Raw genomic sequence first — 135744 nt, forward strand, 5'->3', positions numbered from 1 at the left:
ACAGAGGTGCCAAGACGGGGCTGTAGGATGTGTGGGCAGGGGGCCACTGGCCTGGGTCCCCCGCAACGTAGGGGGTTAAAATACGCCCCCGAGAGGAGGCAGGACACAGCAGGCCCCAGGCGCCTCCCGGGCCTGGCCGGTCGTCCCCAGCGCTGTTCTGCAGGAAACGCGTCCACACACCGTGTCCGGGCAGCAGAGGCTGCAGGACGACGGAGCCCCCTGGTCTTTGCAAAGCCCAAGCCTGGCCGCGGCCTGCTCTGGCCTCCTGCTTCCAGAGTGACCGGCGGTGCCTCGGCACAGCAGGCCGGCTGCTCCACACCGCGGGATGTACGGAGACCTGGGTTTGCGGTGGGGGGGGCGCCTCCGAGTGGTGCCAGGGGCCACTCCCCGTGTGGCTCTCGGGGGTTCCTCCTGGCCCAGGCTGGCCGCAGCCCCCGCCCCTCCGGAGAGGACACTGTTTCCGCATGGGTTTCGCGAGGTTCTTCTCCAAGTTTAAGCCTCTTAATAAGCCTGTAATTACTTAAAATTTCTAATTAAGATGTTTCAGCTCTCCAGCGAGCGGGGCTGATCTTAATGATACAATGCGTTAAAAACCACATGCAAAATTATATTTTAAACATTAAGCAGCTGGTGGTTTTGACTGGCAAAATCAGAGCCACAAGCTTTGAGAGCTGTGCATGCGTTTTAGAAACGAGAACCAGAGCTCCTGGGAGCTTAGTCCGGCCTCGCGCTCTGAGGAGCCGCTGCGTGCCAGGCTCAGTGTGGCCCAGGCCAGACTACGGACAAGAGCACTGACCGGCACTGGGCACGAGAAGCCCCGAATCAGCCGGCACCTGGGGCTGTGGGTCGTGGACTCCTGCACCAGGGAGCCGGCGGTGCCGGTGTGTTGCGGTGGTCCGGTGGTGCTGGTGCCGTGGTGGGCGTGCGGGCAGTTGGACGCGTATGGGTGTTGTTGGCAGAGGTGCGGGTGGCGCTGGTGGCGGTCTCACACTGGTGCAATTGGCACTGCTGGTGGTATTAGAGGCGGGACTGGAGTCAGCAGTGCTGGCGGGAGTGTGTGGCTGTGGTGCAGCGGAAGTGCGGGGTGTCAGCTATGTTAGTGTTGGCGGGAGTGTGTGGCTGTGGTGCAGTGGCAGTGCGGGGTGTCGGCTATGTTAGTGCTGGCGGGAGTGTGTGGCTGTGGTGCAGTGGCAGTGCGGGGTGTCGGCTATGTTAGTGCTGGCGGGAGTGTGTGGCTGTGGTGCAGCGGAAGTGCGGGGTGTCAGCTATGTTAGTGTTGGCGGGAGTGTGTGGTTGTGGTGCAGTGGCAGTGCGGGTGTCGGCTATGTTAGTGCTGGCGGGAGTGTGTGGCTATGGTACAGCAGCAGTGCGGGGTGTCGGCTATGTTAGTGGTAGTGGCGGCAGAGAGGTGCTTGTGTTGGTGGTGTTGGCAGTTGGGCTGGTGATGGTGTTACTGTGGTGGTGGTGCTGGTACTGTGTTCTTGGCAATGGTGTTGGTGGTCGTGGCTGTGTCATGGGGAATGGGGGATGTGCAGGGGGTACACAGTGGGCAGCAGTGAACAGCTGCTGGCAGTGGTGGCCGTACCCGCGCTGCTGCTGTGACTCTACAAGAGGGTTGTGCGGTTGGTGTTGGCCCTGTTAGTGACAGCCGAGTGGTTGCTGCAGCTATTGTGGTGGTCGTGTGGCTGGTGCTGGCTATCTTCGTGGTGCTGGTGTTGGCTGAGGGGCTGGAGTGACCCTGCCGTGGTTGTGTGGCTGATGTTGCTCATGGTGTCACTCCTGTGGTGGTGGTGTAGTTGGCGTTGGTCATGTTAGTGGTGATGGTGGCTGGGCAGTGTCCTGCCAGGCCAGGGCTACTCTTCTAGACCAACACCAGGCCAGTGTCTGCTCTGCGGACCCGTAGCCTCTGGAAACTGCCCACTCAGGTGAGCACCAACACGGGCAGGCTGCTGGGTGGCAGAGCCAAAGACACACCCCCGCGGTGTCCCTCCCTGCTGCCTGAGCCAGCCCCTCTCGGGCACTCTCAGCGGGGGCCCTGCCACTCAGCACCAGCCGAGACCAGCAGCTCTGGCAGTTCTGCTCGGGCTCCCGGCCACCCCCGTGCAGGTTCCGAGACAGGCCCCGTGTCCAGGCTGCCCCCCGCCCGGCAGGAAAGGAGAGCAGCTGCCCTCTCCTCACGGTGAGAGTCAGGGCTGCCCAGTGGGAGCAGGCGGGCAGGGGCGGGCTGCGTGGCCCTCCCAGAGGCTGCCACGGGGACTCACTGCTCAGCTGCCGGCGAGGGACCGGGGGGTGGGGGGAGAAGGGTGAGGCCACACCAGGGCCCAGAAGCCAGTGGGCGCTTGGCCGGCCCCGGGCAGGGTGGCAGGAGAACCAGCTCCCGCGTCCAGCTTTCCGGCAGGAGAGGAACGGCGCCCCAGCTGGTGTCCCCGGGGCCGGTGCTCGACAGGCAGGCGCGGCCGGGGCACCGCCTGCAGCAGAGGCTGTGCACTCAGTGGCACTGCCGTCCGCGGCAGCGATGGTGGCGGGGGCTGCCCCACCGCTGCCCCTCCTGGCCGCTCCACAAACCCATTCCAAGCCCTGTCGCAGGTGCGCCCCGAGCAGGGCAGGGGGTGCCGGCACCCTACCTGTGAGCGCCGATGCCAGGGGGCAGTGCCCGGATCCGGTTGAAGCGCAGGTCCAGCCAGACCAGCACGGGCAGCAGCTGGAAGAAGTCCTTAGGGAGGGCGCACAGGACGTTCCTCTGAAGATGCAGCTGCTTCCGGGGGAGAAACAGCCCGTCACACGGCCTCGCCCAGCTCCGAAATGCCCCGCGTGATCGGGAGGAGAAACCGGGCACAGTCCAGCCCACGGGAAGGAGCCCGTGCCGCCCCCGGAGGGCACCGTGGCTGGCCACAGGCCTGGGGAGACGCCCAGGAGCACAGCGCAGGCAGACGTGTGTTCCGAGTGTCCCGGCAGCCCGGACACGGGCTGTGATGACCCGGGGGAAACGCAGCTGCAGGAACGCTGACGAGACTCGGGCACCCAGGGGACGCCCAGGGCGGCCGGGGCCACGCTCGGCAGAGCTCGGCCCACCCGGCACGTGCAGCTCACCAGGGCCTCACTGGGCGGTGCTGGGCGTCATGTGGGCGGGGGTCGATGCTGGCCCGCGCAGACCCTCCAGCACACAGGCCTGGCCACGCAGACGTGACCGCGGGCCCCAGGACGGAGCTGGCTGGTGCGGGGCTGTGTGGCCAGAGGCAGCGGGGCGGGGGCCCTTGGGGTGAGCCTCTCTGGGTGGAAGGACGATGCCCCCACCTCCGTGACCGCCTAGAGCCACCCCGACTCTCAGTCCACGTGCCTCTGGCCTGTGGGTGAGCAGCTCAGGAGGCACCGTGGGTGACCTGGCCCCGGCACCCGCGACCGCGCACGCGGGTGCAGGACACACCACGTACTTTGAGGTTGAAGCCTTGGAAGATGTTTTTCAAGTGGTGCAGCCCTCTCTGGCTCAGGTCTAAGGTCGGGGAGGAAGGCGTCACGGCCCCCCTCTCGTCCCGGGGGGCACGAGGCCTGCTCCCCTCGCCACCAGCCAGGTTCTCCAGGTCGGCGGCCCTGGGGCCAGCCGCCATCTGTCGCCCAGGGAGTGCAGGGTCACGCCCAGCTCATCTGGGGCCCGGCCCACCTGCGGGCAGTGAGGAAGCAAAGCATCAGCACCCGCAACCTCAGCAGCACCACACCTGCACCTGTACGCGCACCCACCCCGCACTGCATCACACCCCACCACACCCGCACCCACCCCGCACTGCATCACACCCCACCACACCCACACCCGCACACCACCCACACCCACACCCACAGCCACACACCACCCACACCCACACCCGCACCCACACACCACCCACACCCACACCCTCATCTACACCCACACCCGCACCCATACCCACACCCACACCCACCCCGCACTGCATCACACCCCACCACACCCGCACCCACACACCACCCACACCCGCACCCGCACCCACACACCACACACACCCACACCCACACCTGCACTGCATCACACCCCACCCACTCCTGCACCCACCCACACCCACACCGGCACCCGCACCCACACCCTCATCCACACCCACACCCACACCCACACCCTCATCCACACCAACACCCGCACCCTCACCCACACCCGCACCCACACCCGCACCCATACCCACACAACACTCACACCCACACCCACACCCACACCCTCACCCACACCCGCACCCACACCCGCACCCATACCCACACCACACCCACACTCACAGCCACACCCACCCCTGCACCCACACCCACACCCTCATCCACACCCACACCCACACCTGCACCCACACTCACACCCACACCCTCATCCACACCCACACGCACACCCACACCCACACCCCACCTACACCCACACCCACACCCGCACCCACACCCACACCACAACCACACCCACAACCTCATCCACACCCACACCCACCCCTGCACCCACACCCGCACCCACACCCCACCCACATCCACACCCGCACCCACACACCACACACACCCACACCCACACCAACACCCGCACCCTCACCCACACCCGCACCCACACCCCACCCACACCCACACCCACAGCTACACACACTGACACTTCCCTGGGGCCCGGAGCGACAGGGCTGCTCCAGAGCTGCCATTTCAGTGACCGGTTGACAAGTTGTAAAACCGGACAGAAACAGCAGAGGGGCGCTCTGTCCCCACACCCCCCTCCCGCCCTGCTGTCCTGTAGCAACAAGGACCAGGATGGCTGGGGGGGGGGGCACAGGTGGGGTCTCCAGCACTCCCAGGCGTGACCAGCCCCTGGAGTGGGCTCTTAGCATTCCCAGCTCCCGGTCACACACCCCGGGGATGAGGGGGCGCTTGGTTCCAGTAGCTGCGCAGTTAGTGCTGTGGGTCCCCAGGTCTAGCTGGAAATGTGTGATAAACTAGAACCTTGAATTCTAGTCATTTGGCATGAAGTTAAACACAAAACTAGAAGTGCTGCTCCCTAACACCGGTGACATGAACCTACACCCCGAGTCTGCTGTGACGGATCCGCACAGCCAGAACCTGGGCAGACGATCAGACCCTGGGCCCTGGGAGACGGGCTGAGCCCTGGGCCCTGGGAGACGGGCTGAGCCCTGGGCCCTGGGAGACGGGCTGAGCCCTGGGCCCTGGGAGACGGGCCTGAGCCCTGGGCCCTGGGAGACGGCCTGCGGGTGCTCCCACCTCCATGGCTGATGATCTCCGGCTGCAGGACTCTCTGCATCTGAGCTCACCCCCAACTCCACCCATGAACCCCGTTCCTGTCAGCTGGCAGAAGGGCACTGGGGAGCTGGTGGGTGAGGCTTTGTATTGGAAATATCACTGGGCAAACTTAATGGAAATTCAAATGGAAAACGTTTTAACATTCTCAGACTCAGAAAAATCTCAGCCAATGAAATCGCTCTTTGGGGCTCCGGGAACAAGTCTGGCGAAGGCAGCTGCTGCGGGCAGGCCGTGAGCTCGGCGGGGGGCCGGAGCCCCTGCCTCCTCCAGAGCCTGCAGACTGCCCACTCCCCACTGGACTGAGTCCCCCAGGCCCCGCCCCGGCGCAGAGCCCCTCCCAGAGGAGGGAACAACCAGCCGACTCACGGAGGACACCACCTCCCTGGGGATGGCCCAGGCTCTGCCCGCAGGGGCCGACTCCTCCCAGCACTGTGGGGACAACTTCCAAGTCAGGAGCAGTCCCCGAGCTCCAGCTGTGTCCCCTGAACCCCGTCACTCTGCGTTCGTTAGGAGACCTGGCTTTCCTCATGTCTCGGACCAGCAAGGCGGGTCTGAGATCAGCTGGGGCCTGTCCAGGGTCAGCAGCCAGCCCCGTCTGGGTGCTCTCTCCCCCGGACGCGGGGGACCCGACGGGGACTTCCACCTGACCTACTGCTGCACCCGCCCAGGAAAACACTGACTGAGGGGGACCTCAGGGTTGTTGGGGCTCCCAGCGTGCCTCAGTTTCCCCGGAGGTCACATTCTAGGGGTGAGGCCATGGGATGGGGGCGCTGTCTTTCTTCTGCTGCTGCCCACCCTTGGCCCCTAAAGCTGAGACCCCTCATCTTTTGGAGACCCCCTCCTGGCCCCCGCCAAAAGGAGCAACTCCCTTTTAGAGCAGCTCCCCAGACCCCCAGTACCCTCCACGGAAGCTCTCATTCCTGGGCGCTCACCTGTGATCACCGCCCCCAGCTGCCTTCCCCCTCTGGCGCCTGCTCCCCTACTGCGCCCCTCACCTGAGCCCCCACCCGTGCCCCTCACCTGCATGCCTCACCCGTACCCTCACCTGTGCCCTTCATCTGCGTCCCCCACCAGCGCGCCACCTGGTGCCCCTCTCCTGCGCCCCTCACCAGTGACGCCCTCCCTGCGCTCCTACCGCCGCCCCTCCTAAGCGCCCTTGCTGGACCAGGGGCACGCAGCCCAACAAAGGAGGCGGGGGCCACGCGGTCGCCCTGGAGACGCGGACGGAGGCCGGGAAGGGAGGCGGGGCGCGCATGGGGCGGCCTGGGGGGCCTGAGCGGCGCGGGCGTCCGGGTCGCGGCCTGTCCAGTCCGGGGACCGGCCGCGCAGCGCGCAGGAGGGAAAGCGAGACCCCCTCGCGGGAGACGGCCTGGAAGCCCACGCGGGCACGACAGTGACAAATGAGGCGCCCGCAGCAGTGAGCGCGCCGGGCAAAGGCGGAGCAAGGCCGCGGAAAGCGGGTCAGGACTGTCCGCAGAGCACAGTGGAGAGACAGGGGCGCGGTGCCGGCACCCCAGCCGCCGGTGCTCAGACCCGGGGCACAGTGACCATCCCGCGCGTCCCGCACAGCACCGGACAGCAGGCTGGAGCGGGCAGCACGGGCTGTCCCTGCCCTGAGGGTGCTCCGGCCCGCACGGCCCCTGCGGCAGCTCTAAGGACACTTCCGACGTCCTGGGGAAGTTGACTCCTCTGGAGAGTGCTCCTGGCTCCGCACTGTCCCACGGGTCACTCCAGGGAGTGCTGTCTGCTCTGGCTGGGGACTTCCTTTTTTCATGGTTTGTTTCTATGCTTACAGTCTCTTTCCCTATTTTATTGTCTCCAGGCTTTGTTCTCCTTCAGACTTCTCAGAGGTATGCCCTTGATCCACCAGGACACGTGACCACTTGTTTCAAAGTCCTGCCCCTTTGCTGCCACCACCTGGCCCCTTGCCCACCTGCTGCAGACTGGCTGCCTGTCCCCCGGGTGGCGGCCTCTGAAGTGTGCGGGCCTCTGAGCATGCCCTGCATCGGGCCTCCTGGCCCCTCGGAGCCGCAGCACTGGCCACCTCTGCAGCCCCCACCCCAGCCTCTGCTCACTGCTGCAAGAACTGATTTTCCCAGCCTCCTGCCCTCAGGGAGCCAGGATGGGGCAGCTGGACTTCAGGGGACAGGCGCCTGGTCCCCAGAGCCTGCAGGCCCGAGTCTGGTCTGTTTCTTCCCTGGTCTCTGCAGGTGCTTTTCTTCCCAACGTTGTGAGAAGCTGCGGCTGTGGCCGGGTTGCAGGGAGGCTGGGCGGGGCCTGGGGCACCAACTGCGCCGAGGAACCTGCTTCTCCAACAGGCCAGTGAAGGCAGGGCCGAGGCTGGTCCGCATCACTCGGACAGCCCAGGGCTCCCAGAGGCCCAGTGAGCGTGAGCCGGACTCCCACACACCAACCCGCTGTCACTCACTGTCAGGTGTTGGAGATGTTTGCATCTGCTGGGGGCCAAAGAGGTAGAGCACTTGCCTTGCATGTGGTCTCTGAGCACTGCCAGCCCGAGCACTGCCAGAGCCTGGAGTAAGCCCCGAGCACTGCCTGGTGTGGCCCCGAAGGCGATAAAGCAGCAGCCGAGATGCAGGGTTCCTTCCCAAGATGGCCCATGACGGGAAGAGAGGCTGCACCCCACGCAGGCCAGGGCCTCGGGGCCATGCCGCACGCCCAACCCCCAATCAGAGCATGGACCACCCATGAGCGGGACCGGGTGTCCGAGTAGCCCCCAGGCCTTGGGGGTCAGAGGAATGGGGAGGCGGACCAGGACAGCGCACGTGGAGCAAAGCGTCAGAGAAGGAAGCGCCTTCGCCGCAGGAGCGGAGTCCTGCGTGGTCCCAGAGCAGCTGGATTTTCCGGGTTTTCCCGCGTAACTCCGCCCCTTGCACCTGGTTGGCTACCGATGATGCTAGAGACCTATGCAAATAAGGGCTTGTAAAACAACCAATCGGGAAGCGTACGGAAACCAGGAACAACCAATGGCAGGTCTTGTCTGGCGGCCACGCCCCGTTTCCGCTGAAGGACTGGCCGGTACTGGGAATTGGGGGACTTTGCTCTCCCCCAGTTGTCCCCTGTGTCCCTCACACCGCCCCCCTCCGCGTGTGGTCCTTGCAGGGGTGGGTGCAGCCTCTGCGGGTGTGACAAAAGCAGAGACACAGACTCTGGCTCTGCAGGAGAAGCCCCGGGAGGTGACCGAGAGCAGGGGACACCCCCTTGAAGTAGGGGGGGCCTGGAACCAGGGACCCTGAGGGCACCCCAGCCACCCCTGGGCAGCTCTGGGAGTCACAGCGAGATGCAGGTGGCCGGGCAGCGGCAGAGCCAACACTGTCCCAGCCCTGCCTCCTGGATCCGGCTCCACGCGCTTCGGCACATCCCCCCGGGGGGACCCCGACTGCTGGTCTGGGGGGAGGGATCGGCCAGCCGGGCAGTCAGGGAGGTGCCAGCTTCTGCTGGCAGAGAGTTGCCTCCAGGTGGACTCTGCAGTGACATGTCGAGCACATGGGAACGTGGGGTCAGGCAGCACTGACAGAGACCCACACGCCCGTGCTCAGCTCGTGGGGACTGAGCCATGGACGTGTCCAGCTGGGGAGGCGCCCGTCCCCACAGGCGCCGGGCTGTGTCCCCTCCCGGAGGCCCATGGCCGGGCTGCCACCAGCTGTGTGTGACCAGGTGTGAGCACAGAGGGCGCGGGAGGGTGAGCACCTGGGCTCTGGCAGCTCAGGGCCCTTTCCAGCCTTAGCCCCCAGCCTCTGAGGAGCCACCTCGACCCGGCCTGCTCCTGGCCTCTGCCAGCTGCCACCTCCCGGCCTGCAGCATGGGTGGTGCTGCTCCAGGCCTGACCCGCCAGTGCCCGGCAGGGAAGGGCATCTGCATAGAGCTGAGGTCCAGGGCCAGAGACTGGCCCAGCTTTCTGCTGAGAGCCCCCAGGCACTAGAGGGGTCTGCCGGGCTGGTGTGGCTCTGGGGGCTGGTGGGTTTGCAGGTGGTCCCAAGTGCTGGGTGCCAGCCCAGGACATGTGTGACCTTTTGGACACTGGCCCTCAAGAGCGGCCCAGAAAGGACAAAGGTCACCTTGCTCACATCTCGTGGCCTTCCTGGGCCTGCAAGGGGCTGGGGTGTGTCCAGCTCCCAGGGGCCCAGGGGACGGGAAGGGGACTGGCCAGCTGCAAGTTGGTGTGGGGCAGGAGGTGGCTCTATGACCTGGCAACTCTGGGGACCAGGAGCAGTGGTCCCCGTGGGCCCTGGGTGCCAAGTACCTTGGTGCCAGGTCTGGAGTGTGGCATGCAGGCCCATTGGGGAACCATGGCTGGGAGGTTCTGCCCGGTCCGGTCCTGGGGTCCTACAGTCCAGGGACGGTGATGCGGGCCCTGGGGCATGCCGCAGGACTCCTGGTCTGGCCCAAGCCGGCCCTGGGGCAGACCAGCTGCCCAGAGGTCATCCCTCTCTCGGGGAGTCGGTGTCACTCCCCAGGGCAGACCCCAGGCCCAGACCTGGGAGGCTGTGCACTCTGGCCTGCGCTCAGCCTGCCGTCTGCCCAGCAGGAGGGCAAGCGGGTTTGTTGGAGCGCCAATGCCCGGGCCCTTGGATGGACCCCGCGAGCGCTGGGGGTCCCCGTCCCATGGTTCTTGCTCCCTGCTGGGGTCCACAGGCTCTCGGCTCCCTCCTATGTGGAGAGTGGCCAAGGGGCGGCCCCACTCGTAGCCTCTGCATCGCTCCATCCCGTCCCGCGCCTCCACCTGGTCCCCACATCTCTCCGCCAGTCCCCACGACTCTCCGCCCGGTCCCCACGTCTGTCCACCTCGTCCCGCATCTCTCCGCTGGTCCCCGCATCTCTCCACCCCGTCCCGAGTCGCTCCGCCGCGTCCAGCGTCTCTCCGCCCGTCCCCACGTCTCTCCGCCTGGTCCCCGTGTCTGTCCACCCCGTCCCGCATCTCTCCACCCCATCCCACGTCTCTCCACCCCGTCCCGCGTCTCTCCGCCGGTCCCCGCGTCTCTCCGCTTGGTCCCCGCGTCCCTCCGCCCCGTCCCGCGTCTCTCCACCCCGTCCCGCTTCTCTCCACCCCGTCCCGCGACTCTCCACCCCGTCCCGCGTCTCTCCACCCCGTCCCGCGTCTCTCCGCTTGGTCCCCGCGTCTCTCCGCTTGGTCCCCGTGTCCCTCCGCCCCGTCCCGCGTCTCTGCACCCCGTCCCGCTTCTCTCCGCCTCGTCCCCGCGTCCCTCCGCCCGGTCCCGCGTCTCTCCACCCCGTTCCGCATCTCTCCACCCCGTCCCGCGTCTCTCCACCCCGTCCCGCGTCTCTCCACCCCGTCCCGCGTCTCTCCGCCTCGTCCCCGCGTCCCTCCGCCGGGTCCCGCGTCTCTCCGCCGGGTCCCCGCGTCCCTCCGCCCCGTCCCGCGTCGCTCCGCCCGGGCCCCGTCGCTCCGCCCCGCGCCGGCCCGGCCCCGCCCCGCGCGGTGCGCTCAGCCCGCGGCAGCCCCGCGCGCAGGAGGCGCTGCCGGCCGCCGGCTCCGCTCGCCGCGCGCCGCTGTGGGCCATGCCCCGAGCCCCGGCCTGGCCATGAGGAGCGGCGCGGAGCGCAGGGGCAGCGGCGCGGCGGCGCCCCCCGGCTCGCCGCCCCCCGCGCCGCCGCCCGCCGCCAGCCAGCCCCGCCGGGACTCGGGCGATGCCCGCGCGCAGCCGCGCCCGCTCTTCGCGTGGAGCAAGTGGAAGAAGCGGATGAGCTCGTCCATGTCGGCGGCCACGGCGCGGAGGCCGGTGTTTGACGACAAAGAGGACGGTGAGCGCGGCGGGCGGGACCCAGCTCGGCCACGGCGTGGGCACCCGCGCTCCCACGCGGCGGGACCGTGGCCACCGGGTGGGGCCGTCCCCGCGCCACGGTCTCCAAGGAAACGCGCGCGCCCGCCCTGCCAGCGGTGCCCACGCGCCAGGGCGCCGGCCTGCGTCCTCCGAGGCCCCGCCAGCCACCAGGGCCGGGCGGAGCAGCCTGGGTGTGCTGGGAACCGGGCGCCCCACAGGTGGGGCCCAGCTGGTCCACCAAGTCCGCACTGGCTGCACCCAGCGGTGGCCTGGCCTTTGGCCCACTGATTTGCGCAGGTCCTCCTGCGGTCTTGCTGCAGGTTGGGACACTGGGGGCTTCTCAGGGGGGCCCTGCGGGGGTGGCTCAGGCACAGGTGACTGGCGCCCTGCGTCCCCTGGAGCCCGGTGGTGCCCTGGTGACGCTCAATGTTTCCCAGTTTCTTAAAATAGTGGGACCCGCCTCTGCCTTCCCCTCGGCTGCAGCTTTGATCATCGTGGAGCCGCGGTGCCCGGGGCCGCGCTATTCGTTCCCGTAAATAATTTAAGCCTTATAGGAAACTGCAGTGATCGGCTGGGCCGTGTGGGTGACGGCAGACGCTGTGTCCTGGCCACTGGCCCAGAGAGCCACAGGAGCCCCTGGGGGCTCCCCTGGGTCTGGTCAGCAGGGGGCTCCCTGGGCTGGGCCTCCAGGGAGAGCACCGGGTCCCAGGCTCAGCCTGTGCACTGGTGTGCCGTGGGCCCTGTGCGAGGGTCGCCTGCGAGGGCGTGTGCGGGGAGGCGCGTGCCGTGGGCGTGTGCTGGCCAGCCTGGGCCCTGGAGCTCTGGCTAGGGGTGGGTCAGGCGTGTGGTCTCTGCCTTCCCTCTGGTGGCAGGGAAGTCTGGTCCGTGCAGGTCACAGCCCCAAGGAGATTGGAGCGAGGGAACTCTGCTCCCGGGAGACGGGCATTGTGGCCGCCACCTGTCTCGGGACTTGGGCCGCTTCCATGAGAGGGGCCGAGATGGACACAGGCCGCCCTGGCCAGTGGCAGTGGCGGGCCCCGCTCTGGGGCTGGGGCTCACAGGGAGGAGCCACCTAATCAGCACCTCCTGCGCGTGCAGGGCCACTGCCCGGCCCTGGCCTGTCCCTCTGGGGCTGCTGCTCACGCCCCTGCAGGGCAGGCAGGACCCGTGTCAGCCTCTGCCCCAGCACCGGCCCCACACTGACCTGCTGCTAGCACAGCCCTGGGGGGCCCCTGACCGCGGGGCTGCTGGTGGTGAGGGCAGGGGTCCCAGGGGTGAGCAGGGTGGGTCGCTGGTGGCCTGTCCTCTAGGAAACGAGATGTTTCGTGTCGGCAGCGTGGAAGGTGGGCCGAGCGCTCACGTGGGCAGGAGCGGGCAGCAGCTGTGCGGCTTCTAGCGATGCTCGAAGGCTTCGAGGAATCCCGTCCCCCGCCGGGGACCGGGCCACGGGGCGGGCCTCCAGCCTGATCTGACCTGCGGGCACTGGGGGCAGGGGGCATGTGTGTGTGTTAGTGTGTGCATGTGTGTGCATGTGTGTCTCTGTGCTGGTATGTGTGTTAGCATGTATATGTGTGTCTGTTAGCAAGTGTGTCTGTGAGTCTGTGCATCTGCATGTGTTTGTGTGTCTGCCTGTGTGTCTGGGGTCACTGAGGACACCTGCTCGGCCCGTGTCCCTGTAGGCCTGTCCGCGACTCTCCGTCTCCCACTAACACCGCCCACCTGCGAAAGGGGCTGGCTTGGGTGCGACAGGGCTGTGGTGGGTACTGGACGAGGCAGGATGTGGGGCCCTGGCCAGCACGGGAGGGGAGCACCCTGGCGGGGGGAGGGACTCCCCGTTCCTGGCCAGCCTGGAGCTGGATGTGTTGCCTTTCTTCAGCCTCTGCTCGTACCGTCCTAACTCTGGGGGGCCCCAGGCCGTGTCTGCTCCCCACCCAGCCAGGCCCAGCAGTGCGGGGACACCAGCACCCCGCCGGCGAGCTCCACCGCCCCAGCCCCTCTGGGGGAGGGCCTTGCCCAGGCCTGCGGCAGCCCCCCAGGGGGTCGTCAGGGCCTCTGGGTGGCGCCTTCCCCGCCGCTCTCAGGGTGGACGTGTTTGGTCGCGGCCGTCCCGCTGCCCTGCCAGGCCCTCTCCCGGCCCAGCTCTGAGGTCAGCCTCGCCCTGGGCCCTGCCTCTCCCTGCTTCCCGTCACACATTGCAGCGCGTGTGGCCCTGCGCTCAGCCTCGCCCGGGGTGATCCCGCAGCGTCCCGACGGCCCTGCGCGAGGGGACGCTCCTGGAGGGCCGCCTGCCCCTCCCGACACTTCCGGGCTTCCAGGACCAATGAGCACTGTGACCTGGGCCACCGGCCAGTGTGCAGTGCAGGGGGGAGCCCGAGTCTGCCACGGGCCGGGGAGGTGCAGGCTGCCACACCCCCGTGCCCCCTCCTCTCCCAGCCCGTGTGCCCGGGACCGCCTGGGCACTGTGGGGGGGGAAGGAGCCCCTCCCCGGAGGGCCAGGCCCACCTGTGGCATCTTGGGCCGTGGATCCAGAAGGGCCCAGCCTGGTTCTCTGTGGGGTTACCTGGGGCAGGTGGGCCTGCGCCCGTGCCCCCCTCAGTGGCCCTGAGGCCGGGCTGCTGCCGCCTCCCTGCGCAGCCGCTCTCCATCTGCCCGCCCGCCCTCTGCCCGCCCAGCGCCCGGCTCATCCCTTCCTCCACGTGGCCGCCCCCTGCGCCCTCCCCGAGTGGGGGTGTGGGCACTGCCCAAGGCGGCGCTGGCATTTCAGACGCAGAGCGATGCCCCGGCTGCTCTGCGGGCCGGGCCGCCTCCCCCGACACTGCCCCCCGGCCCACGGGCAAAGGCAGTGCCGTGTTATTTAAGTCCTGGAGCAGGAGAGGGAGGGGGTGGGAGGGAGCCTCGCCCCCACCGGATTAAAAATAGGAGTGAGCCGCCAGCCCGCGGTGCCTCCGGAGGCGCCTTCCTCGGGCGCCCCCTCCCTCTGTGGGCGCCGGCAGGGGGCTCTGCTCAGCAGGGGGCTCTGCCCGCCGCAGCTGGCATCTGTCCTCACTGACCTTTGTCCACTCTGGTCCACGAGGCCGCTGCACCAGCACCCACGTCCTGTCAGCCCTGTCCTCAGCGTCCAGACCGGGCCGGGGGATCTCCCGGTGTGCAGCCACGCCGAGGGGGCTCTGGGGGTCCCAGTGCACGTGGCACGTGTGTGTATCTCAGCCTGACACCCAAGTACAAGCGGAGTGACTCAGGCGTGACGTGGCCTCAAGCCTTGCTGTCTCCCGGGGTCTCCGTGCACACTTCAAGGGGGCTGCACCTCGCAGGCCCCTCCCTGCCAGCTTCTCGGACCCAGTGTCAGCCTGGCCCAGACCCCGCGGGCGCTCCTGTCCCCGCCTGCTCCCAGGGCCCTGCGGGGCGAGGCAGAGACACTGCCCCCCTCCTCATGCTGCCATGTGGACCCTCACCATGTCCCCAGGCTTGTCCCCCTTTCTCTTCCCGCTTAGCAGCTGACCATCAGGTTTCTGAGTCACGCTGGCTCCAGCACATTTGCTGATGTGGTTTGAGTTGGAGAATGGGGAAGCCAAGAGAGAAGGGAGAGAGAGAGAAGTGGATGAAGCTGCAGAGGAGAGGCCGGCCTCTGTGTGCTACAGGTGTGACTGCGAACGTGGTTCTGTGCTTGTGGCTCTGTGGCTGTAGTTCTGTGGTTGTGGCTGTGGCTCTGTGGCTGTGGTCTTTGGTTGTGGTTCTGCGGCTGTGACTCTGTGGTTGTGGTCTTGTGGTTGTGGTTCTGTGGTTGTGGCTCTGTGGTTCTGGCTCTGTGGTTGTGGTTCTTTGGTCTGTGGTTCTGTGGTTGTGGTTCTGTGGTTGTGGTCTGTGGCTCTGACTCTGTGGCTGTGGTCTGTGGCTGTGGTCTGTGGCTGTGGTCTGTGGCTGTGGCTCGCGACTGTGGCTCTCTGGCACGCCTCTGCTCCCGTGGAGCGGAGGTTCTCTGGCTGTGGCTCTGTGGGTGTGGCTCTGAGACTGGCTCGGTGGCCACGCCTCTGTGAAGTTCGTTCTGCTCCTGTGGTTCTGTGGTCGTGATTCTTTGCTTGTTCTCACGGTCAGAAGCTGGGATGGTGCTAACACCACACCTGCCCCGGGCACGGGAAGCGGGGGGTGCTCCCCCGGGGCTCCGTCTCCTCAAGTCTGCTGTCCTGGCTGCTTCTGTCCTACCTCGGCCTCCTGGCGTCCCTGGGTTTTCCTGGACGCCAGCCCCCACGGGGCCCCCGGAGGACTCCGGCTGTAGCTCCAGCCCTGGCAGGCAGTGGCTCCCGGCAGGCTGAGTGCAGCTCCTAGACGTGTCCTGGTTTGCGTGATCGATGCTAGGGCTCCCATCTTGTCTGGACACTGGGGCCAGGATGATATTTATTTCTTTATGGCTTTTCATTTATGTAACAAAAAGTGAGACAGTCGGTGTCTTACATAACCCAGCACTAATGTAACAGCTTTGTAGCTTTCACATCACCTTCCAGACCCACTGAAATAGGTACAAAATACAGATTTCTTAAAAAGCCTCTCCATCCCCAGCACGCCTGGGCACTGCAGACTGACAGGACGGGGAGGAGACATGGAGATTGTCCTCCACGACCCCACCTGCCCATTGCCCTCCAGTGGATGCATATCTGTGTGCAGAAGCTGTGGAGAGGGTGTGCGGGAGCTGTGGAAGGGCATGTGGGAGCTATGGAGAGGGTTGTGAGAACTATGGAGAGGGTGTGCGGGAACTGTGGAGAAGGCATGCGGGAACTGTGGAAGGGCATGTGGGAGCTGTGGAGAGAGTATGCGGGAGCTGTGGAGAGGGTATTAGGAGCTGTGGAGAGGGTGTGCGGGAACTGTGGAGAGGGTGTCAGGAGCTGTGGAGAGGGTGTGCGGGAACTGTGGAGAGAGTGTCAGGGGCTGTGGAGAGGGTGTTAGGAGCAGTGGAGAGAGTTTGCGGGAGCTGTGGAAAGGGTGTATGGGAGCTGTGGAGAGAGTGTGCGGGAGCTATGGAGAGGGTGTCGGAGTTGTGGAGAGGGTATCAGGGGCTGTGGAGGGGGTGTGCGGGAGCTATGGAGAGGGTGTCGGAGTTGTGGAGAGGGTATCAGGGGCTGTGGAGGGGGTGTGCGGGAGCTGTGGAGAGGGTGTCAGGAGCTGTGGAGAGGGTGTATGGGGGCTGTGGAGAGGGTGTGCGGGAGCTGTGGAGAGTGTGTGGGAACTGTGGAGAGAGTATCAGGAGCTGTGGAGAGGGTGTGCGGGAGCTGTGGAGGGGGTGTCAGGAGCTGCGGAGAGGGTGTGCGGGAACTGTGGAGAGGGTATCAGGAGCTGTGGAGAGAGTTTGCGGGAGCTGTGGAGAGGGTGTATGGGAGCTGTGGAGAGAGTGTGCAGGAACTGTAGAGGGGGTGTGCGGGAGCTGTGGAGAGGGTGTATGGGGGCTGTGGAGAAGAGGGTGTGCGGGAGCTCTGGAGAGGGTGTCAGGGAGCTGTGGAGAGGGTATCAGGGGCTGTGGAGGGGGTGTATGGGGGCTGTAGAAAGAGTGTGCAGGAACTGTGGAGGGGGTGTCAGGAGCTGTGGAGAGGGTGTCAAGGGCTGTGGAGAGGGTGTCAGGAGCTGTGGAGGGGGTGTATGGGGGCTGTGGAGAAGAGGGTGTGCGGGAGCTGTGAAGAGGGTGTATGGGAGCTGTGGAGGGGGTATATGAGTGATGTGGAGAGGGTGTATGGGGGCTGTGGAGAGGGTGTATGGGGGCTGTGGAGGGGGTGTATGGTATCTGTGGAGGGGGTGTATGGGTGATGTGGAGAGTGTGCGGGAACTGTGGAGAGGGTGTGAGGGAGCTGTGGAGAGGGTGTATGGGGGCTGTGGAGAAGAGGGTGTGCGGGAGCTCTGGAGAGGGTGTCAGGGAGCTGTGGAGAGGGTATCAGGGGCTGTGGAGGGGGTGTATGGGGGCTGTAGAAAGAGTGTGCAGGAACTGTGGAGGGGGTGTCAGGAGCTGTGGAGAGGGTGTCAAGGGCTGTGGAGAGGGTGTCAGGAGCTGTGGAGAGGGTGTATGGGGGCTGTGGAGAAGAGGGTGTGCGGGAGCTGTGGAGAGGGTGTATGGGAGCTGTGGAGGGGGTATATGAGTGATGTGGAGAGGGTGTATGGGGGCTGTGGAGAGGGTGTATGGGGGCTGTGGAGGGGGTGTATGGTATCTGTGGAGGGGGTGTATGGGTGATGTGGAGAGTGTGCGGGAACTGTGGAGAGGGTGTGAGGGAGCTGTGGAGAGGGTGTATGGGGGCTGTGGAGAAGAGGGTGTGTGGGAGCTGTGGAGAGGGTGTGTGGGAGCTGTGGAGAGAGTGTCAGGAGCTGTGGAGAGGGTGTATGGGGGCTGTGGAGAGGGTGTAAGGGGCTGTGGAGAGGGTGTTAGTAGCTGTGGAGAGGGTGTAAGGGGCTGTGGAGAGGGTGTATGGGGGCTGTGGAGAAGAGGGTGTGTGGGAGCTGTGGAGGGGGTGTATGGGGGCTGTGGAGGGGGTTATGGGATCTGTGGAGGGGGTATATGGGGGCTGTAGAGAGGGTGTGCGGGAGCTGTGGAGAGGATGTAAGGGGCTGTGGAGAGGGTGTTAGTAGCTGTGGAGAGGGTGTAAGGGGCTGTGGAGAGGGTGTATGGGGGCTGTGGAGAAGAGGGTGTGTGGGAGCTGTGGAGGGGGTGTATGGGGGCTGTGGAGGGGGTTATGGGATCTGTGGAGGGGGTATATGGGGGCTATGGAGAGGGTGTATGGGATCTGTGGAGAAGAGGGTGTGCAGGAATTGTGGAGAGGGTGTGCGGGAGCTGTGGAGAGGGTGTAAGGGGCTGTGGAGAGGGTGTAAGGGGCTGTGGAGAGGGTGTTAGTAGCTGTGGAGAGGGTGTAAGGGGCTGTGGAGAGGGTGTATGGGGGCTGTGGAGAAGAGGGTGTGCGGGAATTGTGGAGAGGGTGTGTGGGAGCTGTGGAGGGAGTGTATGGGGGCTGTGGAGGGGGTGTGTGGGGGCTGTGGAGGGGGTGTATGGGGGCTGTGGAGGGGGTGTATGGGGGCTGTGGAGGGTGTGTGAGAGCTGTGGAGAGGGTGTCAGGAGCTGTGGAGGGGGTGTATGGGTGATATGGAGAGGGTGTATGGGGGCTGTGGAGAGGGTGTGTGGGATCTGTGGAGGGGGTGTGTGGGGGCTGTGGAGGGGGTGTATGGGGGCTGTGGAGGGGGTGTATGGGGGCTGTGGAGGGGGTGTGTGGGGGCTGTGGAGGGGGTTATGGGGGCTGTGGAGGGCGTGTGAGAGCTGTGGAGAGGGTGTCAGGAGCTGTGGAGGGGGTGTATGGGTGATATGGAGAGGGTGTATGGGGGCTGTGGAGGGGGTGTATGGGATCTGTGGAGGGGGTGTATGGGGGCTGTGAAGGGGGTGTATGGGATCTGTGGAGGGGGTGTATGGGGGCTGTGGAGGGCGTGTGAAAGCTGTGGAGAGGGTGTCAGGAGCTGTGGGGGGGTGTATGGGTGATGTGGAGAGGGTGTATGGGATCTGTGGAGGGGGTGTATGGGGGCTGTGGAGAGGGTGTATGGGGGCTGTGGAGAGGGTGTGTGGGATCTGTGGAGGGGGTGTATGGGGGCTGTGGAGGGGGTGTATGGGGGCTGTGGAGGGGGTGTGTGGGGGCTGTGGAGGGCGTGTGAGAGCTGTGGAGAGGGTGTCAGGAGCTGTGGAGGGGGTGTATGGGGGCTGTGGAGAGGGTGTATGGGGGCTGTGGAGGGGTTATGGGGGCTGTGGAGGGGGTTATGGGGGCTGTGGAGGGGTTATGGGGGCTGTGGAGGGGGTTATGGGGGCTGTGGAGGGCGTGTGAGAGCTGTGGAGAGGTGTGCAGGAAAGAGGAACTGGCCCTTTGGGCGGAGCATGTGTTGTGAAGGGATGGAGACCCTCTGCCCTTCACCCTCTATCCTGCACCCTCAGACTCACCCTGCGCCCTCGGACCCGGGTGGTCTGGGCTATCTGACGCGGGTGGTCTGCGTGGTCTGCCGTGGGCTGTAGCTCCAGGCAGGCTCTGTGGTGCTCCGGGCACTTTGCGTGTGCAGTTGAGTGGTGACTGTCCTGCCCCCAAGGGTGAGTTTACTGATGTGGCTTCACCCATCCCAGGGTGCACCCGCCCGTTGGTTCCCGTAACGCTGACTGTGGTGTCTTCCTGCCCAGCTCTGAGGCACTGAGGCCACTGGAAAGGCCACGATGAGGCCTCGACCAGGGGTGGGGTCAGAACTTCAGCTGGGGCTCAGAACTGGGCTGTTGGGTCCAGACCAGGGGCTGCAGGGCCAGGACTTTGGCTGCCTTGGACGGGTGATTCTCAAGGCCCCTGACAAAGAACCGGCCACTCAGGGGCAGGAGCAACTCAGAGCTGGGAGCAGCTCAGGGGAGGGAGCAGCCCTGGGGAGGGAGCAGCCCTAGGGAGGGAGCAGGCCTGGGGAGGGAGCAGGCCTGGGGAGGGAGCAGGCCTGGGGAGGGAGCAGCCCTAGAGAGGGAGCAGGCCTGGGGAGGGAGCAGCCCTAGGGAGGGAGCAGGCCTGGGGAGGGAGCAGGCCTGGGGAGGGAGCAGCCCTAGGGAGGGAGCAGGCCTGGGGAGGGAGCAGGCCTGGGGAGGGAGCAGGCCTGGGGAGCAGCTCAGAGAAGGGAGCAGGCCTGGGGAGGGAGCAGGCCTGGGGAGCAGCTCAGAGAAGGGAGCAGCCCTGGGGAATGAGCAGCTCAGGGGAAGGAGCAGCTCAGGGAAAGGAGCAGACCTGGGGAGGGAGCAGCCCCAGAGAGGGAGCAGCCCTAGGGAGGGAGCAGGCCTGGGTAGGGAGTAGTTCAGAGGAGGGAGCAGCCCCGGAGAGGGAGCAGCTCAGAGGAGGGAGCAGCCCTGGGGAGGGAGCAGCTCAGAGGAAGGAGCAGCCCCGGAGAGGGAGCAGCTCAGAGGAAGGAGCAGCCCTGGGGAGGGAGCAGCCCTGGGGAGGGAGCAGCTCAGGGAAAGGAGCAGCTCAGGGGAGGGAGCAGCCCCAGAGAGGGAGCAGCTCAGAGGAGGGAGGAGCCCCAGGAGGGAGCAGCTCAGAGGAGGGAGCAGCCCCAGGAGGGAGCAGCACAGAGCCGGTTAGCTCACTGTGGTGGGAAGCTCAGACCCGGGTATGGTCCAACACTGCGTCCACAGCCCCTGGTGGAGCCTTGGTGTGACCAGGCTGCTGGAACCAGCTACCCGCTGGTCAGGGAGCTGCCCTGGCCCCCAGCCCTGTGCCCCAGGACGAAGCCCAGCACCTCCTCGCCGTGGACGCGGCCAGCGCTCTCCCTTCAGTGTGTCGGGGGCGGTGCCTCCCAGCCTAGCCCCCCGGCCCCCGAGCCTGGGGGCACGTAGAAGGTGGCCGCCTTGACCACACCCGATATAGCACTCGGCACCAGCACGCGTGGAAGGGGTCTTCACCCCACAGCTCTGCGGTCTGGAGGCTGCGGCCCTCCCTGGCCTCACCTCAGAAACTCACGGCTGAGCTGCCTCTGGACGGAAGAAGGAAGGCCGGCCACCTTGACCAGACCCCTTGAGTGTCCTGTGGTCAGCACCCTCAGCACCCGGGATGGCACCCAGGGACATTTCCGTCACCAGCACCCCCTGGACAGTGCCACAGGATAGCCAGCACAGATGGTCAGCTTCACAGTACTGAGGGCAGCGGTGTGGTCAGTACCATGGTCAGCAACTGTTTAGTAGCGTGTTTAGTACCGTGGCCAGCTCTGAGGTCAGTACCATGGTCAGCACTGTTTAGTGCCGTGTTGGGCACCCTGGTCAGCACTGTGGTCAGCTGGGTGCTCAGTACCATGGTGGCACCGTGGACAGCTCTCCGCAGTGCTGCCTGCTGGCGGAGTTGCCCCACCTCCTGCTCAGAGTGGGTGGGTGGGGTGTGAGGACCCTCGCCCTGCTCCTGGAGGCCGTTGCCTGAGGGGGGCGACAGAGCGCCCCTCGAGCCCCCCTCTGACCAGGCTCCTTGGCTCACTTTCGTTGTTAGCCCGGAGATCTGGTCAGCAGGCACCCCCCGCCTTCTCAGGCCTCGGTCTGGAGTCAGGCCGTGCCCAGGTGTGGGGCAGCGTGGACAGGGCAGCTCTCCCTGCCGCTGAGGCCCCACGGCAGTTCCTCGGCCCGTTCCCGCTGCACAGGGCGGCCTGGCCGGTGCCAGAGCCCAGCCGAGCCCACCCAGCCTCACCGCCTCACGTCCTCCCTCCCCCGCCGGCCTGACCCAGCGCGCCCCCTCCTGCATCTGCAGATGCCGGGCCTCTGTCCCAGACCAGCTCTCCGTGCAGGCTCCAGCTGCTGTGGCCCACGGTCAGCACCCTCGTGGGGACAGGCCTTCACTCGCTGCCTCTCCTGCCCCTCCCTCCTTCCTCCCTCTTCCTCCTCCCATAGCAGCGCCCTGAGCCGACCCCTGGGACACACACAGTTCCCCAGCCTGCATCTGCCCCGACTTGCGGGGGGGACCAGCCCGTTTGGGGGGCAGCAGCTCCCTCTGTTGGTGCCGGTTGGTACTGCAGAGTGGAGGAGGCCCGGAGGGCGGCTGCCGGGTGAGGATTTCCTGCCGGGTGTTAATTGCTCCTGGCGCTAAGTGGCCCTGGGCATCCCACCTCTGAGCAACAGGCTGCAGCTCTGGGCCCGCGAGGACATCTGGGAGGCCCAGAGGGATCAGTGCCTGGAGCCTCCTAATGCCTGGGTCAGCTCCCGCCAGAGGCAGCAGCCTGGCAGCCGCCCCCCCTGCACCCGCAGCCGCTTCCTCAGCCCCTCAGGCGCTTCCCCTGCACCCGCAGCAGCTTCCTCAGCCCCTCAGCCACCCCCCTGCACCCGCAGCAGCTTCCTCAGCCCCTCAGCCGCCCCCCTGCACCCGCTCCCCCGTGCACCCGCAGCCGCTCCCCGCTCCCCCTGCACCCGCAGTCGCCCCCCCTGCACCCGCAGTAGCTTCCTCAGCCCCTCAGCCGCCCCCCTGCACCCGCAGCCGCTCCCCAGCCCCCGGGCTCTGGAGAGAGGGCCAGCCCAGCAGAATCTTACCCAGGAACGGCTGTTCCCACAGAGCAGGCAGAGCCAGACAAGATGTGCCTGTGAAAGCTGGGCCAGAGCTGCTGACGCCATGCACCCGGTTACAGACACACATGTCACACTGACATATATGAGAAGACAGACACATGCACATGCCACATGTGTGTGCATACACATGTTTAAACATGCACGCAGGGATGCATGTGTATCACATGTACATGAACATGTAGACAGGGAGGCAAGCCTAGAGCACATGCACAGGCATATGTTCATATACATGTGTTCACCCGAACACACATATACAGGCACAGGCACACCCCAGGACATGTGTTTATATGCACTATGCACACAAATGTGCACATGAACATGTGTGAAGAGGCAGTCATCTGACACCCAGGGACCCACTCGGCTACATCATGAGCAGACACTTGCATGTACAGGTATCCATGTGGCTGAAACAGAGACCCGGGTGGTCTGAGTTGGGTGTGACCCAGGTGCATTGGTCTGACATGCCGGTGCATGTAGAGACATGGCCACACAGCTGTGCACACAGATCCACAGAGGTGCAGGAACACATGCAGACATTCATGCACACCAACACATCAGCACGTGCATGTGGAAATGCACATGTGCAGAACAGACACCCACACCTGTGCACACGTGCACACATGTGCAGGGGCAAAGCTATGCACACATGTACACACGTCTCGTGCACAGATACACACATGCCCACACATGTGCAGGCACACAGGCTCACCCAGGGCAAGCCGTACACACATGCATGCAGGTCACTCATGCACATCACACACGTGCCCGTGCATGTGCACCATGTCTGCTGCGCTACGGCCCATTGAAGGTGCTGCAGCCAAGGCAGTCGGGGCTTCATGGGGGCAAGGCCCGTGTTGGGGTCTGGGGCCTGGAGCTTCCTGGGGGTGCCCCAGCCCCCCAGGGCTGGAGGGCAGCTGTGCCCAACAGGTCTCCTGGCAACTGGCCGTCGCTGGCTCTCGCCGGCTTTCCAGAGTCATGACCCCAGGTGCCCGCAGCCGCCCCCTCAGAGTGGCCCGGGGTCGAGGGACCCTCAGGCGGCTGCTGTTGGACCCCAGTGTGGGGGAAGCCCCAGGCCTGCTGGGCTGCAGCTGGGGGGGGGGGGCTTGAGTGAAGGGGGGGGCTGGGACCCCACTGCTGCCTCCTCAGCAGGGAGGCCCTGGGCCGTCTGTGCTAGGGGCTTCTGTCAGGTGGGCGGGGTCCCGCTGGGGGCACGCAGAGCCTGCAGCGCCCCTGGGCCGGGGTGGCCGGAGGGGTGGGGCCTGACCTCTGCCTTTCTGCTCCCCCTCAGCCCTCGGGACTGTGCTCCACCTAAGCTTTTCGGGAGGAAGGGCCCAGGCCCCGAGCAGCCCCCACAGTCCTGGCAGACAGGAAACGGGGGTGTCCGGCCAGGCCTGGCAGGTGGAAGCCACGTGTGGTGCCCCGTCCCTGGGGCTCCCTGCGTCCGAACCTCGGGCAGCCATGAACACGCGTCCCCGTGTGCCCCAGTAACAAGCGGTGGCCTCGCAGGGTGTCCCTGGGGTGCAGGCGGGAGTGTGCGCCCGAGGGTGCTTGCCTGGGGCTCACTGGGGGTTCTGGGCAGACTCGGCACCCCCTGAAGTTGTGTTCATGGGTGCGCTGGGGTCCTCCCCTCACCCCTGCAGGCGCCATCCTGTTCCTCTCAGGTCTGAATCTGCCTCAAGGGCAAGCGGGTCATGGGGGGGCTCCTGTCCGTGGGGCTGGGGTGGGGGTCCTATTTGTGGGGTTCAGGGCTGGGGCTTGGCTGCCACCTCACCCCTCCCCCTCTTGTGCCCACAGTGAACTTTGACCACTTCCAGATCCTGCGGGCCATCGGGAAAGGCAGCTTTGGCAAGGTAGGGGTGACGCCCAGGAGAGGGTGCAGGGGTCTCAGGCTGCAGGCCCGAAGGGAGCGCCCGGAGGCCCCCCGGGTGGATAGGTGGTTGATCCCACCAGGCCTCTGCGGGTTCCCCTGCGGAGGGCGGCCAGCAGGAGCCGACCCTCGGGGGCCCGGCCCGGGCTCTGAGGGTGGGCCCTGACACCGGGAGGCTGGGCTAAGGGGAGTGCGGGGACATGCTCCGACCCCCCGCCAGGTGTGCATCGTGCAGAAGCGGGACACGGAGAAGATGTTTGCCATGAAGTACATGAACAAGCAGCAGTGCGTGGAGCGGGACGAGGTGCGCAACGTCTTCCGGGAGCTGGAGATCCTGCAGGAGATCGAGCACACGTTCCTGGTGAACCTGTGGTGAGCGAGCACCCAGACACGCCTGCAACACGCCTAGACACACCTGTGACATGCCCCAGACATGCCCAGACGCACCCCAAACACACCCCAGACATGCCTGTGACACGCTCAGACAAGACCCCCCAGACACACTCCACACACACCTCAGACATGCCTGACATGCCCAAAACACGCCACCTACACACCCCAGACATGCTCCAGACATGCCCTGGAACACCCGCCGGACCACTGCAGACATGCCCTCGTGACATGCCCCAGACATACCCACAACACACCCCAGACACGCCCTAGACATGCCCCAGATGCAACATGCCTGTGACATGCCTGCCCCCACAGGACAGGTCCTTGTGCTGTGACGCTCCCCCCACGACAGGACACGCCTTGCACTCATGCCAGGACAGGTCCTCATGTCCTGACACACTCACGACCCGCCCGACCACATCCCTCATCCCACCGTCTTCCCCACGTCCCATGTCACGTCACACGCTATGCCAAGCCGAGCCCCGCCGCCCCCTCGAGCCCACCCCACGCACAGAGCGGGAGGACCACGCCGGTGCTCCCTCTTCCAGCTGCCCCGCCCGCAGCCTCCCCAAGCCCCGGTGCCCGCAGGTACTCCTTCCAGGACGAGGAGGACATGTTCATGGTGGTGGACCTGATGCTGGGCGGGGACCTGCGCTACCACCTGCAGCGCAACGTGCGCTTCTCCGAGGACACGGTGCGGCTGTACGTGTGCGAGCTGGCGCTGGCGCTCGACTACCTGCGCGGCCAGCACATCATCCACAGGTGCGTCCCCGCGGCCCGCCCGCCTGGCCCCGCGCCTGGGCGGCACGCGGAGGGTCCTGGACGCGTCTGGCTCTCCCCGCAGGGACGTGAAGCCCGACAACATCCTCCTGGACGAGCAAGGTGCGTGCGCCCGCGCGGGGGCGGGGCGGCGGGCGCGGCGGCACACTCACTGGGCCCCTCGCAGGACACGCCCACCTGACGGACTTCAACATCGCCACCATCGTCAAGGACGGCGAGAGGGCCACCGCCCTGGCGGGCACCAAACCGTACATGGGTGAGCGCCCGGGGCAGGCAGGACGCTCGGCTCCCCACGGCAGGGTAGTGGGCAGTGCCAGGGACAGCGGGCAGAGACAGTGGGCAGTGACAGTGAGGGGACAGTGGGCAGAGACAGTGGGCAGTGACAGCGAGGGGACAGTGGGCAGAGACAGTGGGCAGTGACAGTGAGGGGACAGTGGGCAGAGACAGTGGGCAGTGACAGTGAGGGGACAGTGGGCAGAGACAGTGGGCAGTGACAGTGAGGGGACAGTGGGCAGTGAGGGGACAGTGGGCAGTGACAGTGGGTAGTGACAGTGGACAGACAGTGGACAGTGACAGTGGACAGTGCAGGTGACAGTGGACCATGGGCAGTGACAGTGGGAAGAGACAGTGATGGGGACAGTGGGCAGTAAGGGGATAGTGGGTAGTGAGGGGACAATGGGCAGTGGGCAGTGATAGTGGGTAGTGACAGTGGACAGAGACAGTGATGGGGACAGTGGGCAGTGAGGGGACAGTGGGCAGTGACAGTGGACAGTGACAGTGGACAGACAGTGGATAGTGCGGGTGACAGTGGACCGTGGGCAGTGGCAGTGGGCAGAGATAGTGGTGGGAACAGTGGGCAGTGCACGGCCAGTGGGCAGCGGCAGCAGCTGCAGAGGCCAGAGACGGGCAAGGGAGTCGTGGTGTGATGCGGGAAGGGCCACGGGCACTAGCTGCCGGTGTTTTCTGGAAAGCTCCGGAGATCTTCCAGTCCTTCGTCAGCGGTGGCACTGGCTACTCCTTCGAGGTGGACTGGTGGTCAGTGGGCGTGATGGCGTACGAGCTGCTGCGGGGATGGGTACGTCCCCGGCTGTCCCTGTCACTGCCCCGGCCAGTGTGGGGGACCCGTCCCCCCTGTCCCCTCCCGCTCCGGTGGGCCTCCCCGGCCCGGGCTGCTCACGCCGCTTCTCCCCAGAGGCCGTACGACATCCAGCCCAGCAGCTCCGTGGACTCGCTCGTGCAGCTCTTCGGCACGGCCACCGTGCAGTACGCGCCCGCCTGGTCCAAGGACACGGTGGTCCTGCTGCGCAAGGTGGGCCTGGCGTCCACGGCGCTCCCGCCGGCCTGTCCCCGCAGCCTGCCCCTCAGGGCGCCCTGTCCCCGTCGTGCCTGTTCCTCGGCCACCACTGTGGGCACAGCAGGCGCCCACGTGCCCAGGGACAAGCCACTCACCTGCCCGGCCCCGGCCCCGGCTCTGTGGGGGGCACCATAGAGCTCTGGGTTTGCGCGTGTGTGTCACGAGCCAGCACCAACCCACCCCTTGCCTGCCCAGGCTCCCGGGTGGGGGTCCCGAACTCGGCACTCCTCTCCTGTCCTGGGGCCTTGGGGCCACTCCTGGTTTGGGTCCCGCACACTGGGGGTGCCCTGGGGCACTGCGGTCTGGCGGTCACTCAGGGCCTCCGGCACGCACACCTGTAGGCCCAGCTGCCGCTGTCCCTTGGCCCCTGGGTCAGTTTCTGCTGACCAGCGTCGCCTGGAGCCCACCTTCCCTCGCCTCGCATGGGCCCCCCGAGGCCTGGCGTGGGTGGTCGGGCCCCGGACGCAGGGCGCTGCCCTCTCAGCCAGTCTGGTTCCAGCTCCTCACCGTGGACCCCAGGCACCGCTGCTCCAGCCTGCAGGACATGCAGGCCACGCCTGCACTGGCCACCGTGCTGTGGGACCACCTCAGCGAGAAGAAGGTGGAGCCTGGCTTCGTGCCCAACGTGAGTCAGGGCCGGGGGTCAGCGCCCAGCAGGGTCGGGCCGGGGGTCGGCGCCCAGCAGGGTCAGGCCAGGGGTCAGGTCGGGGGTCGGCGCCCAGCAGGGTGAGGCTGGGGGTCGGTGCCCAGCAGGGTCGGGCCAGGGGTCAGGCCGGGGGTCAGGCCGGGGGTTGGTGCCCAGCAGGGTCGGGCCGGGGTCAGGCCGGGGGTCAGGCTGGGGGTCGGCGCCCAGCAGGGTCGGGCCGGGGGTCGGGCCGGCCGGCGGTGCCCGGCGTGAGCCCAGGGAGCCGGGCGCGTCCCCACAGAAAGGCCGCCTGCACTGCGACCCCACCTTCGAGCTGGAGGAGATGATCCTGGAGTCGAAGCCCCTGCACAAGAAGAAGAAGCGCCTGGCCAAGAACCGCTCGCGGGACAGCAGCAGGGACAGCTCCCAGTCGGTGAGCACTGCACCCGCATCCGCGCTCACGCTCACCTGCACTCGCCTCTGCTCACTCGCCTCTGCTCACACTCGCCTCTGCTCACACTCACTTGCACCCACACTCACCTCTGCTCACTCACTTCTGCTCACTCACCTCTGCTCACTCGCCTCTGCTCACGCTCGCCTCTGCTCACACTCGCCTCTGCTCACACTCACTTGCACCCACACTCACCTCTGCTCACACTCACCTATGCTCACTCACTTCTGCTCATTCACCTCTGCTCACACTCACCTCTGCTCACACCTCTGCTCACACCTCTGCTCACGCTCACCTCTGCTCACACCTCTGCTCACACTCACCTCTGCTCACACCTCTGCTCACACTCACCTCTGCTCACGCTCACCTCTGCTCACACCTCTGCTCACGCTCGCCTCTGCTCACGCTCACCTCTGCTCACACTCGCCTCTGCTCACACCTCTGCTCACACTCGCCTCTGCTCACACTCACCTCTGCTCACGCTCACTTGCACTCACTCACCTCTGCTCACACTCATCTCTGCTCACTCACCTCTGCTCACACCTCTGCTCACTCACCTCTGCTCACTCTCACCTCTGCTCACTCACCTCTGCTCACGCTCACCTCTGCTCACTTGCACCCACACTCACCTTTGCTCACACTCACCTCTGCTCACGCTCACCTCTGCTCACGTTCACTTGCACCCACTCACCTCTGCTCACGCTCACCTCTGCTCACGCTCACTTGCACCCACACTCACCTCTGCTCACTCACTTCTGCTCACTCACCTCTGCTCACACTCACCTCTGCTCACACTCACCTCTGCTCACACCTCTGCTCACACTCACCTCTGCTCACACCTCTGCTCACGCTCACCTCTGTTCACTCACATGCACTCACTCACCTCTGCTCACACCTCTGCTCACGCTCACCTGCACACACGCTAACCTCTGCTCACACTCACCTCTGCTCACGCTTACCTGTGCTAACCTTTGCTCACGCTCACCTGCACTCACTCACCTCTGCTCACTCACCTGCGCTCACTCAGCTCTGCTCACGCTCACCTGTACTCACACTCACCTCTGCTCACACTTCTCACACTCACCCGCACACACGCTCACCTCTGCTCACGCTCACCTGCACTCACACTCACCTCTGCTCATGCTCACCTGCACTCACACTCACCTTTGCTTACGCTCACCTCTGCTCACGCTCACCTGCACTCACCTGTTTACACTCACCTGCATTTATGCTCACCTGTGCTCATACTCACCTGCTCATGCTCACCTGCACTCACCTCTGCTCACGCTCACCTCTGCTCACACCTGCGCTCACACTCAGCTGTGCTCACGCCTCACCTGTATCAGATGGCCCTGCCCCTGCTCAGTGCTCACACCCACCCTCTGGCCTACGCAGGGCCCAGCTCCGGCTTCCCCTCTGGGCAGGCCCGGGACACAGACCCTAAGGAGGGAATGTGACAGTCGGCAGAGGGCAGGGAGACGGGGTCCCAGAGCCAGGGGGCCCCTGTGGGTGGCGGCACAGCCGGGGCAGCCGTGACGTGCCCGCGCGTCCCCAGGAGAACGACTATCTGCAGGACTGCCTGGACGCCATCCAGCAGGACTTCGTGATCTTCAACAGGGAGAGGTGAGGCGGGGCCGCTGGCGTGTCCCCGAGGGGTCCCGGGCTGTGCAGGGCGCCCTGAGGCCTCTGCTCTGCTTCCCTGCAGGCTGCGGCGGGACCAGGAGAGCACGAGCGAGCCCCTGCCCGACCCGGAGCTGCCCGGCGACGGCGAGGGGGCACAGCCGGCCCTGCCCCGGCGCGGCTCCTGCTGCCCCTCGGGCGGGAGCAGCTAGGCCGGCGCCCACGGCCCGGCCCGGACCAGGCAGCCGCGTTGGGCGGCACCGACTTTTCACGGACTCTGACCTCAGCAGTGGGGCTGGCCACACGTGTGGCCTTAGGTGTGGACCCGAGTGGGCAGGGGCCACAGGTGCTCAGGCTGCTGCCGTGGTGGACAGTGTGGCCAGCAGCCCGGCCCAGGACAGCTTCCATCTGTGTCCACGGCTCCCTGCCCGGAGGCTGGCTGGGACGCTTCCGGGCGGCTCGCTTTGAATTACAGCGTGAGGACAAGCTGGCGCCCGTGTCTGTGCTGCGGGCACCCGGCCTCCCCCTCCCCTGGAGCACTCGAGCCTGAGCGTCCCCCAGGCAGCTGCGGGCCACAGCCCGGACCTTGGCCGCTGCTGTTGGGGAGTGTCCCTATCAGCCTGTCGCCTGGGTCCCGGGAAGGCCACGCGTGTGGTCACACCTGACCGCTGGGGCACAGGAGCCCAGGCTTGCTTCCTAGCCGCGGGTGAGTCCCCCCGAGGACCAGAGTCTGAGCAAAGTGGCCAAAGCTGCTCCCGGTGTGTGAGCTCATGTGCCAGGTTGCAGGGGAAGGGGTGGAGCGTGATCCCATGCAGGAGTGAGGAGTGAAGTGTGACCTCCACCTGTAGGGGTGAGGGGCGGAACATGTGACCTCCATGCAGGGGGGAGTGGTAGAGAGTGTGATCTCTCCTGTGTAGGGGTGAGGGGTGGAACATGTGACCTCCATGCAGGGGTGAGTGATGGAGTGTGTGATCCCCTCCTTGCAAGGGTGAGGGGCGGAACATGTGACCTCCATGCAGGGGTGAGTGGTAGAGAGTGTGATCTCTCCCGTGCAGGGCTGAGGGGTGGAACATGTGATCCCCATGCAGGGGTGAGAAGTGGAGTGGTGCCTGTGGCTGGGCCCTGCTGGGTACCTGGTGGAGACCCTACTGGCGTTGGGAGAAACCTGGTTGCAGGGTGCCCGGTGCTGGCCAGTGGCGGGGGAGGGGCCTCAATGCAGCACCAGCACCTGCTGTGCGGACACGTGACCAGCAGGCCGGCCCGCGTGTGCCCTGGGCAAAGCCTCCCGCCCTTCCCCCGCTGGGGAAGCTGTGCTGCCCTCGGCCCTCCCGAGGGTGCCTGCTCAGGGACAGCCCAGAGATGACTGGGGGGGGCGCTGCACAGCCGGGTCTGGCCTCCCCTGGCGGGGGCCCCGGACCCGACCAGTGGCCTCCACTCCCCTCTCGGCGGCCGGCTGGGGTGCAGGGACGACCCGGCCTCCCCCGCACCCGTGGCTCAACACGCAGTTCCGACCCAGAGGACTTTAATGGGCCTGCTCGCGGCAGGGGCGCCTTCGGGGTCGGGGGTCCTAGGACAGGGACGTGATGTGGGAGCGGCCCCCGGGGGGTGCCATGATCTTCTGCGCGGTGCGGCGGGCCACGTGGTCGTCGGCCTGGGAGCCTGCGGAGGAGAGGGGCCGGGTGGGGCGGACGGCGCAGGGGCCCGGAGACCCCCAGGCCGTGGTGCTCACCACCACCAGACGCCCGCCCCACAGTGCTCGCCCGCAGTGCTCACCCGACAGGCTGAAGCCCGACTGGTGCAGGTTGCGCACGGGCGGCACAAAGATCTTGCTGGAGCAGGACGCGCGGGCCTGGGCGCCGCCCCCCGGCTTGGCGGGCACCATCACCTCGTGGACAGGCCCGTCGTAGAGGCCTCGGGGCACGCCGTGGATCTCGGCCAGCTGCGGGCGGGGCAGGCGCGAGGGGCGCGGCTCAGCCAGACCAGCGGCTTCCGCTGCCCCGCCTGCGCGCACCTGCGCCCAGCGCGAGGCCCCGCCCCCGCGCAGAGGCCCGCCTCCACACGCACAAGCCCTGCCCCACGAACAGAGGCCCCGCCCCACGAGCGCAGGCCCCGCCCCCGCGCAGAGGCCCCGCCCCGTTGCAAGGCCCCGTCCCCACGCGCAGAGGCCCCGTGCAAGGCCCCGCCCCAGTGCACAGGCCCCCCCCACGTGCATAGGCCCTGCCCACATACATAGGCCCCTCCCCTTATGCAGACTCCCCTGTGCAGAGGCCCCGCCCCCACCTCGCGCACACGCACTGCCCAACCCAAGGCCCACGGCCAGTCCTGAACATGACGGGCGCCTCGGCCCGTGGCCCTGAGCGACACCGGCTCTGGGATGGGATCAGCTCCCCAGTCTGCCTCTGACACCGCTGCTGGTGCGCAGCACAGAGACGTGTCCCCAAAGATGGGCGCCAGGTGGGGACCCCCTCAGCACCTCAGGTGCACTAGGAACCTGCCTGGACCCGAGCCTCTCCCCCTGGGGCTGGTACCACGTGGGGATGTGAGCCCAGCGCCTGCAGGCACCGGGCCCCGCCCTCCCGCCCTCCCTCCCTCTGCACCCACAGCAGCAAGATGCACAGGTGCCCACGTGGCCGGGATCCGCCTTGCTCCTCAAGGGCCCCGGGAGACCTGGGACAGCTGAGAGGCCGGGCTGTGCAGGGCAGCGCCCCCACCCGCCCAGTGCAGAGCACGTGTGCACTGAGTGTTCACGTGTGTGCAGAGATGCATGCACACCTGTGTGCGTGCTTGTGCGGGCGGCTCGGTGAGCACCACGGCTCAGGGCTGGGACAGCAGAAGGCCTAGCGGTGAATTCGGGGCTCGATTCCGGGGAGCCCACGCATGTCTGTGATGCTGTGGCTACCAACCAGATCTTTCCAGCTGCCACGTCTCCCAGGATGGCGGCAGCTGCCAGAGCCCCCCCAGGCCCTCCTCGCCTGGCACGGCCTTACCCGGTTCCGGGCCTTGATCCTCTTGTAGACAAAGTCGGGGAAGGGCTTCCGGGGGATGAACCGCCCGGCCCCGGGGGTCACTGACAGGCTGCCGTGCTCCAGCACCACGCGGCCCTGGCTGATCACCACGGCGGGCGCCCCACGGCACTCCAAGCCCTCGAAGATGTTGTACTCCACGTTCTGGGGGAGAAGCAGCGTCAGGCCACCCCGCCTGCCCTGCCACCCCCACCCCCTCCCCACCCAGAGGCCCGGAGGGACCAAGACCCAGGGGCAGCCTGCAGAGCAGCTCCTGCACGCACACACACACACACCCACACACACGCAAGCACGTGTGCAGAGGCACACACAGGCATGCGTGCACACGAGGCCAGTGATCCTGGGAGCACGTCCACTGTGTGCACTTTCCTAGAGCCCTGCTGGGGGCCACCAGGGCCCAGGCCCCTGCCTGCCACGAACCCGCTGGCCCTGCGCTGACCCTGGCGGGTCCCGGCTGCTCCTACCAGGTTGTGGCTCTTGGCCGAGATGATCTTGGTGGCCTTGGGGTTCCAGAGCACCAGGTCAGCGTCGGAGCCCACGGCCACCCGCCCCTTCCGGGGGTACAGATGGAAGATTTTGGCTGCGTTTGTGCTGGTCACCGCAACGAACTCATTCTCGTCCATCTTTCCCGAGGCCTGGGAAGCAGCAGCAGGGCCGAGTGGGCGGGTGGCCTCCCGCCCCCGGGCATCAGCGGGGCTGGCCCAGTCGTGTGCTTGTGGGGGTGGCCGTGCCAGAGGTCCTCCAGGTCCTCACAGGCCGGGTGACAAGGGGGCCGGGGGAGCGTGCTGGGCCAGGCTCCCGGGGAGGCGGCTCTCCCCCCGCGCCTGTGACCTCAGAGCCCAGGGCCACCCTGGGCTCCGCAGAAGCAGAGGAGAGGCGTGAGGGGAAGCCTGGGGCACTGGACTCACCACACACGTCTCCCAGACCACGGAGAGACGCTCCTCCACGCCGTTGGTGCCCTCGGGGATGAGGGTGAAGTTGTCTTTGCCGACGGCCTTCTGGGCCGTGGTGAAGGTGCAGTGGGCACTGCCCGTCACCTGGAGGTCCCCACTGGGGGACAAAAGGGACACAGGCCTCAGGGGCTGGCCTTGGAGCTGGGCGGGGCGGGCGCAGGAGCAGCACTGGCGCCTCAGAGGAGGGCAGGGGTGCAAGGGCAGCCCAGGTGGCCCTGCCCGGGGGGGCCCCACGCGGCACCCGTGTGGGACAGACACGGAGCATGCAGGGTGGTGGACCCGGGGGTGGGCAGGGGGCACGGGCTTCCTGACCTGCAGAGCAGGAAGCTGAGGTGGTCGGCAGTGGTGGGGTCTGGGCTGATGGGGGGCGAGGTGACGAAGGCCGCGGCCTTGGCCCAGGTCTTGCTCCAGTAGTGAGAGCCGTCAGTGCCCAGGCCGGCCGTGATGGGTTCGCCGAACACAACCAGCCCTGCGGGAGCCGTGGGCACTCAGACCTGGGCACGGGCTGCTGGCCCGCTCCCCTCTCGTGGACAGTCTCCCCTGAGTGGACCAGCTGCAGGCTGGGGGCTGCCAGCACGGGGGCTGACATGGTCGGCAGCAGCCCCGAGCCCCCTCCTGCCCCTCCCCAGCTAGCTGGGGTCTCCGCAAGGCCGCACCCGTCCAGGACCCTGCAATGGGCCGCATGGCCCAGCCCTGCCGGTTAGAGCTGCCCAGACCCCAGTGGAGAGTCCAACCTTAGGCAGGACATGTGTGTGCTCATGCACTTCTCATACCTGCCAACGCACCCATCACGTGTACCTGATGTCACTTACCTCCCACATAGTACAAGCACCTGTCGCCTGCCACTCATCTCATATGCCCGTCATATGGGCACCTGTTATGCACGTCACACTACTGTGTATCGCATGCACCTGTAACACGCATCACGCACCTGCCATATCTATGTGCTTGTTACATGCTGGAGCACGCCACACTACCTCCCACTTGCATGCTGCATACACACAACATATGCCACCATGCCTGCTGTGAGTGGCACACGGGTCACACCCCACACATTTGTGACATTCACCTAACATGCCTGTCACATATGGATGCCACACAGCAGTCACCGAGCACATGCCTCAAGCGTCTGCCACACGTTACCCCACGCACGTGTCGTACACTAGACACATGTCCTACATGTATACCGGTCACATCACCTAACATGCATGTCACACGCCTCTTGCATGCAAGCCACACACCTGTCACAGGCACCTAACACACAAAGCACATGTCCCAGGCTCCTGGCACACAGAAGCCAATACAGGCCTGACGGGGGCATCCCCGGAGGCGTCCGGCCAGCTGCCGGGAGGCCCGAGGTCGGGGGCAGGCGCTCACCTCTGCGCTGGGCTCGCGCTATGGTGTCCGCCGCAGACTTGCTCATCACCTTGGTCACGTACAGGGGGCAGTTGGCCTGCTTGGCGATGGTGACCGCACGGAACACAGCCTCGGCCTCCACCTGCAGACGGGGCGCTCAGGCCACACCGCGGCCCCGCCGCCCGCAGCCCCAGCCCAGCGCGGAGACCAGGAAGGGGCCAGTGAGCCGGGCGAGGCGGGGCCCGGGCCCACCGCTCACCTCCTCCGGGTGGCTCAGCACGTGGCCCTCCGGACCGGTGACGCCCAGCTCCAGCAGCCGCTTCTGCTCCTGAGCCGAGAGGGGGATGGTGCTCCAGACACGAGAGACAGACCCCTGGGGATCTGTCCCCCCTCCCCGTGGCGAGACCGAGTCTACCAGGGTGGCGTGGTCACCTGTGCCGTGCTTCCCGGGACGCAGCAGAGGACAGACAGACGCCCTCATGGAACGAGACCCCCCGGACCCCAACAGGGGCCTCCCAGGGCGCTCGGTTCCCCAGACAACAAGCTTCATGGGGGCCCTCCTGAGGCCCGGCTGGGCCTGGAGCCGGGAGGTTCACAGTGGCCCATGGCCCCAGGCCGGGGACCACGAGCAGGACCCCAGAGCCCCTCTCCTGGCGAGCTTGGAGGCAGGTGCGCTGAGCTGCCTGACCCTTCCTCAGGCCAGGGAGGGGACCCCAGAACTTCTGTGCCCCGCACAGCTTCCGCCCAGGGCCATCTGGGTGGGGAGAGGGGCTGCCTGTAGTGGCCCTGGCCCCTGGTGAGGAGGAAGGCACAGGGCCAAGAGCCCCGACTCGGCCGCGGGGCCCAGAGCGGCGGGTGAGAAGCTGGAGAGTTAGAGGCACCTGTGCTCTGGCCCGCGGGCCGGGCCCGGCATCTGTCCGCTGGGGGCTTCCACGTTTCCTCCTGCGGGCTTTGTGGCACCTGCTCGCACCTGACACAGGGCCACCAGCCCCGCGACATGCTCACCTCCTCTATGAGGTCCCCGTTCTCCGCGTGCACCTGGGCCAAGGCTCCCAGCTCCCGGATGATACTGAAGATCTCGTACATCTGGGAGGACCGGGTGGGGTCTGAGTGTGGCTGAGGGCTGCGCCTGGCCCCGCCCACAGGTCCTGCCCCGTGCCCGCAACCGACCTGGCCATCAGAGCACTGGCATCTGTCCTTGTAGGCCATGAACACCAGGAAGGAGTTCACACCTGGGGGAGAGGCGGAGAGATCAGCCCTGCCCCCTGACCGCGTCCCCTGGCCTCCACCTCCAACTCCCTGGCACTGCCAGCCCCACCTGCTAATGTGGAGTCGGGGACCCCCGCGTCCCCTCCCCAGGCTCGGCTCTCCCGGCTCAGCTGGGAGCAGACACCACTCAGCTCTGCCAGCCGGGTGAGCGTAGCTGGGGGCGCCATGCCCCCCCTGCGGAGAGCCCAAACTAGGTCGAGCGGCTAGGGCAGGGTGGGGCCAGGCGAGGGGCTCAGAGGCCAGGAGTCCACTCACCGGCCCGTGGGAGGGAGTGAGGGGCAAGTCCGGGCACGTGACCACCCCAGGGCAGCGCCTGGCCCTTCCTCCAGCCTCCCAGGTCTACCGGGCACTGGAGGCACCAGTTGACCTCCTTGCTGCAGCCGCCACCCCCTTTTCCCGGTCAGCCCAAGACCCAGACCCTGGGCCCCCACATGTGCCTGGCGTCAGATCCACTATGGACCTTCCGCGTTTCTGCCTGTATGATGGCATTCTCCGAGAAGGGGCATAACCCGAGCTCGCTCCTGGACCTGTGCTCAGGAATCACTCTGGAGGGGCAGGGGGGCCATTAGGGTGTCCAGGCCAGGAGTGAACCCACGTGGTTCAGCTACTGGATCCAGGAGGAACGAGGGAGCAGGGCGCCTCCGCGTGTGGGCAGCAGGTGCCCACCTGCCCCTCTAACAGGAGTTGGGAGGCACAGGAAGAGCCACCCCTTCGCGGCAGTGTCCGCACCCGGGCTCCTACCCCTCAGGCCCAGGCTCCGCACTGCCCGTCCCCACCTTCCACCCCGCAGCCTCAGCCCAAGCTCCGACCCCTCCAGGCCCCACCCCTAGGCCTAGCTTGCTCCGCCCCCGCCAGGCTCTACGGCCCGTAGCTCCTCCCCTCGGAAGCTCCGCCCTCCGGGCTCCACCCACGTCCTAGCTCCTCCCCTCAGAAGCTCCGCCCCTCCAGGCCCACCCCATGGCCTAGCGCCTCCCTTCGGAAGCTCCGCCCCCGCCAGGCTCCACCACCCTTGGCTCTTCCCCTCTGGAGCTCCAACCCTCCAGGCCCACCCCATCCATGGCCTGGCTCCACCCCTGAAGCTCCGCCCCTCCAGGCCCCAGCCCAGACTGGCTCCTCCCTGAAGCTCCGCCCCCGCCAGGCTCCACCCTCCTAGCCCCGCCCTCTCCTTCAGGCCCCGCCCCTCTGCGGCGGCCCTCACCCTTGTCCTTGACCAGGACCTCCAGCTCCTCCTTGGTGCTCTCGTGCCAGCGGGGGATGTCCACGTGCAGGGAGTAGTCGCAGCAGGCAGCGCTGTCCGCACGCTCTCGCCACTGCTCGTAGGCCGCCAGCAGGCTCACGCCCGCCTCGGGAAACACGTGGTCCACTGTGGGGCGGGCGGCGGCCCCTCAGACTCCCCGAATCCCGTCCAGGTTCCTGTGCCTGGGGCCGGGGGCTGCACGGACCCACCCACGGCTCTGCTCCGGCCCCCCTCTGAGCAGCGCGCTGCGGGAACACCCCCACCTCTGAAGGACAGAACCCCAGGTCCAAGGGTCACGCTGCATAGGAGGCCCCAGAGGTGGGCCTGGGTCCGGGGTGAGGGGGCTCGTTACTGCGCGTGCCTGTAGGCCCTGGGGAAGGGGTGTGCCCCGCCCACTGTCCTCTCCGTGCCTCGTGGGCAGGTCAAAGGGCGGAAAAGCACCCAGGTTCCTACTAGCTGCCCCCCCCCCCCCCCGTCCCCCTCACAGTGCCAGGCGTGCCCACACACAGCACCCAGCTGAGCAGAGGCCACGGACCCCCAGAGCGGCGACTGAGGCCTCCCACCCTGAGTAAAGGCAGGCAGGTGGGCGGGTGGGCGGGCAGGCAAGGCCTCCAGCTGCACAGCTGCCCACACGCAGGTCGGGGTGGGGGGGGCCTGTGTTGAGGGCGGGACCCCCGTGGGGGGGTGAGATGGCACCACGGCTGAGACCCAGAGCGCGGCTGAAGAGGCCGTTGGGTGGCACAGTCCTCGGCAGGACGCGATGCTGGGCCGGGCGTCAGCCTGGCCAGCCGCCGGCTCCCCGGGAGACACCTGTCCCGGGCACACCGCGCAAGGGCCGCGGGGGCAGAACATAGGGAGGGACCCCCCCACTCAGCTCCTACAGCAGCGCCAGGGACCAGGGACAGGAGGACGCCACCCCCCAGACTCACGTATCATGGTGGTGCCCCCTGCCAGGGCAGCCTTGGTGCCCTGGCAGAAGTCGTCGGCCGGGGCCATGCCCAGGGCGGGCACCTGCAGCCTGGTGTGGACGTCGATGCCGCCAGGCAGCACCAGCAGCCCATGAGCGTCGATGGTCCGGACGCCCCCGGGGACGATGAGGCTTTCTCCGAGCTGCCTGCAAGCAGCAGAGAGGCTGGCAACACGGGGCCTGGCGGCCAAGGATCTGGGCAGGGGTCTGCGCGGCCCCCCGCAGGCCCCCCGGGGCGGGCAGGACCTACTTGATGAGGCCGTCCTCCACGTACAGGTCGGCGTAGAAGGACTGGTCGTCGTTCACCACCTTGCCCCCTCGGATCAGAAGGCGGTCACTCTGCAGAGCGAGACGCCCCCTCAGGAGGGGCCGGCGCCCCTCCAGAACCTGCCCCCTCTGGCTACCGAGGGGCTCGTCAGGGAGCCTGGGGTTCCAGGGCTGTCCCGGAGGCTGGGTCCGAGAGAATCACACGCAGGAAGCGGCGGGACCCTGTGACTGTCCAGGCGGAATGGCCTCAGCTACGCCTGTGGGGCTGGACTCATCGGGCTGGAGGTGGCACTGGGGGCCCGTGGGAAGGGGGAAACGGCAGCACGGGTGGGTCTGACCCCACGGAGGCTCAGAGCTCTGGGGCTGCGGTGCTGGCGGGGTCAGAGACTGGACATCACAGAGGGCGACAGGAGGCTACAGGGGGGAGCCGGCGAGGCGGCCAGTGACGAGCAGACAGCAGCACTCTGTCCACGTCGGGCGAGGGCAGGCAGGGTGGGGACGCTGCAGCCACACCAGCCCGTGCCCTGCCAGAGCCGCCGACCCCTCCAGCATCAGCCCCGCAGGTGGTGCTCCCGGCCTTCTCGGTCCTCTGCGGCCAGCTTGGCTCCAGTGAGTAAAGCGACCCTCGGCCCACTCTCGGTCAGCTGGACACGGAGCCGCTGTCCAGCTCCCCGCCGGGCCGGCTTCAGGTGAGGCTGCCCCGGCTCGGGGATCTCAGCTACCTGCCCCCAGCGCTCCCCCTGCTGCCCCTCCCGACCCGGCTCAGCAGCGGGAGGGGGGCCCTGCCCCCGGAGGGCACTGCCCATTTCCTGGCCCGGCCTGGCCCTGGGCGCTCCCTGTGCGCAGCCCAGCAGAGGAGCGGGTGGGCAGGTGCAGGTCTGCGCCCGGGGCCTTCCCCTCTGCCCCTGGGGCGGGACCCCCTCCCCCCTCCGGCGCTGTGGGGACCCCCAGGGAACGTGGGGCACTGCAGGCCCCTCTGCGGGGGAGGGGCTCTCCCCGGCCCCCTCCCGGCCCTCCGGAACCAGCGGGCCGGGGGTGGGCGGGCGGTCTCGGCACCGCGTCCCGGGCGGACTGTCCCGCCGGCCGGGCTCCCGGGCCCGGGGCTTTGTCTGTCGAGGACAAAGGCTCGGGGCCCTCCGCGCGGCGCGGGCGGGGGTCGGGAGGGGAGCCCGGGGGCGGGGCGGGGGCGGGCGCCCGCGCGGCCACAAAGGCCGCGGGCGCGGGGCTCGCGGGGGCTCACCGCGCTCCGGGACGCGCTCTTCTTGCCGGGGAAAGACATGGTGGGCTCCCGCCGCAGCGCCGCGGGGCTCGCTCCCGAGCAGCGGCCGGGGGTCCCGGGCGGGCACGCGCACGCCTCGCGCAGCACTCGAGGGCGCCGCGTCCGAGTGGGGGTGGGAGGCCCGTGTCCGCCCCGCCCCCAGCCGAGCCGTGCGCGGGCCCGGCCCCCTCCCGGCCCCGCCCCCAGCGGAGCCGAGCTCTTGGGCCCCGCCCCCGCCAGGCCCCCTGCCCAATGAGCCCCGCGCAGGCCCCTCCCCACCAGGCCCCGCCCCCGCCCCTCCCCGCCCCCAGGCCTCCCCTCCGGCCCCGCCCTCAGCTGTGCCGCGCGCAGGCCCCGCCCCGCCAGGCCCCCCGCCCCACCAGGCCCCGCCCCCAGCACCTCCGCCCCCCCAGAGGAGCCGCGCACAGGCTCCGCCCCCGGCCCACTTCTGCTCCTTGAACGCAGGCTCGGTCAGGCAGACCCCAACCCTGGCCCGCAGGCCCCTCCCCAGGCCGGCGGGACCCTTGGGGCCTCCTCAGACGTTCGTGCCCCCTCCGGGCCAATCCCGAGCACCCGCAGGCACGGAGGGGTCTCCCCTGCTGACGACCTTGTCAGGCTGGAGCTCCAACCCCATGATGGAAACACTTCAGTAACACCCTCCACCAAGCCAGCCAAGGAAGGAGTCTGGGGGCCTGGGGCAGCTGGAGATAAACCCAGGCTGGGACCAGACCGGGCTGGGTTCGGGATAAATAAATACACCCCAAGCCCCAGACCCACGCCACCAGGCCAGTTAGGGAGAGGGTCCCCAAAAGCTGTGTCTGGGGGAGTCAGGGCTGGGTCTCTGCCTATGCCCACTGCCTGCTGGTGGTCAGGAAACTGAACGACCATCTGGCTGGGCCTGGCTCGTTATCGGCAGGTGTTTTAGGCCGCTGCCCCCCCCACCCTCACCCCCACCTTGAGGGCATGGGGGGAGTAGGTGAGGCATTAGGGTGTGTGGGACTGAGTGCTGTCCTTGCTCTGTCCCACCCACTCCCCCTGCACCTCCCTGGGCTGCTGGCTGCGGGTGCTGTCCACAAAGCTAGTGCTGACCGCGGGTGCCTGCAAGACCACATCCTAGGAGCTAGTTCTGGGCGGGCCGGGCAGGGTGAAGGCCCCCAGGCAGACGAAGCCGCACGCCCCACCGACACCCAGGTCCCCACACACAAACCCAACTGATTGCCCCGGAGTTTAATGACCCGTAGGGCCACTCCCAGTCTATTCAGCCCTGGAGCTGAGCAGGTGGCCGTGGCCCCTCCCGGACACACTCCCTCTGCTGGACAGTTGGGCTCTCCCTCGGCTTGCCGGACAGCCAACCACAGCAGCTCTGCCACGGAAACAACGGGCCGGCTGGCTGCCCTGCCCCGGCAGAAGGCCCGAGAGCAGACATGACACATGGACATGGCCAGCAGAGCCACAAGGTCCAAACTTTAATGCTTTGTGAGGAGGGGGACTTTGATTTCCTAAGCTTTGAAACAATTTTCTATTAAAACTGTACAATGATTTACAAATGGGTAAAAATTCTCTGGTATACATCAGAGTGTCACGATACAAAAATATGTGTAAAATTTTGTCATTTATCACTATCCCACCCGTTGAGGCCTTGGACACTGTTTTGCTCAACAGAAGAACAATGTGAGCCCGTGGGCAGGGCCCCGAGCAGCCTGGACTCCTGCTGGCACACTGCCAGGAGCCCAGGGCCCCTCCTGGCTCTTGCATACATGTACAATAAAGCTCTCAAAAACACACAGTAATCAAATAGGAGATCTGATCCACCTATTCCCACCGTGGTTTTCCTGAGCCTGCGCGTGAATTCTCCTGTACTCACAGGCTGTCTCTCAGAAGGTCTTGCTCACGAAGCCGTGGCGAATACAGGGTCAGTGCCAGTGACCGGGGCCCTGTTGTCCAGCCAGTGGGCACGACCTGAGTAAGGCACACCGGTGTCTGGAAGGCTTCGGGTCCACAGAGGACAGAGCACTTGAAAAAGGGCGGTTCCCTCCACAACTGGAATCCAGTGGGAGACAAGGCACACACATCCTGTCCGCAAGGAAGCCGTTGATCGGAAAACGAAAATGTGGCACTGTCCTGGGGCGCAGGGCGGCTGCTCCCAGTGGCTGCGCCTGTGAGCACGGCTCAGGGAGGCTCTGCTGCCAGTCAGGCCCCAGCGCTCAGGAGCAGCACCCACGCCTCAGGCGGTCCTCAGGAATATTCGTGCTGTGTCTGGAAACCCCTGGGGCCCGGAGTGTGGGGGGAGGGGAGGGGCACGTCCCACCTCCTGATCTGCCTTGTCTGTCACGGAGCTGGGTGCTGGACGCCACAGCACACACAGACGGGCTGTGCTCAGGGGCTAGACCTGCCCTGGACACGAGTGCCAGTAGGGTGCTCCAGCACTTTAGCTGGGGGTTCGTGCTCAGTCCCGGGAGGGTCGTGGGCGTGCAGGTAGCAGAACAAAGCACAAGAACCGGACCCCAGACTGGGCCTGCAGGCTGGCCGCAGTGTCCTCTGGAGGGCACGTGGCCGTCTTCACAACTGCACGGCTCACGGTTAAGAGGCCCTAGGGTGGCAGGAACGACAGTCCTCAGACGCGGCTTCCGCCCCTGGGAGCCTGTGAATTCCTGGGTCCCACCTGGAGTCACGCACACACACGCGTGTCTGCTGCAGCTGCTGACCCCTGTTGCACGTCGTTTGCACCAAGTGCCCCACAAGAGCTGGATTCCACGTGCTATCCTCTGGCTGGGCACGCCTCACATGTGTGCACACTCGCACCCCTCACCATTCAGCACTGAGAACAATCACCAGGGTAGGTCCAGCCCTGGGCACCGGCCCACCCTCACACTGGCTCGGCCAGGCCGCACGCTGGTTCTCGCTGAAAGAGAGTGAAGACAAAAGCCTGATGTCAGCAGGAGACCAGGAGGCGCCTAAGGGCCCAGGGTAGCTCTGCACACGGACAGCTGCCACAGAGGGTCCCGTGCCAGCTGCAGGCCACACCAGAGCCCCCAGCCCCGAGACACAAATGTCCCTTTCCAGAGCTCCTGGTGCCTCCGCGGCCACAGCAGTTGGCGGGCAGCTCCCTTTCCCTGGGGGCACCGCAAGCATCCAGGTTCTCCTTCCCTCCCTTAGGACGTGACCTCGATTTGGTGCTACTCCTTCCTGTGACCCTCCAACTGTGATGACTGGGGACACGCTGGAAGTTCTGTGGGTTCCTTTAACCTGGAAGTAGTTCTGGGTCAGCCTGGCCAGTGAGAGGTACAGGAAGGGCACACGGGGTGGAGCTCTGGGGTCAGACACGGCAAGTCCAGGACGGACAGGGGAGGGGCTGCAGAGGACTGAGCTGTATCTTCTTCAGCCTGGCTTTTAGGAGGAAGCCGGGAAGCGTGAGGAGGAGCCCGGTGCTCCTAGTGTCCACCACAGCCTCAGCCGCCTCACGCGCTCCTCGGCACCTTCCATCCCTCCCCACCGCTCCTGTCCGGTTCCTCCTCCGTTTGCAGGTGGAGCAAGGGGATCGGGGATGCTCTGAAGCCCCCTCCAGCTGCAGGCGGCACCCTTCCTCAGGCACACACAGGAGGCGGGGGATGAAGGGGGATTCGGAACCCAGAATGCCCCAAGGGACAGACCCTCTCCTGAGCCTGCTCACCCAGGGCACTCCCTTCCCGCCGCCTTCTCCAGGAAAGACTGATGTGTATGCATGCTCACATAGTGCACACATAGCGTGATCACACACATGCTCACACGCATGCACACAGCATGCTCTCACATGGCCACACTCACACACACAGCTTCCAGTCTTCCGCAGAGTGCCTGTCCTCCCCAGCCCCATCTCTTCCTGGGGACGCGTCCCCATGTCCCTGCTCCCTCCCGCCTCAGCTTTCTGCTGGCAGCCTGACACCTCATCAGCTCTGGAGCTACTCTGACAGAGGACGGGGAGGCTGACAGCACCTCAGAGCTCCATCACGCCACGGTCCCACAGACCAGGCACACAAGGCTCCTGCCCTCCCTCCCAGCTGCCCACCGATCTCCTCCAGGGAGGGGCTCAGGTGGTGCTGGCCCTGAGACTCCCCGGCCAGTGCTCACCCCACAGGGCCAGGCTGTGGAGGGTGCACTGCTGCTCACTACTGAGTGGGCCCTCGGCTCAGGGCAGGGCGAGAGTCCGGCATAGGCGTGCGTCAGCTCAAAGCCCAGGGGACAGTCTGGGGACAGTCGCTGTGAGGATGGTGCTGGGAGGGACCGTGCCAGGAGGGCCTCAGAGTGTTGGCGGGGAGAATGCAAGGCACAATGCATGGACACGGGCATGGCTGGGTGAGGGGCCCGGTCTACAGACAGGGATGGGAGAGTTTGGGGACACAGGGGCAGACCTTCAGGGTGCCTAGCACAGCAGAGATGTGCACCTGATGGGACAGGTTCACCGGGTGTGGCTGAATCATCTGTGTCCAGGGCCAGACTTGCCTGTCCAGGGTCAGACTGTGCCCGCCAGGGTCAGACTGTGCCCACCAGGGTCAGATTGTGCCCACCAGGGCCAGACTGTGCCCGCCCAAGGCCAGACTGTGCCCACCCAAGGCCAGACTGTGCCCACCCAAGGCCAGACTGTCAGACTGTGCCCGCCCAAGACCAGACTGTGCCCACTCAAGGCCAGACTGTACTCGCCCAGGATCAGACTATGCCCACCAGGGTCAGACTGTGCCCGCCCACGGCTAGACTATGCATGCTATGGTCAGATTGTGCGTGCCAGGGTCAGACTGTACCCGCCCAGGGTCAGACTGTGCCCGCCCACGGCTAGACTGTGCGCACTAAGGTCAGACTGTGCCCACCCAAGACCAGACTGTGCCCACCCAGGGTCAGACTGTGCCCACCCAGGGTCAGACTGTATGCCCAGGGTCAGACCGTGCCCACCCAGGGTCAGACTGTGCCCTCCCAAGGCTAGACTGTGCCCGCCAGGGTCAGATTGTGCCCGCCCAGGGCTAGACTGTGCCCACTCAGCAGCCTTCAGGCCCTGGGCTCGTCTCCCACCATCTCAGAGCTAAGCCCCCCTGGCCTGCGCCTCCAGCTGTGCTCCTGTGCCCAACATTCGTCCTGGTTCCTCGGGCACCTGGAGAAAGGCACACTCTCAGGGACAGGTACAGGGAGGGCCAAGGCCAGCTACCGCACCGGGGCTCTCACAAGCTCTGCCGCTGGCCCAGGGCTCAGCTGGAGCAGGGGCAGATGCTCTGCGTGGGTGTGCCTGACCCCTCTGCAGAAGACCCCAAGGCAGCTCCCAGGCCCCACCAGGCCTGAGCAACGAAGGCAGCTCCCAGATCTGCACTGTGCATTCAGGAAGGTGGCACTGGGCAGTTCTTCCCTGGGACAGCCCAGGGGCAAGTCCCCACTTCCTCCTGGGGTGCAGGGATGGGAGAGCCACAGCAAATGGCAGCCCCACTGCTTGGCTCCTGGGGCGGGACGGTGGTATAAAGGGAGAGGCATCTTCTTGCTGCCTCCCCCTGAGGCACTGAGGCCATAGGAGTGAGGGGAGGGGTGAGGCTGCATGGGACAGGGCAGGGGTGAGGTTGCACAGGAGAGGGCAGAGGTGGGGCTGCACGGGAGAGGGCAGGGGTGAGGCTGCATGGGACAGGGCAGGGGTGAGGTTGCACGGGAGAGGGCAGGGGTGAGGTTGCACGGGAGAGGGCAGGGGTGAGGTTGCACGGGAGAGGGCAGGGGTGAGGTTGCATGGGAGAGGGCAGGGGTGAGGTTGCATGGGACAGGGCAGGGGTGAGGTTGCACAGGAGAGGGCAGGGGTGAGGTTGCATGGGAGAGGTTAGGGGTGAGGCTACATGGAAGAGGGGAGGGGTGAAGCCGCACAGGAGAGGGCAGGGGTGCAGCAATGCTCAGCTGAGCCCCAGCTGAGCCGAGCTGCCACCAGTTCCAGGGACAGTGCCAGGGCGCAGCAAGGTGTGCCCTCCCTGGGTCTCTGGGAGCAGCTGCTAAGGGCGGGGTGCGGGCCAGCAGGCCCCTGGGGAACGCTGGGCTCTGAAGCCTGTGCTGTCCAGGGGCTCACACACTGCTGCTGGGTGCCCAGGGTCTGGTGGGGGTTGTCGGAGCAGGGTCTGGCCCGAGGGGCTGAGCCACCCGCAGCCCCGGGACCCCCGAACTGACACAGGACAGGGATGAGGCAAGGTGCCCCAGGCTGAGCCATGCTCAGGCAGACCAGGAGGGGCCCGGCTGTACAGGACAGTACCGTGTCCCCCCATCTGACAGGGTCCTGGGAGAAGCCTCACCTGCTGGCACCTGGCACAGCTCCCTCCTCACAGCTGCAGAGCATCAAGACCGCGGGCACTGCCTGGTGCCAGCCAAGCTCTGGACTGGGCCCGTGCCTGGGACCGAGTGTGGGAGTGGCCCCGGGTCCCAGCTGTCCATCCGCACTGAGGTCACCGAGGGCCCTTGTGTGTGCAGGCCGGCAGAGAGGGGAGTGTGCAGGAGCGGGGCACCCCGAGGATGGCCAGCACTCCCCTCTGTCACTGTGGGTCGCCTGCGCTGTTTCCGGAAGCTTCCTGGGCCTCGGGGAGCTGGGAGATGCGGGCAAGGCGCTGCTCCTGTCCACAGGGACCCTGAGCCGGACTGGGGGCTGCGCCCCAGGTCCCGGGTCCAGCGGCTGCACGGCCTCTCCTAGGGGAGCCCAGAGAGCAGGGCCCAAATAGGCTCCCCCAACGACGGGGCCGCACCAGAGACCCCTCCTCTCTTCGAGACGGCGTGTGGGGTGTCTGCAGACGCCACGTCTTCTTGGCTCTTCCAGGGGAGAGGGGGAATCTCATCCGGCCGCCGGAGGAAGGGGGTCAGGCTCCGGGGGGCTGGAAGCAGACACACAGGTCGGGTGAGGGGCTGCTGGGTAGGGCATTGGGCTGAGGGGCCCTGCTCAGCCTCTGGGGAGGGGTGAGGAGGGCATGAGGACCCCACAGGAGCCTCCCTGCAGGGTGAGACAGCCTGGGGGTGGACAGGAGCTGCCTGAGATGAGTGTGGTCCCTAAGCCCTGCTCACTTGGGCGCCTGCCAAGACCGAGAGTTACTCACCACACAGAGTGTCCAGGATCCTTAAGACCAGAGAATGAAAGCTAAGGAGAAAAACAAGAACAGAAACAGAAACTAAAGGGGCGGGGTGGAGTCGGGAGAAGGAGAGAGAGGGAGGGGGGTGGAGGGAGGGAGAGAGAGAGAGAAAGAGAGAGAGAGAGGGAAAGGGAGAAGGAAAGGTAGAGAGAGGAGAGGAAGAGAAGGAGGGAGGGAGGGATGGAGGAGAGAGAAGGATGGAGGGAGAGAGTGATGGAGAGAGAGAGGGAGAGAAGGATGGAGGAAGAGAGGGAGAGAGAGTTAGAGACGGGGGGAGGGAGGGTGGGAGGGAAGGAGAGGGAAGGAGGGAGAGAGAGAGAGAGGGAAAGACAGATAAAGAAGGAGGGAGAGTGGGAGAGGGGGAGGAGGAAGGACAAAGGGAGAGAGAAAGAGGACGAGAGAGAGGAAGAGTGAGGATAGGAGAGGAGGAAGGACAGAGGGAGAGGGAGGGGAGAGAGAGGAGCATGTTGGGGTGATCTCAGAAGGCTGCCCGGAGAAGGCGCAGGCCTACAGATGGGCCCCAGGTCCTAAGCAGGGGCAGTGTGCCACCAGCCCGGGCATCCCTGCTCTGGGGACCTTGCGGCCACCTCTAGGGGCACCACAGGGTCCGTAGGGTGGAGCAGTCTCCCGGGCTGGCTCCTCTGTGGACCTGCCACATGGCTGTGGCATCGTCATGGACCCACGTAGGGACAGCGCCTCAGCCGGTCCCTTGAGGGGCTGGGGACCAGGCACCTGGACACAGCTGAGCTGGCACGGCCTGGGTCAGTGCTGCTGGGTGCCCAGAACCAGCCTCTCCTCTACAGGTGCCCCCTCTCCGCCCCCAGGTTGGTGCTGGGCACTGTTAGGTCTGGGGGTGATCACATGTGGCCCCTGCATGAGTCAGTGCTGTGGAGGGACAGTGACAGTTCAGTGTCCAGAGAGACAGGCAAGAGCAGGTGGGCAGGGGGCTGAGGAAGGTGGCTTGGGATCCTCTGGCTAGACCACAGAGGCAGCAGGGTGGGAGCGCGGGCGGGACCACTGTCCACGGGCACGAACACCAACTGACGCCAAGCAAAGCCAAGATAGAACGAGGCTCTGAGCCCCTGGACTGGGGAGGGGAGAGTGCACCTGCCACCAGCACCTGCACAGGCCCAGGAAGAGCCGCCAGTTGACACACATACCAGCCGTATCTGCTGAAACCAGGAAGCAATGCATTGAGGACTGGAGCAGGAGAGGGACAAAATCAGGGGCAAACCAGGACCGAACCAGGGCTGAACCAAGGCTGGATCAGGGCAGGCATGAGTCAGGAGCAGAGAGAAGTCAGGAGGAACCAGGAGGAACCAGGAGGGAACCAGGTGGGAACTAGGAGGGAACCAGGTGGGAACCAGGAGGAACCAGGCGGGAACCAGGCGGGAACCAGGAGGAACCAGGTGGGAACCAGGAGGAACCAGGAGGGAACCAGGAGGGAACCAGGAGGAACCAGGGGGAACCAGGAGGAACCAGGAGGAACCAGGCGGGAACCAGGAGGGAACCAGGTGGGAACTAGGAGGGAACCAGGAGGGAACCAGGTAGGTACCAGGAGGAACCAGGAGGAACCAGGTGGGGTGGGAACCAGGTGGGAACTAGGAGGGAACCAGGAGGGAACCAGGTAGGTACCAGGAGGAACCAGGAGGAACCAGGAGGAACCAGGCGGGAACCAGGCGGGAACCAGGAGGAACCAGGAGGAACCAGGCGGGAACCAGGAGGGGACCAGGAGGGGACCAGGAGGGGACCAGGAGGAACCAGGAGGGAACCAGGCGGGAACCAGGCGGGAACCAGGAGGGAACCAGGAGGAACCAGGAGGGAACCAGGAGGGAACCAGGAGGAACCAGGAGGGAACCAGGTAGGAACCAGGAGGAACCAGGAGGGAACCAGGAGGAACCAGGAGGGAACCAGGTGGGAACCAGGTGGGAACCAGGAGGGAGCCAGGCGGGAACCAGGTGGGAACCAGGAGGGAGCCAGGCGGGAACCAAGCGGGAACCAGGAAGGAACTAGGAGGAACCAGGCAGAACCAGGAGGAACCAGGCAGAACCAGGAGGAGCCAGGCGGGAAGCAGGAGGAGCCAGGGCCAGAGTAAGGGAGCTGGGCATTCTCCTATCCTAGCTCCTCACATGGACCTGCCTGGAGCCTATGCAGGCATGACTGTCCCTACTATGCGCAGGCATGACCACTCCTGCCGTGTGCAGATAGGACTGTCCCTGTGTGGTGGCACATGTGTAACAGGAACACTGCCCCACCGCCGCTGTGCCCACATCGGGGCCTGTCCTTTCTGCTGGACGCACCCCCAACCTCAGCGCTCTCACGGAGGGACCCCCAGAGCCCGCTCTCACTCTACCTTCTCCTCCAGCTCCTTCAGCTGCCTCTTCTGGGCCTCCAGCCTCTCCTCGAGCTCCTTGACTCTCTGTGGGTGAAGCGCAGCCCGTCACCGGGCGTGGGGGTGCAGGGGCCGAGACGCTGAGGCTGCCCGAGCCTGCACTGGCCTTCCGGGAGCCTGACGCTCTGGCCTCTCCTGGGCTCCAGCGTGGCCAGTGGCGGGAGCGTGGAGTCCCGCAGAAGCACCGCCGCTCCCTCAGCCCCCCCATCTTAACCACACACCATGTGCCCCTGCGGCCTCTCTGCCCCCGTGTCCCCTGCGGCCTCTCTGCTCCTCCGTGCCCCACCTGCTGGGCCCCCTGCAGCGTCTCCATGCGCTCCCGCAGGATCTGTGCGTCCCGCTCTCGCAGCTCACTCATGACCTGGCGCTTCCACTGCTCCACGGCCACGCGGAGCTCCTCCCGCTCGCTGTCCGTCAGCAGCCCGGCCACCTTGGCCCCCGCCTCCTGCTGCAGGGCGTCGTACAGCATGGCCTCCAGCTCCAGGATGTGCTGCCGGGGAAGGGGCACGTCAGGCCTCCCGCAGCTGCTGCCCACACAGACCCCCGGGGAAACGGGCACGGCTGCCTCCCGAGGTCCTGGGCCGAGTCCTTGGCCTCCCCGTCTCCCAGCAGAGCCGCGTCCTGCCCCCCAGGCGCCGTGGTAGGGGTCAGTGCCCCTGCAGGGAGCTTGTTGGGAAGGAGGCCCCGGTGTAGGGGGCAGGGCAGGGCAGGAGGGGCTTAGAGACTGCTAAGACGAGAGGCCGTGAAGGGCGGGCAGGGGTCGGCCAGGCCGCTGGCCGCAGCCTCGAGTCTCAGGGGCAGGGCAGGCCTTGGACCCTCTGCACTCTCACAGCTGTGCCCCGGGCACGGCACCCTTCCGAGCAGGGCCGCTCTGCGAGGTCACTCACCGCCCCCACATGCAGGCCTCTCACCAGCAGTGGGCACGGGCGGCACCGGGGAGAGGCGTCCAGCCCGCCCAGGGCTCCCGTGCCCTCAGCCCCCACTCAGAGGGTCCCTCGGGAAGACCTCACACAGCTGCCCCGCCCGCCGTGACAACCCCCCCAAGCCACTGCCCAGCCCTCGCTCTGCCCAGGAGCCACGTCCTCCTGCCAACCCACAGAGCCCAGCTCGGGCAGGCGCACCACGTCCACCTGTGAGCCCGCACCGACTGCGCCCCTACGAGCAGCGGGGTCCTGGGAGAGCCAGCGGCAGCCACGCGCTTGCCCACCATGCCCCGCATCTCCCACCAGCCTCACACCCCTCAGGTCCGCCTCTCAAACCCCTCCTGTGGCCAGCAGTGACCGCAGGAGGCCGTGCCTCGCTGGAGAGGGCGTTTGGGCCGGGGGCCTGTCTCCAAGACCGCTCCCCCTCCACACCCAGCAGGGCTACAGCACTGTGCCGGGCAGGGCCACGGGCCACGTAGCGAGAGGGCAGAGCAGGGCACAAGGTCCTGCCACGGGCTGTCCTGAGTGACCGCACATGGAAGTGGTCTCGCAAGGGACAGGCCCCACTGTGACCCCTCAGCCTCTCCTGGGCTATCACGGCCACCAATGTCGCCATTTCTGTAGCGCGACCCCTTCGCCAGCACGGTCAGGGCCACTGTGGCCACCCTCCCACCAACGTCCTCACCTCGTTCCCATCACCCCCTCACCGCCTCTCATCGCATCGTCCCTGTCACCACCAGCAGGTCCGACACCACACTCGGTTCTCACCGTCTCATCCCATTCCCCCCCGGGATGCGCACTGACCCTGCCTGCCCACGGCTCCGATGGCCGAGGACTAAGGGCTGAGAGCAGGGCCTCGCCTGCACTGGGTGGGACCTGCCCAGCCCCGCTGCTCCGTGGCTCCTCCCGGGCATGGCAGGGAGCCCTGGACACAGACACTGTCCATGTGGTCACTGATGTACAGGGCTCCTGGCTGGACACCCTGTATCTGAGGACATACCACACCCTGGACCCCGTGAGCCCCGGACAGAGTGGACAGAGCAGCAGTCATGCTCGGCTTGCAGCAGGAAGCGGCTGAAGCTACACCGCACTCAGCCTGGCTGGGAGAGGGCACCCTCAGGGGAGCACTGGAGTGAGCACTCTCAGGAGAGCACTGGGAGCAGGCTCCCTCAAGGGAGCACTGGAGTGAGCACCCTCAGGGGAGCATGGGGAGCAAGCACTCTCAGGAGAGCACTGGGAGCCGGCTCCCTCAGGGGAGCACTGAGAGCTGGCATCCACCACCCTGATGCCCAGGGTGGCCCCTCAGCCCCGCCCTGTGTTCTCTCACTGGCTGTGTTTGCCTCATCCTCTCGCACCTCAGGAGAGTCCCAGGAGGAACCCCGAAGTGAGGGGCCACAGTCAGAGGGCACAGTGGGTGCTGTGGGCACGGCAGTGGGCAGGTCTGGCTCCCGAGGGCCGGGCGCCCATCGCTGCACTGACCGGTGGCTGGAGCAGGCCATTCTGCGCCCACGGGCACGACAGGGCTTCTGGAGGGATTGTGCCCGAGCGCAGCTGTGGGGGCCTGTGTGCTGCCCCATGTGGGTGCCCCTGCCCGCCCTGCCTGCCCCACCCCAGGCGGCGCATGGGCCCGGGATCACGGTTACTGTCCGGTCACCAGGTCACGTGACTCATGGGTCTGAGAGGCCGGAGGACCCCTCCCGCTCCGGCCGCGTCTCCCAGTGGGAGGGCACCGCCATCCGACGGGCCTCAGCCCCGCGGACGCGCTCTGGGGCCACTGCCCGCCCTGCTGGCCCCCGGGCCCTCGAGCACCCTGCTGAGCCGGGTGGCCCCCTGGACAGAGGCAGAGTCCCGGGCCACACGGCCGCGCCCACCTTGTGAGCCTGGTCCAGGGACTGCTTCCGGAAGTCCAGCTCCTCGTCCAGGTAGCCCTTCTGTTTACTGAACAGCTCCTGGGACACAGGGACTGTGTGGGCCTCGGGCAGACGGCCCCTGCCCCTGGCCGCCGCCACCCGCTGCCCGCCGCCCACCTTCTCCGTCTCCAGGTCGCCCATCCTCCGCTGCAGGGCAGCCTCTGCCTCCTCGATCTGCTGCAGCCACTGGGCAGGACACAAGAGCAGGTGGCACAGCCTCAGGCCCGGCCCCAGGCCCCCCATGCCCGCTGGAGCAGTACAGCACCCCTCCCCCATGACCCCCACAGCCCTCTACCTTCTCGGCCAAGGTCAGCACTGTCCTGGCTTGGATGATGACCACCTGCTCGTCATTGCTCAGGCTCTGTAAGCGGAACAGAGGCAGCGTCGGCTGGAGACCGGGCAGGGCATGGTGGGGTGCAGTGAGAAGGGCAGGAGGGCACTCGTGGGGGAAGGGGGTGTCTGGCAGGGCATACGCTGAGGAGGTGGTCAGTGCTGGGGGGGTACGTGGTGGGTGCACAGTGGGTGTATGATGAAGTGTGAGGTCAGTGTTTGCTGGACCACGTTGCGGATATACCGTGGGTGGACTGTGGGTATGTGGTAAGATGTCTGGATGGTGTTTGCTGGGTGTCTGTCAGTGTTTGGTGAGGAGTATAATTGGTGCTTGGTGGATGTGGGTTATGTGCACGGCAGGCGTGGGCAGGTATATGTGCGTGTGGGCAGGTATGTATGGGTGTGGGCAAATGGGTGTGGGTGTGGGTAAGTGTGTCTGGGTGTGGGCAGGTGTATGGTTCAGTGTGGGCAGGTGCATGGTCTGTGGGCAGGTGTATGGGAGTGTGGCGGGTATATGATCTGTGGGCAGGTGCTTGTTGGGTTTGGGCAGGTGTGTGTGAGTGTAGGCAGGTCTATGGCAGGTGCGGGCAGGTGTGGGCAGGTGTATGTGGGTGTGGGCAGGTGTATGTGGGTGTGGGCAGGTGTGTGTGGGTGTGGGCAGGTGTGTGTGGGTGTGGGCAGGTGTATGTGGGTGTGAGCAGGTGTGTGTGGGTGTGGGCAGGTGTATGTGGGTGTGAGTGGGTGTGAGGTGTGTGTGGGTGTGGGCAGGTGTGTGTGGGTGTGGGCAGGTGTATGTGGGTGTGAGTGGGTGTGAGGTGTGTGTGGGTGTGGGCAGGTGTGTGTGGGTGTGAGCGGGTGTGAGCAGGTGTGTGGGTGTGGGCAGGTGTGGGTGTGGGCAGGTGTATGTGGGTGTGGGCAGGTGTGTGGGTGTAGGCAGGTGTGTGTGGGTGTGAGCAGGTGTGAGCAGGTGTGTGTGGGTGTGGGCAGGTGTATGTGGGTGTGAGCAGGTGTGTGTGTGGTGTGTGTGGGTGTGGGCAGGTGTATGTGGGTGTGTGTGGGTGTGAGCAGTTGTATGTTGGTGTGGGCAGGTGTGTGTGGGTGTGGGTAGGTGTGTGTGGGTGTGGGCAGGTGGGTGTGGGTGTGGGCAGGTGGGTGTGGGTGTGGGTGTGGGCAGGTGGGTGTGGGTGTGGGCAGGTGTGTGTGGGTGTGGGTAGGTGTGTGTGGGTGTGGGCAGGTGGGTGTGGGTGTGGGTGTGGGCAGGTGGGTGTGGGCAGGTGTGTGGGTGTGGGCAGGTGTGTTGGTGTGGGCAGGTGTGTGTGGGTGTGGGTAGGTGTGGGTGTGGGCAGGTGTGTGTGGGTGTGGGCAGGTGTGTGTGGGTGTGGGCAGGTGTGTGTGGGTGTGGGCGGGTGTGTGTGGGTGTGGGCGGGTGTATGGTGTGTGTGGTGGGAGATTTGGCGTCTTTGCTGGGCTGATGGCACAGGGAGGAGGAGCAACAGTTGCAAACTCGTGCTTCTCGGAGCACTCACCTTGCTCCCTCTGACCTCACTGTCCTCACTCGGGAAGGACACATTAGCCAGTGATTATGGCTCCCTCGCTGCCCCTGACCACACTGGGGCTGGAAGCCAGCTAGCTCCTGGTCCAGTGCCACTCTGTGCATGGCATGGTGGGCACAACTCTGTTTTGTGGGCGTCCCACGGATGGCTTTGCCTCGGGATGTGCCTCACTCAGGCCTGTCCCGCCCGGGTCCATCTGGGCGGGGAGGCTGGTCTGGGGCTCGGTCAGCATCCTCAGAGGGGCCGGACTCCTCGGACCCGGGCGGAGAGAGGACGCGAGTGAGCAAGGATGATGGACGAGAAGGGGGACGGACAAGGAGGGGGTGGAGGAGAAAGGGGATGGACGGGGATGGACGGGATTGGATGGAGGGAGAGGGGAGGGTGGGTGAGGAGCAGAGAGTGGGCAGAGGGTGACGTGTGAGGGCTTTCAGCTGCCCCTTGGTGATCAGTCTTCAAGGGGCGGAGACAGAGTTAAAATTAGCCCTAAATAAAATCCAGGGGCTGTTCGATGGGGTCGGCCTCCCTGTAAGAAGAGGTAGGACCTCCCGGAGGGTCTCGGGTGAATCAAAGAGCTTACAGGGTGAGAAGATCCCGGCAATAACTCTTGCAGCCTGTAGCCCGTGATCCAAATAGGGCAGCTCAGCCCACCCACAGCTCTGGGACCAGAGCCCCGTGCTCCCCACAGAGCTGCCCGAGCCCTGTATCCCTAAGGTCCCCCCACAGAGCTGCCCGATCCCCGTGCTCCCCACAGAGCTGCCTGATCCCCGTGCTCCCAACAGAGCTGCCCGATCCCTGTATCCCTGAGGTCCCCCCACAGAGCTATCTGATCTCCGTGCTCCCCACAGAGCTGCCTGATCTCATGCTCCCCTACAGAGCTGGGCCCTGAGTCCATCACTCTAGGGCTGAGGCCCTGGGTAGGCACCAAAACAGAAGAGCAGAATTTTTCCTATGTGCCAGGGCCCTTCTTGGCAGCTGAGTCAAGGTGGATGGGTATGTGACTGCAGCCATAGGGTACCAGGGGCCCAGGGGCCAGGGCAGGGGGTGGCGGGCGGGGGCGTATACAAATCAGGAGAGCGACCTACACTTACGGCGTTGTCCCCCAGAATGTCCAGCTTCTTCATCAGCTCACTGACCACGATGTCCTGGGGGAAGGAGGTGAGGGGCGCATGAGCGTCCAACAGGGAGGCTTTGCAGGTAGCAGGGGCGGGGCGGGGCGGGTCCGGGCTCACCGTCACGCCTTCAGCCTCACAGTAGGACTGCAGAGGGCTCTTCCCTTCCGCGAAGGGGGTGTGGTGGAAGGTGATGGCGGGGGACTTCCTCTCCCGTTCCTGAGACAGAGTGAAGGCTGGTGGCGCCCACCTGCAGCCCACCTGCCTCTGCAGGCAGCCCCGGCCCTCCCGCCCCACCCTCTGCGCCGGGCGCCCGCCCCACACCTCGAGCTCCAGCACGCGGAACTCCAGCAGCTCGTTCTGGTCCCTCGCGTCCTGGACCTCGTGCTGCAGCCGCGCCTCCTCCACCTGCATCTGCCTGACCTGCACAGAGGGACGCCGGGCTGACCACGCGGCCCAGAGCCCCACGGGCAGAGACACGGGGGCGGGGGTGGGCCCCAGGGAGCTGTGCCCCGAGGGCTTTCTGCCTGCGGGTTCCCAGCGGTCCCCTGGGCCCGAATGGCTCCGGGCCCAGCTCTCCGCAGTCACTCGCAGCCCCTGTGTGAAGTGGGAGCTGAGCTCAGGGACGGGCAGCAGACGGGCAGCGGGACGGCCTGGCAGGTGGCCCTTCTGACCACCTCCTTGGGGCCGGGCCTGTGAAAGCAGAGACCCACGTCCTCGGGCCCACTGAGCCGCTGTCCTGCGGGGCGCTGGAGTGTGCCCTGGCCAGAGAGGGGCTTCTGCTGGGCAGTAAGAGTGACCACGGCCCTGGGGGCAGAGCAGGCGGCTCCAGCCGAGCCAGGGGCCGGGCAGGACCCACCTTCTCCACCAGCTCCTGGTTCCTGCGGTACAGAGCCTGCTTCTCCTCGATCCACTTCATGTCCTGAGGAAGGAGGTGGCAGGCGGTGGGCGCCATCAGGGCTGGCCCCTGCTCAGCTCAGAAGGGCCGTGAGGGCCAGGCCCAGTCCCTGCCCTGCTCCCGGGGTCCCGCCTTTCCTCCGAGACTCCTGGGGGCCACACTCTCGGGCCCAGAGAGTCCCCTGACCCTGTGGAGGCCGCTTTCCACTCCGAAACCTCCCGGGACGTGGGTGCCCCCTTGGGCGCACCTGCCCGCGCTCAGCCAGCGTCCGCTCCAGGTCCTCGATTCGTGTCTGCGCCCTCTGCACCTCTTCCTGCAGCTGCTCTCTGGTCTGTGGACGGCAGCACGGCCCGTTCCTCCACCGCCAGCAGCAGGGGGACAGGGCTGCGGGGCAGGGGGCCCAGTGCTGCTCCTCCCGGCCCCACCCCCAGCTGCACGCTGGCTGTGTCGGGCGAGAAGCCCTGGCCCCAGGCCCCTTCTCAGCACCGCTGCCGACCTGCACCTAGAATAACCCTTCCAGAACGGGTGCAGCGGGGGTGCTCTCCAGAGCTCTGGGGTGCTGAGTGGTTTTGTCCTTAAGAAGGGGGTGCTAGGCGTGAGCCCGTGGAGCCTCCGCGGAGGGCTGGGGGTCTGTGCTGCTCACTGATCTTTCCCACTGCCAGCTTGCCCAGGACCCCTCTGGGCTGGACATGTGACCTCAGCTCCCGGGAGACGTGGCCCAGGCGTGGGCAGGTCCCTCTGGAGAGGGGACGGGCGTGGGCCGAGCCGCCCAGGGCTGCAGCCCGGCTCCACCAGCAGCCACAGCGGCCCCACCCCCCAGCAAGGCCTCCCCAAGGCCCGGGGGCGGGAGGACAGAAGGTGGCAGAGTAGAAGCTCCGTGGACCTTGACTTCTCGCTCTGCGTCCAGCGACCCTCCAACCTGCTCCTGCAGTAGCGCGTAGGCACGCTGGAGCGCCTGGTACTCCATGGTCAGCTGCCGGAACCGCAGCTCCGTCTCCTCCCTGGCCATGCCCTGCAGAGCCCATGTGTCAGACTCCTGCACACGCCACACAGCACATGCTCCATGCCACAAACGGGCACATGCCACATGGTAACACTACGTGGCACACGGCACACGGCACACAGCATATGCTCCATGCCACATGACATATGCCTCAAATAGGCACATGCCACATGGTAACACCACATGGCACACGCCACACGGCACAGCACATAGCACACGTCACAGGGCACATGCCATAGAAGCATATGCCACAGGCATACAGCACACAGCACACGCCACAAGGGGGTGGCGCCTGGCCCCACTGTGTGGTGGAGGAGGCAGCAGCAGGCCAGGCCCGCCTGGGCCTCCAGTCCTCCCCAGGCCCGGACCCCAGCGCCACAGGCAAGGGCAGGCAGGTGCCCCTCCTCCCCATCTGCCTCCAGGAAGCCCTCTAGGCCCTAGATCCAGCCCAGTCAGGGCCCAGAACGCCCTCCCCACGAGCCCCGGCCAGAGCTGAGCGAGGCCGCCTGGGACCCTCCCAGCTGTGGAGAAAGACCCGCCCCGTCCCAGCAGGAAGTCACCTCCTCTAGGTCATCGTCAGGGGTGCACGGGGTCTGGTCCGTCCTGTCCGTCTGGTAGGACACGGAAGAGCCGTCCGAGTCCAGGGACCCCTCTTCGTCGTATCCGAAGAAGGTCTCCACCACCACGGGCTGCGACCAGAGTCCTGTCACGTGATCTGCCCGGGCCGGGGTCCTCGGCACAGAGCCCCGGGCCTCGGCTCCACTCCCCCTCAGCCTGTGCAAGGGCACCGTGGGAGGGGGCGGCCAGGGCCCCGCCACCGAGGAGAGGCCCCGAGAGGCGGCAGGCACCAGCTGCGGCAGAGGCCTGAGGAACATGGCAGAGCGCCCCGGGGCCATGGCACCGAGGCCCTTAGTCCTGGACACACCACGTCCTCTGTGGGCAGCCCCTGCCAGGGCCCCTCTGTCCCGCCCTCCCCAGCCCAGCACCTTCACCCCAAGCCCCTCTCTGGGCTCCCATAGGCGCCTTCGGTCTTGTGGATCTGGCACCACGGCCCATCACAAACGACCACTGCCCACCACGGCCACCACTGTCCCTCACTGCCCACCATTGTCCCTCACTATCCACCATTGTCCCTCACTGCCCACCACTGTCCCTCACTGCCCACCACTGTCCCTCACTGCCATCACTGTCCCCCACTGCCCACCACTGCCATCACTGTCCCCCACTGCCCACCACTGCCATCACTGTCCCCCACTGCCCACCATTGTCCCCCACTGCCCACCACTGTCCCTCACTGCCCACCACTGTCCCCCACTGTCCATCACTGTCCCCCACTGCCATCACTGTCCCCCACTGCCCACCACTGTCCCCCACTGCCCACCACTGTCCCTCACTGCCCACCACTGGTCCTCACTGCCCACCACTGCCTATTACTGTCCATCGACTGCCCGTAATCGCCCATCACTGCCCACCACACACTCTGTCCAGCCACTCCAGGGCCCTGCCACCTCCTACTGCAGAGCTTCTGGAGAATGTCCCTGGACTGGACATTGGGCTCTAGAGTCACCAGGGGTCACCCCCAGGCCCTTCCCCGCTCTGAGGGAGCAGGGGGTATCCTGACCTGCTCCCCTGGCCCTTCTCCTGCCCTCCTGACCCCCACTCTGCACCCACAGCCCCTGCTGAGGGCGCCGGGCGGAGTGGACTGTCCTGTGTCCTCAGGTGGAGCCGGGAGGCCCTGTCCCTGACATCTCTGACCGGCTGCACCCTCTCCCTCACAGTTGTGCCTGGACAGCGCTGGGCCAGGGACATCAGACCTGCGGGGCCTGGGGAGGGGAGACACACACTGGTCCCCCTGGCTGGGCCACACCCACCAGAGAGGTGAGGCACAGAAACCACATCCCCAATAACCTCACACCAAGGGGACATGGGGTCGGGGCACACGGGTCTGGGGGATGCAGTGCATCCTGGGTCGGCCCCAAGGCTTCTCCTGGAGCCTCAGTGAGCAGCCCTGACTGGGACCCCCTGCTGTCCTGCTGGCCCGCCCACCCGCACCCACCTTGGGGAGCCTCAGTGACCCTGACTGGGACCCCCTGCTGCCCCCACGGGCCCGCCCTCCCGCACCCACCTTGGGGAGCCTCAATGACCCTGATTGGGACCCCCTGCTGCCCCACGGGCCCGCCCACCCGCACCCACCTTGGGGAGCCTCAGTGACCCTGACTGGGACCCCCTGCTGTCCCATGGGCCCGCCCACCCGCACCCACCTTGGGGAGCCTCAGTGACCCTGACTGGGACCCCCTGCTGCCCCACGGGCCCGCCCACCTGCACCCACCTTGGGGAGCCTCAGTGACCCTGACTGGGACCCCCTGCTGTCCCATGGGCCCGCCCACCCGCACCCACCTTGGGGAGCTTCGCCATCTTCTTCCTCTGTTTCCGGAACCTTAGCAGCTTCTCACGCTCCTGCAACAAGCAGACAGGAGTTTGGGGGCTGGTGTGGGGGCCGGGTGGGGCTGAGGTGAGGGCTGAGAATGAGTCTCTGACGTTCCTTACGGGGTGAGCCCAAGGCTGTGGACTGACACTGCCCCTGCTGAGGACCCCGCTTTCCTCTGGAGGCCAGGCTTGGGGCACCCTGGGCTAGGAGCACTTTGAGGACTGAGCTTCACCCGAGCCCCACTTCTCTCCAGTGTGGTCATACAGAGACCCATGGGAGTGAGCCACGGGCCTGAGGAGGGTGCCAGGGGGGGCCGGGGGTCAGGGGTCAGGCCCTGTGGGTCTGGATGCTGGTGCCCATGGGCAGCACCGATGAGAAATCTGCCAGCACACTGGAACCTTCCCTAACAGACAGCGGCATCACCACTACCCAGCCCCGGCCAGCCCAGGGTGGGGAGAGAGGGTGGGGGGGGACGGAAGAGTGGGGGATGGGAGAGAGTGGGGGGATGGGGGAGAGTGGGGGATTAGAAAGGGTGGGGGGATGGGAGAGTGGAGGGATGGGAGAGAGTGGGGGTATGAGAGAGTGGGGGATGGGGGAGAGTGGGGGATGGGAGTGGGGGATGAGGGAGAGTGGGGATGGGGGGAACGGGGGGGTGGGGAGAAGGGGGGATGGGGAGTGGGAGGATGGGGAAAGAGTGGAGGGTGGGGAGAGAGTGGGGGGTCAGGAATGTTTGGGGGATAAAAGAGTTTGGGTGATGGGCGAATTGGGGGCTCGTGAGAGTTGGGGAGGGTGGGAGATAATGGGGTGGGGAGAGTTTGGTAGGCAGAAGAGAGTTTGGGAGACAGAGTTTGGGGTGGGAGAGAGCTTGGGGCACAAGGAGAGTTTGGGGGGTGGGGAAGGGTCGGGGTGGGGGGCCCTGAGTCCGGGGGCAGCAGATACTCACCAGGACACTCTTCACGAAGCCGGTGGTCTCGAGGGTCTGGAAAAGAGCCGGCTGGAGGAAGGTGCTGACTGCACCTAGGGGCCCCGAACCTGATCCCCGCAGTGGCTCCAGGAGGGCAGGCCCAGGGAGGGGTCTGGGGGGCGGTGGGGGCGGGGCGGTGGGGGCGGGGCGGTGGGCGCGGGGCGGGCCGTACCTTGGAGAGCTCGTCGATGAGGTGCTGCTGCTCCAGCAGCTGCAGCCGCAGGAAGTCGGCCTCCTGCTCCTCCCGGCTCCTCTCCAGGTCATTCAGGGAGCTGGGTCTGCGCACGGAGCCCGCCCGCTGCCTCTGCGACACGCGGCGTCACGGGCGTGAGGGGCCCGGGCCCCGCACTCACCCGCCCGGCGCCCTGCCACAGGAGCCGACCTGTGCAGGGGCGGGCACGCCCGGGGCGGCCCCTCCCCAGGGACTCAGTCCCCAGGGACTCACAGTCCCAGACCCAGGCCCTGCCCCCCAACTCGCCTGTAGCTGTGGGGGTGGCGTCCCTTTCCCTCCTGGGCAGACCCCGCCCACCTGCCCACACCCCACTCAGCCTCCCGAGGCCCCTGGGCCGGGCCACTCCCGCCCGCGGTGCCCCCGGGCGCTCACCATCTCCAGGTTCTCCTGCGTGATGAGCTTGAGCTTGCTCTGCAGACGCCGCAGCGTGTGAGCCAGCTCCTCGCTCTTGCGGCTCAGGCGCTTGTTCTTGTCCAGCAGCGGCTTGTACTGGCTCTCGGCCTCTCGCAGGCGCTTCAGCTGGGGAGAGAGCAGGCTCAGGGGACGGGGATGGGGACGGGACGGGACGGGGCGGGCTGCAGAGGGACTCTGGCTCTCCGGCTGGGGGCTGATGGCCGTGCCGGCTGGACAGCCACACAGGCCAGCACCAGGGAGCCAAACAGGGTCACTCCCCCGCCGGGTTCTGTTAGTGGGCGCTGGGCTGGGGGCGGGCTCTGGTCGCAGCCCCTCCCCGCCGTGCCCCTGCCCCCCAGCCCCGCTCACCAGCTCGTTCCTCTCCTCGGACAGCAGAGCGTTGCGGTCCTCGAGCTTGCGGATGATGGCGCTCAGCTCGGCAATTTTGAGTTGGAAGCGACGAGCATCCTTCTCGTCCAGCTGCTGTTCCTACAACAAACATCAACTGCAAAACCGCAGAGCGACAGCACAGCCGCGCCGGCAGGCCCGGGCCCGAGGGCAGAGCAGGCCCTCCCGGTCCGACTTGGCCTGGAGCCCATGGCTGCTGCCCAGCGCAGGGGCGGGCGGAGGGACAGAGCGAGGGAGCGAGGTGGGCAGGGGCAGGCACCAGAACCGTGTGCTACTGCGGCTTCTGTGTCCTGAGGGTGCCAGGCCCTGGGTCCCCAACAAGTGTGCTGCCTCGAACTGGGCTTCTAAGGGGCACTGGCGGCCCTGCGGGCGCCTAGCTGGGCTGAGCTCTGCCGGGCCAGCGAGGGGGCTTTCTGATCTCGGAACCTCTGCCTAGGGCTGGCTCTGCTTTGCCCTGAGATCTGGGGGCCTGGGGCGCTTCCTCATTCAACAGGTGCAGGAGAGGCTGCAGACCCAGGAAGATCTGCAGGGGCTCCCCCGAATTTAGACACCCCAGTTTCCCCGAGCACCAGGATGGCTCTAAAGGAGGGACAAATGGCCGAGCCCGAGCCTTCCCGGCAGCCTGTGGAGGGCAGAGGGTGGAGGTGCCTGGTGGCAGGAACTGGGGGAAGTCAGAGGTGGCCGCACGGGCCCCCAGGCCTTGATGAGGGGAGGAGCAGCTGGACTCCCCCAGCCCAGGATGGACAGGGACCCGCAAGCACCTCAGCCTCAGGGTTCCAGGCTGACGGCCAGGAGGCAGCTGCTGCAGGCCAGCCCGGGCGACCCCCGAGGGGCACAGTCCACCCGGCAGGCTGCAGGCACGGGGACCTGGGCAGGAGGGCGCTGGCCTCCGGAAGATGCCACAGGGCTGCAGCAGACTGTGGTGCTTGTGTGCGTGTGCGGGGGGGGGGGGGGGCAGCTGAAGTGCTGTGGGTGAGGGGGCGCAGCCGGGGTGCTTACGGGGCTTCCCGGGTGCTCGGCAGCGGCTCCTGCACTGATTGCATGAGGAAGTTCCCGTCTGGGGCTGCCCAGGTGCCGATCAGCCTCCTTGACCTGGGACAGCTGCTCATCTAAAGCCTCCTTTTGGAGCTGCAGTCTCTGAGCGTGCCCGGCTTGTACCCCTAACTCTCTCTCCAGCACGAAGACTGCTCTGTCCTTAAATCTGATCTCCTCCATCTACAAGGAGAACAGAACACAGTCACCGCGAGCACGGGCGCCCGGGTCAGCAGCCCTGGGCAGGGGCCCCTCGCCAGGCACTGCCCGCTCTGCCAGCACCCTGTCTCCGGGGCTCCGGACGGCTGCAGCCCTCGCGGGAGCCCGACTCCCCGTGTCCTCCGGGTGTGTGGCTCCGGCATCTCCCTGTCCCGAGGACGGCTGGGTCCCCACCCCTGCCTCTCCCCTGTGAGGTCTGGCTGGAGGGAGGAGGCTGGGCAAACAGACTCCCGGTGCTGCGTGGCCCCCGGGGGCTGTGGGGGGGGGGCTCCTGGGCAGGGCTGAGCTGCCGCGTCTCGTTACAGCTGAGCTGCAGAAGAGCAGAACCGCCTCAGATGGAGATGCGGCTCTGTGACTTCTGCAAACACGTGATACGATGCGGGGGCTGGGGCAGGGCAGGCCCGGCCTTGCGGCCGCTGCACACCACCCCCTGGTGGAGAGGACAAGAGCCAACAGGGGCCCTGCTGAGCACCTCACCCCGCCAGCACCAGGACAGCTTTTGCGGGGACCCCGAAGCAGGCTGAGGCAGGGGTCCTGGCTCCGTGGGCAGGAACCCACACTGGTGAGGGTCCCAGACTCACACACATTTGTCCCGTGCAGTCTGAGGCCAACTCCCCGGTCAGCCTGGGCTGCCCAGTGCTCCGGGAGTCGAGGACGGCCGCACTGTGGGGGCGGCTCCCGGGCACCTGAGAGCCAGTGAGTCCTCTTTGTGGGCAAGCCCTAATGCCAGGCTCTGCCCCTCTCCCCCGACCCAACCAAGCCCGGCTACTGTGACTCGAGTGAGGCGCCTGGGGCCGAGGGAGCTTCTCTAGCACGGTGGGGCCTTATTCCCTCAGAAACCAGAGACTGGCCGCCGGGGGGGGGGGCAGGGGACAGACCCACACGCCCCTGGGAAAGAGCGTGACGGGCAACCGGGACAGCTGTGTGCTGGGCAGACACACCACCGAGCCTACGTGTGCCACACACAGACACACAGCACACAGGCACACACACACACAGCACACAGACACACACACACTCACACACACAGCACACAGGCACACACACACACTCACACACACAGCACACAGGCACACACACAGACACACACACAGGCACATACACACAGCACATAGGCACACACACAGACACACACACAGGCACATACACACAGCACATAGGCATACACACAGACACTCACACACACAGGCACACACACAGGCACACACACACACTCACACACACAGGCACATACACACAGCACACAGGCACACACACACACAGCACACAGACACACAGGCACATACACAGACACACAGATACTCACACAGCACACAGGCACACACAGACACTCACACACAGCACACAGGCACACACACACAGCACACAGGCACACACACACACTCACACACACAGCACACAGGCACACACTCACACAGACACACAGGCACACACACAGACACACACACAGGCACATACACACAGCACATAGGCATACACACAGACACTCACACACACAGGCACACACACACTCACACACACAGGCACATACACACTCACAGCACACAGGCACACACACACACTCACACACACAGGCACATACACACAGCACACAGGCGTACACACAGACACTCACACAGACACACAGGCACATACACAGACACACAGATACTCACACACATAGCACACAGGCACACACAGACACTCACACACACAGCACACAGGCACACACAGACACACACACAGCACACAGGCACACACAGACACACAGCACACAGGCACACACAGACACTCACACAGCACACAGGCACAGACACTCACACACACAGCACACAGGCGTGCACACACACAGACACACAGCACACACAGGCACACACACTCACACAGACACACAGGCACACACAGACACACAGCACACAGGCATACACACAGACACGCACACAGATGCACAGCATACAGGTGTGCACAGATGCACAGCACACAGGCATACACACAGGCACACACAGAGATGCACAGCAGAGACACAGCACACAGGCGTGCACACAGCACACAGGCGTGCACACAGCACACAGGCATGCACACAGCACACAGGCATGCATACATTATGCACACACAAGCACACAGTGCACAGGTGTGCACAGAGCTACACACAACAGGTACACACAGCACATAGGTGTGCACACGTGGGCACACACACTAATGCATAGGTGTGTACACGTACACTGGTACTCATACACATGGGACACGCCCACGTGTTTAGACACACATCAACATGCACATGTCCGTACACAGGCACACCTGGACACACTTGTGCACATGTACCCAGACACACATGACCACAGAGACTGAGGGCCGTTGGTTGTCAGTCGCACCCCGCCTCGATTTCGGCTTTCGGCAGGACGACCTCTGACCTCTGACCTCGGCTCTGGCCCCACTGTCCCCGGGGAGCTTCCCGGAGGGCGGGGAGGGCATTTACCTGCCCCCTTGGACACAGCCGAGACCTGTCCGGCCTTTCTGGACAGGCGCGGAGCGGTCACCGGAAGGACCTGACGGCGGGTGTTCCCGCCTGCTCGGCCCACAGTGCTCCGGCGCCTCTAGAAGGGGCGTTGGGAGCCTCCCGGGCCCTCCTGCTGCCCGCGCGATCTGGTCGGGGGTGCCGCACCCCCGCCTGCTGGGGTCCCCCTCCGCCTCCCCCTCGTGAGCTCCCCTCCCCCTCCCCCTAGTGAGGGGCTCCCACTCCCCCTCCCCCTCATAAGGGGCTCTCCTCCCTCTCCCTCTTCTGAGGGGCTCCCCTCCCCCGACTGCCGGGCACCCCTCCCCCTCATGAGGGGCTCCCCTCCCCCTCCCTCTTGTGAGGGGCTTCCCCTCCCCCTCCCCCTCGCGAGGGGCTCCCACTCCCCGACTGCCGGGTACCCCTCCTCCTCCCCGACTGGCTCCCCCTCCCCTCCCCGAATGTCAAGGCCCCCCTCCCCTGACTGACGCGGCTCCGCCTCCCCGACTCACCTGACTGACCTGTTCCGCCTCCCTTGACTTCTCCGCCCTGATTGAGTGAGGCCCCGCCCCCACTGGCCCGCCCCTGCCCCCTGCCTCCCCTGTCTGAACCGGCACCCCCTCCCCCGTCTTACGCGGCCCCCCACCCCTGACTGACGTGGCTCCACCTCTCTGGCTGACCTGCTCCGCCTCCCTGGCTGAGTGGCTCCGCCCCCCACTGGCCCTGCTCCGCCTCCCTAAGAGGCTCCGCCCCCCACCGGCCCGGCCCCGCCCCCTGCCTGACCCAGCTCCGCCTCCCTGACTGAGAGGCTGCGGCCCCCCCCACCACTGGCCCAGCTCCGCCCCCTGCCTGACCCGGCTCCGCCTCCCTGAGAGGCTCCGCCCCCTGCCTGACCAGGCTCCGCCTCCCCTGGCAGAAGCGGCTCCGCCCCCCAAGAGTGAGGCTCCGCCTCCCCTGACTGACCCACCCCCTCCCCCCCAATTCTGAGTGCGGCCTGGAAAAGCTTTCCAGGGCTTTCGGAAGCCAGTGTGACTTAGTCTGGATGTCTGACGCTCCGGGGGGCCTACTTCAGCTTCAGACACCCCCACGCCCAAACTGTCAGGCTTGCACACTCGTACACACACGCACATACGTGCACGCACACGGTCACATCCACAAACCACACTCTCACCTGCATAGGTACTCATGGGCCTACACACACATGTCCACATGTGCATGCAAGCACCCAAGATACATGTCACACCGCCATGCTCTCATGCAGGCTCCCAGGGGTCCACACACGCAAACACGCACACACTCGTGGGGACAAGGAACGGCTGTGCAGGGAAGAGAAGCGTGTGGTCCCACAAGCCCAGAGCTGTGCCCCAGGAAGCTGCTCCGGGGCCCGAGGCTCCTCCCGGTGCTGTGCTCACAGTGCCCAGTGGCCTCTGCAGAGCCGCCTTAGCACGGGTTCTGGACCGCCGGGGTGCCCAGACAGAGCTGCCAACGCCGAGCCCTTCGGGGCCTCCTCCCCGAGTGGCGCCCAGGCCTCGGGAGGCCACGGGTCTCCCTCGCCCTGGCCGCGGCGCCCGGACGTACCAGCCTGCGGATCTCGCGCTCGCACTCCTTCTTGATGCGCGACATCTCCTCCTGGTGCAGGTGGTACACGCTCCTCATCTCGGCGGCCTTGATCCTGTCGGCCTGGATGGCCACGGTCAGCGCCTCCTCCACCTGCCGCTTGGCGCCCTTCAGCTCGCAGATCTCCTGCTGCATCTTCACCTTCTCCACCTCGAAGCCGCGCTTGGCCTCCTCCTTGGCCTCGGACAGCAGCACGGTCTTGGCCCTGTCGGGGGCGCCGTCCCGCAGGCTCTGCAGCAGCGCCTGCAGCCGCTGGTTCTCGTTGTCCTTGATCTTGATGACGCGCAGGAGCTCGGCCTCGTGCTGCCGCAGCAGCGTCTCCCGCACGGCCTGCAGCTCCTTCATCTTCTCCTCGTGCAGCTTGCTCTTGAGCTCCGTCAGCAGCACCGCGTTCTTGTGCTGCTCGTGCTCCCGCACCTGCCGCAGCTCCTGGCTCTTCTCGCGCTCCACGCGGCTCACCTGCAACGCGGGCGCGAGGCTCGTGGGCGGGAGCAGGCTGCGGCCCGCGGACCCCGGCTGTCTTTCTGGACTTGGGGCTGACGGGGCGGGGGCTGGGGGCCACCCCCAGCCGTGCTCGGGGGACCCGACGGGGCGGGCACGCCTGCAGAGCAGGTGCCTTAGAGCCCGTCCCACCCTCCAGACGCCGGCCTGGCCCCGGCTGCATGAGCTCTCACACGCCTGGCGTGGAGGCGAGGCTGGGGTGAGGCGGCCCGGACCCAGACCCACCCGTCCAGTCCCCCAATAGCGCGAAAGCCAGTGCTCATGCTGCTGGGCCTGGTGCGCCCCCCTGCACCCATCTCCTCTCGCCCTTCCACGCACTGAGGTGTCAGGGCCCCGCGGCTCCCTGCGCCAGGGCTGCCGGCCCCACCCTGGCCCCTCCGCGCCCCCCACCGGCCCCATGTGCCCTCCGACCCTTCCCACATCAGAGCTCCAAGTCGGGCGTCCCCTCCGCCAGCCTCTCTGGCTCCAGGCGGGCTCTGCCTGGGGTGGCAATCCAGTGCCTGCGCCCGTGGGGCCTGGGGCTGTGGGCCCAGACAGGCGGGGTGCCACGGCTCCCCAAGCCTCACCCTGCGGGGCAAGGGCCTCTCCTGGCAGCTCCAGAGTGCAGTGGGGGGCGTGTCCTGAGCCCATGTGACCTGCACGGCCCCGACACACGGAGAGCAGCCGCCGCTCCACAGGCCAACCCCCACCCACCCTGAGGGCCCGGCCTCTCCCTGTCCTGCCCCCACTCACCGGGGTGGCCACAGCACCTGCCGGACCCCCTGCCCGTGTCTCCGTGGCTGCCCAGTCTCTGTGGACCTGCCCCAGGGCCTTCACCCGCACCGTCAGCCCTTGCCTTTCTGTTCTTTCCCAAAGGGTTGTGGAGACTCTGCTCCACGGCCTGACCCCACACTGGCATTCCTGCCCCTCGGTCCTGGGGCCTCCCTTGAGGTTCTTTGCTCGGCCTAGACCCCTGCCCGCTGCCCCTCCCTCCTGGCTCAGGGCCTGGCACTCCGTGGCTACTCTCCCGTCCAGTCTCTCCTGGACGGCTGCATCTCCTGTCAGGGTAGATGGGCAGGCTGACGACCAGTGTCCAGCAGGTCCACTGGACACTCGCCTTCAGGACAACTCAGGCCAAGCAGAGGAAACTGAGGCCCCAAGAGCTTCTCCGCCTCTGGTGACATCCTGTTGAGCCCACACCAGGTCCGAGGGACTTGCCTGACCACAGGAGCCGCCCGGCCCCTCTCTGGCTGGGGGCACCGAGCCAGCTGCAGCCCACCCGCCTCTCGGATGGAGCCACAGTGACACCCGCGTCCCAGACAGGCTTGGACAGCCCGTGTCTCAGACGGGGCCATGGACACCCACCCCTGCAGGTGGGCAGCAGCTGCCCTGCTCAGGACTCCCTGGACCCCCTGGAGGGCATCGCCAAGATGGGGACGGGGGCGAGCGGCTCTGCAGCGGGAGGGGTGGGGAAGGGCCGGGCCGGGCAGCTCCACGCCACTCCGTGCCTTTGGCTGGGGGCTCCCGGACCCCCGGCCAGCGGCAGGAGACACCACCCGCCCGCCGCTGCCCACCTTGCTCTTCTCCTGCTGCAGCTCGATCTGGATGTCCGTGAGCTTGGCCCGCAGCTCCTCGTTGGCAGCCTGAAGTGCGGCCAGGGCCTCCACCCTTTCCCCTCGGCTCCGGCTGCCCGCGCCCCTCCTGGACATGGTGAAGGTGGCCGAGGGCGCTGGCTCGTCGCGAGGGCACGTGGCTGGGCCCAGCTACATATTCTCACCTGGGGGAGCACACGAGGGTGAGATCTGCAGCCCTGCCGACGCCCCTTGCTGGCCCTGGGGACAGACCTCCCAGGGAGCCACCCTCCTCCCCAGCCAGCTGCCACTCGGCGCCTGCCCACGCCTCGGGGCCTGGGCCCGACGCCCCACAGGCTCGGCCCTGCCCCCTCACGCTGGAACACGTGGTCACGGGCTCCACCAGCACAGAGACACGAGACATCAGGGTGAGGGGCTGCCAGAGACCCCAACACAGGCGGGACCAGTGGGAGGCACTGGGGGCCTTTCCAGCAGGTTCTCAGGATGTGACACATGACACAGAACAGGGTCAGTGCACCCAAGAGCAGTCACCAGCACCAGGGCCTGGGGAAGATGGGGAGGAGTGGTGCAGGCATCACGGGGGTGCAAGGCTCCCCCGACAGAATCCACAGTCCGCTCTGCTGGAACCTCGGAGATAGAGGGGTCCCCTGGGAGAGGAGAGGTGATGTAGGACGGGGGTCCGAGGGAGGAGGGTGTGTGGGAGGAGAGTGTGAGGGACTAAAGTCTGAGGGAGGAGGGTGCGAGGGAGGAGGGTGTGAGGGAGGAGAGTGTGAGGGAGTAAAGTCTGAGGGAGGAGGGTGTGAGGGAGGAGAGTGTGAGGGAGTAAAGTCTGAGGGAGGAGGGTGTGAGGGAGGAGAGTATGAGGGAGGAGGGTGTGAGGGAGGAGGGTGTAAGGGAGGAGAGTGTGAGGGAGGAGGGTCTGAGGGAGGAGAGTGTGTGGGAGGAGAGTGTTAGGGAGTAAAGTCTGAGGGAGGAGGGTGTGAGGGAGGAGGGTGTGAGGGAGGAAAGTGTGAGGGAGGAGGGTGTGAGGGAGAAGGGTGTGAGGGAGGAGGGTGTTTGGGAGTAAAGTCTGAGGGAGGAAGGCATGAGGGAGAAGGGTGTGAGGGAGAAGGGTGTGAGGGAGGAGGGTATGTGGGAGGAGAGTGTGAGGGAGGAGGGTGTGAGGGAGGAGGGTGTGTGGGAGGAGAGTGTGAAGGAGTAAAGTCTGAGGGAGGAGGGTCTGAGGGAGAAGGATGTGAGGGAGGAGAGTATGTGGGAGGAGGGTGTGAGGGAGGAGGGTGTGAGGGAGTAAAGTCTGAGGGAGGAAGGTCTGAGGGAGAAGGATGTGAGGGAGGAGGGTATGTGGGAGGAGAGTGTGAGGGAGGAGGGTGTGAGGGAGTAAAGTCTGAGGGAGGAGGGTCTGAGAGAGAAGGATGTGAGGGAGGAGGGTGTGAGGGAGGAGGGTGTGAGGGAGTAAAGTCTGAGGGAGGAGGGTCTGAGGGAGGAGAGTCTGGGGAGGAGGGTGTGAGGGAGGAGGGTGTGAGGGAGTAAAGTCTGAGGGAGGAGGGTCTGAGGGAGAGGGGTGTGAGGGAGGAGTGCAGGAAGGAGGAGGGCCTGGGGAGGAGGGTGTGAGGGAGGAGAGTGTGAGGGAGTAAAGTCTGGGGGAGGAGGGCGCGAGGGGGGAGGGCGTGAGGGAGGAAGGGCTGAGGCTGTGGGGGAAGGAGGGTCTGTGCGGCTCTGTAGGGACAGAGGCATGAAGCAGGTGACCCCGCAGCACAGGCACCGCCACCCTTCCCAGAACTGCGCAGTCAGCGCCTCCAGCCTCCAGGACACGCCCACCCTGCAGCCACTCCAGGTGCAGGGAACTTGGCGACCTCCTGCCAATCCTGCCTGCTTCCCTTGACCCCACATCTCCCCGCAATGCCATCCCTCCTGGTGGGGACACGGGTGCGCCCCTCTCGTGTCCCCGAAATAGCTTGTGTCTACGGGAACATCGGTCAAGGCTCCTTTCCCCCAGAATGATCAAAGGACATGCTGTTAGGCCACTGCACGTGGACCACGGGAGCACACAGGCGCCACAGGGGGCCACAGCACATGGACCACGGGAACACACACGTGCCACGGGGCTAATGCACAAGGACCACGGGAGCACACACGTGCCACGGGGGCCAATGCACATGGACCACGGGAGCACACACGTGCCATGGGGGCTAATGCACATGGACCCGGGAGTACACATGTGCCATGGGGGCTAATGCACGTGGACCAAGGGAACACACACGTGCCACGGGGGCTAATGCACATGGACCACGGGAGCACACAGGCACCACAGGGGCCATGGCACATGGACCACGGGAGCACACACGTGCCACGGGGGCCAATGCACATGGACCACGGGAACACACACGTGCCACGGGGGCCAATGCACATGGACCACACACGTGCCATGGGGTCTTGTGTGCAGACGGGGGAGCACACACATGCCGCAGAGCCTGATCAGCAGCAGGTGCAGCTCACAGCACCCGGGAAACACGCCACAGATCAGCACCCAGGGATGAGCCACGGTTGCCAGCCCTCACGGGGGTCATGCCACGGCCTCAAGGCTCCAGAGGGAGAAGACGTCTCGAAGCACACTCGGGCTTACCCCAGGGTTGGCGCAGCCTCCGGCAGCAGTTTAGGGGCACCCCAACACACACTGGGCCACGACTCTGTTAGCTGCCCTGGAACAGCTGCCCATGGGGACATGGCCCTGAGTGGCAGCAAGGCGGCTGGGCCCGTGCCTCACGGTGCACGTCCCGCGAGGGGCCCGACAACACGGCAACCCAAGCAAGCGCACAGATCCACGGAGCCCACAGCACGGGGCAGGGGGGGGGTCGACTCTGACGTGGACGCAGGCTGGGGTGGGGGAGGGGCTCTGGGGGCTGCCCAGCCCCATGACTGCAGGGGTGCTCTGAAGTCGCACTCGGGGCGGGGGGGGGGTTGGAGATCACTAATGCTGCTCCCCAAAGGAGGGCTGGAGCGATCGCATAGCAGGGAGGGTGCTTGTCTTGCATGCAGCTGACCCGGGTTCGATTCTTCCGTCCCTCTCGGAGAGCCCGGGAAGCTACCGAGAGTATCCCGCCTGCACGGCAGAGCCTGGCAAGCTCCCCGTGGCATACTCGATTTGCCAAAAACAGTAACAAGTCTCACAGTGGAGACGTTACCGGTGCCCGCTCGAGCAAATCGGTGAGCAACGGGAGGACAGTGCTACAGTGCTCCCCAAAGGGAGGGAAACAGGCCTCCTCAGATGGGGAAGCTGCAAGGTCTCGGCTGCTCAGGAAGACACTAAGGCCGGGCAGCTGGGAGGAGGAGTCAGGTCTGCACACGGTCCCAGAGGGCAGTGCCGAGGGCGCGCCGGCAGCCACAGGCCCCACCGGGCGCAGGAATGCTGACCGGCTCACCCGAGCGCTTCAGGAGGTGGTGAGCGCCCACACGGCAGCCGTGCCCTTGGCGCGTGCCCGGCACAGCGCGACGCTGGCTTCCTTCACGCCCACCTGAGCGGGACGGTGGCACCAACCCAAAGCGACCTGACCCGGAGTGGACGGCTGGAGAGTCAGCACAGGGACTTGGGCACTCGGTTTGCACCTGCCCACCCTGGGTTCCGTCCCCGAGCACCACCGGGAGGGGCCCCTCGGGCCGGGAGTACGCGTCCAGCACCACCAGGCGCGGGCCCCAAACAGACACGGGGCCCAAAAGCACACGAAGGAGGAAGACGAAGGAAGCAGCCAGGGCCAGTCGGTCCTCTGGGCCCCGGCCACAGCGTCCGCGCGAAGAGTAGGGCAGAGAGCACTGGGAGCGGAGCCGCAGAGGCCAGAACCAGGGGAGTCCGGGAGAAGCCGCCCCACCCCCCATACCTGTGGGACTCCCATGAGAACCCCAAGTGCCGGTGGAGAGGCAGGCGGCAGGGACCCACCGGAAGACCAGGCCTGGGCCCGCCGGCCACCGAGCACTGCTCCATGGGAGCGAGCAGGTCTGGGCGCAGCCAAGCCACGCCCCCTGGGAGGCCTCAGCCCTGGTGAGCCCGAGCCTCTGGTCCTCAGGGAAGCCAGCCGCACCCCGCTCGGACCTGGGGGTGCCACGGGACAGCAGCCCTGCCCTGGTCACGCCCACACACCGGGGCCTCGGCTTGGCCAGGGAGCAGGGCGGCCATCCCTGGAAGAGGAGGCCCCGAGAGGAGGCCTCCGGCCTGCCTGAACCGGGCTGCCCTTCACGTGTCGCTCTCTGTCCGTCAGCCCGAGAGGGGCTCAGGTACTCGCCTGCCAGTGCTCACCCTTCACCCCACTCTCTGCGCTGACCTCCGCAGACTTCGCGGTGAGCTTCGGGGAGCTGTGTCAGGAGCACCCAGGAGAGAGCCCTCCTCCCCCGACGCCCTCGGTAGATGCCCTTGAGCATCTCTGATGCTTGAAGATTCGGACGCTGCCCTAACTTGTGGGGGCTGCAGGAATCTGGCAAATGTTGGCTCTTCTGAGCTAAAGTTCACCCCCACAGGACACCCCGCACTTCCTGGAAAGTTCACTGAGAGAGGGGCTCGGTGCAGGTGTGGGCGCCCGTCCCGGGGGCTGCGGTGCAGGTGTGGGTGCCCATCCCGGGGGTTGCGGTGCAGGGGTCCCGCCCCGGGGGCTGCAGTGCAGGGGTGGGCTCAGTCCCGCCCCGGGGGCTGTGATGCAGGGGTGGGCGCCCGTCCTGGGACCCTCACACAGCGGGACAGGTGTCCTCTCGTCTGGAAGGAAACTGCTCCGCCAGGCTGGGGTGAGCCCAGGCTTCATGGCACCGGCCCCGCCTGAGCAAGTGCCCGGCCCCGGTGCCCTCCCCACCGCCCACCCCAGCTCTCCCCGGGCCGGAGGGCGGGAGAGGCCTCAGCAGCAAAGCCGTGGTGCTGAGAGCTCGAGGCCGGGCCCTGGGTCAGAGGCCATGAACACTGTGGGGCTCCTCCCCACCAGCAAAGGGCGGCAGCGTCCACCCACCAGCACGCGGCCCCGACCCTGACCCCAGGGCCCTGGCCCAGCAGCCCCAGCATGTGTGCCACGTGGTCGCAGAGCCGTGCCGGCAGCGGGAACCAGCCGCATCCCCCTGCCCGCCACAGCCGGCAGCTCCCGGGGTCCACGCAGGGAGGTCTGAGCAGCAGCGGGACCCACGCCCTGGGCTCAAGCAGGGCCTGGGGCGGAGAACTGGCAGGTCCAGCCCCGGTGAGGCAGCACAGACGGGCACCCACCCACGTTTCCGAGACGCCAGGGAGGAGAACGTGCCGGCATGGACTCCGCCCGGCAGTGGGCACGGTCAGGAGCAAGGGAACACGGGCCGGCTGTGCCAGAGCACCCTCCCGCAGGAGCCCGCTGTGCCGTGCTGGGCACACTGTGCCCCGCGGTCCAGCTGGGTCTCCCTGCTGCGGGGCCACCGCTGACCACCGCAGACGCACCAGAGTGTAGCCAGCCTCTGCGGGGAGACTCGGCCCAGCCCCTGCTGCGCCTGTGCCATGCCCCCGCGAGTAGGGGCACCCCTCGCCCTCGGGGCGCCCGCTTACCCCGTCTCTCCTGCCCTGCAGCTCTGGGCGGGCGCAGTGCGTGCAGCCACTCCGGGCTCTGTGACTCAGCAAAGCGCCGCTGCCGGCCGAGCTTCCAGACGGGCTCTGCCAGGGCGCTGCGTGCGGGGGGAGGGCGCCCGGGGCAGGCAGGCACGCACAGAAGCCCGGGGCAGGCAGCAGGGACCCCACTGTCTCCTGCATGGCATGGTGGGGGCAGGGGGCCGGTCAGCGAGGAGGGAGCAGGAGGCGCACTGAGGACAGCTCTCTGCCCTACGGGGGGTCTCCCTCCAGCCGTCCTGGTCAGGGGGTCAGTGGTACGAGCAGCTCCAGGCCAGGGGCTGCTGAGGCCTTGTGTGGGGGGGGAGTGGCCATCAGCAGGGCCAGGCAAGGTGCAGGGGGAGGCGGGAGGGGGCCTGCTCGGGGAGGTGCTTGGGTGGGGTGGGAGCCCCGCCGCCCCCAGCAGCTCTGCCTGCCGCTGCAGACCACAGCCCCCAGATGGACCCAAACGTACCAGCACCCTGGCCGCAGACCCGGCACCAGGACCCCAGAGACAGCCCAGGGTGATGGGGTGCCTGGGTCATGCCGGCCAGAGACGCCCACGGTCTGTTCTGGTCACACACGTAGTGAGGACAGGGACCCCCAGAGCACCCTCACTCAGTCTGACGCTTGCACCCACTCACCGTGGCCGCCACACCAGGGCCCGGCCACCCCGTCCACTCTGGGGCCTGGGGCTCCCGGTTCTGGCTGGCTTCCCAGGCCCAGAGCTCAGAACTCGAGCCTCTGGGTCTCAGCTGCGGCACCACCTTGGCTGGTCCTTTCCGGAAGATGGGGAGGATGCTGACGGACCCTCCAGCCCCGCGGGACAGTGGGGGCCACGCTGCTCCGTGGGGCGTGTGCAGGCCGGATGGCGACAAGGCCTCAGCGTGTCCCCCTGTGCCTGGCGCGGCCGGCGGGGCAGAGAAAGGGGCATTATGGGCAGGGCAACAATGTGCCTCTGGCATGCAGGGAACGGCGGGCGCTCCCCAGGGGCCCACAGAGAGGGCACTGAGGGCCCGGTGTGTGCCCAGAGACCCAAGCACAATGGACAACCGGCCACGCTGCAGAGGGCCCGGCAGTGCCGGGTTCCACAGCTGGGAGGAGCCACGTTCTGGCTGCAGATGTGTGTGTTCTTCCGACTGACTCCAGAGACCCAGGGACACGCCCTCACACTTGCAAATGGATTGTGGCAAAAGGGCACAAGGACCCAGTAGGGAAAGCACGACTGCTCCAACAATGCGGCTGGAGAACTGGACAGCCATGGGCACACGGGGAGGTCATGCCCTACCTCCCGCTCCCTGCAGGAACTAACCCAAAAGGTACCAAGGAGTCATAGGCACACCTAAGCCAGACACCTGGTACACCTAAACTAGACACCAGGTACACCTAAACCAGACACCAGGAACACCTAAACTAGACACCAGGTACACCTAAACCAGACACCGGGTACACCTAAACCAGACACCCAGGTACACCTAAACCAGACACCAGGTACACCTAAACCAAACACCCAGATACACCTAAACTAGACACCAGGTACATCTAAACCAGACACCCAGGTACACCTAAACCAGACACCAGGTACATCTAAACCAGACACCCAGGTACGCCTAAACCAGACACCAGGTACACATAAACCAGACACCGGGTACACCTAAACCAGACACCAGGTACACCTAAACCAAACACCCAGGTACACCTAAACCAGACACCAGGTACACCTAAACCAGACACCCAGGTACGCCTAAACCAGACACCCAGGTACACCTAAACCAGACACCAGGTACACCTAAACCAGACACCAGGTACACCTAAACCAGACACCCAGGTACGCCTAAACCAGACACCAGGTACACATAAAACAGACACCGGGTACACCTAAACCAGACACCGGGTACATCTAAACCAGACACCCAGGTACGCCTAAACCAGACACCAGGTACACATAAACCAGACACCGGGTACACCTAAACCAGACACCAGGTACATCTAAACCAGACACCCAGGTACGCCTAAACCAGACACCAGGTACACATAAACCAGACACCGGGTACACCTAAACCAGACACCAGGTACACCTAAACTAGACACCGGGTACACCTAAACCAGACACCAGGTACACCTAAACCAGACACTGGGCACACCTAAACCAGACACCGGGTACACCTAAACCAGACACCCAGGTACACCTAAACCAGACACTGGGCACACCTAAACCAGACACTGGGCACACCTAAACCAGACACCGGGTACACCTAAATCAGACACTGGTACACCTTACCAACCAGATACACCTAAACCGGACACCTGGGTACACCTAAACCAGGCACCATGTACACCAAAACCAGACACCTGGGTACACCTGGACCAAAGACACCCGGTTACACCTGAACCCAAGGCACCTGGGCACATCTAAACCAAAGAATCCTGGGTATACCTACACCAAAGACCACAGGTACACCAAAACCAGACACACAAGTACACTTAAATCAAAGGCCATAGGTACATCCTAAAACTAAGACCATAGATATATCCTAAAACTTCCTGAAGTGAAACTTGGAAGTTGTTGCTTGAATGTAATGCCAGAAGGTACATGTAACAAATAGCAACAAAAAGATGAACTGGACCTCAGGAAAACACAACATTGTTTTAGGGATCGGAGAGATAGTACAGCAGGTAAGATGCTTGCCTTGCATGTGCCAGCCTGGGCTTGATCATGGGCACCCTGTATGGTCCCCTGTTGGATATTAACCCTAAGTGCTTTGGGCTCTATCAGTGAATTGTCTCCTTTCCTCCTCCTAGAGGAATTTAAATTACCCTTGCTAGCATCCCTAACTTAGCTAAACTTTATTTGTAATCTTCCCCTTGTATTTTACCTCGCATTGTCACAGTCTCCCATGCTAATCTCGATTGCTTGTAAAACAAAACTTTCTGGTAATTCTGAACTTGTATTGCTACTGCTTTGTATTTGAAGTGCTGTATATTTGTACTTGCTTTTCTGTTTCCCCTAGAGCCTTTTTATACGTTACCATAGAGCAATGTTCTTTGGTTAAACACAGAAAGACCATTACTGCTGTGCTCCTAATATTTGGGAGTTGGTTGACTCTGAAATATATCTGCTCCTGGGCATGATTACTTGGTCATAACTATTTGACTCAGGCTTCAGTTGCTGTAGTTCCTGACACCCCAAAAGGGGAGGTCCTGCTGTGGGACTGGGATGGACCTGGGGCGAGTGGCAAGACTACCCAGCAGTGAAATGGGACATCCTAGAAAGCATAAATGCATGGTTTTCATGCCAACTGTTACAGCTTTAGAGACAGGACTCCCCTGGGGAAGGACTAGCTGAACTGGCCTGAGGACTTAGTCTGGGGTTTACGGTAAAAGCCTTGCTTGCCCTTAGAACCCAGATAACCAAGTGTTTAAAACCCTGTTTGCTCTCAGCCCAGAGAACTAAGTGCTGGGATCTTCGTCTCTTACTGTGTTTATCCAAACAACTACAAGTATCAATAACTTATACAATCAGAGGGAAACATAAAAGCAACACAGTTGCCCTGGGAGACAGTGTGTCTCCTTGAGTTGATCTCCCTAAGAGAATTTCCTCTTTTTTAATGTTTATCTATGTAAGTGACCATCACACCTGTGCTTAATTCAACCCCCTTCAGATGTTCTATAAGTATGCTAGCAACTCTGCATTAAATGGGCCATTTTCACCATCTGACTGTGGTCCCCAGCCTTCCCATCTGTCTCCCCGTCCCTCTGTGTCTCTGTCTCTGTTGGGGGAGGTGTGGAGGCGGGGAGGCGGCTCAGGGCTACCGAACACACACAGGTGTCCAGCAGCAGCAGCAGCCCCCGAAGATCATCTTCTTTTTTGTGATTACACAGTTCCCCAGTTCCATCAGGAGTGATCCCTGAGTACAGGGCCAGCAGGTGTTCCTGTGGGGTATGCACTGACCAGAGCAAGAGACACCCCCAAACTGGAGAACATACCCTCTGTCCCCGGGGACCCAGGCCCTAAAGAGAAAGTAGGTTCTCGAAAGAACACGCAAAACTCAAGGGAAAACAGCAACTGGATTCAAAACTGGGCCAAGCACTTGAAGAGGCATTTCTCCTGAGATACCTAAACGGTCGGAAAGCCCAGTGGGGTGTCCAGATGTCGGTCATCAGGGAACTTCAAACGGCAGAGACGCCCTTTGCGTCATCACACAACTGCTGTCTGTGTTCCAGGACCTTCCTGCTGGCGCGCGCAGTGACGCCCACTGTGTGGGGGAATGCATGTGCAGGTCAGCCCAGGGCATGAGGCAGTCCCACTTCTGGGCACGGACAAGCCCACGGACACAAGGGGACTCAGAGTCTGAGGCTGGGCGGGGACAGCTGACCAGGGCCTGATGGCCCAGGTCTCCTCTTCTCCGTGAAGACGACCGTGGCCACGCAGGTGAGTCACCAGCTCGCACCCCCCGCAGGACCCTCGCCGAAAGGTCTACCCCTCCTGGCGCCCTTCTCTCGGGGATAGCACCACCGTGTCAGGGTGTCCAGCCCGCCCCGCCAGATTCAGACCCCAGGCTCCACCCCGGAGTGACCCCATCACCTCCACTCTGCTCGCACACACGCCTGCCCCGAGGGAGCAACACGGATCATTCCCGGGAAGTCCCCACGTTCACAGAAGCCTGCCTTCGGGGAGGGCCCCGGGCCTGAGCCCCCCCAGGGCCCTTCTCCGTGTCGTGCCCACAGCGAGTGCTCACGCTGGCGCCCGAGCGGCTGCTTTTACGCTCCTACAGCTAGCCCGCGGCGGCTCCCAGAACACCCGACCTTAGACCCTGGCCTGTGCTGACAACCCACTGGGGCCCGTGTGCCGCCCTCCTGGGAGACGCCTGCTGCGCGTCCTGGCCTGTGCTCGGCCCGGCCCGTGTTCCGAGTGGGCGGCAGGCTTCCCACACGCTGTGGGAGGGGTGGGGTAATTCTCATTGTTATCCGGCTTTCCTCCCGAGAAGCCCCTGGAGTCCACCAGGGTCCCGTGCTGCCTGGCTCGAGACCCTCTTGGCCCAGTGCGTCCTGGCCGGCCTGCACCGGCTCCTCCTGTCCAGGCATCGCTGCTGCAGCCAGAGGCGGTGCCCACGGCCGTGCACAGGAAACGGGAGTGCGGTCAGTGTCACAGCAGACAGTGACGGCACCTGGCTCTTCTGGACGCTGTGCCAGGCTAGCGCTGTCCCTGAGGCCACTGGCCTCCAGTTAACAGCTCTCCTCGCCTCTGCAGACACAGGGCCTTCCTCTCCCTGGGGGCCGTCAGCACCCATGACCCCCCACCCGCTGCACCCCTACACAGAGCCCCGGCTTGCCCGGGGTACCCCACCCCAGCTGTGGTTGCTCTTGATTGGTTACAACCTGTGACGTCATCCTGTTAGCGCAACCAATTGGATCGTGCATGCAAATGAGGCGTGAGGCACCACGGGGCAGCCAGCCCCGGCACATGCCCCGGTGACGGTGACGTGTGCGAGACTCTCGCCTGCTCTCACGAAAGGGGGTTTACGATCGGATCATCTGTGCAAGCGAGGGAGTGAAGAACAGGTCACCCAGGTCCGGCCCCACCCCCGTCTCCAGCCGCGGGCCGGAGGGGGCAGTGATGAGGGGAAGTGACATGCTTGCGACGACCGCGGAGACAGAGGTGACAGGCGACAGGTGACAGGCGGGCTCCCCGACGCACATGTCCCGTCCCACCCACGTGACCGCAGGGCAGCCGCAGGCCCCGAGGAGAGAGCCCTGGGCCGGGGCGGTGACCAGAGCAGGGCCACTGTCCTGCAGGGGGCAGAGAGACACAGAGGCTGTCTGGAGGCTGTGGCAGCCCTGCCCACCCACGGGCAGCTGGCCGAGGGGCACTGGCCTCTGGGCGCCGGTGTGTGAGGAGGGAGGGCGAGGCCGGCACCGGGCACACTGGGCGGGGGCCCCTGGGGAGAAGTCGGGCCCAGGGTCATCTGCCAGTCACTGAAGGACAGTCCCCAGGGAGAGCGCGAGGCCGGCCACGTCCGAGTCTCCCCCTGCACAGAGCACAGCCGCGTGCACCCGTGTGCACCCGCACTCACACCTGCGCACCCCACCCCACACTGCACCACACCTGCCCCGCCACACTGGCCCCTCTCCACCCCCGCTCCGCCCCACCCCTGCACTGCTCCACACCCGAAAGGCTCCACCCGAGTGATCTACACCCAAACTGCTCCGCCCCTGCACTGTTCTACACCGCTCTACACCTAAACCACTCCACCCCTGCACTGTTCTACACCTGAACCGCTCCACCCCTGCACTGTTCTACACCACTCTACACCTAAACCACTCCACCCCTGCACGTTCTACACCTGAACTGCTCCACCCCTGCACCACTCTGCACCTGAACTGCTCCACCCCTGCACTGTTCTACACCACTCTACACCTAAACCACTCCACCCCTGCACTGTTCTACACCACTCTACACCTAAACCACTCCACCCCTGCACGTTCTACACCTGAACTGCTCCACCCCTGCACCACTCTGCACCTGAACTGCTCCACCCCTGCACTGTTCTACACCACTCTACACCTAAACCACTCCACCCCTGCACGTTCTACACCTGAACTGCTCCACCCCTGCACCACTCTGCACCTGAACTGCTCCACCCCTGCACTGTTCTACACCGCTCTACACCTAAACCACTCCACCCCTGCACATTCTACACCTGAGCCGCTCCACCCCTGCACTGTTCTACACCACTGTACACCTAAACCACTCCAGCCCTGCACGTTCTACACCTGAACTGCTCCACCCCTGCACCACTCTGCACCTGAACCGCTCCACCCCTGCACTGTTCTACACCGCTCTACACCTGAACCACTCCACCCCTGCACTGTTCTACACCACTCTACACCTAAACCACTCCACCCCTGCACGTTCTACACCTGAACTGCTCCACCCCTGCACCACTCTGCACCTGAACTGCTCCACCCCTGCACCACTCTGCACCTGAACTGCTCCACCCCTGCACTGTTCTACACTGCTCTACACCTAAACCACTCCACCCCTGCACATTCTACACCTGAACCGCTCCACCCCTGCACGTTCTACACCGCTCTACACCTGAACCACTCCATGCCTGCACTGTTCTATAGCTGCACAGCTCCACCCCTGTTCTATGCCTGAACTGCTCCACCCCTGCTCTGCTCGACACCCAAACCATTCCACCCCTCCACCATTCTACACCCAAACCGCTCCATCCCTGCACTGTGCTACACCCGCACTGCTCCACCCCTGCACTGTTCCACACCCACACCGCTCCACCCCTGCACTGTTCCACACCCACACCGTTCCACCCCGCACCGTTCTACACCCAAACCACTCCACACCTGCACTGTTCTACACCCAAACCACTCCACACCTGCACTGTTCTATACCTGCACCACTCCATACCCACGTCGCTCCATGCCTGCAGTGTTTCACATCTGCACTGACCCACTCCTGCACCGCTCCATCCCTGCACCACTCCACCCTGTACCGTTCTACACCTGAACTGCTCCACCCCGCACTGTTCTAAACCTGCACTGCTCCACCCCTGCACTGCTCCCTACCTGCACCACTCCACTCCTGCACCGCTCCACTCCTGCACCACTGCACTCCTGCACCGCTTCACCCCTGCACTGCTCCACCCCTGCACTGCTCCCTACCTGCACCACTCCACTCCTGCACCGCTCCACTCCTGCACCACTGCACTTCTGCACCGCTTCACCCCTGCACTGCTCCACCCCTGCACTGCTCCCTGCCCGCACCACTCCACGTCTGCACAGCTCTACGCCTGCACAACTCCACCTCTGCACCGCTCCACCCCTGCACTGCTCCATTCCCGCCCCAGACCCAACTGCAGCGCTCACCCCACACCTGCACCACAGCCATCAACAAAGTCCACCTGCTCAAGTGCACACCTGGTCACCTGCTTGCAAGCCCGCCAACTCCCCTGACCTCTGGCATGACCTCCAGCTCGAGCTGAGCCCTTGAGAGCCGCATAAACAAGCGAGGACACTCGCCCGGAAGCTCCTCCCTAAGCGTGTTCCAGAGGAGACTCCCCCAGCCTTCACGTGCACACGTCCCCTCTGAAGGCTCGGCGAAGGAAGGCCAGCAGAGAGCAGGGACTGGCCTGGCCCAGGACCCCCCCAGCCCCCGTGCTGCTTCCTGGGCCTCCAGACCGTGAAAGGGGCTGGAAGCAGTTTCCTGGTGCGACTTCTTTGCTCATGTTCTCTTCCAAGTCCACAGGCCTGAGTCCGCCACTCTGGAAATGAATCTGAGCCTCGGGGCTCACTCAGGCTCCCTGACAGACGTCCACCCCGTGGAGGTCGGGGGGATCTCGGGGCTCCTGCAGTGAATGGGCTGACCCAGAGTTTGCACCCCTCCATCTCCCTCGAGAGCGCCGAGGGGCCAGCCCCAGGGTCACCATGCTCTGCTAAGGGAGGACCCGCCACTTCTGCTGGGACTGCCCAGCCTCGACTCGGGGAGATGCGAGACGCCCGGGGACGCCAGGAATCAGGAGTGATGCCCGCAGGGTCCCTCCACACCTGGCCGGGCCAGCAGCAGGGCAAGGAGGGGACAGGGAGTGGGCAAGGGGTGGGGATGCAGCTGCAGAGGGGTGACCACAGGCCGTCCCTGGCACAGGGCAGGTGCCACCCAGCTTCTCCAGAGAGAGCCAGGCACCACTGCGGCGGGCAAGTCCCTGAGCCACAGACACCACATTTAGGACACGGGACACGGCCGCACATCTGCACAGCCCCGCTCACCTGCCTGCGGCAAATACTGTCCTGCTTCTCGGGCCGAGGCCACTTGTAAGAGCCGTCACTGTTTAGGCCCACGGCAAAATGTATCAGACAACAGTCTCCACATGCCCACTGTGTGTGCCCACAATTTCCCCTATTTGTCTAAATAAATATGGGGAGTTTTTGGGGGTGGGGGGGTGTTGGCTGGGCCACACCTGGCCTGCTCGGGCTTCACTCTGGCTCTGCACTCGATGGCTGCCCTGGGCTCGGGGGTCAATCCAGGGTGGGCGGTAAGCAAGGCAAGTGCCCTGACCCTGTCTATTGGCCCAGCCCTCTGAGGGGGCTCAGTCACACTTGCTGGCCTGGAAACTGTCAGCAGAGACACCAGAACCCAAACAGAGCAAACACGAGGATGCTGAAGGGGTCTGCAGCAGAGAGCACTGAGCCAGGAGCTCTCTGGAGGAAGCGAAGGCCAGAGGGCCAGGCAGGGCCCGGGGAGGGTCCCGGGGCAGAGGCAAGGCCACAGCATCACCCGTCATCAGGAAGAGCCGCCAGGAGGGCTGGGCGGCAGCAGGGGGTGTGCCTCGATGGGACAGGGGTCAGGGTGCCCAGCGCACGATGCCCCCACACCGGGCAGGGGACGGGGACCCTCGCAAACCTGAGCCCACCCCGCGCCAGGGGCCTGAACCCCAAGCCCTGCGAGGAGGAGAGGGGTGACTGCGCCCGGACAGGGTCGACAGACGTGCCGTGGGAGAGAAGTGCTGGGGCACCAGCAGGAGGGCGAGGGGGACGCAGCTGAGCCACAACCACAGGGAGCAGGAGGCGCCGGCTTGTGACTCGAGCTCCCAGCGTGCCGCGTGTGCCCGGCGTCCCCTCAGGCACCCAGAGCCGCAGGGCAGAGCCGGGGATCAATGCCCACAGAGGAGCCAGCACTCACGAGAACGGCTTCAAGCACGCACCGAGCATCCGGCTTTGAAGACCAAGCTAGAACCGCGCAGCTCGGAACCCCGAGGACGAACCGTGCTCAGTCAGCGCATCCTAGGGAGGACGGGGCAGGGCACATGGCCGGAGGGATCCGTGTGCTGGGGGCCCGGCCCACCTGGCCCCTCAGCCCTCACCCCCAGCCCTGTCCCTGAGCCCTGGCTGCGTGGGGCCGCTGTGTCATAAGCTGGAGGTCACCCGTGCAGGTTTCCGTGCTGGGGCGTGTTCGTGGGCCACCAGGCTCTTTCCTGTCATCTCAGAGCGCTGGTTAGCGGAGGGGGGCGGGGACAGGACGGCACGTGATGGCAAGGGGGGGCCCAGGGTCCCTCACTGGGGGCCGGGGAGGGAAGACCCCACCTGGGGAGCTCCCATGCCTGCTGGGGAGGGGCTCCAGAAATGGGGGCTTTCGGCACCCATGCATGCAGCCCCCACGCACTCCTGGAGGCCCCTCTGCCCCAGAGGACGGGACGCACGGAGCCCCAGCAGCACTGCCCCCCCTCACCCATTACCCGTCCCCCCCCAGCCGCTCTGCTCACAGGGCCCAGGCCTGGGCCAGAAGCCCCGGTGACCCCTCCACCATGAGTCAGCTGCAGAGCTGCCGCCAGACCCTGGGCAGAGCCCCAGCCGTGCTCTGGATGAACGCGCGACCCTCTTCCCTCCCGCCCCTTCCCAGAGGTCGGCTGGTGGAGGCAGCCCCCTCACTGTGGGAGGCGCGTCTGCACAGCGAGCACCGCGCGGTGGCCGTGAGACCCTTTCCTACAAGTCTGGGGGGAGCGTGTGGCGGCCTGGCCCCTGCTCCCCCCAGTGAGACAGGCCTGGATCCCCAGGGTGGCGACAGGGTGGGGGGGGGGGCGCGTGCTTCCTTGGTGGCTGGATGCGCCGTTCCTGCTGCGGACTACGGGGGCCGCTCTCCGGGACCCCCAAAGGGAGCCTCGCTCTGGGCTGGAGCATGAGAAGGGGCCTGACAGCAGAGGAGACGCCGAGCCGGCCGCGACAGCCCCCCACCCGGCGCAGCCCCCCGGCGCAGCCAGGCCCGGGTGCCCGGACCCTGCTCCCCCCGCACCCAGGAAGGCCTCGCCCAGGGGAGACTCGGCCAGGGCGGGGGGCAAGGCCGGGGGGTAAACAGGCGGGGGCTGCGGCTGCGGCGGCGCCCCTCGCCCCCTCGCCCCCCTCGCTCCCGCCCGGCCCGCACCCCTCCCGGGACCCGCACCCGCCCGGGACCCGCACCCGCGCCCGCGCCCGCGCAGGCCGCACCTTGCAGATGGCGGCGCGGCGGGAGGCGCCGAGTCGGTCCCGCCCGGCCCGGCCCGGCCCTGTCGCCGCCGGCCCGAGCGCCCGAACCCGCGCCCCGCCCGCCCCGCGGCCCCGGACCCCCGGCCCCGCTCACCTTCCCCGCGAGTCCGCAGCCGGCGCGGCGCGGCCGCACGTGGGCGACGCAGCATCCGCGCCCGCCGCGCCAGGCGCCGCCCCGCGCCCCGCGCGCGCCCCGGCCCGTCGGACGCGCGGCCTGGACACGGGCGGGGCCGCGCACCTGCCGGACCCCGGCCCGGCCCGCGCCTGCTCGGACCCCGCCCCCGGCCCGGCCCGGCCCGCCCCCGACCCCGCCCGCGCCTCCCATCACCTGCCCGCGCCCGGACCCCGACCTCGCCCGCACCTGCCCGCGCCTCGGACACTGCCCGCGCTCAGACCCCGCCCGCGCCTCCCACGCACCTGCCCGCGCTCCTCCAGACTCTGCCAGCGTCTCGAACCCTGCTCGCGCCTCCGCCCGCACTGCCCCGTTGTCTCCGCTGCCCTGCCCGCGGGCAGACCACTGGCAGTCGCCCCAGGTGGGCAAAGCCTCCAGGGAAACGTGCCCCTGGGCGCTGCGCTTTCCTGGAGGCTCCAACGTGGCCAGCAGGGCCTCAGCCAAGGGTCCCCCCTCACCTGGGCCGGTGCGGATGTTCTCACCTGCCTCCGTCTCCGGGCACCTACACTCGGGTGAGGATAACATGACGGGTGCTGGCCCCGCGGACACTGCCCAGCTGCCACCGGCTGTCACGTTCACACCCTCTGGGCCCCCACGACAGGCAGGCAGGACCACGAGGCCCCAAGTCAGCCCCGGGAGGGGAGGAGTTAGCGGGAAGGTGGGCGCAGCAGGAAACCTCACGGCCCACAGGGCCCGTCCCCTAGGTGGCCCTGGCTCTCGGACAGTGCAGGGCCAGGCACCGGGTGAGGCTCACAGGGGATCCTCCAGGCTCTGTGGGCCAGGCGGGTGCCCCCAGCGTAGGAACCAAGACCTCATCCGGCAGGGTGCCCGGCGGGCAGTGCCAACGAGAGTCTGCCCTCTGCCACCCGCACTGGCGGATACTACAGCCCACTGCCCGGTGCCTGTGGAGGGCAGCCTGCCTGCTGGTCTCAGGGCCCCGCAGGGTCCTGGCCTGGCCCTGGGCTTGGTCCCCGTGCTGTGAGATGGGCGTGTTCTGGGCTTGCTCTTCTCGCCCCGCCTCTCCGCTCCGGCTCTCCCTGTGGCCCTTCCCGTGGCCGTTTCCAAGCACTTTCCCCGTGGCAGGAAGGCTGGCAGGGCAGTCTCCGGGCACCCTGCTACTAAGAACAGCACCAAGGGCCCCGGGGAGTGCAGAGATGCCCCAAGAGCCCTGCCCGGGGCACAGCCTGCGGCAACCCACCTGCCTAGCCTCCTCCGTCTCAGAGAAGCTGCTCCATGCCCAGAACCTGCTCTGGACCTGGGGGTCCACACGCCGGGAGGAACAAACAGCCTTCTCTTGCGTTCCCAAGCTGATGTGATGTGGCTTCCGCAGAAACCATCAGGTGGACGGATGGGTGGGCTGATGCGCAGACACACGGACAGACAGATTGGCCGGTGGATGGATGGACAAAGGAGCAGACAGGTGGGCTGTCGGGCAGATGGGGGAGGAGCAGAGAGAGGGAAGAGGGGAGAGAAGGCAGAGCGAAGGACGAGGAGGGGCCGGGAGGGGTAGAGGGAGGGACAGACGGACACACGCAGCGAGGGCGGGTGGGTGGAGGGTTGGCCAGGATCTGGGCAGGTGGATCGGCAGGTGGAGGGGGAATGGAGTGATGCTCCGTTGCATTTGGCTTCTCAGAAACGCGCTCTTGTTTCCACGTGTGGTTCTTGAAGAACGTTCGTCCTCTGGCAAATCACTGTCAGGAATATTCAGGGGTGACTGAACCCGCTGGCACAGTGGGTTCTAAGTGGCGCCTACTTGCTTTTGCCCATGTGTCCCTGGTGCACGAGGCAGTTACCTGCCTGTGCCCTGGTTCCCAGACTCTGCAGCTGTCCCAAGGGGCCCCACACGGAGGGCCTGGGGCTGGGCCACAGCACCAGGGCACGAGGCTTGGGGTCCACATCTGTGCAGGGGGTGTGAGGAGCACCTGCCTCCCTGGAGACAGACATGCAGCGGGGGGCACCGTGGGGCTGCACAGCCACGCCAATCCCTTGACAACCAGCCTGGCCCCAGCCCCTCCTGGTCTCCGGATGTCTGCGCCCTTCCCCCAGTCCACAGAGAACCTGCCCCCGGTGTGATGTCTGGGGCTCACTGAGCTCACAGCGGGCGAGGGTCCTCAAGATGGACGGAGGGCCGCAGAGAGAGGGCAGGCAGGCACGGTCTCACCTGCAACCAGCCCTGGTTGGGTGCCAGTGCCACATGTGGTGGGCACAGAGCCTGCGTCAGCCCCTGAGCATTGCCAGGTGTGGCCGCAGCCCCCAGGTGTCGGGAGGGAGGGGCCCTTCGCAGTCCAGCCCAGGACTCCCCGCAGGGGCACAGGAGCAGCCCCTGCCTCCCGCACAGGCCCCGCAGACCCCGGCCCGGCTGGGTGCAGCAGGCACTCCTGCCTACGCGTCTCTGGCCGGGGGGCTGCTGCCCAGCCAGACCTGGGTCATACGAGGTCCGTCTGGACCCTTCTCAGGGGGTGACCGCCCCTGCTCTGCCGGACAAGCTTGTCTGTACGTCCAGCCACCTCTGCCCACCTGCTGTGCCCGCCACGCTGGCCAGTGCCCCATCCCGGCGGCCTGGCAGGGAGCATGCTGCCCACCACCTGCACGGCCACCTGCCCAGGTGCTCCCGCTCCCTCTCCAGACGCCCCGCCTCAGCCCCCCTGCACACCCCCCTGCACACCCCACCTGCCCCTGCTCTTCAGACTGCCGCGTGCTCGCGTGCTGAGGCCTCGGGCCGTGCGGGCGTGTGCTGTGCCCACGCGGTCCCAGGGCTGGGTCCTTTGGCCGACAGCGGCTTTCCACCTCACGGACGGACACCAGGAACTCTGCCCACCGCAGCGTCCCTCACACCCGCCCTTCAGTTCCCACCTCTCTGACCCCCTGGACCCTCCCCTGCCAAAGCCAGGCCCACCTGCTGGCACCGGCAAACCCAGAGTGCCTGAAAGGGGGGGCGGGACGCGGGGCAGAGAGGGATGGGCCGAGAAGCCTTCACCCCAGAGAAAGGCAGGCGTTGCCGGGACAGCGCCTCAAGCACCGTCTAGCGTAGCTTCCGCTGGGGGGGGGGGCTCCGCCTCTCCACCTTCTCCAGCCCCCAAGTGCCCAGCCCAGCGTGACCCCTGAGAACCTCTCTGGGGTCGTGGCCTGCCCCCTTTCCCTCTGGGCAAGGCCAGAGACGGACGCGCGCTCTCTCACGGCCCCCCCTTCTGTTGCGCCCAACGGAATCGGGGCGGGGAAGAGCGGCAGGAACTGTCACAAAGCCCCCCCAGGCGCCCACCCCCAGAGCCTCCCCTGCCGCCCGGTGCGGGGGGGGGGGGGGGGAGTGCGCTGGGCTCGGCCCTCAGTGGCCCGGGCTGTGCAAGGTGGAGAGCGCCTGCTGCTGGCAGGAGCTTCCCGTTCCTGGCACCTTCTGCTGCTTGGCCGGCAGACTGCAGGCCCCACTCCCTGGCCAGCAGGGGGCACCGGCCAGCGGATGGCGGGCAGGAGGGAGGCCCGTCTCCACCGCACCCCTGCCCAGGAAGAGAATCAGTTTTCCTCAGCAGCACACGCCAAGCTCAACCAGCCAGAGAGCCGGGCGCTGGGAGAGGCCTGGCACAGTGAGGGTGAGGGTGGGCGGGGTCCCCCCCAGGGGCAGCTTCTCGGGCCTGTGGCCCAGCCCGGGGCCTCCCCCTAGCATGGTCAGCCCCCCCTCCCAGGACTGGCACAAACGGAGGCCCCAGGACTCTTGGTGGGGTGGAGGTGGGCTGGAGGGGACCAAGGCTCAGACAGACCTGGGCACGTGGGCCTGGCTCCCAGCCACGCCCCCACCTCAGCAGGGCTGGGGCCTGGGACTCCCACCCTGGCTTGCGTCCTGGTGGGGCAGCGCCAGGGGGTTGTGGGGGGCGTGCAGTGGGAGTCCCGAGTGCCAGACAACCCCACAGAGCCCGGGGGTCCCAGGGCACGAGGCCCCTTTGGGGGCACTTCCCTTCCCAGTTGCTGGCGTGGGGCTGGGGGCCGCAAGGAGTTAGTACACGTAGGGTGGGGGCGGGCGCAGGGCAGGGGATGGGCTTTGGGGTGGAAGTGGGGGGGCCACAAGGTGATCAGTGAGAAAGGACAAAACTCCCAGGAGTCTGTCCAAGAAGCTGCTCCCCCACTGGCTTCAGGCCGCCCAGCTACCCCGGGGCACCCCCGCCTCTCCCTGGGGTACCCCTGCCTCTCCCTGGGGCACCCCCGCCTCTCCCCGGGGCATCCCCGCCTCTCCCCGGGCACCCCTGCCTCTCCCCGGGCACCCCTGCCTCTCCCACGGGCACCCCTGTCTCTCCCCAGGGCACCCCCGCCTCTCCCCGGGGCACCCCCGCCTCTCCCCTCGGGTACTCCAGCCCTCTGTTCCCCCCGGCCCCTCCCCTTGGCACTGCTGCCCTCTCCTCTCAGGCACCCCAGATACCCCTGGCTGGGCTCTGCAGACAATGGTGTCCACCCAGGTGCACTGGCCCTGGGATGGGCTGCCCTATGGGAACCTGGTCACCTCCCGTGTCAGGGTCCACAGGACCCTGGAGAAGCGGAGCCCTGACACAGGCACCTCAGGCTTCCCTGGGAGCCCCTCCCAGCACCGCAGGCCTGGTCACTCTGTCCCCAGGGGAGCGCCCTGTGACTGTCCTCCGGGTGACCTTGCAGCCTTGGGGCCTGCAGGACCCTCCCCTCCCAGGTGTGGGGGACCAGGAAGGGGTCGCCTCCTACGCCGGCCATCTCCCGGGCCACAGCTGCCCCAGAGACCCCTCCCCCTCTGCCCAGGCACGCACACAGGCTGGGTCCTCCAGGCTGGTGTCTGCGAGGGCTGCCAGAGTCCCCGGGGATCTGGGACGGCTGAAGCTCTGGGGGTGTGGGAGGGGCAGCCGGGCCTTGGCCGCAGAGTGCATGGTCCCGTGGCCTCCCTGCCACCCCCCCGCCGCAGGTCAACGCCCAGCAGGTGTGGGCTCCCGCGCTGCTTGTTCCTCTCCCACAGAGGCCCAGAGAAGGCCCAGACGCGGAACGCCTGGCTCGGGGCACCCCGGGTCACGCCCCGCTGCCCCTGACAGGGAAAGGGGTTCAGGAGAGCTGAGTCCCGGGGCTGGGGCAGGGCTCCCCTCCGGCCGCCCCTCCGGCAGCCGTGAGACCAGGACAAAGGCCGTGGAGCGTGAAGGTGTGTGTGGGGGGGCTCTCAGGCCTTCTGGGAGCCCGGGACCCCCGGCCCCCGCCCCCGCCTCCCCGGGCAGCAGCAAGGGACCACCAGCAAGCACCCAGCGTCAAGCAGCCCAGCCCCAGCTCAGGAGCAGCGCCGGCGGCCCCGCCCACCGGAGACGGTCCCGCCCCCTAAGATCAGGGCTCGACAGCCAGAAACAAAACAGGCCCCGCCCACTGCTACAGGGCACGCCCACCGGAGACAGGCCCCGCCCATCGAGACCGGGCCCGCCCACTAGGAAGACCCTGCCCACCTGCGATCAGGTCCCTACAGCCGGAGTCAGGCCCCGCCCACCAAAACCCAGGCCCCGCCCCATGACATCTTGGTGGCGCCGCCACGGCCAGAGTGCGCACGCGCAGTCTGGACCGCACGTCCCGCCTCCCCCGCGCACGCGCGCCTCGCCCCTCGGCCCCACCTCGGCCCCGCCCTGCGCACGCGCCGCACGCGCCGCACGCGCCGCCGCCTCCGCGCAGGCGCAGCCCCGCCCCGCAGCCTCGGGCGACGCCGCCGCTGACCGGCCCGTGCGTGTCAGCGCGTCTGAGTCGGGGCCCCGCGACGCCGCTGAGCCGTGGGCCCCGCGCTGCTGCTCGGCCCGTCCGCCCGCCCGGAGCCATGTCGCAGAGCGGGACCCCCGGGCTGCAGGAGGAGAGTCTGCAGGGTGAGTCGGGAAGGGGGCGCGCGCCGCGCTCGGGCGCTCCGGCGGGCCTGGGACCACCCCGTGCGCCCCAGGAGCCCGGGACCACCCCGTGCGGCTCAGACGGGCCCGGGACCACTCCGTGCATGCACCTGGCTGGGCCGGGACCACCCCGTGCGGCTCAGGGCCCGGGACCACTCCGTGCATGCACCTGGCTGGGCCTGGGACCACCCCGTGCGCGCACCTGGCTGGGCCCGGGACCACCCCGTGCGCGCCCAGACGGACCCGGGATCACCCCGTGCGCCCTCAGACGGACCCGGGACCACCCCGTGCGCTCTCAGACAGACCCGGGACCACCCCGTGCGCCCTCAGACGGACCCGGGACCACCCCGTGCGCGTCCAGCAGGGCCCGGGACCACCCCGTGCGCCCTCAGACGGACCCGGGACCACCCCGTGCGCACCCAGCCGGGCCCGGGACCACCCCATGCCGCCCAGACGGACCCGGGATCATCCCGTGCGCACCCAGGTGGGCCCGGGACCACCCCGTGCGCTCTCAGACAGACCCGGGACCACCCTTTGCACGCCCAGCCGGGCCCGGGACCAATCCTTGCACGCCCAGCCGGGCCCGGGACCACCCTTTGCACGCCCAGCCGGGCCCGGGACCACCCCTTGCACGCTCAGCCGGGCCCGGGACCACCCCGTGCGCTCTCAGACAGACCCGGGACCACCCCGTGCGCGCCCAGCCGGGCCCGGGACCACCCCGTGCGCCGCGGCTTTGGCCGTGAGCGTGTCCGCACGTGACCTTCGGGCCGGCGTTTGCCCCCCGGCGCTGCCCGGGCTCCCGCACTCCGCGGGCCGCGGGGGCTCACGGCGGGCGGGGCGGGGGGGGGGGGGGCAGAGCCGGCCCCGGCCGCTCCCCGGGCCCGGGGCCTCCGACCTTTGCATGCTCTGAAGCAGGAGTTCACCAAGCAGAAGGAGCGAGGAAATGACTCGGGGGACTCTTGGGGGACAACCTTGGGACCTTGAGGGTGGGTCTCAAAGCTTCAGTCAACCGCGGGCCTGGGGGCTGGTGAGATTGTGCGGCGGGAGGGCGCTTGCCTTGCCCGGAGCCCACCCGGCTCCATCTGGCATCCCCTGCTCAGCCCCCACCCGACCCGGCCCCTCCTGAGCACGCCGGGTGTGGCCCAGAAACTTTTGTTTAGAAATAAACAAACCGACTGACCCGACTGCAGTGCTCATCCCAGCAGCCCCGCCGGGCGTGGCCCGCGGACTTTAAAGTCCTTACTAGAAACAAACCCCTCCTCGCTTTCCTCCTTACGAAACCTACATGTACAAAATCCTCTTTATTTTGAGCTGCAGAGCTCAGTGCTTTGCAATCGATGAAGGCCTGGCATCGATCTCACCCCCGAGCCGGGAGGGGGGCTGGGGGCTGGGGGCTGGGGTACGGGTGCTTTAGCCCCTGGTGTGCCCCCACCAGCCCCTCCTTCCCCGGGCGACTGCAGAGGGGGAGGCTCCTTTTTCTGCTCCGCTTACTCTATAAACAGACGGGTGCCCCGAGTGGAAACGGGTGGGAGCTGGGCCCGCTTCTCGCGTACGTGCCGCCGGGCACTTGCTCCTGCCCGGCCGTGGGAGGAGCCAGCACCCGCCCGCCGGCAGCTGGCCTGGGAAGTGCGAATCCAGGCCTGGACTCGGGGCCGACTGGGCTTGCCAGGCTCCTGATTGGGGGAGCCCTTGTTTACCTCCGGAGCCGGCCGGGCGGGGGCTGCTGCATCCTGGCCCTCACCCCCTCCCTGCCTGGGCCTGGGGTGCTGTGAGGAGGGCGTGGGCCTGGCCCCAGCCCTGCGGGTCTGGGGAGCACCTGCCGCCTCCCCAGGCCCCCGAGCCTTTGGAAGGACACTGGGGTCACGGGCAGGGGCCGGCCCTGTTGCTCTCCAGACCCTCGCTCGCCCACCAGCCTGAGCCGGCCTCTCCCGGGCAGGGTGTGCACCCGGCCCGGCCCTGCCCAGAACTGCCTGTGTGCCTCCCCTGGGGGTTCGGGTCCGAGAGGCGTCGGGCTCTCAGAGATGACGTGCACAGGCTGAGCGCGGCTCCCGGGCTGGGGGCTGCTGTCCGGGGATGGTGGAGGAGCGGGCCTGGTAGTTCTGGCAGTTCCGGGTCCGAGCTGGGCGCTGCTGGCGCCGGGGAGCGCAGCCCCACCCGCCCCAGGCCGGTTCTGGGGACCTGGGGGGGTGGTGGGAGAGGCCAGCGTTGACCAGAGGGCGGAGCAGGGCGGCTGAGGGGGCGTCTGGCCCATTTCGGCCCCCCGGGCCATCCTTGACCCTTTCTGACAAGAGTGGGCTGTAGGGCCCCAGCCCGGGGAGTGGCCACCTGGACAGCGGGCAGCCCTGCCAGGGAGCACAGAACCCTGAGTCAGGCCTGCTCCGAGCAGCAGTGAGCCCGGGAGAAGAGCTGGGACCGGCTCGAGGGAACTCGGGGGGAGGGGGCACAGCCCTGTGGCTTCTGACCGGCAGTAGCCAGGCCTGGACTTTGTCCGGCGCCTGGCACTGAGCCTCCAGACCGCTGCGGGGCTTAAAGGGGACGCGTGCAGCGGGAGCACGGCCGGGGGGCCCCGGGCTGGGGGCTCTGTCCCGCGGCCTCTGCTGATGTTGGGGTCAGGGGATTCAGCCGCGTCTCCGGGGCCCAAGTGTGCCCGCTGCGCCCTCCCCCGACGGCCAGCAGAGAGCCTGCACACGGGTGCCCACTCGGTCTCAGCCTCATCTGCTCCCAGGCGACTCCTTGCGGCCTGGTGTCGGGAGGGTTAAAGTGACGGTCATCGGAGGAAGGGCGTCTGCCAGATGGCTGAGAGACTGCCACGCGTTGCGCCCGCTTAGAAGGAGCCGGGTGGATGCCTGCCCCAGGGGCTCCGGGCTGGCCGGGTCCGGGAGCAGAGCGGTGACGGCAGTGCCCTGCCAGCACCGGGGACGTCTGTCCGGGCCTGCTCGGGGGTCCTCCCACGTGGGCTGTGTCTGGTGGGCTGTGGGCTGGAGTGTGGCCGAGTCCCTCCTGAGCAGGAGGCCGTCTCCGGCGAGGCCCAGTCGGCAGCTTGGGGCCGGGCGGGTGTGCCCGGGTGGGAGAGGGACGACCCAGCAGGAGCGTGGGCCCCCACAGCCTGTGTGGCGGTGACCAAGACCCTGCGACAGGTCATCACCGGGGCCCCCGGTGGGGGCGGTGCCCACCGCGCCCTCCCCAGGTGCCCCTGCTCACGGAGGCTCGTGCCCACAGGCTCCTGGGTGGAGCTGCACTTCAGCAACGGGAATGGGGGCGGCGTGCCGGCCTCGGTGTCCATCTACAATGGCGACATGGAGAAGATCCTGCTGGACGCCCAGCACGAGTCTGGCCGGAGCAGCTCCAAGAGCTCCCACTGCGACAGGTAGGGGCGGAGGGGCGGGGGTCAGAGGCCAGGGGCTGTCTGCCTCGAGCGGAAGGCCGGGACCCGGACTTGCCTCCTCACTGCTGTCTGTGCCCTCTTGCCACCCCTCGCCCAGCCCGCCTCGCTCCCAGACCCCGCAGGACACCAACCGGGCCTCGGAGACCGACACCCACAGCCTGGGGGAGAAGAACAGCTCCCAGGTAAGCGGCCGGGGCGCACCTGGCCACTGCCCCGTCCACGTCTGCGGGGCTGGGCGCTGTGCTTGATTGCGCCCAGTAGGGGCCGCTGCCCACAGACGCGGTGGCTGTTGTGGCACGTCTGCTGGCCCAGACCCCTGCTCCAGTGCTCATCTTCTGCACAGCGGGTTTCCCCAGGCCTGCCTTGGCCGGCTCCGTCCCCGTGCCCCAGGAGGGCGGGAGCCAGGCGCTGTGCTTGGCTGGGGTGCGAGGTCCTTCCCCCAGACCGCAGGGGGCCCGCCGGGAGCAGCAGCTCTTGGCCAGACCCCTCGTGGTTCCTGTCCGCACCCGGGCGCGACCCACCCAGGTTGTTTCGCTCTTTACGAGACGGTCGTCGGGGAGGGTCGGGAAGGCTGCCGGCCAGGGCCCTGACAGTGACCACTGGAGGCGCAGAGACCGAACAAAGACCCGCACAGGCGCAGATCTGCCCCTCGGAGGGCCTGAGGGGCTGGAGCGTCTCGGGGGCAGAGACGCCTGGGCCCTGGCAGCCCCAAGTCTGAGCCCCCAGGCGCCTCGTGTGCCACCCGGGGGGAGCAGTCCACTCGCCAGAGCCCCGTCCCCCACAGGGGCTCAGCACAGGCCTGCCCCCGCGCTGCCCCTTCACCCTGCGGGTGGGGCGGGGGGGCTGGCCCTGGGCTGGGCTCACGGCGCCCCTGACCCTAGTCTGAGGAGGACTTCCTGGAGCGGAGGAGAGAGGTGGAGAGCATCCTGAGGAAGAACTCGGACTGGATCTGGGACTGGTCCAGCCGGCCCGAGAACATCCCCCCCAAGTGAGTGTGGGCCGGGCGGGCGGGCTGGGCTTCCCGGGCCGGGCGCCCCTGACGGGCTCTCCTGCCCAGGGAGTTCCTCTTCAAGCACCCCAAGCGCGCCCCGACCCTCAGCATGAGGAACACGAGCGTCATGAAGAAGGGGGGCATCTTCTCGGCCGAGTTCCTCAAGGTCTTCCTCCCGTCCCTGCTGCTGTCCCATCTGCTGGCCATCGGGCTGGGGTGAGTGGCGGCGAGCCGGGCGCCCTGCCCCGTCCGTGTCTGGCGGACGCTCCCTGTCCCCTTCCTGCTGGGCTGTTCTCTTGCTGTCCTGGGCTCACCCTCCTGTGCTGGCCCGGGGGCGGCTCCAGATTTAGACCCAGCCGCTTGGCCGGAGGCCTCTGATCCAGGCCCTGGGCAACCCCTGTCCTGCACCAGGTGTGGCCGGTCCGTGCTGCCCTGGACGTGGCCTGACGTCCGGTCCCGCCTGGGACCCTGGGCCAGCTGCTCCGGGTCCCCGTCCTCCCCGCAGCTCCCTCTTTCCCCGCAGGATCTACATTGGACGGCGCCTGGCACCCTCCACCAGCACCTTCTGAGGGAGGCGTCACCGGGGCCTGCTGGCTGGAGTGGCTGTCCCTGGGCCCCCGTGTCTGTCCCTGGTTGTAAACGCTGCGTCCTCGGGCCCACGGGGCAGCCACTAAGGCAGGCTCCCCTGGCCGGGACGGTCCGTTAGGAGCATGTCCTCACACCTACTGGAATCACTTGGTAGTAGAGTTTCTCTGTTACATAGCGCAATATAAATAATTTTTAACTCCTAGTTACTGACGTGTGTAATATTTTAGCAAAGAAATCTGTAATCTTAGCTCATTGAAAACACTTTATATTTTGAAAGACAGAATAACACTGATGTGAAAACGACTATGTAAGGGGTCTGTCCCGAATAAATATCGTGGCCTTACACTCTCGACTGTCGAGAACGTTGGTGTGTGTGGGCGCGGCTGCCTGCTGCGGCGCCGTGTGCGACGCTGGCTGCTCCCGGGGAAGAGCAGCCCAGCCCCGCGGCCGCCGGATGGCTGAGTCGGGCCGGGCCGGGCAGTGGATCTGCCCCGTGCCCGGCCGCCGAGTGCTGTGTCCCGCCTGTGTGCGCGTCTGCCCTGCACGAACCTCCCGGTTGCTGTGTGTGTGCTCGTAGAATCAGCTGCAAAAACACAAGAGAGAACAAATCTCTGCCGCTTCTCGGAGGTGGCTGTGTCCGGGCTGTGTCCGGGCTGCTTGTTCCCCCCCCCCCCCGCATGCTCAGTTGCCCGACGCTGTATGCTCTCGTGTACCCGGTCTGGAGTGCTCAATAAACAACGTTCTGATTTAAAACGACCTTCGTTTGCAGTTAAATGTTTGGCGTGGAAGTTTACCTGAAAGCTGGTGGAGTGGTGGGACCCCTGGGATCTGTCTGAAGGCGCGGCCGGCCAGCGTCCCTGTGAGGCAGGCGTGCCCTGCACTCTGGGCCAGTCCTCAGCAGAAAGTCTCGGGGCGGGTTCCCACAGTGGATGCTTGGAAGGACCCCTCGGGTTGGCGCCAGTGCGGGGAGAGCCGTGTGCCGCCTGCTTAGGGAAGGACTCTGGGGGCAGAGTGCTCACCCTCGACACCGGGGGGAGCTCCCTCTCGTCCCCAGGTGCACATCCTCGAACCCTCGACACCCGGGGGAGCTCCCTCTCGTCCCCAGGTGCACATCCTCGAACCCTCGACACCCGGGGGAGCTCCCTCTCGCCCCCAGGCGCCTCTCGGCGGGTCGGGGGCCTGCGTGTGCCCTTGGGTTTGGACTGAGACGCGTCCATTTCCCTGTGGCTTCGGCGGCGGCGGCGTCCCACGTCCCACGGTGACATCCTGGCCGTGCTCTGGACAGGAATGAGACGAGAATCCCGGCTCCTCAGGGCTTGCGGGGTCCCAGGGTGGGGGGTGCAGGTGGGGCCCGGCCGCCTTGCTATAGCTGGGATGGCCGTGACCTTCTCATGGCCAAGGAGCTGCCCCAGGCATTTTCCCAGAGCCCGTGGTGGAGGTGGTGGGGTTGTGGGATTGTGTGCTTGCTTCCGGGCCTCAGGGCGGGCGGCCACGGGGGGCACAGAGCCCTCCGCTGAACAGTCCCGTCTCCCCGCCACGGCCCTGGGACCACAGGCCCATGCAGAGCCCGGGGCAGCACTCCCACCCAAGGCCACACGGGGGCGCTCTGGGCTTCAGGGAGAGCATCCAGGTGCAGCATTCTGGTGCCTGTTCTCTGTCTTGCCTCCCGGGGTGTGTGTATGTGGGGGGGGGGCTGGGATCCCACTGTGAATGGAGAGAGGGGCTTGGGGCGGGGCCTGGCGAGACCCAGTGTGGGCGCCTGTGACAGGGACGGGGGTGCAGTGGCCTCAGCGTGGCCTGGGCGAGGCGTGGTGTTGCCCGGAGGCAGCACCTCCCAGGGGTCCCTCTGGCGGAGGGGCTGCAGCACCCAGCGTGCGTGTGGGACAGTGAGTGAGTGAGTGTGAGACGGCGTGTGAGTGAAAGCACGAGTGTGAGGACGTGTGAGCACACGAGGGTGAGCCTGGGAGAGTCAGTGTGAGCCAGACTGAGCATGAGTGAAGTAGTGTGTGCGAGTGTTGTGATGGGTGTGAGACTGAGTGTGAGACCGTGAGTGTGTGCACAGAGGTGCTGGTGGGGTCGCCAAGGCTGCCCTGGACACAGCCCCAGCCCAGGGGCTGCCAGCTCTAGGGTACGGGGGGGCACAGAGAGCCCCAGCTGACCACACTCTGCAGGACCCACCGGGGATGCCACTCCCAGTGTCACATTCCTGCCAGCCCACTGTCCTCCGAGGCAGGGCGGTGGCCTGGGGTGTGAGCTGTGCCCAGACTCTGGCCTGCATCTCACCCCTGTGGGGACCTCAGAGCTGGTGCTTGGAAGCCATGTGGGGAACACGCACCAGCCATGTAGATAATACACATCAGCCATGTGGGGAACATGCACCAGCCATGTAGAGAACACATCAGCCATGTGGGGAACATGCACCAGCCATGTGGGTAACACGCACCAGCCATGTGGGGAACACACGCCAGCCATGTGGGGAACACACATCAGCCATGTGGGGAACACGCACCAGCCATGTAGAGAACACATCAGCCATGTGCGGAACATGCACCAGCCATGTAGAGAATACATCAGCCATGTGGGGAACACGCACCAGCCATGTGGGGAACACGCACCAGCCATGTGGGGAACATGCACCAGCCATGTGGGGAACACGTACCAGCCATGTGGGGAACATGCACCAGCCATGTGGGGAACACGCACCAGCCATGTGGGGAACACATCAGCCATGTGGGGAACACGCACCAGCCATGTGGGGAACACACGCCAGCCATGTGGGGAACATACGCCAGCCATATAGTTAACACACCAGCCATGTGGGGAACACATACCTGCCACATGGATCAAAACATATCCATGTGGATGGAGAACATGCATCAGCCATGTGGAGAGCAGATATCTGCCACATGGACAGAGAACATATCACATGAGCACACACCAGCCATGTGAAGAGGACATGTGTGCGCTGCAGGGACAGGAGAGTCAGGAAGTGCTGCGCTGTCCTTCGAGCCCCGGCAGGGCCCCCAGGCCCCTCCTCCCCCCGCTGAGGGGCAGCCGTGACCGGCCGACGGCGTCTGAACTCGCTCCTAGGTCCTGCTGGGGAGAGAGACTGTTTGGACGCCAGAACCGACTGCCCAGCTCTGGAGTGGGGCCGAGTGTGTCCCACTGACCCGCCTCTGGCCCTGTGCCCACGAAGCGTCCTGAGCCCCGGGAGACAGGACCCTGAGGGCATCACAGAACTTGGGGTGTTTGAGGCCACGCCCAGCGGGGCCAGGGCTGACTCCTGGTTCTGTGCTCAGGGGTCACTCCTGGTGGTGCAAGGGGGCCCCTGTGTTGTGCCAGGGGTGGGACCCAGGTCAGCTGCGTGCAAGGCGAGTGCCCCCACCGCTGCAGCCCTGCGCCACGTCGGCAGGAATAGGGGCCTGCAGGGGCCCAGCGGACTCACCGCAGCAGCCGTGGGTTTCCTTGCGGGGGGGGGGGGCGTCCGCTGAGGCCGCAGACGGGGGCCCGGCGTGAGTGCCTGGGACAGCTGCTGCACAGGGCCCCAAGTCCCGTGGCCGGCTCTGGGAGTGACCTCACTCGAGCCCAGACCGGTGGGAGCACGGGCCGCCCAGCCCCGGCCGGCCGGAGCTCTCAGGGGAGGGGAGAAGCTGTGCAAACACACTACGGGTCAGTAAACGTTTAAAATTTATTAAATTTTTTGGTCAAAATAGTTGAACAAATATATACAATCCCATTTTACTAGAATTTTTTGTTTTTTAAGGATCAGGGTTAACTAATGCTTAAATAGCTCTGTCCCCATCTCAGACTTGTAAATTGTTGCAACCGATATACAGTATAAGGATCATTTTAAATGACAACATAGCGTCAGATGCTCAACTGTGACCCGGACAGGAAGTGAGTGGCCGTGCCCGTCTGTCCCGGGAAGTCCTGGTCCTGTCCGGTCGGACCCAGCTCGGGGGAAGACGTCACAGTTCCATCTCGCTGGCGGGAGGTGCAGGGTGCGAGTCGGCATGCGGACCCTTCTAATGCGGCCGGAAGGGCCAGCGCCCTCCCCACTTCAGAGAAGGTTCGAAAGAAAGTACGACGTGCCCCTCCCTCGGAGCGGGTGCCCAGACAGCTGCCGGCCTCCTGTCTCCGAGCAGCCGCCTCAGCCCGGCCCGGCCTGGCTCCGGGCAGTGGCCCCCGTGGGCAGGCACCGAGGGCTGCGGGTGGATGGAGCCGCGGCCTGGCGTGACGAAGGCGGCGCGGGCGGCTGCTCCTCAGCCCTGCTCGGGCAGCTCGGCCGGGCCGGGAGTGGCGACGGCGCAGACGCAGGCCCACGCGCGAGCCGCGTCCTGCTGCACAGCGGCTGCCGTCCCCGCGGAGGGCTGCGCGGGGCATGTGGGCGGCACCTAGTTGACCTTGTCCTGGAATATGTACAGGTTGTTGGTGGCGGCCACGGCGATGACGTTGTCCGTGGGGTGCCACGCGCTGTGCAGGATCTTCCTGTTGAAGTCCAGGCTGTCCACGCTGATCTCGTCCTTCTTCCTCTTCCCGCCCGCGCACACCCTGCGGGGCTTCAGGCTGGCCCGGGGCTTGCTGTTCTCTCTGGAAGCTTCCAGAGTGACGTCCCTCCGCGTGCTTCTGTCGAACATCCGGAAGAAGTTGTTGTAGGATCCGGTCATGATGGCGCTGTGAGCGAGAGAGCGACACTGCTGTGTGCCGGCGGCCCCGCTGCCCACCTGACCCGGGGTATTCGCCTGTCCCCACCTGACACGGGCCCCTGCCTGACCCCGCCTGACACGGGGGCCTGCCTGTCCCCGCCTGACACGGGGTATTCACCTGTCCCCGCCTGACCCGGGCCCCTGCCTGTCCCCGCCTGACACGGGGGCCCTGCCTGTCGGTATCTGACACGGGGGCCCTGCCTGTCGGTATCTGACACGGGGGCCTGCCTGTCCCCGACTGACACGGGGCCCCTGCCTGTTGGTATCTGACACAGGGTACCCGCCTGTCCCCGCCTGACAAGGGGCCCCTGCCTGTCCCCGCCTGACCCGGGCCCCTGCCTGTCGGTGTCTGACACGGGGGCCCCGCCTGTCCCCACCTGACACGGGGCCCCGCCTGTCCCTCCCACACCCGACATTTCTTCTCCTCTTTACTTGATGACTAGAGTTTCACGTGGGTAAGTCACGTAGGTAAAAACAAAAAGTCCAGGATAAAAAGGGAAGAATGAATCATCCTTCCGACTCCATGAACGCACCTTCCCTATCCACCCTGTCTCAGTCGTGGTGACAGTCTGCGACTTGCCAACCTAAGCACCTGCCTGTGGCCAGACGCACAATCTGCCCCTGCCCCCAGCTCAGGGCGGCCCCCGCTCCCTACTGGGCCCTCCACCTCGAGCTGGTCGCAGGCCTCTTGGGGCTGCGGCCCAGGCTCCCCGAAGCCCTGACAGCAGTGACCCTAACTCCTCGGCAAGGGCAGGAGGGACACCAAGCGGCCGCGCCCGCTGCCCCCTGTGGCCGGGCGAGGAGGCTCAGCGGTGTTGACGGACACTGCGGGCCGCTCCCGTCTTCACGGCTGTGCCCACGCCCTCCCCTGGGCTGTGCTGGGCCTCTCGCCCTCCTCCTCTTCGCCGTGTCTCCTGCTCGGGCCTGAGCCCCGAATTCGAATGGTCTCGTGCGCCCCACGGGGTGGGAGACCCCAGGCCGCTGCTGCTCTCCCGCCCCATGCGTCCACCCGTGAACACATCCGTGACGCATGCGGGGAGCCTGGCTGGGGCAGCGGGAGGGCCCGATGGGCGTCAGGAACTCGGCCCCCAGGGGCAGGGGCCAGCCCGGGGCTGCTGCTCCAGGCCACCCAGCCTTACCCGGCCCCGGGGCTCCGGCCCCCCCCGCCCCGCCACGGTGCCCGGATCCTGGGCAGCAGCAGCGCCGTCCTGTGCTCGGGTCCCCCTGCAGCAGCCCCTCAGGGCCCACAGGCCTCCTTTCGGCGAGGGCCGTCCGTGGGAGGGGGCAGGTGCCACGGGGTCCCTCCAGAGCCGAGAGCGCCGGGGCCGGGCCCGAGCACTCACCTGTCGGCACAGCCCCAGCAGCACTCGAACTTGTCGAAGATGCAGTCGTTCTCGTAGAGGGAGCAGAGCTTGCCGCGCAGGTACTCGTGCACCTGCAGGGCCGGGCTGTCAGGGCGCGCCCGCGCGCGGGGCCCGCCCGCCACCCCCCACCTCACCTGGTGCGTCTCCACGGGCCGCCGCTCCATGTGGAGGTCCCACACCTTCACCGACAGGTAGTCCCGCGTCATCATGTAGCGGCCGCTGTGGCTGAACTTGACGTCGGAGATGGAGGAGATGATCTCCGAGAAGAAGGAGCGGCTGCTGGGGTCCTCGGGCTCCTCGAAAACTGCACACGGGACCCTCAGCGCCCGGCCGCCAGCCAGTGGGGGGGGGCTGCTCGGGGTCCCCGAGAAGGCGGGGCACCTGCCACGGCCAGTGCCGAGTCCACCCGGGACGTCAGGCTGGTCCTGCCCGCAGGAGTCAGTCTGGAAAGGGCCCGCCTGCGAGTCCTGGTCACGCCACACTCGCACACGTGACCCCACGCCGGCCACTCCCCGGGCTCTCTGCACACTCACACACGACTCGACACCGGCCACTCCCTGTGCTCCTTGGGCACTCGGAACACACGATCCGAAGCTGACTGCTCCCCGTGCTCCGAGCATCAGGCTGACTGGCTGCTCCCCATGAGCCTGAGCACTCGCACCCACGACCCCCACTGGCCATCTGCGCTCCCCGTGCTCCCTGAGCACTCACAGCATGTGGCCCAACCCCGGCCACTCCCAGTGCTCCCGAGCACTCACACTGCCCCTCCCCCTGCTGCAGCAGAGCGGGCTGGGGCGGGTCTGGGCTGCCCTGGTGCTTCACGCTCTGGCTCACGGAGCCCGGGCAGAGGCGGGCATGGCCTCGCCCTGCGTGCAGCAGCCCCGCTGGCAGGGCCCCAGACTCACACTTGGCGTGCTGGTCGCAGAGGGCCGCGGAGCGCATGTCGCACAGCCGCACGGTGCCCTTGCTGCTGCTGTAGACAAAGACGTTGCACTGGTGCGGGTGGCACTCGGCCGCCGTGATCACCTCCGTCAGCTCCTCCATGTTGGCAGGCTTGATGTCCACGATGTCTGCGTGCAGGTCAAGGCTGCGACACGGAGTGGTCAAGGCCGCAGGGTCACGCACGTAGAGCCGCACAGGCACGCGCAGAGCCACATGCACAGACAACCACACAGCTGTACACAGCCACAGTCATACAAGTCACATTCACAGACAACCACACAGCTGTACTGCCACACACACTGTACACACATATACAGCCACACAGAGATACAGTCATACAGTCACATGCACAGACAACCACACAGCTGTACAGCCACACACGCTGTACGCACATATACAGCCACACAGAGATACCGTCATACAGTCACATGCACAGACAACCACACAGCTGTACAGCCACACATGCTGTACGCACATATACAGCCACACAGAGACACAGTCATACACAGTCACATGCACAGACAACCACACAGCTGTACAGCCACACAGAGATACAGTCATACAGTCACATGCACAGACAACCACACAGCTGTACTGCCACACACGCTGTACACACATATACAGCCACACACAGACACAGTCATACACAGTCACATTCACAGACAACCACACAGCTGTACACAGCCACACACGCTGTACGCACATATACAGCCACACAGAGATACAGTCATACAGTCACATGCACAGACAACCACACAGCTGTACTGCCACACACGCTGTACACACATATACAGCCACACAGAGATACAGTCATACAGTCACATGCACAGACAACCACACAGCTGTACAGCCACACATGCTGTACGCACATATACAGCCACACAGAGACACAGTCATACACAGTCACATGCACAGACAACCACACAGCTGTACAGCCACACAGAGATACAGTCATACAGTCACATGCACAGACAACCACACAGCTGTACTGCCACACACGCTGTACACACATATACAGCCACACACAGACACAGTCATACACAGTCACATTCACAGACAACCACACAGCTGTACACAGCCACACACGCTGTACGCACATATACAGCCACAGAGATACAGTCATACAGTCACATGCACAGACAACCACACAGCTGTACTGCCACACACGCTGTACACACATATACAGCCACACACAGACACAGTCATATACAGTCACATTCACAGACAACCACACAGCTGTACACAGCCACACATGCTGTACGCACATATACAGCCACACAGAGACACAGTCATACACAGTCACATGCACAGACAACCACACAGCTGTACACACACACACACGCCGTACACACATATACAGCCACACAGAGATACAGTCATACAGTCACATGCACAGACAACCACACAGCTGTACTGCCACACATGCTGTACACACATATACAGCCACACAGAGATACAGCCATACAGTCACATGCACAGACAACCACACAGCTGTACTGCCACACACGCTGTACACACATATACAGCCACACAGAGATACAGTCATACAGTCACATGCACAGACAACCACACAGCTGTACAGCCACACAGAGATACAGTCATACAGTCACATGCACAGACAACCACACAGCTGTACACACACACACACGCCGTACACACATATACAGCCACACAGAGATACAGTCATACAGTCACATGCACAGACAACCACACAGCTGTACAGCCACACACGCTGTACGCACATATACAGCCACACAGAGATACAGTCATACAGTCACATGCACAGACAACCACACAGCTGTACAGCCACACAGAGATACAGTCATACAGTCACATGCACAGACAACCACACAGCTGTACACACACACACACGCCGTACACACATATACAGCCACACAGAGATAGTCATACAGTCACATGCACAGACAACCACACAGCTGTACACAGCCACACATGCTGTACACACATATACAGCCACACACAGACACAGTCATACAGTCACATGCACAGACAACCACACAGCTGTACACACACACACACACAGCCACACAATCACACACACACAGCCAAGAATACAGTCATACACAGAGCCTCATTCACACACAACCACACAGGTATAATAATGCAACCAAACACACAGAGCTACACGCACAGTCACCCGTACAGCTATACACACACAGTCCTATGTACACACAGCCATGCACATACAGCCACACAGAGCCAGGTATGCACGCACGCACGCACGCGCACACACACACACACACACACACAGAGCCACACAGCAGGGCGGGGGCAGGACGCAGAGGCGGCAGCGGGCTCCGTGAGGTGCGTGACGGGGGCGGCTCTGCACCTGCCCTCGCCACGCAGAGCCGAGCGCGTCCCCCATGTGCAAACCCAGCCCCGACGCATAAGTCCTGGCCAGAGGGAGCGTCTGGGCCCCGGGCTGCCGTTCTCTGAGGCTGGGGCCGGGCCGTGTCCGGGCCCCCTGGCAGAGATGTCCCACAGCGAGACAAGCAGAGCAATGGCCACGGGCAGAGTCTCGTGCGGGCAGAGGCCACACGTCACAGCCGCAGCCCGGGAGGGCCGGCCCTGCGCCGGGCGCCAGTGTGCGGAGACCGTGCCGCTCCCAGCCGTGTCCTCGGGTTTGGCTGAGGGCACAGGCAGCCTGAGGGCAGGGGGCAGGAACTGCAGAGTGTGGCAGGCAGGGGGGGCTGTCTCCAGGGAACCCCCCCAGAGGGTGCGGCTCCCGGGGGGGACTCCATCTCCAGGGAACCCCCCAGAGGGTGTAGCTCCCGGGGGGGGGCTGTCTCCAGGGAACCCCCCAGAGGGTGCGGCTCCCAGAGAGCGGGGTGGGGGGGGACTCCATCTCCAGGGAACCCCCCAGAGGGTGTAGCTCCCGGGGGGGGGACTCCATCTCCAGGGAACCCCCCAGAGGGTGCGGCTCCCGGGGTGGGGGGGAGCGCCCCTGCATGGCGCAGAGCTGCCAGCAGGCACGACGCAGGCCTGAGACGCTGACGCTGAGCCCGGCTGTGGGCAGGAACAGGAGCCACGGCGCGGGGCGCCCGCAGCCCACACAGCGCTGCCGACGCCCTGGGACCGTGTCCTGCAGGACGGGCAGGAGGCCGGCCCTGACGAGCAGCACCGCCAGCACCACGGCTGCGCTGGCCCTGACCCGTGACGGGCCCACAGCACACCGGCCCCCTGGCTCCACGCGAGCAGTTTCACGCCCAAGGGGCGGTGACGCCACCCGGGGCCCAGAGCCCGCCCAGAGCGTGAGAAAAGCCAGCAGAGAAGCAGGCACTCGGCGCCTGGCGGCAGACCCCCGGGGGCAGCTTCCAGGGGCTGGGCCAGCCGCATCCTGCAAACTCTGGGCCAGGAATGGCGGTGGGGAGGGGCACAGGCCCACGTGGGGGCTGGGGAGGAGGCGCCTCCCCCTGGGCCGGCCAGTGTGGCAGAGCGAAGCAGAAACGGGTTCAGGATAGAGACCACGCAGGCTCCCGTGAGCGAAAACGTAACTTGGGAGGTTTTACGTCAGAGAGAAATACCCCCGGGGAGTGTCAACCCGGCTCCCGCCCCTCGACGGGGGCCCAGGCCAGCCCAGGCCAACGGCCTTTGCCAGAGGCACTCTGCATTGGCTAAGCTCTGCTGGAGACCACCCGGCCCAGGAGACAGAGGTGCCAGCCAAGGCCCCCCGAGTCGGTTCCCGGCCCCCTCTGCAGAAATCACCACCCGTGAGCTGCGTGACGAGGCAGGGGTCCAGAGAGCCCCCTGGACACAGTGCCAGCCTCGGTGCTGCTTGCTGGGCCGGCCACGGGAGCCCAGCACTGCCCACCAGGGCAGCCACACAGCCCAGGGACTGGGAGGTGCCCCCCGGCAGGCCACCGGAGAAAGACCCCCACGCGAGGCAGAGGCAGCGGGCTGGGGACGGGCACGGCACACAGGGCGCGAGGCCCCCAAGGATACTGAAGCTCTTGTGGGTGACCTCCAGGTGCCAGAGGTTGACGCGCAGGTCGTCTGCGGAGAGGTAGGTCTCGTGGTCGCTGTTCACGGAGATGGAGTTGATGTGGTAGGTGTGTGCGTTGGCAAAGACCCTCCTGGGGCTCGCTTCCACCATGAGGTCCATGGGCTTCAGCACCGGCACCTGGCACGGGGAGGGGCTGGACAAGACGGCCTGCCCCGCACCGCCACCCCACCCCCTCAGCCCGGCAGCCCCTCCCGGGTCTGCGGTGGCCGGGGCTGTGGGCACGCGGGCCTCTGGGGAAACAGCCCGATGGCACGTCCCCACAGCGGAATGCCACGCGGCCACAGGAAAGGAGAAGCCGTGACACGTGTACACGCGGATGGCACGGAGAGCATCATGCGAGTGAAGCGAGTCGGAGGGAGAGGGACAGACACAGGACGGCTGCGCTCGTTTGCGGGATATGAGAAGCAGAGCACGAGCTAACACGCAAGGGCAGCAGACACCAGGGCCGGGAGGGCTGGTCCCTCTCGGAGGCTTGCCAAAGGGCGAGGGGCGGGCAGCCAGGGCAGAGAAGGGGCCGCCACGAGAGGTGGCTGGGAATATCACTCTGGACGGACCGGGTGCTGATGTGGTGACGCCCATACAATACCGAGGGCGGGGCTGGGGACTGGGACTCTGGGCGGGGACTGGCAGGGGCAGGGCGGGGGCCGGGCCCACTCGGGCACAGCCCCCCGCGGAGAGACCCCACCCGGGCTGAAGCAAGGGCCGTACCCGCAGTGCTGTGATTCTAAAGGGGTCTCGGAGCCGCCCGTCTTCGTCCTTCAGGTTATAGCCTTCTGCCCTCTTGTCACGCTCACTTATTTTCCATAACTTGATGGTTTTATCTGAAAAGAAAGACAACACGAGCGGCACCGAGTGAAACCCCGGAAGAGACCCTGGCTGGGCCCAGGCTGGGCCCCAGGGGCGTCGCTGGGCTCCGCGGGGCGGGGCTGAGCCTGGGGGCGTGGCTGGGCCCGAGGGGTGTGGCTGGGTGGGGGAGGGTGTGGCTGGGCCCTGATGGGGTGTGGCTGGGCCCCCCAAGGGGCGTGGCAGGGCCCTGAGGGGCGTGGCTGGGTGGGGAGGGTATGGCTGTGCCCGGGGGCGTGGCTGGGCCTGGGGGCGTGGCTGGGCCCGAGGGGCGGGGCTGGGTAGGGAGGGTGTGGCTGGGCCCCAGGGGCATGGCTGGGCCCGAGGGGCGTGGCTGCCCTGAGGGGCGTGGCTGGGCCCCGATGGGCGTGGCTGGGCTCTGAGGGGCGGGGCTGTGCCCCGGGGACGTGGCTGGGTCCGGGGGCGGGGCTCCATCCACCCTGCTGCTCTGGGAGGTACCCCTGTCTTCAATTTGGGACTTGCCCCTCCCGGGTCAGCTTACAAGGCAGAAGTAGGTTCTAGAGCAGGCTACAAAGCCCCTACAAAGCCCCCTGGGCGGGACCGGCCCCTCCGCGGGGCTTACCGTTGGTGGAGAGCAGGAAGTGCGCTGCGTTCTGCTGTGGCAACCACCTGATTTTATTGATTTTCTCCTCAATTTCTAGACTTTTCAGGTAGTCGAACTCGGGCTCGTGACTCTGGAAGGTGCTGTAGACGTTGTACTCCCCCCGCGCCTGCGGGCGGGCTTTGTTCTGCGGGGAGCCAAGACTGCCCGTGAGCAGAGGCGGGAGCACCTGGACACACTCGTCCGGGTGGGCGGTCAGGGCTGTCAGCCGCAGGGCAGTGAGGCTGCGGGCTGGACCCGGTGTCTCAGGTGGGCACGGCAAACCCCGGCAGCGTCAGAGGCCCAGGTGGACCTCAGTGACCGCCCACCAGGGGGCGCTGCGCTTCCCACAGCAGCTCTGGAGACGGGTGCATGGGGGCCACACACGAGCTCCTGGGCAGTGCCCGCGCCCGCCCCACACGCAGGCCTGGCACAGCTGTGAGTCCAGGGCAAAGGGGGACTCTCGGGCCAGGCTCGGCTGCACGTGAAGGGGGGCAGGGCGAAGGGAGGCGTTTCTCCTCCTGCCCCCCAAAGGCTGCTGGGATCCAGGGGCAGGAGGACCCCCAGCTGCCCCAGCCGCCGGCTCGAACCCACGTCCCCCTGGCGGCTCCCCAAGAGGTCAGGGCCCAGGGAAAGGTGTGCAGCCGGGCCGTCAAGGGACCCCACCATTGGCGGGTTGTGAACCACCGACCTCCGGTTCCCGCTGGAAGATGACGACTCGGCCGCCCTTGTCCCCGGTGGCGAGGAGATCCCCGGAGTAGTTGAACTCGACCGTGGAGATGATGTCGGCTGTGGGGGACAGAGGCCACTCAGCGGGGCCGGCCACCCGCCGCCAAGCTCTCCTGAGGGCCAGGCGCCGTGCGTGACGCAGGCCGACGGCAGACGCAGGGGTGCCCCCCGCGGGGCCTGCAGCGAGCCCCGACTCACGGGGTCCTGGCGGCCCGACAGGGGAAGTGCCGGCCCAGGCCCAGGTCCAGGGGCCACCGAGCAGGACGGCCCGGGGAAAACAGCCCGAGGGGTCCTGGACACTCACACAGCGCGGGGCACCAACCGGCCGTCACCTGACCACGCGCAGGGGGGCTGCACCCGCTGCCCACGGTCAGCCCACACCTCACCCTGAGAATCGGGCAACCGCGGAGCCCCCGGGAGACCCCACCAGAGGCCACACAGGGGCTCGCGGCCCCCCTCCGTTTGCAAAGGGAGAGGGATCACGGGTCTTCTTGTTGGAAATGTCGCTTTCAAACGCGATTACGCCAATAACCTAATTCTCGTCAGTGAAACTAGCGGCTTCTGCACGGGGTTATCAGGAAGTGAATGGGTGCCAGCCCTGCCCCGGCCTCTGTGGGCTCCAGCTAACGGGCAGCAGCTCCTCAGCAACGCTCCGGCTTAATTAAAACGGACAGGAGCTCTGCGAGAGCAGCCGCAGTGCCAGCGGTGAGAAACGACTTTCATTAAACGACGTAAATATGTATGAGCCTAAAATTAGAAGTACCTCTGTAGTTTGGAAGAGCTCTAAAGTAAAAAATATGCCCACTGAACAATAATGAAATTACAGAGCTAATAAGGCTGAAATTACCAACATCCATTCAGCCAATGGACGTTGCTGAGCAGACAAGAGACGAGCTCGGAGGGGGCCTGGGGTGGGAACGGGGGTCCGGGCTCCTGTCTCGGGTGTGGCCCTTCCCTCAGGTGAGGACATGGACAGGCAGCACGGGGCGGCAGGCGGCGGGCGGGCGGCGCGGGATGTCTCTCGCCCCCTGGGCCCAGGTCTGCGCAGGGCAGGGCGGGGGTGACCAGCGGCCCCCAGCCTGGGTGCCACGTGCCGGAGAACACGACCTGTCCACGCCCCGAGCTCCTTCCTGGAAAGGCCTGAGCCTCTGATACCGGCGCCTCTGGGACAGGGCGTGTGCAGATGCCCGAGACGGCCCAGGGCACCCTGCTGGCGCCGCGGCCCCCACGGGTGCAGTGCAGACATGGCTGCTGTGGCCGGGCAAAACCTCACTGGCGCCAGGGGGAGGCCAAAAGCCAGGCCACGCCAGGGAGACAGGCCAGGGCGTGGGGGCTCCACCCCGGGCTCGGCACAGTCCTCTGGGCCTCCGGGGGCAGCCCCCAGCGTCACAGAAACAGTGAGAGAACAGACAGCACCTGTCCCCACGTCACGGGGCTGGCTCGCCGGGGGCACGGTGATGCCCGGGTCCGCCTGCCCTCCCGTGCAGCCCCTCCCCGGCCTGCCCGGTCAGCCCTGACGTGTCCTGCCCTCCAGAGCTGACCCCCGGTGACAAAGGGGCTCGAGGAGAGCCGCAGGCTTCCCCAGGTGCCCACCTGCTGCTGCGGCCAGTGGGGCGAGGGGCCTGTCCGTGGGACGGCGACAGGGTCTGGCCACCTGCGCGAGATGCTGCTCCGAGGACCCCCGCCCTGGCCCCCACGACTGCACCGCCAGGCAGTGATCACCACCCCCTGCAGGGCCACCTTCCAAACTGCTCTTCGGGGTACATTTCTGATGGGTGTCAAGTTCGGGGCCTTTGTTGCTGGTGTTTGGGCCGTACCCGGGAGTGCTCAGGGTCTGCTGCTCGCCCGGGGCCAGGGGCCGACGCCAGGCCTCGCGCAAAGGACGGGCACAGCCCAGGACTCACACTCGGCTTCCTGGCTCAGACGCCCCCGTGGAACTTAGGGGTGAGTGACAGCGTGACTGCGAGGCGGCTGCACACAGGGGCAGGGACGTGCTGGGGCGGCCCACGCGTGCACCGCTTCTCCAGGCCTGCGGAGGCGCGTCGGCCCCGTCACACCCTCTGCCGCGGCCCCCTGCAGTGTCACTGCCGCTGCGCGTGCAGTGCCGGCCGGCTGACCAGACCCACGCCTGGCACAGTGCTGGGCTGCACGGGGGGACGGTGGCATCTCCCAGAAACCCGGTGGGGGCGGCCCTGGAGGCCCCACGGCGGGTCGGAGTCGCGAGCAAGGGAAGGTGGAGAGAAGCACGCGGCCTCGACACAGGGCTGTGGGACGTGCCGTCCACACGCCCAAGGCCGGGCCTTCCCGGAACCCCGTTCCCTGCCGTAAAGGGCGGCGGCACCCGGCTGGAGGGCGCAGGTGAAGGCACCTGCCGTGGCCCCATGTGGTCCTCTGAGCACCACCCGGAGAGAGTCCCGAGCACAGGGGGGGGGGGGCGCACGCACACTGGGGGCATGTGAGGCGCACGCCGGCTGGCAGAGGGGCAAGCTCGGCGTGGCAGTTCTGTGCCGGCCACAAGAAAAGCAGGTCCAGCACCTTTGTACCATGAGAGGTGGCGTCTGCCGGACAGTCACAGCTGCCGGGCAGAGCAGCTCAGCGCCTGGACACGTCCACCGCACACGTGGGGGCAAGGGAGAGCTCGGGGTGGAGCCAAGGGCCCCTCAGCCCTCAGCCAGAGCCGCCCACTCCCACCTCCACAGCCAAGGGCGCTCCTGTCAGCAGGTCAGAAACCACGGGCTCGGGGGCTGCGTCCTGGGGTCCCTCTGCCTAGGGGCAGCAGCTCTCCACTGGGCGCAGAGACCTCCAGCCTGTCAGTCGGGCCACGAACCATGCCTGGCACACGCAGGGGCCACAGCCAGGGACGCCCCAAACCGAAACATGTGAAGGCGGTCTTGCAGAGCACGCGCACACACACGTGCAGTCACATATGCACACACATGCAGCCATGCACACAGTGCAGCCATGCACACACGCAGCCATACCTGCACATACACATGTAGCCATGCACACACACGCAGCCATGCATGCACACATATATATCCATGCCGACACATACACATGAAGCCATGTGTGCATACAGCCCTGCACACGTGCGGTCACGCATACAATACATGCAGCCATGTATGTATAGTCATGCACACACATACACATGCAGTCCTGGACACACATGCCATATACACACATACATGTGCAGTCATGTACGTACCATACAGGTCTGCAGTCATGCATACATATGTAGTCATGCACACACCACGAAGCCATGCCAGTATGCACACACCCATGCACCCATACCTGCTGTGCAAAGCTATGCATACACCCATATCTGCATATGTATACACACACACACACACACACACACACACACACACACACACACACACTCTCATGCAGGAAGCCACAGGAGGCAGGGCACTCAGGACTGTTCTAATGAGTGCTGGGGGCAGTGAGCAGGCCCAGCCCTGACAGGCTGCGCGAGGCCGCGTGGTTTGAGCACGGAGAGGCGAGCACCGCCCGGCCATGTGTGCCATGTGTGCCCTGGGCAACTGGACACTCGGACACTAGGACAGACGGGAATGCGTTTGGTGGGGGAGGGCCATAAATTGCTCTCTCGGCAAGGAAGAGCAGGAGGGCGGCGTGGGGCACGACTGCTTCTAGCCCTCGGACACGCTGGTTCCCAGGCTGGGCCGGGGGGACCCGTCAGAGGGGTTGCGCCGCCCTGCCCAGCACCAGCCCAGGAGGGGCTGGATGGCCCACCAGGGTGCCAGGCTTCTCGGGGTCCCCTGCAGCACACAGTGGCCGGTGAGGCCCCACACAACCCCGGCAGTCACCGAGGGGCCTGGGTGGTCTCCGGGGGGGCAGGCGCACTCCTGCCAGGGGGGCCTAAGAATCGGGGCTGAGTCCAGCAGAGCCCGGGCCAGACTCGGCCTCGGGCAGCTCCGACTGTCCTGACACTGTGGCCCAGACTCGGGCCTGGGGGGCCCAGCCTGGCCCTGCCACACTCCCCCACGGCCCCCCCCTGCTGTCCCGACACTTCGGGCTCAGACTCGGGCCTGGGGGCCCAGCCTGGCCCTGCCACCCTCCCCCACGGCCCCGCCCCCGCCCTAGCTGCGCAGTGGCCGCAGCCCGCGATGGTCCAGGGTTCTCGGGGGACGTGCCGGCTTGGGGCTCGGTGCCCGTCTTGCCCAGAGGCCCAGGAGGTGGGCGGGCTGCCTGCTGAGGTGCTCAGGAGCACTGGTTCTCCGCCCTGGGCTCTGCGGGGGCGCTGCCCTGCAGTCCCACCCTCAGACAGGCTCCCGGGCCCCACAGCGACCCCAGACAAACGGCTCTGACCCCTGCCCAGACCCTCATGTCATGGTCACACTGTAGGTGGACACGGTGGATCCCTAAGTGGGGCTCACCAATGCCTCTGTCCCCACAGGACTGGGAACAGGTGAGAGCACTGCCAAGAGAGCACTGCCCCGGGGCTCGGAGGGGAGCCGAGTGGGGTCCCCCAGCTGGAGAGCCCTGGACGCCCAATTCCCTAGAGCCAGGACCCCCGCCCAGTCCCTGCAGCCCCCGCCAGGGACCCCCACCACCTCTGTTCAGTCTCTGGGGCCGAGACAGGCTCTCCTGGGAGTGAGGCCTGGACGCGCCACTTCCCCGACCGTGTGTCTCCGAACCACGGAAAAGCTTTTCCTCTCCTGGAAAAGCTGGGGCAAGCTCGATCCCCCACCCTGCGGGCCCACCAGAATTTATGGCCCTTCCCCACCAAACGCATCCAAGCTGCAGTTAATTGAGCAAATGAATCTGTAGTTCTAATATTATTTCTTTGGGAAAAAAGCCATCATGGATTAAAAAGCTAATTTAAAAAATCACCAAGAAAAATGTCAAGCCACGTAAAAGCACTGGTTCTGGGACAAAGGAGCCACTTTCCTGTACAGACGCCACAGACACCATCAGCGGATCCAGCCCCACGACTAACAGGTGCCACAGACTCGGGGAGGACCCGGTCATGTCACCATACAGGTGCCACGGACACAAGAGGGCCGCGTCACTGTGCAGGTGCCACACACAGAGGGCGGGTACAGACTCGGGGAGGGACCCGGACATGTCACTGTACAGGTGCCACGGGCACGGGGAGGGGCCGCGTCACTGTGCAGGTGCCACAGGCTTGCTCGGCAAAGAGACAAAGTGTCCCCACAGTTCCTCTGACGGGCAGGTGCAGCCGCAATCAACGGGACGCCAGGGGCCAGTCAGGGACACTCAGGGGGAGCGGCCTGGTGTCCAGCGCGGCCTGACTGACAGGCACGGAGCAGCCTGTCCCCTCTGGGCCTCGCCCTCTCGCACAGGCTCCTGGACACTGGAGGGCCGCGCAGGACAGCGCAAGGCTGGGCAGTGCTGCCTGGCTCTGCCCGAGACGAAACCGTGGGCGCCGGACCCTGCAGGGCCAGAGGAGCCGGAACCATGGGCGGGTGGGCACAGCCAGGGCCGCGGGGTCCCTGCGCCCAGCTCTGTGACCCCCGCGGACAGCAGTGACCACGGGGCCGAGGGGCCGCAGGAAGCCTCGCTTTCCGTCACCTTCTGGAAACTCCCCCGTCCATTCCTCCCCAGCTCGCTGACCCCACCCCTGTGGCTGCCGGCGCTGCCCGGCACAGGCACTTGGTCCTGGGGCCCTGAGTGGCCCCCGCTGTCCATCAGGCCTCGTCCCGAGGGTAAGGAAAGTGTCGGGTCACGTCGCTCTGGTCACTGCGGCCAGTGCAGAGGAGTGGAGGAGCAGTGCCAGGCCGAGGGGCCGGAGCAGCCCGGCCCGAGACACCCGCCGCAGTGACCACCGCCAACGGGCCACTTCTAGGCCCCGGGCAGCACCCGGACCGTCAGGGAGGAAAAGGGAACAAGTCACGCGGCACAGAGAAGCCCGGGCCGGGCGGCTCCCGCTGACCCTCTCAGCGGGACGGAGCCAGGCAGGCCCGGCCCCAGGCCCGGCCCACAAAGACCCCAAGGTCCCTGTCCGGCCTCTCCAGAGGCCAGCGGACACAGGCCTCGCTTCCCTTCAACCTCACCTCGCGTCACAGCGAGTCCGGGAAAGGGCCGCGGGCGGAGACGGTCCAGGGTCGGCCCCTGCCCCGCACCAGAGGGTGCCCAGCCCCCAGGGTGAGCCCCGAGCACGGAGCCCCGCGGGGGCCCCAGGGACAAGGGCTCAAGGCTTGGCTGGGTGGTGCCCCCACAGTGCTCCTGCCCGCCCCAGCAGGTGGAGCCGGACATGCAGCCCCCCACCCGGCAGGGGGCAGTGAGCACAGGGGACCCGCCCCGCCGCCTACCTTCCGCCACGTCCTCGTCGATGGCCCCCTTGACCTGCGAGAAGCACCACTGCAGGTCGTGCCCGCCCGGGCAGCCGCCGCCGGCCCCTGCGGACACACGGACACACGGGGAGGGGGTGAGCCCGCGCCCCGTCCGCTCCGCCCCTGCCCGGCCCTGCCCCTGCTCTGCTCCGCACCTGCCCCTGCCCAGCCCTGCCCAGCCCCTGCCCTGCCCAGCCCTGCCCCTGCTCTGCTCCGCACCTGCCCCTGCCCAGCCCTGCCCAGTCCCTGCCCTGCCCAGCCCTGCCCCTGCTCTGCTCCGCACCTGCCCCTGCCCAGCCCTGCCCAGCCCCTGCCCTGCCCAGCCCCTGCCCTGCCCCGCACCTGCCCCTGCCCAGCCCCTGCACCTGCCCCTGCCCTGCCCCGCCCCTGCCCCGCACCTGCCTGCCCCGCCACTGTCCTGCGCCCACCCAGCCCCGCCCCTGCCCCTGCACTGCTCCGCACCTGCCCCTGCCCCTGCCCAGCCCCTGCCCTGCCCCTGCCCTGCCCCTGCCCAGCCCTGCCCAGCCCCTGCCCTGCCCCTGCCCAGCCCCTGCCCTGCACCTGCCCCTGCCCTGCCCCGCACCTGCCTGCCCCGCCACTGTCCTGCGCCCACCCAGCCCCGCCCCTGCCCCTGCACTGCTCCGCACCTGCCTCTGCCCCTGCCCAGCCCCTGCCCTGCCCCGCACCTGCTCCTGCCCTGCCCCTGCCCAGCCCTGCCCAGCCCCTGCCCTGCCCCTGCCCAGCCCCTGCCCAGCCCCGCACCTGCCCCTGCCCTGCCCCTGCCCTGCCCCTGCCCAGCCCCGGCCCTGCCCCTGCCCAGCCCCTGCCCTGCCCCGCACCTGCTCCTGCCCTGCCCCTGCCCAGCCCTGCCCAGCCCCTGCCCTGCCCCTGCCCAGCCCCTGCCCTGCCCCGCACCTGCCCCTGCCCAGCCCTGCCCAGCCCCTGCCCTGCCCCTGCCCAGCCCCTGCCCTGCCCTGCCCCGCACCTGCCTGCCCCGCCACTGTCCTGCGCCCACCCAGCCCCGCCCCTGCCCCTGCACTGCTCCGCACCTGCCTCTGCCCCTGCCCAGCCCCTGCCCTGCCCCTGCCCAGCCCCTGACCTGCCCTGCCCCTGCCCAGCCCCTGCCCTGCCCCTGCCCAGCCCTGCACCTGCCCCTGCTCTGCTCCGCACCTGCCCCTGTCCTGCCCCTGCCCCTGCCCCTGCCCTGCCCAGCCCCTGCCCTGCCCCGCTCCGTGTCCAGCCCTGCCCCGCAACTGCCCAGCCACGCACCTGCCCAGCCCCGCACCTGCCCAGCCCCGCACCTGCCCAGCCCCGCACCTGCCCAGCCCTGCACCTGCCCAGCCCCGCACCTGCCCAGCCCCGCATCTGCCCAGCCCCGCACCTGCCCAGCCCCGCACCTGCCCAGCCACGCACCTGCCCAGCCCCGCACCTGCCCTGCCCCTGCCCAGCCCTGCCTCTGCCCTGCCCTGCCCCGCACCTGCCCCTGCCCTGCCCCTGCCCAGCCCTGCCTCTGCCCTGCCCTGCCCCGCACCTGCCCCTGCCCTGCCCCTGCCCAGCCCAGTAACAGCCCCGCGCCCCGTGCCCAGGTCCGCCCACGCCCGGCCCGGCCCGCCCGGCCCCGCCCGGGCCCGGCCGCCCCGCACCTGCCATGCCGCGGGCGGGCGGGGGGCGGCGGCCGAGCGCCCGAGGGACCCAGCAGGCCCCGCGCCGCCGCCGCCGGGAGGGATTTTGCCCTTTTCAAAATGGCGCCCAATGCCCGCCGCCCCGCCGGATGACGTCATCGCCACGCCCCCACCGGGCCGGGCGGCCGCGGGGGCTGCCGGGACGGCCGACGGCGCCTGCGCGAGCCGGGCCCCGCCCATGGCCCCGCCTCTCCCCGGGCCCACGGCCGCGACCAATGGGAGCGCGGCCCCGGGGCGAGCGGCCAATGGGAGGCGAGCGCGGCGGCGGTGGGCGGGCCCGAGTCCCGACCCGCGCGGCCCCGGATACAGAGGCGGCCGGCGACCCCCAGGCGCCCCCGGCGGATGAAGGTCGCGAGCGGCGGGGACGGGGCTGGCCTCCCCTGCCCCCACCCGGCCGCTGGGAGACCGGCCCCTCTGGTTCCCTCGGGGCTGTCGGCGCCGCGGCAGCCCCTGCCCCTGTGCGTTCTCAGGCTGGACCGGAGGCGCGGCCGCGCGGAGACCCCCCGGGATGCCTCCAGCAGCCCCCCGGCCCCGTCCCGCCCCGTGCCCTCCCTGCCCAGGCTCTGCCCGCCGTCGCCGAGCGACGCCCACCGCAGGCCCACAGGCTGCCCCGTCACCCAGCCAGGGGGAGGTGGGCAAGGCCCCAGGGACCCGCCCGCTGACGTCATCGGCCTCTGCGCTCGGACCCAGCAGGTCACACCTGGCCCACTGCTGGTCCCCAGGCGCCGTCCGGGGGTCCCTGACCACTCGGCTCACGGCGCACCCACCGTGGGTCCCAGGCCGCTGACCTCTCCCCGCCGCCCCCCGCCGCTTCCGTGCACCCGCGGGAGAGCAGGGTGCCCCCCCCGCCCCCGGCACCCCTCCCTGTCCATCCCCTCGGCTCACTCCTGGGCTTTGCTGAAACGCTCCCGCCTCCTTGGGCTGGATCAGGCCACTGCCCGGACCCCCACCCGCCGTCTCAGCCCCCAGCTTCCCATACAAGAAGGTGACCCTGGATTCCCCAGTGAGGGGGGTGGGACCCCCAGGAGTCAGATGTGGCGGCCAGGGGTGCAGCAGAGCATCCCAGGAGCAGATGGACAGGCCAGAACCTGCTGTGTCTGGGAGGGTCGGACTCGCTCAGGGCACGGGCCGGGGGTGGGAGTTGGGCGGAGCCGCGGCCCCGGGAACCAGACCCCTACTTGGGGTGTTGGTAAACTGAGGCTGCCTGACGTGCTGGCTCCTTGTGAGGCCCCAACCAGGCCTGGAACACGTGGCCACGGACGCTGCCCTGTCTCCTGGCCTCTGTTCTTTGGGGCGACCTCCGTGTCTGTCCCGGGGGCAGCAAAGGGCAGGGCTTCCTTTTGGGCTGCTCTGGGGAGCCACCCAATGGTGCTTCCAGCAGTGCTCAGGGGCCAGCAATGTGGGTGACCCGTGCTGCGGGCTGCGTAACGCCCAGTGCCCTGCCTGGGGGGGTCGGCCTGGCCTTCCTCAGTGTAGGCCACCCGGTTACTACAGTCACTCGTCAGGGTTTTGGGGGACGGACCCTGCCCCTTCACTGCCCCCTCTGCCCCTCCCCTCCACCTCCTACTCCCCCACCTCCCGGCGACCTCAGCCCCGTGCGGGGCCAGGGGTCTGGCATCACGCAGACTGCCTGTGCCCTCCTTCGGTTCTCTGGACGTCAGCTGGTCCTCGTCCTCCTCCCTCGGACTCGCTTCGCTGCCCACGATGCCCGTCCCAGGTGGGGCTTGGCCTTCCCTTCCGGCCGCGGTGTCCACCGCGCGCGCAGCGGGCTCCCGCCCTGCGTCCTGGCCGTGCACCCGGGACTCGGAGCTGCGCGCATCTCTGGGAATTCCTAGTTCGCGCTTGGGGCAGGTGCCAGGACGCGGAGCTGCTGAGTCCTGCAGACGCTCCGATCTCGGTTTCCGAGTCCTCCTGCTGCTGGTCATTCTTCCAGTGGGGGCAGGTGGCGTCCCCGTGCTCCCGGTGAGCACGTCTCTGATGGTCAGCGACGAGGACCGGCTGGCCATCTGCGTGTCTTTGCTGGGAAAGTGTCTGCTTGAATCCGTTGCTGCTTTTTCAGTCAGGCTCCTCTGTGTTTTTCTCTTGAGTTGGGTTGTCACTTCTGTCCCCAAGGCCAGTGCCCAGCAGGTAAATACTTGCCCCCCAAACATACATGCACCCATGCACGCTCGCGCCCACGCAGGCACCCGCACACGCACCCAAGCACGCTCGCACGCACCCATGCACGCCCCCGCGCACACACACCCATGCACGCTCGCACGCACCTGCGTGCACACACCCACGCGCCCATGCACGCATGCGCGCGCACTTCGCGCTCCCTGGGCGCTACTTCGTGCAGGTCAGGAGCCCGGAGGCCAGCACTGGCTCTGTTCCTTACTTTGGCTTCTGTTGCCCCGCCCGTTTTTGTCTTGGGGCTGCGGGGCAGGGCTGAGGGTTTGCACCTGTGCTCAGCCCCGGGTATAGGCGGTGCCAGCCCGTTAGGGCCCTGGCGGCTCCGTGCAGGGCGAGCTCCTGCCCGCTGTGCCCTCTCCAGCGCGTGCCCATGCTTTCCTGCCCAGCTGCAGGCGCTCAGCTGTTTGCTACTAGCGTTTGCACCGCGCTGGCCTCTGTGAAGTCTCTGCTCCGCCTTGGGTTCGCTTGGCGTGCGGTGTAGGGGTGGTCCGGTTTCACTCCCTTCAGATGGATGACGCTGGGGCTGGCCTGCGCTCCCCACGACTCCCCAGCTGGGTGCTGGGTGAGGGGTGCTGGGTGGTCGAGCTCTGAGGCGCACGTGCCAGCCTGGGGCCTCCGCAGCTGCCAGCTCAGGCTTCCTCCTCCTCGGGCTCGGGGTGCCGTCAGTGACTTTGCCTCTTGCTCAGGGGACTCCGTGGCCCGTGCGTCCCCACCTGGTGCCCGTGTGAGGTGCTGCGTCCGGGTCAGTGGAGACCTGCTGCGTCTCTGGTTCCAGAGTAGCCAGAGGGAGTCTGCGCCACCGTGGCTGGGTTCTAGACCTTCACGGAGCAGCACCTGCCAGCCGAGTGGCCGGCTAGCCCCTGCCCCCGCTGTGCCAGGCTCCCTGTCCCCAGTGGGCGCTCATCCCTCTGGGGCTGCCTCCCTGCCCTGCCCCCGGACTCCTGCAAATACAGTTTGTAGAGTAGCTTCAACCCCGGCAGCCCACCCTGCTCTGAGAATCACCCCCAGTTCCACAGCTTGGACCGTGGGCCGGTGTGGACAGGCTGTGCTGCCCTCCCCACACTGGCCGTGTGTGGGGCCGTGGGCAGGAGGTCCCTTGGGGGTGCGGGCCAGCTCATTGGAGTGGCCGTCCGCACTGTGGGGTGAGGGCACGTGCCCTGGAGCGGGACCTGGTTGGCTGACTGGATTCTCAGGACCCGGCTGAGACTGGCTGGTCGAAATGAGCCAGGGCCCGTCTGTAAGACCCTGCGTCACCGCCTGGGCCCTGTGGCCACCAGCCCCCACTCTGGCCTCCCGCACACACCTTACACACACTTCCTCACCCCCAGACGCTGCGTGCCCACGTGCACACGCTCTCGCCTAGATGCACACACGTGCACGCAGTTGCACGCAGACGCAAACGCTTGCACATGCTCACACATGCACACTCCTGCATGTGTAGATCGGCACACACATTCCCACGCACACATGCTCTTCCTGGGTCTGTCCGTGGAGTCACCTGGAACACGACCTGACCGCGTGAGCTTCTTGTCTGGACCCTTCAGTTGTAGGTGGAGCCACATCCAGGGGTGCTCAGGGATCACACCTGGCAGTGCGGGGGGGTCCCTGTGGGGTGCTGGAGATCGACTGGCTGACGTAGGCCTGTGCTGTCTCTGCCCCTGCCCTGGTCAGGAGTCTAGGTCTCACTCCCGTCTCGACTGGCGGCCAGCTCAGCACCCTAGGGACCCCCGCTTCCCTCCGGGAGACGCAGGTGCCCCGGTGCCTTCCTGGCCTGTGGCTGGCTTCCCTGGCACTTGCCTCCTTCCCTCCTGGGCCCATTCCCAGCCCAGCTGGCCACCGGTGCACGGTCGCAGACCGCTTCCTCCGGGATGCCTCTGGTCCTGCTGGCTCCTGGCAGTGCCCGGTTTGGGGCTGACTCAGGTGAGGGTGGGGTGTGCGGGTTGTCTTGGCATGGCTCAGTGTCCCCAGCTCTGTGACAGAGGCCCCGTCCTGTGCTGGTGGCCGAGTAGGTGGGGGACTGCACCGGGCTCTGTGCCCGTCTGTCAGCCCTGCATCCCTGCTGCATCTTCTCTCTGTGCCTCTGCGCCCCCCTGTGTCCACCTCTGTCCCCGCATGTCCCTCTGTGTCCCCCACATCTCTCTGACTCTCTCCTACTCCCACTCTATGTCCCTTGCTTCCCCTCTGCGTCCCGCTGTGTCCCCTCCATGCCCCCTTGTGTCCCCTCTGTGTGGTGTCGGGCCTGAAGCACAAGCAGGTCTTGCCCGGCTCTCACCCCCGAGAGCCCCTCCCCTCCCAGCCCTAGCCCAGCTGTGCGTGGACATGAGGCCTCCTGGTCCCTGTGACGGAGGGAGCCGCGGCCCTGCCCAGAGCAGGTGCTGTGGTCCTCCTGTCCACGACACGGGCATTCTGTGCCCTGTGGGGCAGCTCCCCCGCCCCCGCACTCCCTCCGACCCACCCCCCACTGCGTGGGGCGGTTTGAGTTCTGGCTTCCATCCCGCTGCTGCCCCTTGCTCCTTCGCTCCGCCCTGTGGTCTTGCTGTGGTTCCTCCTGGCGCCTGGTGTCGGGTGCGAGTTTCTCGGCTCTGCAGACCGTCGCTGCGCTCAGGGACAGACAGCCTGGCTTCTTCCTTCGTGCCCGACGCGTCACCTGCTCTTCTGGCCCGGGGGCTTTGGCCAGGACCCTGCGGGGATCGTGGAGGGGCGAGGAGGGGCAGGACCCTGCAGGCAGCCACACGGGCCGCTCCCCGCGGGAACGCTTTGCGAGGCGGTGCGGGGTCCGGGACCTGCCTGCTCCTGTCTCCATCCTGGAGAGGCTCCACGCTGGCCTCTGCCCGGCCCTTGCTGGTCAAGCTGCCCGGGACCCTCCGGGCCATTGTGGTCCCTTTGCCTTTCTTAGAGGATCTGCCAGTGGGGACCCCCACCCCGGGAGCCTGCTGCAGGGGGCAGGGTGGGGGTGGGGATGACCCTGGAGGCAGGAGTGGTCCGGACGAGACACGGGATTTGGTCTCACGGCGCCCCCTGGTGGCTCAGGAGGTGGAGTGACTTGAGAAAGGGCCTCCAAGGAGTGGGCAGAGATGGGGGCAGTGCCCTCTGGCCTGGGAAAGGACAGGCCTTCAACATCCCCAGCAGAGGGCCGTGAGGTCCAGGTGTTTGCTGTCCTCCTTCCTGGGTGCCTCGACACTGCCGGGAGCTGGTGACGTGGCTGCAGGGCGGGGGCTCTGCTGCTGCCCCCCCTGCTAGCCAGCACGGCCAGAAGCCTCGGACACTGTGCTCCTTCCTCAACACCTGCCAGCCATCGGGCATTCTCCTGGGGTTGCCAGGAACTCCCAGGAGGTTCTTCTGTCAACTTGGATTTGCGTCTCTGTTTTCCGTCTCACTCTGGCTGAGCGTTCTCACTTGTATGTTCCACCAGTCCAGGAGAAAAGAGCGAATCTGGGGAGTGCCCAGCGACACTCCACACTCTGTCTCGGGGCTGGAGGCATCAGGGCGCAGAAGTGGGGCCCAGGACCAGAGACGCTCGTGTGGGTGCAGTCGCTGCCGCCTCCTTCCGGGACCAAGGGGTCGCCCGTGCCCTGGGCTGATCCCTGGCTGTCAGGGGGCGGGATCTGAGATGAGCACCCGGAGCACCCGGGCACGTGGGAACCCAGGACTCCTCAGGTGGGGCCTGGGCGTGCCGTCCCCTGCCAGCTTCCCCAGAGTCAGCCTGTCACCTTCTGTGGTGGGCGATGGCTGCCTGGGGCAGTGCCCTCCTTCCACTCTGGGCCTGCCAAGGGGAGTGCCGTGCCCATGAGCTGTGTCCGTGTGACTGGGCACGGCCCAGCCACAGCAGTGGCAGCAGGACACCGAGCACGAGTCTGTTCCCCGTCCCTCCTGCTGTGTCCCCCCCACACCCAGGCCAGTGGGCCACTTGCCCTCTGCCCCGGGACCTCCTCCCAGGAATTCTCAGGTAATGGTGTCACGCGCTTATCACCCAGACACCAGCTCTTTGCAGATCTCTGTTAAGTGAGCAGGCGCTCAGTTCCCCCTTGGACAGACGAAGAGCCAGTGTTGATTTATTTAGTCTGCTCAACATAATTGCAAGGTAAGGTCTTCCACACAGCTTATTAACACTGGTAATAGGATGTAAAGCAGGGACTTTCGGCCAAGATAAAATTCTTGCATAACAATAAAAGCAATTATGAGGTGAAAAGTCAGCTCCCTGCCTGGAATGGACGATGCAGCAGCTTCAGCTGCGAGTTCGCCTTCCCGGCAGCCCACATTTCCGGGGACACCGACATGCAGCAGAATTCCTGTCCACACGGGACCTTCTGGAAATGTCCCCCGAGAGCGTGGCACGAAGGGGAGCCCCTCCAGCTCCCTCGCTCCGGGACTCCGGGAGGGAAGCAAGACCCTCGAGCGCCACAGGCCAGCTGTCTGCGCTGTGAGGTCAGAAGCGACTTCACGGAAAGGGCCCAGACCTCCTGCCAGGATGCAGCATCCTGAGGCTGCACTGCCCGGCCGGGGCACCAGCCGCAATGACACCAAACACGACAGGCCGGCTAGTGAGACACAGCAGGATTTCAAATTTAAATTAAATTAGTTTGCACTGATATTCAATAGATGTGGCCAGTGATTACGACATTGATAGGAGACTAGCAGGAGGCTGAGGAAGACTCCTCAGGGAACCCAGTGCCTGCTGGGAGAATCCCAGTCTTGTGGGTGGGGCCTAGGGCACCGCTGTGCATGCTGGGAGAATCCCTGGATGGTGGGAGGGGCCCGGGGCGCCGCTGTGCATGTTGGGAGAATCCCAGGATGGTGGGAGGGACCGGGGGCACCGCTGTGCATGCTGGGAGAGTCCCAGGATGGTGGGAGGGACCCGGGGTGCCGCTGTGCATGCTGGGAGAATCCCTGGATGGTGGGAGGGACCCGGGGTGCCGCTGTGCATGCTGGGAGAATCCCAGTCTTGTGGGAGGGACCCGGGGCACCGCTGTGAGTGCTGGGAGAATCCCAGTCTTGTGGGTGGGGCCTAGGGCACGGCTGTGCATGCTGGGAGAATCCCAGGATGGTGGGAGGGACCCGGGGTGCCGCTGTGCATGCTGGGAGAATCCCTGGATGGTGGGAGGGACCCGGGGCGCCGCTGTGCGTGCTGGGAGAATCCCTGGATGGTGGGAGGGACCCGGAGCACCGCTGTGCATGCTGGGAGAATCCCTGGATGGTGGGAGGGACCCGGGGCGCCGCTGTGCGTGCTGGGAGAATCCCTGGATGGTGGGAGGGACCCGGAGCACCGCTGTGCATGCTGGGAGAATCCCTGGATGGTGGGAGGGACCCGGGGCGCCGCTGTGCGTGCTGGGAGAATCCCTGGATGGTGGGAGGGACCCGGGGCGCCGCTGTGCGTGCTGGGAGAATCCCTGGATGGTGGGAGGGACCCGGGGCGCCGCTGTGCATGCTGGGAGAATCCAGGCTCGCTGATGGGGCTGGGGCCCAGCGGCCCATCATTACTCCCTCCCGGGAAGACGGTCGCGCAGGTGGCCCGTGCCCTGCTCATTGCCTTCCTGTCGTGGGGGGTGCAGCTGGCGACCCCCCGCCAGGGCCTCGCTCTGAGCGGCCCCACCCAGTTGCGCATGTGCGAGGAGGGGACAAAGCCCCCAGGGTCCCTGAGCCCAGAGGCGCGCGGGGGCTTCTGATGGTGCCGGTCTGCGTCCCGTGTCGCCACGCGCAGAGGTCCAGGCCTGAGGAGGCCCCGGACCCCCGAGCTGCAGCGCGAGCCCCCGACACGGTCATGCGCAGACGGTCGGGAGAGGCCTGGACCCCCGCCCCGCAGGCGCCTGGGCCTGCCGGGCTCCGGTTCTTTCTCTGGCGACTGCTGGTCCCGGTGGGGCCGTGTAGGTCTCGGGATCCCTATTCACAGGGGCCACACCGCGTGGTGCTGGGGCTCGCGCGGCACGGCCGGACCCCGGGGCCACGCTGGGAGGTGCTCAGGGATCAGACGCAGGCCCTGGAGCCGCACATGCCAAGCACACGTGCTGCCACGTGACCTGAAGTTGGCTTTTTTGTGTGTGTGAACTTATTGGCTGTCGCTGTTTCTTTTCTTGGCTCGTTTTTAGGCCACAAGGCGATGCTGGGGGCTGCTCGTGGCTCTGCACTCGGGGATTACTCCTGGTGGGCTTGGGAGACCCTCTGGGGTGTCGGGGATCAAACCTGGGTCAGCCACGTGCAAGCAAGTGCCCCACCCTCTGGACTCTCTCCGGACCCCGGCTTGCTTTTTTTTTAAAAAAAAAAACAATTTTATTATTTTGTTTGTTTTTGGGCCACACCCACGGGTGCCATGGGTTACTCCTGGTGGGCTCAGGGACCCACGTGGGGTGCCGGGGGTCACACCCAGCAGACTGCGTGCCAGGTGTGTGCCCTCCCCACTGCTGGCACCATGGGAGGGCGTGTCTGCGGCCTGGCTCCTGTGTGAGCAGTCTGTCGGCATCTGCTCTAGTCTGAGCAGGCTCCCCAGGACAGTGCTCTCCTCGGCCTGTCCCGCTGGGGAGATCAGACCCAACATGATGACCTGTGAAAGTAAAATTTCCCCAGTTTCATAGTCGATGGAAGCAGCAGCTCCGTGCGCAGAAATGGGGTGACCTGGGGACTCTGCTCCTTGAGCCACACTGGAAAGACGCCTCCGAAGTGGGGTGCCCCCGGCGGGGGTGTGGTGAGGGAGGAGGCGCCAGATCAGGGATCTGGGGTCACCGTCCACTCAGCGGGAGACCGGGGAGCTGGTCAGGGCTCCGGGAGCGGGACAGGAGAGCCGAGAAAGGCAAGAATGAAGCAAGGTCAGCAGAATGAGGCAGCAGCGCCCCACGCGCCCCCTCGCAGACCCTGCAGGGGTCAGGCGCTCACACCCCACAGTCCCCGCCTGCCTGGGGGCCCTCTGCAGCCGAGCTGGGGGCTCAGCCTCTCCCCTGCGTGGCCGCCTCCTCACCTGCGCCGAGGGACCGGAGGCGATTAGGGCCCTGCCTGGCCCCTCACCCTTCGGTTACTGGCTCGTGTCCCCTGCAGCAGCTCTCGGCCGCCTTCAGGCCTCGGGGTCCCCACGCTGAGCCCCCGCAGTGGCTCCAGGGCGGCTGGGCGGCCTGGCTGCGGGGGCAGACTCTGGCCGAATCCAGGCCTGGAGCCCCTGCGGTTCCACCTCTGCCCCGCTGGGTTCTGACGCAGCAGCCGTGGGGGCTGGGGGCCACACACCGGCCCCCTCCCGGAGCCTCGGAGCACATGGACTGACGTGGCCCCTCAGCGGCCCTGAAGCCTGTTCTGGGGAGAATTCCAGGTTGGTCCAGCTGGCTCTCAGCCCTGGGAGTGACCCTGGCAAGCCTGACATCCGTGTCCATGGGGATATCTCCGTGGCCCTGGGGTGTCACTGGGAGCTGGCTGGGCTGCCCCCGTCCTGACCCCGGGGAAACGGGGCTTCTGTGGCTGGGAGCAGGGGGGGCGTCTGGAGCAGCCGAGGGAAGGGCAGACACCGCACGGCCCGGCGCCTGCTCTGGCACCTCCGGGCTGCAAGACTGTGCCAGGGGCCCTGCAGGAGGCCTGTGGGCCCCGCGTCCAGGGCTGTCCCCAGCCCAGAGTGGACTCTGCAGCGGAGGGAGGCGGGGCCAGCCAGGCCGGGCACGGCTTGGAGCTGGGCTACTTGGCGGAGCGAGTTAGGACGGCGGCAGCGAGTCTGGACTTGGGGGCGGGGCCAGTCCCGGCCCCCTGAGACATGGAGTCTGGGGAGGGGCTGGAAGGTGGGCAGGGCGGCGGGGAGAGATTGGAGGGCAGAGCCGCGGCCCCCAGACAGCGGGCGGCAGAGCCTGGTCATGGCCACGGGGCTGTGTGTTTCCACGGCTCATGCCTGTGCATGTACAAGTGCGTGATCCTGGTGACAGATGAAGTGGTCCCAAGCTGATCTCGGTGTGTGGAACGTAACGTGCCAAGGAAATGGGGCCCAGTGGACGCACTCCGGGCCTCTCCTCTCTCCGGACGCCCGGCACCTCTGCTCCTCAGACTTCCGGCGGCCGGGGCCCTGGAGTGTTTTGTAGGAGGCTAGGCTGGGCTCAATCCCCCACACCCCGTGGGGTCCCCAAACCTGCCAGGAGTGATCCCTGAGCACAGAGGCAGGAGTCAGCCCTGACCGGGGCTGGGTGTGGGCCCCCACCCCAAAGCAAGCAAACCTTTCGGCGGCCACCCGGCAAAAACGTGGTCAGGGGCCGGAGCCATAGCGCGGTGGGCAGACACTTGGGGCAGTGCAGCCGACCTGGCCCCAGTAAGGGGCCCCTGAGCACTGCTGGGTGTGGCCCCAACAAAACAAGAAACGGGCCTGGGTCCGGGTGGCGGTGGCTGCGGTGACCTTGCTGAGGGCCAGGGCCCGCGTTGGGCAGAGGGTGCGGGTCGCTGACCCCATGCTTTCCACCTTCCGTTTGGGTTTGGGGCCTCACCCCGTGGTGCTCGGGGGGCCGCGGGGGGCCGGGCTCGGCCTGAGCTGCCGCGTCCTGGTGGCCTTCTGCCCCACCCACACGCTTCGTCCAGGGCCCGGCACTGTTCCTGCTCTCGGGGCAGCGTGGTCTAGGTGGGCGCCGCCCCCTGGGGTCCCGCAGGGCCAGGCCTGGTGCCATCCCGCGGGGAGCGAGGGGCGAGTGCGGGTCACGGCATGGGCAGCAGAGGGCGCTGTCCCGACGCGAATGGGAGCGCCCAGGCCCGGGCAAGCACGTGGGACACATGCGGAGGCCCCAGCTGCCCCGAGCGGCCCCGGGCGGGCCAGGACTGACAGGCCAGGAAGGGCCCACGCGCGCCCATTTCCCTGGCGCCCCCGTGAGCGCCTGGGAGGAAACTCCATCAGCACATGCATCGTGCTGCTTTGTCTGGGGGTCTGGGTCCCGCCCGGCAGGTGAGACCTGTGCAGGGGTCGCTCCCGGGGGTGCTGGGGCTCGAGCCGGGGTGGGCCGCGTGCAAGCAGACACCCTGCCCGCCGCAAGGCTGCTCGCCCTTCACCTCGCCCGGGGCCGAGGCGCACGCACCCAGGGTCTGATGGGGCCGACTCTTCCCCCGGCACCCCTCGCTGTCCCCCGCACCCTCACTGCCCCCCTCACAGCCCCCCGCACCCCTCACAGCCCCCCGCACCCTCACAGCCCCCCTCACAGCCCCCCGCACCCTCGCTGCCCCCCGCACCCTCACAGCCCCCCTCACAGCCCCCCGCACCCTCACAGCCCCCCTCACAGCCCCCCTCACCCTCACAGCCCCCCACACCCTCACTGCCCCCCTCATGGCCCCCCGCACCCTCACAGCCCCCCACACCCTCACAGCCCCCCTCACGGCCCCCCGCACCCTCACAGCCCCCCTCACTGCCCCCCGCACCCTCACAGCCCCCCACCCTCACTGCCCCCTGCACCCTCACAGCCCCCCACACCCCTCACAGCCCCCCACACCCTCACAGCCCCCCACACCCCCACAGCCCCCCCACCCTCACAGCCCCCCACACCCTCACAGCCCCCCACACCCCCACAGCCCCCCCACCCTCACAGCCCCCCACACCCTCACAGCCCCCACACCCTCACAGCCCCCTGCACCCTCACAGCCCCCCACACCCTCACTGCCCCCTGCACCCTCACAGCCCCCCACACCCCTCACAGCCCCCCACACCCTCACTGCCCCCTGCACCCTCACAGCCCCCCACACCCTCACAGCCCCCCACACCCTCACTGCCCTCCCCTCCTCATCCCATGCATCTTTCTCCCTGAGGGCTCACAGGCAGTGCTCAGGGAGTCTCAGGCAGCTGGGTGTGTGGCAGGATGGGGCTGGGGTGCAGACACCCAGTGGTGCCCGGCGTCTCTCGGGAGGGACGAGGTGCATGGACGCTGGTGCCTGAACTCGCGGCTCCTTCAAGCCCCTTCTTCCTCTCCCTGGTTCCCGGAGTGTTTCTTCCCTTCGCACCTGCCCACTCTCCGCTTGCCTGGGCTCATCAGTCACTGGGCGCGTCTCCCCGGCCCCTGAGGTTATTCGCTTAGGAACCCTTTGGCCCCTGGGTCAGACTTTCTTCAAGGCCCCATTAAGTCATGGCTGTGCCGCCCGTGGCCCCTGCCTTTCCTCGACGGCCCCCGGCCCTGTACGCCCTCGCCGTGTTCACATTCCCGGCAGCCGCCCGCCTCCCAGGCGCTGAGAGGAGTTCGGTAATCTCACCGATTCGCCTTCCCGCTTTCCACTCTCGTGCCCTGGAGGAATCACTTTATTTGTTATCTTTCCCGTCTGATCCCACGGATGCCAGCGGAGCCAGAACTCACCACTGCCAGCGATTTCCTACTTGATCGCAGCTAATTTCTTCTGTTTCCAGTTTTATTGCCTTCAGCACCGCCCGCATCCCAGCAGGCACCCAGATCTAACCTCAAATGCCAACAGGTGCAGTTTAGAAACACTTGCCGTGGAAGACGGTGACGGTGACGCCGGCGTGGTGTGGGTGGGGCAGCCACACGAGAGGGAGGGGCAGGGCAGGCCCGCCCAGCAGCTTCCTCCCGGGGAGGCGGGACCAGCCCCACGAGCTCAGCAGGGCGCGCGTGTGGACGCGGCTGCTGGTCTCAGAGCCCGTCGGGAGGGCCAGAGAGGCCACTGCTCCCCCTCGCTGGCCAGGAGCAGAAAGGGGGCAGACCAGGCAGGGGCCCGGGGTAGCTGGGCATCGCGGGGGCGGGAGGGGTGTGGGCAGAGGGGTGCTGCTGGCGGGAGGTGGCTGGAGAGTTTGTGTAGAATGTCACGTGACCATTGCGGGTGGACTGCAGTGACCCTGCTCCCGAGAGACGCCCAGGACAGACCAAGTCTGGCCCCTAAGACCCCCCACTTAGAGACCTGCAAACTTAGGACACGCCCACTTAGACCCCCAAGACCCACCTGAGACCCCCCACTTGAAACCCCCACCTGAGACCCACCTGAGACCCACCTGAGGCCCCCCAACCCGGAGACCCACTGGCAGCCCCTGGGAAGTGCCCAGTTACAGACCTGCCCACCTAGACCCCTCCCTGGACACTGGCAGATTTAGGTCCTCGTTGCCCCCAGGGCAGAATCCACGGCTCGCCTGGGGGGTGGCGGGTGCCTCTGGGTGACGCCGGGCTGACAGCAGGAGGCAGTGGGGAGGCAGGGACCTGTGGGGCCCCAGCAGGTGGTGAGAGAGCCGGCGTGCCCGGCGCCCCCTCCCCTGCCGGCACGGCGTGGGGGCTGTGTGTGGGCCCAGGCGCAGTCCTGGCACCACACCGGAGTCCCCTCACTGTGCTGGGGGCTTCGGGCAGCGGGGAGGGTGCCCCTGTCACCCGCGCAGCAGGGCCCGGGCCGTGCGGTCCTGGGGCCTGTGGGGGCAGCCTTGGCAGTGCGGCGGGTCCCCTCCGCCCTCCCTGGGGGGTCTCTCGAGCAGAGGCTTCGGCAGCCCGTGTGCGTGTGACACCCTCCTGTGTCCAGCGCCCGGGCCCTGTGTGGGTGAGCTGTGCTTCCGCTCAGCCCTCGGCACGTGGCCTTCTCCGTCCTCCCCGATCCGGCTTTAACTCCGAGTGGGCTGGGAAGCTGCCCCCTCGGACCTCCGAAAGACGGGGGTTGTGGGTTGTGGGTTGTGGAATTGCTTTGTCTCCAGCGTTCGCTGCAAGGGCAACGCTGGGAGCGGTGCTTCCTGGGTGGGGGTGTGTGGTGCTGCCGTGCTCCGTGTGAAGAGGGACGCGGTGGGGGCCCTGCAGCAAGAGTCTTAGCAAACATCCCTTCCGCAGACTGAAGAAGTTTCAGGGGCCGGAGGGAGAGACACGGGGAGGCGTCTGCCTTGCACGTGGCTGACCTGCTCGGTCGCCAGCACCCCAGGTGGTCCCCTGAGCACCGCTAGGAGCAACTCCTGAGAGAGAGACAGAGAGAAACAGAGAAAGAGGGAGAGGCAGAGAGAGGGAGAGGAAACAGGGAGAGAGACAGAGAAGAGAGGGAGAGAGAGACAGAGAAACAGAGAGACAGAGAGAGGCAGAGAGAGGGAGAGAGACAGAGAGACAGAGAAGAAGGGGTGGAGAGAGAGGGAGAGAGAGAGGGAGAGGCAGAGAGAGAGGGAGAGAGAGGAAGAGAGAGAGGGAGACAGAGAGAGGCAGAGAGGGAGAGAGAGAGAGACAGAGAGACAGAGAGAGAGGAAGGGGGGGAGAGAGAGGGAGAGAGACCAGAGAGAGGCAGAGAGAGACAGAGGGAGAGAGAGAGGGAGAGAGACAGAGAGAAACAGAGAAAGAGGGAGAGGCAGAGAGAGGGAGAGGAGACAGGGAGAGAGACAGAGAGAAGAGAGGGTGAGAGAGACAGAGAAACAGAGAGACAGAGAGAGGCAAAGAGAGGGAGAGAGAGAGACAGAGAGACAGACAGAGAGAGAGGAAGGGGTGGAGAGAGAGGGAGAGAGAGAGAATGTTTCTCGAGTGTTCTGGAAACAGCCGGACTGCATCCAGACACCCCCTGTCTCCCCCTCCCCCGCCCGCCTCACTTCCTATAAGCCCATCACTGCTTCTGTCCAGAGGACTCGGCGGTCTGTCTGTCCTTGCGTGGGTTTGGTGATCTGTGCTTGGAGGCTGTTGGCCCCTCCACGTCAGCGTGTGAGCACCGGGCCCCGGGTTCCTTCCGAGCCCCTGGCTGCAGTCTGCACTGTGCCCACTCCCTTCACTTCTGATGCTGGCTGTGTCACTTTGTGCTTTTCCCTGGACGGACGGGTTCAAAGTTGATCAATTTTGTCCGTATTTTCAAAGGAGTGCTTCTTATTTCATTGCTATTTTGTATTGTTTTTCCATTTTCAACATCATTGATTCCTGAATTATCTGTATTCCTCCCCTTCCTTCAGCTTGTTTGGGTTCATTTGCTCTTTATCTTTCTGTTTCCTGAAAGTGGGAGCTCAGCTGATTGCTATAAGTGCTTTCTTCTTTTCGGATACATTTAATGCCGTAAAAATTTCCTTCAAGCTGTTGTACTCACAGAATTTAATATGTTGTATTTTAATTTTCATGTAATTGGAAGATATTTTCTAATGTTCTTTGAGTCTTTGTCTTTGACTCGTGGGTTATTTAGAATTACGCTGCTTAATTTCCGAGTGTGTGGAGGATTTGCAGAGTTGGTTTCTCGCTCCGGTCCGTAACTGTCAGTGGGCGTATGCTTTGGGATTTCTGTTCTCGGGGTGTGTCATGCCCGGTTTCCTGCTGCAGAAGTGCCGCGCCCTGGCAGGGCGACCCTGGCGAGTGAAGCCCTGGCATGGGGCGTGCCGGAGCGTCCTGGAGAGTGGGGACACTCCGGGCTCTGCGTCTCTCTGCTTCTCTCTCCTGGCCTTTTGGGGTCTGTCAGGAAGTGTTGGCGTCCCCAGCTGCAGCCGTCCCTCCTCCCTGCCCTACGTGCGGGGGCCGCAGGCCGCCGTGGAGCGCCGTGACCCTGCGCTGTCTCCCTCGCATGCCGGCTGATTTTCCTCGTGCTAAGTTCTTTTTTTTTTTTTTTTTGGATTTTGGGTCACACCTGACGATGCACAGGGGTTACTCCTGGCTCTGCACTCAGGAATTACTCCTGGCGGTGCTCAGGGGACCATATGGGATGCTGGGATTTGAACCCGGGTCGGCCACGTGCAAGGCAAATGCCCTACCTGCTGTGCTATCGCTCCAGCCCCCCTCGTGCTAAGTTCTGTTCGTGTGGTGTGAGTGTGGGCGTCCGCCTCTCGCCTGCCCTGGACGGGCTCTCGGTCTGTCCTCCCCGCGCTGTGTCCCTCCTCCTCCGCAGTGGGCTGTCCTGCCCCAGCTGGCGTCGCTCTTTTTCCCACTTGCGTCCAGTTGCTGGTACGTTTGGATTGAGCTTGGCCACTTAATTGTTTGTTTTCTTTTCCCTCTGTTCCTTTTTAAGATTTTCCTGCTTTCTCTTGTGTTTCTTGAGAGCTTTTTTCTGATTTCTGAGGTCAGTGCTCAGGGTCACTCCCGGCCCTGCACCCAGGGATTGCTTCCTGCCGCATGCAAGGCAGGCGCCTGCCCACTGGCCTTTCTCCCTGGCCCCAAGCGTTTGCTCTTTTAAGTGAGAGGCAAGAAACTCACAGAGGTGCAGCCCCCTGGATGCGCTGATCTCGAGCGAGCGGCTGACAGGGCAGTTCCCTGGCTGCGACGTCCTGCTGTTTCCCTCACACACAGACTCTGCCCACTCGACCCTGGTGTCCTGACGCTCCTCGTCCCTTGGGGTGGCCTTCCCTCTGTGTCCACTTCCCTTCCACAGGACGGGGCCCGGCGAGTGTTTCTCCCCGGGCAGCTCCCTGGGGACACCTCTCTCCGCCGGAAAGTTTCTGCACGGAGCAGCATCTTCATGCGTGCAGACAACGGGCTGATGTCAGATTCTCCGAGCCAGGAGCTGCCGCCACTCCGGCCTCTGCCCCTCCGTGTGGGTGAGCCACGGCGGCCATGCCCGTGGGCGGCCGCGCCTGGACTCGGTGCCGCTTCCCCTCACAGAGAGCGGCCACAGCCTTCGTTGAAGTTTGCAGCGACCGTCTGGGCGTGCTTTTCTCCGGCTCCACGTTCCTGGGATTCACTGAGATTATTTCGTCTCTCACTGTCATTTGCCCAACCTGGGACATTTTCACCCATCATCTTTGCGTGTGCAAACACGGCGGTCTCTTCTCTGCTGGCATTTCGAGGACCGTGTCTGTGGGTATTTTCCTAAGAGCCACTGGGGCTTCCTCTTCCTCCTCGGCTGCCCGGGCTGCTGGTTTCTCGCTCCTCTCTCATGACACCGTGATCTTCTCTTTCCGCTTCAGGCCCGTCGGTGACATTCAGCATTCCGGGAGTGTTTTTAAGTTGACTCTTCTGTTTGTCTAGCTCGATTTCCCCGTGGGCGATTCCTCGATCTGTCTTTCACGGAGACTCCGTCCGTCCCCTCCGGGTGCGGTGGCCCCAGTGCCAAGCCCTTCGAGGACTGACTCCATTTCTTTCAAGACAGAAGAACCGCACTGAGATTCAAGGTAGATCTCTCGCCTTTTGCTCCGTCTCGTCTCTGCCCGCAGAGAGAGCTGCGGAGGTCTCCGGCAGGCGGACTCCCAGGCTGGTCCGGGCCGTGGCTCAGCGCGGCTGTTCCAGGGCGGGGGAGGGGGGCCGGGGGGCTGTGGGCTTAGCTCAGGCCTGTGTGTGCTCGCAGGCCCCTGCCCGTGATGCCCGGTGCTCCCAGGGCGGTGCTCCCGGGAGACAGGCTGGAGCTTCTCTGGGCTGCCTGGAGGAGGCGCTTAGCCAGAAGCCTCCTGGGGGGCCCCCCGGGTCCTCTCTCTCTTGGGGCGGCGGGAGGACGGCCTGGCACGGGTTCATCTGTCTTTGGGAGGACGGTCAGCCGCAAACACACGGACCAATCTAGGAACCGCCTTTAACTGAGCATCAACCGAGTCTGGCCCGGCATCCCCCGCTGGGCGCCCCGGCAGCCCTCCAGCCCCCCGAAGTCACGGCAGCTGTGGAGACCCCTGGCCGGGCCCCGGGAGCCTCTTCCGTGCTGGGGACGGGCCGTGGTTCCTGGGCCTCCTCTCCCGTCTCTGCCGCGTCCCCCCTCAGAGCTGCTGCTGCTAAGTGGCCGCTGTCACGTGTTAAAGGCTTCTCCGCAGGTGGGGGCCGCAGGCTGCAGGCCTGTCTTGGAGCCCCCACCCCAGCAGAACCAACGGCCCGAAGCTGCAGCCTGGCCCCCCGAGGCCCAATTACCCAGTGTCACATCCATCCGTGTGTCTGCAGCCTGGCACGCCCGGCACGCCAGCCCTCATTAGTGGGAGCCGAGCCCTGGCAGCAGCTGCCGCGGCCCTGGGTGGCGGGGAGCGGGTGGGGGGTCCCCGGGGGCTGTCGGGGCTACGGGGCCTCTCGCCAGTCCCCTTCCCTGGCCTCCCTCAGCGCTGGGGGACGTGACTCAGGCCATCAAGGGTGCAAGGACACTGGGTCCCAGGTCACTGGCAGCCTCGAGTGGGCTGGGCTGGGGGTGGCGGCCTCTGCCCAGGACTCGGGGCAGGACCCTGAGGGGACGTGAGGGGACGCCGGCTGGTGGGCCGAGCTGGGACTCCCGGGAGGGCGTGGAGGGCCCAGACCTCCCGGGACGTCTGTACTCAAGGTACTCACGAGTTTCCCTTCCCAGACATCTCTGAGCACTGTTCAGCCAGTTCTGCAAGGGGCTGAGAGGGGGAACGCCCACGG

The 135744-nt window shown here is 66.4% G+C and overlaps 6 protein-coding genes across 27 annotated transcripts in view; 2 read left to right on the top strand and 4 right to left on the bottom strand.

Annotated features, from left to right (window-relative positions):
• LRRC27 (leucine rich repeat containing 27) overlaps positions 1-3605 on the bottom strand; it is a 12734-nt gene extending 9129 nt beyond the window's left edge. The window contains exons 1-2 of the mRNA XM_004617822.3: positions 3432-3605; positions 2625-2755 (exon numbers count right to left, since the gene is read on the bottom strand). Of these exons, the coding sequence (XP_004617879.3) occupies positions 2625-2755; positions 3432-3605 (305 nt within the window). The remainder of the gene's footprint in view (positions 1-2624; positions 2756-3431) is intronic.
• Positions 3606-10820: 7215 nt separating this feature from the next.
• STK32C (serine/threonine kinase 32C) lies at positions 10821-30041 on the top strand. 4 transcript variants are annotated; one of them, XM_055118961.1, is made up of 12 exons: positions 10821-11055; positions 23932-23987; positions 24225-24376; positions 24986-25159; positions 25242-25279; positions 25344-25433; positions 26149-26252; positions 26370-26486; positions 27051-27156; positions 27458-27589; positions 29163-29230; positions 29313-30041. In XM_055118961.1, exons 1-12 carry the CDS (start codon positions 10836-10838, stop codon positions 29775-29777), a joined length of 1722 nt encoding a protein of 573 aa, XP_054974936.1. In that variant the 5' UTR covers positions 10821-10835; the 3' UTR covers positions 29778-30041. The 4 variants fall into 4 exon arrangements, 3 of the variants coding, with proteins under 3 accessions (XP_054974936.1, XP_054974937.1, XP_054974938.1); XM_055118962.1 differs by having other exon boundaries at positions 27031-27156; positions 29313-29578; XM_055118963.1 differs by having other exon boundaries at positions 27462-27589; positions 29313-29578.
• Positions 30042-30659: 618 nt separating this feature from the next.
• On the bottom strand, positions 30660-40854 carry DPYSL4 (dihydropyrimidinase like 4). The gene is made up of 14 exons (XM_055118964.1): positions 39540-40854; positions 38283-38371; positions 37995-38179; positions 37027-37191; positions 35730-35791; positions 35565-35645; positions 34819-34887; positions 34581-34701; positions 33516-33672; positions 33159-33300; positions 32715-32885; positions 32215-32394; positions 31001-31166; positions 30660-30886 (listed from the first exon to the last, which is right to left on the bottom strand). Exons 1-14 carry the CDS (start codon positions 39576-39578, stop codon positions 30795-30797), a joined length of 1719 nt encoding a protein of 572 aa, XP_054974939.1. The 5' UTR covers positions 39579-40854; the 3' UTR covers positions 30660-30794.
• A 146-nt stretch (positions 40855-41000) lies between these two features.
• JAKMIP3 (Janus kinase and microtubule interacting protein 3) lies at positions 41001-86872 on the bottom strand. Of its 19 annotated transcripts, none has more exons than XM_055118944.1 (24): positions 85877-86872; positions 68596-68798; positions 66503-67000; positions 62203-62418; positions 61165-61284; positions 60775-60921; positions 60343-60474; positions 60150-60185; positions 59176-59235; positions 57339-57467; positions 56659-56787; positions 56023-56106; positions 55737-55799; positions 55202-55300; positions 54998-55096; positions 54851-54910; positions 52181-52246; positions 52003-52071; positions 51847-51924; positions 49339-49542; positions 49014-49079; positions 46628-46668; positions 45839-46408; positions 41001-42459 (listed from the first exon to the last, which is right to left on the bottom strand). In XM_055118944.1, exons 2-23 carry the CDS (start codon positions 68728-68730, stop codon positions 46369-46371), a joined length of 2571 nt encoding a protein of 856 aa, XP_054974919.1. In that variant the 5' UTR covers positions 68731-68798; positions 85877-86872; the 3' UTR covers positions 41001-42459; positions 45839-46368. The 19 variants fall into 19 exon arrangements, with proteins under 19 accessions (XP_054974919.1, XP_054974917.1, XP_054974934.1 ...); XM_055118942.1 differs by having other exon boundaries at positions 85853-86872; XM_055118959.1 differs by having other exon boundaries at positions 46628-46699; positions 54857-54910; positions 61165-61278; positions 85853-86871.
• A 4179-nt stretch (positions 86873-91051) lies between these two features.
• On the top strand, positions 91052-96969 carry BNIP3 (BCL2 interacting protein 3). The gene is made up of 6 exons (XM_055119487.1): positions 91052-91231; positions 94469-94616; positions 94732-94816; positions 95516-95622; positions 95692-95841; positions 96149-96969. Exons 1-6 carry the CDS (start codon positions 91186-91188, stop codon positions 96192-96194), a joined length of 582 nt encoding a protein of 193 aa, XP_054975462.1. The 5' UTR covers positions 91052-91185; the 3' UTR covers positions 96195-96969.
• Positions 96970-99883: 2914 nt separating this feature from the next.
• PPP2R2D (protein phosphatase 2 regulatory subunit Bdelta) lies at positions 99884-117520 on the bottom strand. Its single transcript, XM_055119453.1, has 10 exons — positions 117383-117520; positions 115719-115805; positions 109385-109482; positions 108676-108841; positions 107958-108070; positions 107189-107366; positions 103189-103353; positions 102418-102587; positions 102263-102354; positions 99884-100887 (listed from the first exon to the last, which is right to left on the bottom strand). Exons 1-10 carry the CDS (start codon positions 117387-117389, stop codon positions 100608-100610), a joined length of 1356 nt encoding a protein of 451 aa, XP_054975428.1. The 5' UTR covers positions 117390-117520; the 3' UTR covers positions 99884-100607.
• Between the last annotated feature and the right edge of the window lie 18224 nt (positions 117521-135744).

This window comes from Sorex araneus, chromosome 11, assembly GCF_027595985.1.
Source record: "Sorex araneus isolate mSorAra2 chromosome 11, mSorAra2.pri, whole genome shotgun sequence".
Taxonomy (NCBI): domain Eukaryota; kingdom Metazoa; phylum Chordata; class Mammalia; order Eulipotyphla; family Soricidae; genus Sorex; species Sorex araneus.

What these genes read in the sequence shown, in the direction of transcription:
- STK32C (XM_055118961.1), top strand. Translation starts at nt 10,836, where the DNA reads ATGAGGAGCGGCGCGGAGCGCAGGGGCAGCGGCGCGGCGGCGCCCCCC. An exon ending in GTTTGACGACAAAGAGGACG is followed by an intron (nt 11,056 to 23,931) that starts GTGAGCGCGGCG and finishes TTGTGCCCACAG; the next exon opens with TGAACTTTGACCACTTCCAG. An exon ending in ACGAGCTGCTGCGGGGATGG is followed by an intron (nt 26,253 to 26,369) that starts GTACGTCCCCGG and finishes GCTTCTCCCCAG; the next exon opens with AGGCCGTACGACATCCAGCC.
- DPYSL4 (XM_055118964.1), bottom strand. Translation starts at nt 39,578, where the DNA reads ATGTCTTTCCCCGGCAAGAAGAGCGCGTCCCGGAGCGCG. An exon ending in GGTCCTGGTCAAGGACAAGG is followed by an intron (nt 35,792 to 37,026) that starts GTGAGGGCCGCC and finishes CCTCTCCCCCAG; the next exon opens with GTGTGAACTCCTTCCTGGTG. An exon ending in GGATCAAGGCCCGGAACCGG is followed by an intron (nt 31,167 to 32,214) that starts GTAAGGCCGTGC and finishes CCCCGCCCGCAG; the next exon opens with CTGGCCGAGATCCACGGCGT.
- JAKMIP3 (XM_055118944.1), bottom strand. Translation starts at nt 68,730, where the DNA reads ATGTCCAGGAGGGGCGCGGGCAGCCGGAGCCGAGGGGAAAGGGTGGAG. An exon ending in GCTTCGTGAAGAGTGTCCTG is followed by an intron (nt 59,236 to 60,149) that starts GTGAGTATCTGC and finishes TGCTTGTTGCAG; the next exon opens with GAGCGTGAGAAGCTGCTAAG. An exon ending in GCGACCTGGAGACGGAGAAG is followed by an intron (nt 51,925 to 52,002) that starts GTGGGCGGCGGG and finishes CCTGTGTCCCAG; the next exon opens with GAGCTGTTCAGTAAACAGAA.
- BNIP3 (XM_055119487.1), top strand. Translation starts at nt 91,186, where the DNA reads ATGTCGCAGAGCGGGACCCCCGGGCTGCAGGAGGAGAGTCTGCAGG. An exon ending in AAGAGCTCCCACTGCGACAG is followed by an intron (nt 94,617 to 94,731) that starts GTAGGGGCGGAG and finishes CCCCTCGCCCAG; the next exon opens with CCCGCCTCGCTCCCAGACCC. An exon ending in CCCGAGAACATCCCCCCCAA is followed by an intron (nt 95,623 to 95,691) that starts GTGAGTGTGGGC and finishes TCTCCTGCCCAG; the next exon opens with GGAGTTCCTCTTCAAGCACC.
- PPP2R2D (XM_055119453.1), bottom strand. An exon ending in TCTTCCAGCGGGAACCGGAG is followed by an intron (nt 108,842 to 109,384) that starts GTCGGTGGTTCA and finishes GGCTCCCCGCAG; the next exon opens with AACAAAGCCCGCCCGCAGGC. An exon ending in GGTCACCCACAAGAGCTTCA is followed by an intron (nt 103,354 to 107,188) that starts GTATCCTTGGGG and finishes ACCTGCACGCAG; the next exon opens with ACATCGTGGACATCAAGCCT.